At 38.6% G+C, this 144,179-nt stretch overlaps 5 protein-coding genes across 7 annotated transcripts; 1 reads left to right on the top strand and 4 right to left on the bottom strand.

Moving 5' to 3' along the window:
* Positions 1-8,339: 8,339 nt before the first annotated feature.
* DNLZ (DNL-type zinc finger) lies at positions 8,340-14,447 on the bottom strand. The gene is made up of 3 exons (XM_023494354.2): positions 13,661-14,447; positions 11,797-11,936; positions 8,340-9,084 (listed from the first exon to the last, which is right to left on the bottom strand). The coding sequence occupies exons 1-3, from the start codon at positions 13,910-13,912 to the stop codon at positions 8,916-8,918; spliced, it is 561 nt and encodes a 186-aa protein (XP_023350122.1). The 5' UTR covers positions 13,913-14,447; the 3' UTR covers positions 8,340-8,915.
* An 8,675-nt stretch (positions 14,448-23,122) lies between these two features.
* CARD9 (caspase recruitment domain family member 9) lies at positions 23,123-58,397 on the bottom strand. The gene is made up of 13 exons (XM_003757490.4): positions 58,256-58,397; positions 42,726-42,981; positions 42,288-42,425; positions 40,345-40,649; positions 39,427-39,606; positions 36,647-36,790; positions 35,919-36,044; positions 34,763-34,954; positions 29,621-29,662; positions 28,543-28,591; positions 25,128-25,201; positions 24,018-24,094; positions 23,123-23,478 (listed from the first exon to the last, which is right to left on the bottom strand). Exons 2-13 carry the CDS (start codon positions 42,907-42,909, stop codon positions 23,379-23,381), a joined length of 1,611 nt encoding a protein of 536 aa, XP_003757538.1. The 5' UTR covers positions 42,910-42,981; positions 58,256-58,397; the 3' UTR covers positions 23,123-23,378.
* Positions 58,398-63,953: 5,556 nt separating this feature from the next.
* On the bottom strand, positions 63,954-112,158 carry SNAPC4 (small nuclear RNA activating complex polypeptide 4). The gene is made up of 24 exons (XM_023494350.2): positions 111,279-112,158; positions 106,039-106,186; positions 102,494-102,534; positions 101,277-101,441; positions 99,872-99,997; positions 99,002-99,080; positions 97,828-97,909; positions 96,329-96,433; positions 96,162-96,234; positions 94,415-94,579; positions 90,932-91,079; positions 90,454-90,560; positions 89,827-89,921; positions 84,968-85,062; positions 84,137-84,216; positions 83,171-83,626; positions 82,688-82,780; positions 76,440-76,686; positions 74,954-75,024; positions 71,542-71,649; positions 70,976-71,003; positions 67,234-69,266; positions 64,695-64,819; positions 63,954-64,144 (listed from the first exon to the last, which is right to left on the bottom strand). The coding sequence occupies exons 2-23, from the start codon at positions 106,166-106,168 to the stop codon at positions 64,709-64,711; spliced, it is 4,638 nt and encodes a 1,545-aa protein (XP_023350118.1). The 5' UTR covers positions 106,169-106,186; positions 111,279-112,158; the 3' UTR covers positions 63,954-64,144; positions 64,695-64,708.
* Positions 112,159-112,708: 550 nt separating this feature from the next.
* Positions 112,709-125,617, bottom strand: ENTR1 (endosome associated trafficking regulator 1). 2 transcript variants are annotated; one of them, XR_002769093.2, is made up of 9 exons: positions 125,420-125,617; positions 123,190-123,305; positions 122,414-122,824; positions 121,931-122,004; positions 120,762-120,873; positions 118,374-118,436; positions 117,295-117,434; positions 116,305-116,592; positions 112,709-113,313 (listed from the first exon to the last, which is right to left on the bottom strand). XR_002769093.2 is itself a non-coding variant. In XM_012554025.3 (8 exons), the coding sequence occupies exons 1-8, from the start codon at positions 125,487-125,489 to the stop codon at positions 116,499-116,501; spliced, it is 1,080 nt and encodes a 359-aa protein (XP_012409479.1). In that variant the 5' UTR covers positions 125,490-125,617; the 3' UTR covers positions 115,576-116,498. The 2 variants fall into 2 exon arrangements, 1 of the variants encoding a protein (XP_012409479.1); XM_012554025.3 differs by lacking the exon at positions 112,709-113,313 and having other exon boundaries at positions 115,576-116,592.
* Positions 125,618-125,803: 186 nt separating this feature from the next.
* On the top strand, positions 125,804-142,219 carry PMPCA (peptidase, mitochondrial processing subunit alpha). 2 transcript variants are annotated; one of them, XM_003757480.4, is made up of 13 exons: positions 125,804-125,928; positions 130,562-130,764; positions 130,990-131,069; positions 132,067-132,149; positions 133,007-133,101; positions 134,018-134,118; positions 134,913-135,176; positions 135,950-136,042; positions 136,134-136,252; positions 136,419-136,509; positions 137,040-137,102; positions 140,853-140,997; positions 141,783-142,219. In XM_003757480.4, exons 1-13 carry the CDS (start codon positions 125,843-125,845, stop codon positions 141,950-141,952), a joined length of 1,593 nt encoding a protein of 530 aa, XP_003757528.1. In that variant the 5' UTR covers positions 125,804-125,842; the 3' UTR covers positions 141,953-142,219. The 2 variants fall into 2 exon arrangements, with proteins under 2 accessions (XP_003757528.1, XP_023350116.1); XM_023494348.2 differs by lacking the exons at positions 125,804-125,928; positions 130,562-130,764 and having other exon boundaries at positions 131,014-131,069; positions 132,067-132,153.
* The last annotated feature ends 1,960 nt before the right edge of the window (positions 142,220-144,179 follow it).

The raw sequence follows: 144,179 nt of genomic DNA, 5'->3' as shown, positions 1-144,179 counted from the left end.
AGTTCAGTCACTGGCTCACAATCTCCTTCTCCCCTAATCCTCATACTAGGTATTTAATATTCCTGCCTCATACTAGAGATTTAATATTTATGATGATATTTCCTCAAATACCCTAACTTTCTACTTCTTTCATGAACTTACCTCCCTACTTTTCCACTCTACCTTCACTGTATATACATACACAGGCATTACCTAATTCTTGCTATTACCCACAAATGCTCTACTTCTACATGCAATAACTCTGAAATTCTTTTTATCATTTTATCTTTGTTAAGCCTTATTACTCTTAAACCTTTCCTTCCTTCACACAATGATTTCCAATTCTTCCACACCTTAGTACTTTCTTAGGTCATCAATCCTTTGTAATTCCCTTGTATGTATTGCCTTCTCTCACTAAAAATGTAAGCTTTTTGAGAGCAGATACTTGCTTGCTTGTAGTTGTATCCCTCTTGCTGCTTAGCATAGTACCTGGAAAAATAATTGTACATATGCATTAATATTTATGCAGCACTTCAAGGTTTGTAAAATACTATACACACATATACACACACTTATATATGTTATCTTATTTGATCCTTATAACTAGCCAGTAAAATAGGGGATATTATTATCCCCATTTTACAGATGAGAAAAGTAAGGCTTAAATGTCACCCAGAATCATGCAGCTGTTGAGGTTCAGAAGAGACTCCAAAAGGTTGGAGGACTCAGACCAGTGTTGTGAGGTGTCTCAAAAGAATTTGCAGGCTTGAACCTATATCCAAATAAAGGGGTAAAGTTTATTGTAATTGTAATGCCTATTGAAGTGGGCTAAGTTCCAAAAGAATTTAGCAAGGAACCAAGAGAAAGAAAATAGACTTATAGGACAAAGTTAGACCAGAGCTTCATATTACTTATTTGTTATTTTTTGGCTTACAGGTAGGTTTGAAGGATGGTCTTTTTACTATTGTCTCAGGAACTTGGTTATCATTGACTAACAGATTATCTGACAGCCAGTAATGTTTGTAGGACTATTTTAAGGTCAGAAAACTTTAGAATCATTGACAGACAAATTGTTAGAACAATAGCTCTCTAAGGCAGAGGGCCTCAGGATCACTAATATATCTTCCCTAAAGTCTAAGGGAAGAAATAGGATTATATTCCTAGGCCAGAATACTTTTACAATCATTGACAGATAGATAGTTAGAACAATAGCACTCTAACATATGCGGAAGACTTTAGAATCATTGACAAGATTGTTAGAACAAAAGCACTCTGAGATCAGGGGACCTTCTCACTGCTATGTTTCCCCTAGAATCTGTATCCCCATCACAGATATTAAATATCTGGGAAAGGATTTAAACTTAGATTTTCTTGACACCAAGTACATACAATATTCTATCTACTGCACCACCTAGCTGCCTCCTTAATATATGTTGTATCTATCTTTAATTATTAAAATTCACATTTATATAACAATAATGAGATAAGTTTAAAAGCACTTTACATACATTATCCCATTTGATCCTCATATAGCCTTTCAAAGTAGGTAATGCAAGTATTTTTACCCCTACTTTTCTGATGATGAAATTAAGGCCTAGAAAAGTGATTTGCCAAAGATCTCGGCACTCTTAAGTGGCAGAGGACGAATGTCTGTCTCAATTCTGAAGCTCTTGTCGTTATGGCACATTGCCTTCTTGCTTTAAGGAGTAATTTAATTCAACAATGTTTATTAAGTGTCTATTAAATGAAATGGTCTGTGCTCAGAACTGAAGGTCAGAGAGGGCAGAAATACAAAACTCTAACCTCAGAGAGAGATCATCATCTAGACCAGAAATCACGTGCTTGTACACAAAAACATAGGACAAGGCAAAATTCAAGGTCAAAGTGAATGACAGGGATAGGAAAATCTTATAGAAGTTCAGGAGGGACTTCCACCTGTCAAAGTTCCAAGGGGAGAAGATCTAGAAAAGCTAACGGTACAATCTAACCTCAATCTAAAATCCCTCCTCCACTGAACTTTGCCTTCACTGCAAGACATAGCCAAGTCTTGAATTAAATTTAACATTTATTAAGTATCTACTATATAACAAGCCCTGCAGATTCAAAGGAAAGGATCAGAGTCCCTGACCTCAAGGAGCTCACATTCTTCTCAAGAAAGAGTCCATGTATACCAATGAGTCAATACAAAGTACCTCCAAGAGGGAAACACTAATTCCAAAGGTCAAAAAAGGCTTCTGTAGGTGGGCTGGATGAGCAGAGCCTTGAAGAAAGGATGCTAAAAAGAGGTAAGGGGGATAGCATTTGAAGAAGTTGAATTAGAGGGCATCTGGCCATGAGCTTTCCCCAATACATGCTCCATAAGCTCTCTGCCAGATAGGGCTGGGAGACAGCCTCTGTAAAGGCAGAAAGGTGGAAATTGGAGGTAATCAAGTCACTATGCATATATTTAGTACTTAACGAGAATCTGCTCTCAAAGCACTTGTAGTTCTTTTATACTCTGATATGGGGATGATATAAATAACGTCATAATTAGGAATTCCAGAACAAACCTCTCTCAAGTTTACTTCAGTCCCTCACAGGAGTATAAGTTCCTTGGATCTTCCCATCCCAATTTTCTTCATTTGAATAAAAAAAGCTTTTATTGAGTACTTAGTAGATACTAACCACATGGAAAAGAACTGTATATACAAATAGAAAAGTGAGATGGTACTTAATCTCAGGAAGCTCAAACCCCAAAGGAGGAGCATAAGGATAGAAAGTCCCAGAATTCCTAAGGGCATGATGATAGTCACTATAGGACATGGATTGTTGGGGCACATAAGTAGATCACAGGACAATATCTTGCTTCAGAATCAGGTAATAAAACCCAGACATTTTAGGATTTAATTTTTGGGCAAATGCTCTGTGATTTTTTTAAAGAAAAAAAAATTTAATCTTTATTTAATCCTGTTCACGAGGTATGATAAGGTGACAGTAATTCAATGTTTCCAAAGCAACACACCAGGAGTGCCAGAAGACTAGGGAGCACTGAATGAATATTGGAATGAGGTAACCAAGGATTGATCTTAGGGATCCTGCCCCTTGTTAACCCTAGATTTGTACCAGGAGTGCTGATTCTTGCCGCTGACTAAGCAGCACCAGGGATTTACTGGTATTTCTTAGTGAGGTCAAGCACTCAGGCTCTTGGGTCATCCTCCCCTGAAATCCTAGATCCCCCTCCAAAAAAAAGCTTTCCTAACTAATTGGCATCTGCTGGAGCTTTCCATGATCATTCAGGTTGGAAATCTCAGCTCTATGGGGCAACTCAATAAACACTGATGGGTGGATCATGACTAGACAATTAAAAACCACACAAAAGAGCAACTCAAACCTAAAATAAATGGGTTCCAGCTTAATATCACTTGAAGAAACAGAGATATCGGCTCCCATCTCATCCAAGTGGGTCTGGAAGCAAACAGAGTCAAGAGGGAGGTCATGTCCAGATTCCAGCTCCTAAAGTTCAGAATCAGGTTGTGAGGCAAAGTCAATAGGAAAGCTAGTTATTGCATCTAACTAGCTTCCTGCCACACACCGTTTTGCTCCAGTTTTACCTGGAGACACAGAGACCACACCCTGTAATTGATAGCTCAGAGATTAGAGAGCATCAATGAGACTGTTGTGGGAGAAATATCTCCTCTCTGAGTGGGTAACTGCTGCCAAAATATGTTTACCACAAAGCAGAAATTATAGAGATAAAAACCTAGGTTCTATTATTATACTCAAGCATAGGTTGAGGCCTCAAAGAAAACCTAAACAATCAACAGGATTCAGACAAGGTCTCTTTTAGGAAAAATCATGCCAGTTACAGAGAAATGATTTATTTACATATTACAGTCTTGTGCCTTCATTTTAGACCATAAAAATTAAGAGTCAAATTCACAATAGTATATTTCCTTCAGGGTCATAAAAATTGAATAACCAGTAAACAAAGTCATCATCTCATACATCCCCTAAAGGAAAAACTTTGTTTTATAAACTCTCTAGGTGAACTAAGTCAGGTTACAAATTAAATTACATTTGGAAGGACTGCAAACAGGCTGACTGTGAAGAAAGATTTACATGTTTCCAAGGAGTCAGAGATAGTTGAGGTTCTTCCTTTGGCTTTTTAATCTAAGGAATGTTGAAGGCTTTCAGTATATTTTCACATCCTATGGGACAAATTTTGGTCAACTCAACAACCTTTCAATTAGGAGAAATGGCCCTGACCTTCCCCTAACATAATTATTCTGTGAGTCAGATTTTGGTCAGACAGGGTTAATATTAACAGAAGACAGATTATTAGTTAAACAAAATTTGCAGGAGGAATGGTCCCAAGTTCCAAATAAGAACAGGAAATTTAAAATTCCCATAATAAGACACTTCCCCAGAATTAATAAATGAATTTGCTTTCTTCATTAGACAATAATGTTTCTTTTTCTTTCTTCTTTTTTTTTTTTAAATAGGGGATGTAATCATAAAAGCTCACCCTGAGGCCATGGTGTCTTGACTAAGGAGTTCTCATAAAGCCAACTCTATCTAGACAACCCAGACCATAAACTATATTTCAATCCAGCAACCTTCTGGCTAGGCTATTTACATATGCCCTCACCCCCTTTCCATCTCCTGCACTGAGAAGAGTAGCAAAATTAACCCTATCACTACTTCCACTCATCATCTCTGTAACTTCCTAGAACATAACACCCTTCCCTGGCCACCATTCATCCTCTATCTGTTGTTTCTCCTACCAGAATGTAAATTCCTTAAAAGTAAGGATTATTCATCTTTTTTATTTGTATTCCTAACATTTAATATGATACCTGACATATAGTAAATACTTAATAAATTTTTTTTCACTTATCATTCTTTCTCCTCATCCAGAGGAGTCTATTTCTGCACATAAAAACCTGGAAAAAGCAAGACCTTCTGAATAGTTAAAGAATGCTGAATTTTAAGTCATAAGTCTTGTGTTCAAATCATAACTCTACTACTTCCTATGTGACCTTGAGCAAACAATTTTACTTATCTGGGTCCCAATTTTTCATCTGTACAATTAATCTGTTGAACTAGATGATTTCTAACGTGCCCTTTCAGCTCTGAAGCCCATAAACATGGGTTTGGCAGTTGTTGACATAGGAATTGCTCAGTTTCAGGAATAAAAGAGTAAAGGACATGATAATAGTCTCCTTACCCCCACCACTCCAAACCTCCCATCTGGCTAAAGGTTACTGTGGAGGGGAATAATAGCTGGTTGTTCACCAGGGAAAGGACAGGGGGTAATAGATAGGGAGTACACCTCCCCCCAAACCCTATAGAGAACAATAGGAAATCGTTATTCTGCCTCCCACCCAAGGAACTGCATTTTCTAGCCACCCCCCATTTCTGGGCAAGAATAATTGTCTAGGCATTCTGGAACCATTGTGTTCATTTAAATTGCTAATTCTCTAGCTCAGTGACTTCAGCAGAATGAATATCCGTAGGAGAATGCCCTCAGTAATTAATGCTGAAGGGCACACGTCCCAGGGCACTTGTAGAAATAAGTACATTTTTGGCATCTTGTAAAGTCAGGGAAATGGATTCAAAATAATTTACATATAGTCTAGCAGAAAGAAAACTGGACTAGCCCTGGACTGGAAGTTAAGAGATCTGGATTTGAGCCCAGGATTTGCTATTTATGAGGTGACTCTGGGCAAGTCACTTTACTCTTGTAATTTTGTTTTCTCATCTATAAAAAAGAGAATGCCAATCATTACCCTGCTTACCTCTTAGGATTCTTATGAAGGTCAAATAAGACAAAAGTATCTAAAACACCTTTTGATTGTTAAGTATGACATCCACATGTAAATTCAAGTGGAATTTCCTAAAACAAGGCAGCCTGCATCTTGAGTGAGAAAATAGGGAGCCAGTCCTGTGTCATGTGGAAAGCATTGTCCTGGTGAAGAAGTATTAGCTTCTAGGGGAAACAGCAACAATTTTGAGGTCCCCTAACTTTAGAGGGCTTCTGCTTTAACAATGTCAGTAATTCTAAAGTTGTCTGGCTTTGGAATCTGTGATCCAGAGGTGTTCCCCCTCCCTCCCCCGCCAACCTTGGAGTACTATTGTTCTGGCAACCTGTCCGTCAATGATTGTAAAAGTCTTCTGGCCTAGGAATATAATATTTCTTCCCTTAGACTTTAGGGAAGATATATTAGTGATCCTGATGATGCTGTTCTAGTGGTAGAGAATTGATGTGAGAATCCCCCGGTCAGAGGCGCAGGTCCAACACGAAAAAATTTGGGGACTGAAATCTTAGTGGCAAAAAAAGGAAGTTTTATTTTTCACTAAGAAGTTCTGCAAAGAATGTGTTAACAGAAACCTATTTTATGAGCAAATCTTGGAGTCTGGGGGCAGTTTGAGCTGATTATCAGACCAAGATCTCCCAACTGAATGAAATCACTTTGAAGGCTTTTTCCCAGAATTTGGAATTTCCTGAATGGGGATCCAGCTACCTAAAAGATCAATGGGAGGGGATGATTTGCCCAAGATCTCCAATTGAATGAAGCCGCTTAGAAAAAGGCCTATCTGGAAAATATGCCCCCTCCCAAACTCTCTGGTCAGAGAGTTTCAGAGTGATTATTTTATAGATTAAAGGGGACACAATTTCAGAATTCACACTGCCTCCCCCCGACTGAGACTCTCTAACCTTAGAATACTATTGTTCTGCCGATCTTGCCTATCAATGATTCTAAAGCCTTCTAGTCTTAGGATAATTCTAGATTTGCTGATCAGTGATAACCAAATTCCTGAGACCACTACTCAGTTTTACCTCTAGGCCATAAAATTAGCATATTAATGACATGAAGAATTGGATAAATGTATCTTCTTGCTTCAGGTTCTTTGCTAAATTCTTTTGGACTTTAGCCCACTTTAACTACCATTACAATTATAATATATTTTGCCCCTTGACTTGGATATGGGTTCAAGCCTGCAAATTCTTTTGAGACACTAAATGACATCGGTCTGACTCCCAACCTCTTGGGATCCCTTCCCAACCTCAACACTGGGATACTCAGTCCCTCATCCCAGGAGCATAGCCAGTAAGTAGTTTTAGACTTGAGAGAGGAAAAGCCCCATCAAAATCCTATCTCTAAAGCTCACTAGAAGCATGACCATCAGAAGGACAACCTCCCCAAGTCTGCTTCTGAACTCCTGCTGATGTAACTTATTGCGATTATTATTATTAATATCATTATTATTCATTTGGTCAGATCACTTTCTTGTTCAGGCTCAATTTTCTTGTGGCTCACAATTATATGACACTTTAGGATTTGCAAAGCACTTCTAATTCAGTGTCCCAAAAGTCTCAGTTCATTTTCAAGCTTTAATATATGTAAAACCAGGGCAGCTAGGTAGTACAGTGGAAAGAGTACCAGGTTAGAATCAGGAAGATGTGAGTCCAAATTCAGTCACAGACATTTGCTAGTATGATTCTGGACAAGTCATTTAACTCTGCCTGTTTCCTCATCCATAAAATGAGTTAGAAAAGAAAATGGCAAACTACTCCAATTATCTTTGCCAAGAAAACTACAAAAAGGGTCATGGAAAGCCAGACATGACTGAAAAAGGATTAAATGAATGTAAAACTTCAGATTTAAGAGTATAAAACTTCAAATTTTACAAGATTTTTGGGACATCCCTGTATATGATCTCCTTTGACCCCCACAACCTTACTAACTAGTGATCAAGAGGCAAGTGCATCAAAATGCCCTCTTATTATGGTCATTCTGGTACTCTGAGCATCTTAGGATGGGGTACCTTTAGTAGATAGTATCTTTGAGTTGTGTGATTGGAAATACTCATTATCTGGTTGGTTGGCCATCCTTGTGACAAGAGCTTCATCACATTTGTCTGGGCCAGATCTTGGATGCCAATTTGCTCTTAGACTGTCTGTATCTGAAGCCCCTGGTTGAACAGGCCTTCTGGCAAGGCAGAACTCCTGGTCTTCTGGCATAGAACAAGTCATCTCCATGCCCAAAGAAATTCTGAACAAAAACTATATAGTGGATGACTACTACAAGGCACTTCAGGCCTTACCATCTGCCTCAGCCTTATGGTCCATAAATCTCCAGGACTTACAAGGTACTTTGACATGCCCACATAAGATAAAGATCTCTGGGCCTTGCCATCAGACCCAGCATGACTTCCTCAGGACTTCTGGCCTTTCTATCCCACTTTACTTGAGTTTTCTTTTACATATAGTCTCTCTAAATTAGAATGTCTAATGAGTTCTCTCTTTGAGAGTAAGAATGGGGTCAACTTTTTCTATTCATATCCCTAGCACTTAGCAGGGAAAGATACACAATAAGCATTTAATAAAGGCTTATTTATTCACTTCAATGATAACAATGAAAGAGGATGCTTGTTAACTCACACCAGTCCCTCAATTGGTAGAAACGGGTGATATTGCAAATAATAAAAGGGACTGAGAATTTTTAGATAAAATCACTCAGATTGAGATCTCAACTGCCTCTGGGATGTTTGACCACTAGATAGACTAACTTCCCAGTACCTAAAATACAGGGACCAGGTTGGTCCACCTCCATTCATATCCCACCGCTGGCAAGTTTCTATTTCCATAACTACACAAATGTACCCCCACATTATTCTGACTTGTGAAGACACGAGTCTGTGAAGCTTAAGTGCCCTTAGGTCCATACAGCTAGCGTACAGGGTTACCCAAGGCCTAAGGGCATTTTCATAATACTAATTTTTCTCAGTTATAAGAGTGAGTCTAAATAGACAAAATCTCAAAATGGACACTGTACGGTAGAATTTTGAAGATGATTCATTTTTGTTTATAAAAACAAAAGCAAAATCTCTTTTGTTTTTCAGCACAAAGATAAAATGGAAAAAGCAGGGGAAAAATCCACATTTCATCTGAATCAGGCTGGGTCCTTTTTTGTGGCATCTGTAGGATCAGAGTTGCTTTCCCCCTCTGAGGGAGAAGCAGATTGTGGTCCAGCTTCAGCCTCCGAAACAATTTCGAGAATCTCTTCCCCCGTCACTCGCCTCACCTTCTCTCCTCGCGCTGCCAGGATTTCTTCAATGTTTCTACAAGACAAAGTGTCCCAATGTGAGGCTATGATTGTTAGCTTTTCTTCATGCTCAATCAGAATTACACATGAAATCTGAACCTGAAGTCTGAGGTTCAAACCCTGGGGGTTTGAATCCCTTCCATCTTTGTTGACTCTCTAGAAGGTAGTAACAGCCTAGTCTATGTCTGCTTTGCTTCCTCTCTCTCAAAGAGTGTACAACCGACAGCAGGTGCTAAAAAATTGTTTGTTGAATGAACTCAAAAATCAAATCAACACCCTATATTCCTAGATCTGTAACTAGGGAACCATGGAGTATCAGAAGGAAGAGAAGATGGAAATATTTAATCACTCCTAAGTTCAGAGCTGGCCCTAAGCAAAATTTTCAAATAAATTTCCATTTTCTCCCCCTTTTCTTTCTGTTGACTTCTCTCCTTATCTAGGGGACTTTCTAACGAGATCCCTGGGTACATGAAGCCCTGAGCATCCAAGTTTACCAAACCAAAACAGACTGAGCAACTGCAAAGAGCTCCAAATTTCAAAATACTTTTCTAGGCAATGAGGTGGCAAGTGGATAGGGGGCCAACAGTCAGGAAGACCCAACTTTAATTCCAGTCTCAGACACTAACTTTGTGACCCTCTCAAGTCACTTAACTTCTATCTGCCTCAGTTTCCTCAATTGTAAAAGTGGAGATAATAACAGCACCTACCATCCAAAGGACTCATGTTCAAATGAGACATCTGTATACCCTTAGTACACTAAATAAATGTTTTGTTGTCACTCTCCCCACTTCCACTTCCCCTAATCAAAAATTGTCATTCCTAAATTGTAGCTATTGAAAATAGGGGCCTGCAAAGAACTAGAAAAATTATGAAATGTAAAATGGATAATTTTGATTACATTAAATTAAAAAGGTTTTATATAAAGAAACAAACAAACAAAAAACCCAATGCAGCCAAGATTAGAAGGGAAGCAGAAGGCTGGGAAACCAATTTTTTACAGATAGTATTTCTGATAAAGACCTCCTTTATAAAATGTAAAATACTGAATCAAATTTATAAGAATATAAGTCATTTCCCAACTGATAAATGATCAAAGCACAGGAACAGAAAATTTTCAGATGAAAAAATTAAAGCCATTTATAGTCATATTTTTAAAAATGCTCTAAATCACTATTGATTAGAGAAATTCAAATTAAGAAAACTCTTGAGGTACTGCTTCATACCTATCAGATTGGCTAAGATGACAGGAAAAGATCGTTTATATTTTGGTGGGGATGTGGGAAAACCGGAACACTGATGCATTGTTGCTGGGAGTTGTCAGGTGATAGTCATTTTGGAGAGCAATTTGAAGCTATATCCAAATTGTACAATACAGAACTACAGTGATCCAAGACAATTCCAATAGACTTGGAATGGAAAATGTCATCTCCAAATATAGAGAAAAGACTAAATGGAGACTAAATATGGATCAAAATATAGTATTTTCACCTTTTGGGTAAGGTTGTTTTTTCTTTCTTGTTTTTTTCCTTTTAGTCTGATTTTTCTTGCAAAACATGACAAATGTGGATTGTATATATATATAACCTACATCAGATTGCTTGTTATTTTGGAGAGAGGGAGCGAAACAAGGGGAAAAAAATTGGAACACAAAATCTTACAAAAATGAATGTTGAAAACTATCTTTGCATGTATTTGGAAAAATAAAGTACTACTGAGGAACAAAAAAAAAAAAAAAAAAAAAGAAAATAGATGCCTATAGAGAACTAAGTTGTCTGAACTAAATCTCATTAGAATATAACTTATGGACATCTCTTAACTCTCAAAAGGAAGGAAGGCCATTCATTTTTAAATACAATGCTTACTGAACCAAATTATCTGACCTTTGTTGCTATTCAAGAAAACTTTTTAAGTTCTGCTTTTTTACAATGGCATGGAGTCAATTCTCCCAGCACTGACAGCTTCCTGACCTATAAGAAATCTTCTGGATAGTTGGAAAGTTGGAAAGAAGGTTCTCTGGATGGCTAACCACATAAAACAATATATCTCTTTAAAAAAGAAAAACTTCAATTTTTAAATTTTTTCCAATTATGTATAAAAACAATTTTTACATTCTTTTAAAAAAATATTTGAGTTCCAAATTTTTCCTTCCTTCTCCCCACCCCACTCCGATTAAAAAGGCAAAAAATCTGAAATAGGAGTAACAAGTTATCTTAAAATTTCTTTCTTAACATTATTTTAACTAATTTCTGAATATTTCAAATGATATGGGTATGACTGTGGAGAAAACAAACAAAATTCACACTCCATTTGGAAAAGACAACATACTGGACTGGGTGTCGGGAGATCCAGGTTCCAGTCACAAATGCTGTTTACAAGCTGTCTAATTTGTGGCCAAGTCCTTCACTTTTCTAGTCAAGCCTTAGTTTTCTCATTTGCAAAATGGGAATAATACAGTGCAAACTGCCTACCTCTCATGATTATTGTGAAGAAAACACTTAGGAAGATCTTTAAAAGATAAAGAAATAACAGTTATTATTATTACTAAGTGCACCTGCATTTAACACAAATACTCACATCTTGGGAATATCAGAAGTCCAGATATTGGTGAATCATGCGTCCCAAGCTTCTTTTTGAAAAACTAAAAAACTTTTTTCTGGATTATAATTGGGATTGATTCCAGTACTTACAAAAGGGACTAAACTGATTTCCATGAAAACTGAGTACTCACTTCTTCCCTTCCAGGTCTGAGAACCAGCCCAGGTTGTCAGCAATGATATGGTGGTTCTGGCAGCTGGGACACCGTACGATCACCACACCTTTATGATAGGCAAGCTTGGAGATCTTTTTAGTTGACCTCGTCCAACAGACCTTAGAGAGAAAGCAGCACTGTCAACAGGTCACCATCACCACGCCCATCACGTTCCCACAACATTCTGCCCTTCAAACTGAGGGGTTTCAGCCCAATTACCCTCCATCTGGAGGACATATCTGCTAAGGGAGAAGGGACATGATGTAATCACTGGAAACAACACTGAACTTGATGTCAAGAGTCCTGATCTGCTGGGAAAATTCACTCAAACTGAGCCTCAGTCCCCTAACCTCTAAAATGGGCACACTATTTATACTACCTCCCTCAGCAGTTATGGTGATGAAAGTGCTATGTAAAATGTAAAGAATCCATAACTGTGAACTGTTTTATTATTTCTCCTTTGGCAGCCTCGGTGAGGGTTGAACACACACCTGTTTCCTCAGCTCTCCCCGTGCTTTAGGAGCAGTCTAAGGCCTGCTTACACTTACTCATATCCCTCCTGGCAGTGCTATCTCATCGCAGCCTTAGTCCTCCCCTCTGAAGTCCAAGGCAGGCAACGGCCTGTGCCTGCCCCTCCCCTGCCAGAGGCCGCCACTAGCAACGATAATACTTCGCATTTCTAGAGCCTTTAAAGTTTACAAAGACTTCGGCCCCAGCCCTCACCCAATAGCGGGTAGGTGGCAGGCGGGAAGTTTCCATTCCTCTGGCAGATAAACTGGAGATCGGAGGAAAGCAGCGCCTGGAAATCATCCGAGGCCCCCAGCCTCTCCAAGGCTGCTCCACGTCTGCAGCCCTAGCACCGCCCCCCTCCCACCCCCGCCCCCCTCTGCCTCCCGTTCTTCTCCTGCCGCCGCCGCCGCCGCTCACAGTGCCGGGCCAAGCGCGGCGCTCGGGCCTCCCTCCCATTCGCGCCTCAAGCCTGTCGGCTCTGAGCCGCATCTTCCCCTCTCCAAGCCAAGTCAGGCAGGCCTTTATGAAGGCCTGGCCCAAAGGTTTCCCCAATCTCTCGGGCCGCTTCTCGGCGTCCCCCAATCCCCCAGCCCTCCTCTCCAGCCACGGATCTGCCCCATCTCTGCAGGTCTCCCTCCCCCACTTGTAACCCCCAGATGGTGGTTCCTGAACCTCTCTGCCCCTGCTTTAGTTCAGAGAACTTTGATACCTCTAAAGCAATAAGAGGGCAATAAAAGTCCCGAGCTCCTAGCCCGAGGCAGGGGACGGTGCCGTGCGGCCAAGTCCTGCGTTCTGACCCAACCGCCAGGGTCCTAAGGGACCCTGGGCAAGTCACTTAGTCCCAGCTGCCTCCATTTCTCCGGCGGTAAGAGAGGGTATCTGCCTTCCGGGTTGTGGCGAGGAGGACGGAACCGTAAAGCGTTCGGCTCAGTGCGCATTAATGAATCGTTATTATGAAAAGAACCCTATCCCTGTATGTCATTCCACCGCCGGCCGGGCAAAGAGCCCCAGAGCCCGGGAGCGGAACTTCCGCTTCCGGAGCCACGGGGTGACCCTGGGCAAGTCATCGTCCCAGCCGCAGCCCAAGTGCGCCCTAGGGGGCGGGGCGCGGCGGTCCCAAGCCAGCCCTCTGGCAGGGGCGTCCGTCAAGTTCGCGCACGCGCGGCTTCCACTCGGAGGCCCACGCGGTTCGGACCCCCGCGGTCCCACGCGCCAGGCTCCACGTCCTCCCCACGCGCCAGGCTCCACGTCCTCCCCACGCGCCAGGCTCCACGTCCTCCCCCCGCCCCGTTCCGCAGCCTTCAGTCTCCGCCTGCACACGCCAGGCACCCACCTTGCAGGTGTAGACCAGCTGGTAGTGAGAGGCCTGAACTCGGCCCAGCTCAGCCGCAGAACCGGGGCCGGAACCTGGCCCCGAACTCAGGGGGCGCTGCCAGCACCGCAGGCCGCCCGCCGGACCGGACCACGGCCGCCTCTTCCCAAAACTGCCTCGGACGCATCCCTGAGGTGTACTTGGCCCAGAGCTCTTGCCCGAGGTGCGGACCAACCGCCCCAACCGCCAGCCCCACGTCGCAGCCCGCTGCATGCTTCCGCCCACTTCCGAATGGGCGGGCGAAGCCGCGCCGCCGCCATCTTGAAGTTGGGCAACGCCGTCCCCTATGGCAACAGCAGCCTAGCTCTTGATCTCCCGCCGCTCTGCCCCCTGCCGGCTGGAGCGGCTCCTTGCAGCGCGCTTCTGCGACTTGGGGAAGCGTTCCTGGTATTGAGAACTGGGAGCAGAAAGCGCCCCGCTTCCGTCTTCAGAACTCTAGGCATTGTGGTTTAAGGAGAATAATGATGCCTCAGTCAGTGGCCGGGGGAGAGCCACCAGGACGGAGAGGGCCTTTGAGTCCCTGTTAGAAGAGAACTGGTCAAAGGAACCGGAAATAAGCCAGAAAGACCCAACCCGGGGCTGTCTTGATGCGTTTAAGGGGAGGCCCAGAGGGCAGGCCTGGAACGCTGAGGAGAAGCTGCCTCTGAGCTCGCTGATACTTGCTAATACTTAGAGTTGTCCAAAAGTAGAATGGGTTCTTTCCCGAGGGCGAGGCCGTCAGAGGCGGTGACCACGTGTCCGCTACGTCATGGCGCCGGGTTTCGCATGGATTGGATCGCGTGGTTAATGAAATCGATCACAAACATTTCCTTTCAGACTTTGCAGTGTTGTGGCCAGACCGCAGACTCCGGAGCTAGAAAGAATCGGAAGAGGATAGATTTAGAGCTTGTAGGGGCCTCTCTTCGGCTGGGAGGGGGGAGGGGGTCACTTGGCCAAGGCCACACAGGTAAGAAGCTTCCGAAATGAGACTTTGAACTGACGTCCTCCAGCTCAGAGCCAGGGCACATTTCAATGTACGACGTCACCGTTCTGCGCCGCAGTTTCCACTAGAATGAGATTGCCCGAACTCTAGAGTCTGTCGTCACTCCAGCTTGCTTCCCGCAGCTCTCTGGTAAAGGGCGTTGGCGAGGCAGTTTGTGGCTGGGGAGATAAGACAGCAGAGAAGATCCGCTACTCCAAGTTCTGGGCTGGGATCACCGATATAGATCCCAGGGGGCCTCCCAGACCTGTCTCAGATGAAGAAATTGAAACTATTTCTAGTCATATGAAAAGATGCTCCAAGTCATTATTAATCAGAGAAATGCAAATTAAGACAACTCTAAGATACCACTATACACCTGTCAGATTGGCTAAGATGACAGGAAAAAATAATGATGAGTGTTGGAGGGGATGCGGGAAAACTGGGACATTGATGCATTGTTGGTGGAGTTGTGAACGAATCCCATTATCAACCAATTAGCAAGCATTTATTAAGCACCTTCTATGTGCAAATGTTTGGGGCAATTGCACCTACCCAAACTGACTGCTCAGGAGTCGCTCCAAATGATGTACAGAAAGAATTTATTAGAATCTGGAGAAGGGGAACGTCCTGGCCTGTGGGCCCAAAAGGACAGCAAAGATACCCTCAGGAGGAGAGTCATTCACTTGAAGATGCTTACAGCTTTTATACATTTCAGACAAAGGACCCCCCAAATCCCACCCTCTATAGGTTGTGATTGGTTACATAAACCTTTATCTCCCTATTTGGTCAGTGGAATGCAGTGGAAAAGGCAATATACAGCTTCGGCCACTTAATTCCTTCTTTGCACAATGGAATGCAGTCCAGGTCTCATCTAAAATCTCGGGACTGGGGCCTATAGGCCTGAGCTACTTTAGTGAACAGTCTCTGATCAATAGTGCTTAATCTGTAAGTTCTTCACCTTTCCACACACAAAGAAAGGCACGGAACTGGAGTCTAAGTTGTGGATGAGGATAAGACTGCTTGTTCAATGAGAGTACAGTGTGTCCAGTTCTTACCATACAGTAAGGATGGTGAGGGAAGCCAATACAAGGTTGTAGAGGACCTTGAAGACCAAATAGAAAAGTTTAGATTAATCCTGGAGGTAATAGGGAACTTTGTACTCTTCCTTAACTATTGGGGGGAAAAAACAACCCATTAGACATGAAGAAACTTAAGTCCCAAGGAGGGTGTCCTAATGAAGTAAGATGGGTCACAAGGAGTCACTTTTCTCCATGTAATGTAATGAGGTTCTGGGCTTAAGGAATGCTCCTTCAGACTGGCTTTTCACTTATTTCCAGTAAGCATTTATTAAGATCTTCTGGGAGCTGATTGAAAAGGAACATTAGAGTATAATCCATTAGGGCAGGGGTCCTGCCGGCCAGATGAGGCAGCTGAGGATGTTTATCCCCCTCACCCAGGGCTATGAATTTTCTTTATTTAAAGGCCCACAAAACAAAGATTTTTTTTTTTTTTACTATAGTCCAGCCCTCCAACCGTCTGATTGACAGTGAACTGGCCCCCTATTTAAAAAGTTTGAGGACCCCTGCATTAGAGTATAAACCTCTCACATTTCTTCACTTTTTTAAAATCTTTCAAAATAACCTTTTCCCAAAGGATTTGTGGTAAATTAATAAACAAAGTTGTTACCTGCTTTCTAGCTTCATCATTCCTCTAAAACTATCCTTTTCAGTTACTAATGATCTCAATTGCCATTTCTAAAGGTTTTTCTCAAGCCCCACCCACAGTTCTTGACTGCTCTGCAGCATTTGACACTGTTGACCACCTTCCCCTTCCTGCATTCTCTCTCTCTCTCTCTTTCTCTTTTTTTTTATAAAAGCTTTTTATTTTCAAAACATATGCACGGATAACTTGACAACATTGCATAACCTTGTGCTTCAGATTTTCTCCTCCTTCCCCCCATCCCCTCCCCCAGATGGCAAGCAATCCAATATATGTTATACATGTTAAAATATATGTTAAATCCAATATATATAAACATATTTAAACTATTCTCTTGCTGTACAAGAAAAATCAGATCAAAAAAAGAAAGTAAATGAGTAAGAAAACAAAATACTAGCAAATGACAAAAAGAGTGAGAATGTTATGTTGTGATCCACATTCAGTTCCCACAATCCTCTCTCTGGATGTAGATGGCTGTCTTCATCACAAGATTATTGGAATTGGCATCAATCATTTCATTGTTGGGAAGAGTCACAGTCATCAGAATTGATCATTGTATAATCTTGCTGTTGCAATGTACTCCTGCTTCTGTTTATTTCACTCAGCATCAGTTCATGTAAGTCTTTCCAAGCCTCTCTAAAATCCTCCTCCTGATCATTTCTTATACAACAATAATATTCCATAGCATTCATATACCATAATTTATTCAGCCATTCTCCAATTGATAGGCATCCACTCAGTTTCCAGTTCCTTGCCACTATGAAAAGGGCTGCCACAAACATTTTTGCACATGTCGGTCCCTTTCCTTTGAGATCTCTTTGGGATATAGGTCCAATAGAAACACTGCTGAGTCAAAGGGTATGCACAATTTGATAACTTTTTGAGCATAGTTCCAAATTACTCTCCAGGATGGCTGGATCCATTCACAATTCCACTAAACAATGTATTAGTGTCCCAGTTTTCCCACATCCCCTCCAACATTCCTCTTCGTCTTTTCTAGTCATCTTAGCCATAAAGCCACAGAGGTGTATTGTGGTATCTCACTTAATTTATTAATTTGCATTTCTCTCTAAATAGTGATTTAGAGCACCTTCTCATGATTAGAAATAGTTTTAATTTCTTTATCTGAAAATTGTGTTTATATCCTTTGACCATTTATCAGTTAGAGAATGGCTTGGATTCTTATAAATTTGAGTCAATTCTCTATATATTTTAGAAATGAGGCCTTTATCAAAACCCTTAAATGTAAAAATGATTTCCCAGTTTATTGCTTCCCTTCTGATCTTGTCAGCATTACTTTTGTTTGTACAACAACTTTTTAACTTAATATTATCAAAATTACCTATCTAGTGTTCAATTATGAGTTCCACTGCATTCTCTCTCACTTCTCCTACCTTTCCAACTACTCCTCAGTCTCCTTTGCTGGATCATCTTCTATAATATCTCACTCCTTAACTGAGTTTGTACTTCAAAGTTTTGTTCTGGGCTTTCTTCTTTCTCTATATTCTACCTCTTGATGATCTCATCAATTCTCACAAGTTTAATTACCATTTCTATGCAGAAGACTCCCTGGTGAGGGTCACACATAGTGGGAACCCTGGGTGAGGTATAAGAAACTCCAGCCCAGTAAGGAACCCTATTGAAATATCTGGTTTGGCTCTCCATCCTCCCAGTGGCTTTTTGGCCTTTCTGAGGAGTCAGGAGGTGTGACTGACCATCTGTGCTTATTTGAAGCAATTATACTGAAGTAGAAAACACCTATCCATAACAAGATTGGTGCACTCCAAGATTTCCATGAGTATATTAAGTGGAAAGCTGCCTTGATTAAATGGACTCCTGTTTGAACATCTTCCAGAGTCCCTTCTCATCGCTCCTCAACCGATATCAGGGCTCAGCCTGGTTCTGAAGGTTTCTGGTGAGTAGAATTAGATGTTCAGGGCTCAAGCTAATCCCAGATCCCCCTCTAACAGCTTCCAGGTCTGAATATACATCTCTAGTCTATCTCTTGAACTCTAGCCCTACATCAACTATTGGGCGTTTTGAACCAGATGCTGTGTTTTTCAAGTCTAACATGTTCAAAACATTATCTCTGCAAAAGCTCACCTCTTTTCTGAACTTTTTGTCAAAGCTATCACCATCTTTCCAGCTGTACAGGTTCACAAACTGGGAGTCATCCTTGACTTTGTTCCTCTCTCCTCTCCCCATCCAGTCACTTTCTATTCTCCCCGTACAGCTTTTGTTGCCCATGACACCTCTTCTCTCACACAGTCATGACTTTAGTTAAGTCTTCATCAGAAATTCTAGTTGCCTTCAAGGCTATTGTAGTTAGCCTCCTAATTGGTTTTCTTGTCTCTAGTTTTCCTTTTTAGTCTATCCTCCATACAGATCACAAGTGTGCCCAAGGAGATTCAGGGGTTCCCTAAAAACCAACTCCTATTTGGCACTTAAAGTCTTCACAACCGTATCTAACCTACTTTTCTAAGACTATTCTACATTATTTTTCTTTAATCAAATTTGTCTTCTCACATGAGGCACTCACTTTCTTGCTCTTGCAATGTTTCTCTTCCCTCCACCCCTTAATATCCCCCAATCTTTATATGGGCAGCTCCCCATCCTTGGAATGCACTTCCCTATTCACCACTTCAGAATTCCAAACTCTGCTCAAGTGTCAATCTTCCATCCCCCAAATGCTAGTATTTCCCTCCTCAAAAAATTTACTTGTATTTGTTTTATATACACTTATTTATGTATAGGCAGGGACTGATCCATTTCTATCTTTGTATCCCCAGAGCTTAATTGATTGATGACTAAAGGACAGACTTGAAAGATACTCATTTGTAAATGAAACAGTGCTGATTATAAAATTTCACAAACCTTTCTGTAGCTTAAGTAGGAAGAGCTTATCACTGGGGAATAGAGAAAAGAGCAAGATTTCAAGCAGGCACATTCATAAACAGATGCTCTGGGAATGCCCAATGGCATATATCCATACATTGACTTTTTTACTTTTAATCATTCTCTTCTCTATATATACTATTTTATTTAGTGATCTCATCAGCTCCCATGGATTCAATTAACATCTCTATGCTAAAGATGATCAGAACTACTTATCCAACCCTAATCTTTCTTCCCAAGGCCAGTCTCATGTTTCTAATTGCCTATTCATGGACTTCTAGCTAGGTGGTTCAGTGGATAGAGCATTGGGCCTGGAAAACCTGAGTTCAAAAGTGGTCTCACACACTCACTAGCTGTATGACTCTGGGCAAGACACTTAACCTCTGTTTGCCTTATTTACTGGGGGAGGAAATGATAAACCATTCTAGTATCTTTACCAGGAAAATTCCATGGACAGTACTGGCGTACTATAGTCCATGGAGTCACCAAGAGTTAGACATGATTGAATGACTAAACAACTGCAGTGTGGGATATCTCAAAATGGATTACCTGTAGATTCCAGGCCCAGCACTCTATCCATGCAGCCATGTGTCTGCCCGTCTTATTTATGCCCGTATACCTGTAACTGCCCAGTAAAATGTAAGCACTTTGAAAACGGGCATAATTTCCTTCCTGTCTTTATGTTCCTAATACAATTACTTGTATATCATAGACATTTAATAAGACTGTTAATGGAATTTTTATTAATACTATAATTATTTGTTCTGGACTTGCGATTTCATCATTTTAAGGAACTTGTGTGGAAACCACTATGTATGAGCCATAAAGATGATGTATCTTTAATATTCATAGAGAATGCTTAGAGTACTGAGAATGCCTTACCTTGACTACCTCATGGTCACAGCTAATATGTGTCAGAAGAAAAACTTGTACAAAGGTCTTCTTGCCTAAACAGGCCCTCCATTCCCTGAGCCCTGAGTTTTCCATCTTTTTTTTTGGTGTCATAGACCATAATGAAGCCTTTCTCAAAATGTCAGTCATTACAAAGGAAATTAATTATATTGAAATAATAGTTATCAAAAAAGATTTTAAGTTCATAGGTTCCAGGTTAAGAACTCTTTCCTTAAGCTATGGATTATTGATGATGGTGATTATTGTAATTATGATTATTACCTTAATAGCTTCTTCCTGTGCTCCTTTATGTGGGGGGGTGATCCTGGCTTACACCAGGAAATTGCAAGTTCTGGAAAGTCCTGCCACAGTGCAAAGGCTGCTTATATACAGGTTGGCCACCAGATGATGACATTTATGGTCATTGCACCTCATGAAACCATTTACCAAGGCATGGAGGGGCTGAGATCTAAGAGAGAGAATGTCTCCACACCACCTATCCTATCGTTCCTTTTCCCTTTATGTAGATTCATACTTCCATCACTTCTCAACTTTTCTGCTTCCAGTCTTTCTCCTCCTCCACAGAGCTGCCAATAATCCTCTCAAAGGATAAGTAGGACCACACCATTCCTCCAATTAAAAATCTTTAGTAGCTCCCTAGTGCTTCTAAGATAGAATACAGAATCCTCAATTTAGCACTGAAAGCCCTTCATACTCTGGCTCCTACCTATTGTTGCATAGTATACAGCATCACATTTCCTATTCCATCTTTGCTACAAGATAATCCTCATACCTGAAATAAACTCCCTTCTTGTTACTCTTCAGCTTTGGGATCTTAACTTCTTACTAATAATAGTGGTCATCTAGATGGTATTTTGGTTTGCAAAGTATTTTACTTTTGTCATTTGATCCTAGTAATTCTCTGAAGCAGATACTATTATCTCCATTTTACAGATGAAAAAACAGGAGGCTGAAAGCTTAAGTAACTTGCCTGCACAGTAACTTTTCAAGGTCAGCCTACATTCCACATCTCCAATTCTTAGTACTCTTTCTCCCTCATGAAATCTGTTGCTGATGTTCAGTCATTTCAGTTGAATCTCACTCTTTAGGATCCCATTTGGAGTTTTCTTAGCAAAAAAAATTGGCGTGATTTGCCATTTCCTCCTTCTCCAGCTCATTCAGATGAGGAAACTGTAGCAGATAGGGTTAAGTGACTTGTCTAGGGGCATACAGCTAGATCCTGAGGCCAAATATGAACTCAGGAAGATGGGTCTTCATGTCTCCAGGCCCAAAACTCTATCCATTTCACCATCTTGTATTATCTGTGTATACGTTGTATTTTCTCTACAGAACATAACACTTCTCAAAGGCAGAAATTGTGCTTGGAACAGAGCAAATGCTTAGTAAATGTTTGAATCAAATCAATGAAATAAATATTTTGAAGTATTCAAGCAGTTCTTTAAAAAAGAAATATCCCATAGGTACATAACAGTAAGATTTTTAAAGCATTTTCTTCCTAATTATTTCATAAAGTAGGTGGTACATATTATTATCATCCCTATTTTGTAGATGAGTAAAATGAGTTTCAGACAAATGGAAGAATTTTCTTGGGATTACTTCCCTAATTCCTAGTGCCTACTTCCCACCTCCAATCTCTTATATATCTCTTGTACAACTTGGTTTGCATCTTGTCTCTTCCATTTGACTATTGGCACTTTGAGGATTTTGTTTTGTTTTGTTTTTTTCTTTTTTTGTATCCCTATTAACACCATATCTAACACATAATAAGTATTTAATTGATGCTAATTGACTGACTGACTGATGTCACACAATTATTAAGACAACAAATTCAAACTCAGGCTTCCCTTGGCTTAAACTTTAGCAGACATTCTACTATAATATAGTCTCCAAATTTTAATTATTATTATAAGCAATTGATTTCCCATAATTCTTTAACCAGGTAAACAAAGAAATCAGTTGAGCAAATCTAGATCTTTATTGCAAATAGACCATTAAAGTTACAATAAATTCTCAATTATCTGGTCTGGGATTATTAAGAAAATTACTAATAACACTGTGGAAGATTGTTTGCAGTCCCCTTGTATTCTCCTAGGCCATATTCTCTCTCTCTCTTTTTTTTCCCCATAATTACAACTTTTTATTGACAGAACCCATGCCTGGGTAATTTTTTTACATTATTATCCCTTGCATTCACTTCTGTTCCGACTTTTCCCCTCCTTCTCTCCACTCCCTCCCCTAGATGGCAAGCAGTCCTATACATGTTAAATATGTCACAGTATATCCTAGATACAATATATGTGTGCAGAACCAAACAGTTCTCTTGTCTCATAGGAAGAATTGGATTCAGAAGGTAAAAATAACCCAGGAAGAAAAACAAAAATGCAAACAATTTACATTCATTTCCCAGTGTTCTTTCTTTGGGTGTAGCTGCTTCTGTCCATCATTGATCAATTGAAACTGAGTTATATCTTCTCTTTGTCAAAGAAATCCACTTCCATCAGAATACATCCTCATACAGTATCGTTGTTGACGTATATAATGATCTCCTGGTTCTGCTCATTTCACTTAGCATCAGTTCATGTAAGTCTCTCGAAGCCAGGCCATATTTTCTTACTATGCATTACTTTTCTAAAAATGTATTCTTTATTTTGACAAAGCAGACATCCCAACAAATTCACATGTTTATTAGTCCCAGACAAAAATGGCCTCAAAGTATACTGATAATACAGATCACTTCCCACTTTTTGGCAGTTTTCTGTTTGTAAATGATAGTTGTATTCCTCAACTTAAATAATTTGGTACCATGGATTTGACCTGAGACTTTTTTTTAACTGTTTAATGTTGTCTTCATTCACTTTGTTAGAGTAATTGTTCTTTGTCATCTTTATCCTGCACTGCTTATGTAAGTCTTGTGTTTCTCAAAATTCTTCATATTCGTCCTTCATTATGGCTACAAAATCATCTTAATACCAACCTAAGTCAATCTAAATTCAGAACAGAAAGTCTTGGGTTCAGCAGTTTGAAATACGCAACTTTCCTTCTGAATCCAAGCCACTCAAAGAGGATTTAGAGGCTTAGATGATGTTTCTGATCTTTTGCATCCCTGCTCCATTTTGTCCACGAGGGATAGGAGACTGACTTTGGGGGACGGCAGGGACTCTCAGAGAGGTTGGGTTCAGCAGTCATGTACAGTTAGGAGCCCTCCGTATCTGTGTTGTCGCTTCCTGTGGTATTTTCCCAGTCTACTTCTCCCTGTCGGGTGCTGTGCTGAACCTTTCTGTGGGCCCACTTCCTGTGAAAGTGAGAAATGGGTACAAGCGTGAGAACATCTCTATGATTCATTGAGAGTTTGAACCATAAATAAAAGACTGATGGTAACTCAACAGGGAACAGATTGTAAGGTAATTTATAACCCAACCCCCTCATTTTACAGATAGGGAAACTGAGACCTAGAGAAGCCACACAGGTGGGAACTTATTAGGAGCATTTATAATTTTTTTTTATTTAATAGCCTTTTATTTACAGGATATATACATGGGTAACTTTACAGCATTAACAATTGCCAAACCTCTTGTTCCAATTTTTCACCTCTTACCCCCCCACCCCCTCCCCTAGATGGCAGGATGACCAGTAGATGTTAAATATATTAAAATATAACTTAGATACACAATAAGTATACATGACCAAAACATTATTTTGCTGTACAAAAAGAATCAGACTCTGAATTATTGTACAATTAGCTTGTGAAGGAAATCAGAAATAGGAGCATTTATAATTAAAATGCATGGTATCTACCGAGCACCTTCCTTGCTTTGCACAGGTCACTCTTACCTACGATAGTTCTCAAAACTTTCTTTGATGCGGCGCCTTTCCTTCTCTTGTGGATCCCCATTGCTCAATCCACCTCCCTAGAAAGAGAAAAGAACATTGTGGAAGTAAGTACAAGTAAGGTGGGTCTGGACTAGAAAGCGGCACTATTTTAGCGGGTCTAGAACAAAGATTGTTTGGATTCCAGCTTTTTCTTTTTTTTCTTCCCCTCTTCTAATCCCCTTCCTGTGGTCAGTCTTATAATCTATTGTTCCAGCCATGAATCTTTTGTTCAGCCCAGATGAGTTGGTCAGAGAAAGAATTTTTAAGATTAAAACAAAAATAAGTATTTATTAGGCACCTACTATGTGCTAGATGTTATTAAACTCTTTACAAGCAGCATCTCCTTTGATCCTCATGACAACCCTGGAAGGTGGGTATTACTATTATTATTATTGTCCCCATTTTATAGATGAGGAAATAGGCTGATAGAGACTAAATGGTAGTCCCAGGGTCACACAGATAGTAAATGTGTAGGTAGTAAGCCTGGATTTGAATTTGGATCTTCCTGAATCTAGAGCTCTGTACACTTGCACCACTCTTAGCTATATAAAGTCAAAGGAAGCGAAGACTGTGTTATTATCCTAGCAATACTTAGGAAGCCCTCCCAGAGCCTGTGACCCTCTTCATTGGATCTTGTAATTAGAATGAAAGCGACCACCTGGTCAACCCCTCGGTGGCATGAGTGACTTGCCCAGGTTCAATCAGCCAGGAAGCGGTGGAGTTAGGATAAAAACCTGGGCCCTTTGATGTCCTACCCATGTCCATTAAGCTACATTAGGAAGCAGGAATGCCTTTCCAGAATCAATCACGAGGGCCTGCTCTAAAGGAGCTTACAGTCACAATCATAATCACACACACATACAAATGTGGACACAGGTCACAAGCACAGGCATAAATATTTCCCACAGGTTCATAAAGTCCCACACATGCACACAAAAGCACAGCCTCACGAGTATATCGGCATAGGTGCACACAATCACACATGTGAGCCAAGATCCACCCCAGGGGAAGCTTGCATCAAATACTACATTTTGTTTCAATCCATCCTGGGGACACTCAAGTTTCTCTTACATTTTGGGCCAGAAAAAGCTTCTCCTTCGTGGTGGCAAAGGGCTGTTCTAGGAGTCTCTCCTTAGCTGGATGATCTGAAATACACAATTGATCCCATACTCTCGTTAGTCCATGGAATAAGCCCACTAAACATCCCAGTCTCCTATCAGTAAGTCAGATATAAAGATATTAACAATAGCAAAATAGTGCTTTAAAAATGTTTCCCCTAGGGGATAAGTGTTAGCATTATTCTCATATTACAGATGAGGAAACTGAGGCTGAAAGAGGACAAGTGACTTAGTAACTACCTGAGGAAGGATTTGAACTCAAGTTTTCCTGACGCTTAGTCTAGCATTCTATCCACTATACTATATAGTTGCCTCTATTCCCCAAAGGAGTCAAAAACAGAGGGAAAAGATCCCTGTGGATATTTGTACTTTTATTTTACAATAGCAAAGAACTGGAATAAAGATGGGCAAACCATGGATAAACTCTCCTTTGTAGCTCCACCTCTTGGCTTCCCTGGTTTTCTCCAAGTCGCAGCTAAAATCCCATATTCTACAGAAAGCCTTTCTTAATTCTACTTAATGACAGTACCTTCTTTCTGTAGATTTATCTCCAGTTTACCCAGTTTGTGTCTTATTTGTACATAATAGTTTGCATGCACCTCCTTCATTAGACTTAAGTTCTTTGAGAGCAGGAACTGTCTTTTGCCTTTCTGGATATCCCCAGAGCTTAGCACAATGCTTGGTACATAGTAAATACTTAAGACGAATAGATTGACATGAATGGGGGAAAAAATGGTCACATCAATATAAATGAGAGCAGCATTGTTGTACTGTGAGTTGAAAAAAGTCGGAAAAGACCTGGTTTTCAGTCCAGCTTCTGACAAGCTTTGGGACCAAGGGCCCAGGTATGTGACCAAGTACCACAAAATGGAAAGCTGGGGGGAAAGGAAGAGCCCTCAAAAAGAGACCTTGGACCTTGAGATATAAGATTCCATGACAAGAGAAGAGTTAACCTGGTATCCAGCTACAGAATTCCTTATGGTAATTTCCCAAGTTAATTAATCATCATTGCTAACCTAGACTACTTCTACTTACTGAAGAAGTTCAAATACTTTCAGTATCTTCTAAATTTTGGTAGCTTGGGGAAAAGCACTCATTACCTCTATCTTAATTAAGTTTCTGTCCACAGGCATCTAACTCAAAAATAGAATTTACTATCTTCCTTCTTAAACATACTCCTGGCTCTAAATTTCCCCATTTCTATTGGAGATATTGTCATTCTGGATACTTAATTTCACAACTTGGAAATAATCCTCAACTTTGTACTTTCTTTTATTTCTCATACCCAACCAGTTGAATCCAATCAGGTCTTACTGATTTTTCCCTCTGTAATGTCCCTGGCACCCATCCCCTCCTTTCCACTCACATAGCCATCACTCTGTCCTTCAGGACCTCATCACCTTTCGCCCGAGCTACTGAAAAATTTTCCTTTCTTCCAGTTAGTCTTCTTTCTTTAAATATATTCCTTTTTCTGATCCATCTGTTACACAGCTGCCAAAATATTTTAAGTCTAAGCATTTCTACTTTTTGCCCAAAGAGCTTTAGTGGCTCAAGGGCAGAGTCTTCATCTTTTCCTTTACAGACCTTCACAATCTGGTTCCAGCTTGCCTGCCTTGACTTATTTCATCCTAATACCCAAAATACTTTCTCCATTTCAGCCAAACTGGAATCCTAACAATTTCCCCCTCTAAGAGTTCACACAAAATGGCTGCTGTCTTCCATGTCTAGAATGCACCAAGTACCTCATCTATGGTCCTAGAATACCAAGCTTCTGATGACCTGTATTAATGCTCTCTCCCTCCTCAGATGCTTTTATTTTTACTTACCTCTGTACAAGTTGTTTCTTCCCCATTCCTAGAGTGGAATATGTGTTCTCTGAGGGCAGGGACCATTTCATTTTTCATCTTGGTATCCTTAGTTCCTAACATAGTTCCTTGCATACAGTAGGCACTTATTGAATGCTTGTTGAATTGAAATTATAGTTTAACCCTCTTCAGACAGTTCTTTTTCTGATAACATTTTTCTCTTCTCCTTTAGTTTTTAGTAAAGATATTAAATAATTGTGTATTCATCAGAAGATGACATAATCTCTGCTCCTAAATATTAAAAGTGCAGAGCGATTAGGCTATCTCCTTGGCAACCAGGGGAAGTTACAACACGTTTGCTTTAAGCTGTTAGGAAAAATGATGTAACAACTAGAGCTGACCTAACGAAAGGGGTTTCTTCCTGTCCCTGGAGGTTTACAAGTAAAAGGCTGGATGATTACTCTCTGAGAAAGGGGCAGAAGTGGCCTGAATATCCAGAGCTATAGTCATGAGTTGGATTAGATGAGTCTCTTAAGGTCCCATCTCACTCTGAGATTCTGTGGTCCTTAGATCTCCTCATAATGTGCTTTCTTTCACCAGGAGATCACAGTTGGGAAGGAGTTGTGCATGCTGGAAGGACTGAGAAGGCAAGCCGCTTTCCCTGGACCCCGGCCCCTGGGGCTCACATCTGCAGCCTTCTCAAAGCCCTGTCAAACAAGAAACCACCCTGGGGTATTCCTCTGATTGTGCTGGTCAGTTCTGTGACTGCTTCCATCTTCCTCCCACCCTCCTGCTCTGACCAGAACTGTCCAGCTGTTGTGGGAAGGAGTAAAGCTAGGTTCCTGTCTGGTTCCCTCCCAGACACAGCTGAGTAAAGTTGATCAGCCAATTATTCTCCACATGAGCATTTCTCTTTTTGATCCCCTCACTCTCTGTGCGTGTGGAGGTGGGGAATGTGAATGGTTCCCCTTTTAAGTCCTCTCTCTTTAGAAATCACTAAGTCACGCATGGACAGATATGTGAAATGGAAGAAATTGGTTCACAGGCCTTTGTTACTTCTCACTACTACCCACGCCCAGTTGCTGTCAAGATGGAAAAAGTGTGTCAAAAAATCATACTAAAAGGAAAAGTGACTGATAGTCATGACTTAGCAACTTCTTCCTTGGGGGAATCAGTTGTATTTGAACTAGGCTTTTAACCGAAAGAAGTGACTCTAATGGTAGCATTTTAGGCATCAGTGACAGGCTGGTGGAGGGTTGAGAGGAAGGGATGGTTTAGGAAGAGTCCTCTCAGTTCATACCACATTACCAGGTTTACTTACACATAAGTCTAAGTCTGGCTCTCCCAGAGTCTCTCATATAGGATGACCACAGAAAGTGAAAGATCTTAAGCACAGATAAGTTAGTCATTAAGGAAAATGAGTTCCAGGGAGATTGTTACTTGCCCCCAAACAGACAGGTAGTAGCTATCAGAGTGAGGTTTAAACACAGGTCCTCTGACTATAGAGTTAGTGTGTTTTCCACTGAACATTGCCGGGGAGCTGAAGTGTAGAGATGGGCTCACTTTTGCCGGAAAGCTGTGCTGCATCCTCCAGGTCCCTGGGAAGAGTTAACTTTAAGAAAGAGACAAACAGCCTTGTTTAGATTTCAATACTGGTCCTCACCCACAACCTCAAATTGGATTGCAGTCATTTCTACCTTTCAGGCCTCCCACCAAATGTACTGATACATAAGACTCTTTCTGCTATCCCAAAATGTGATGTAACAAAACCCCAGGAATGTGAAAGAGGTGTGCTAAGAGGGAAGCAAGGGCCTACTGCCCCTTCACTTTTTTTTTTAATTCCATGTCCAATTGACCTTTATGGATGGTCTTAAACTCCCTTCCTCCTCCCCCACCTCCCCTCACCCTTGGCATTTAATGGACGGTCATGACAGGGAGTTTTTTTGTTTTGTTTTGTTTTGTTTTTTGTGCCTATGATCAAATCATAGATTCTCTGGGCTACAAATCCAACAGCTTGTTCCTTCTACATTTCTACCAGCCTGGCCCTCGCCTTCAAACTACTCACTGGCATAGTACTTTCTGCTTTAAAAAGTACTTTCTCACATGACCTTCCTCCATTCCCCCAACATCCCAGGAAGCAGAGAGTTCTGGGTTCTAATTCTGATTTTGATATTTATACTGGTTTCTTATAAAGACCCTTAAACCTTTGTTAAATTGAACTAAATTCCAAACTGGGTGATTAAAAAGATATTTCACCTCTAATCAATTTTCTCATTTGCAAAATGAGAATAATAATTATACTACCCATTTTACAGGTGAGGCTTTGTAAAATCTTAAAGTGTCATGGAAATGTATTGTTGCTTTTCTTTTGAGGAACAAGTTTCAAATTGGAGTGATTCAAGGTTTTACAGCTGTTAGGTGGCAGAGTTGGGACCAGAATTTTGGTGGTCTTTGCTTTTGATATGACTGCCAATAAATAGATAGACATTGGAAAATCCATTATTAAATCTCTTTAGAGCCTGATCCTAGCAATGAGGAAGGAGAATGGTGGCTCTCAATTAGCTGCTAATCTAAACAAAGCTGTGGGTCTGATGAGGAAGGAAAGGGTAATATAAAGAATTAAACTAAAGATGTCACTCACCTCCTGAGAATTCCTGGGCGAGCTGTCATCTAAGTCTGAACTCTGGGTCACAAGAAAAGAGAGAAAACTTGTTAGGCCTTTATCCTTCCTTAGTAGGTTAACCTGAGAACTAAGAACTTGGCTTTTAGAAAATATTTTGATAATTGTATTTCAATAGAATAGGCTTCTTAGGTAATCCTATGTATTTTATTTAACAATTTAAAAAGTTTTTCATTTAAAAATGTGTTGCCTTATCTCCCACAATTCATGGTCAAATACTGTCCACTCAATTTACCCCCACCCCCTCAACACACACACACACACACACACACACACACTCACACACTAATCCCTCCTCCTGCCCTTATTCATGACATGCTCCCTGATTTTTCTATCTACCTCGACAACATGTCTTGCCTCTCCTGTTGTATCTTCCCCTCTGTACCTATTTTGTACATATATCTGTATGTATTTTCTTCCTCATTAGCATGTAAGTTCCCTGAAGGTAAGGACTGTTTTTGCTTTTCTTATGTCCCCCAGAATTTAGGCTTGGCACATAATAAATGCTTCTTGGTTTACTGATTGCCTATAATTGCCACCATAGGACAAATTCAACCTCCTGATGCCAACCCAATCTCCCTCCTAGGATGCAAAAAACTTCTGGTGTAAAGAAGAGTAACCCTTCCTTGAACTTGAAGCCTCCCATCTTCTGTTATTCCTATCCTTTGAGGGAAGAGGAATGACTTTTTCCTCTCAATGGTGAACACTCTCACAGATGTCCTTCATATACTAGTGACTGGACTCATATGAATTATCAGCCAAACTCCATTCCAAAGTATCCAATACCCAACTCCTCATTCTCATCCCCCTCAACATTCCTACCTCAAAGTTTAACTTAATTCCACCCAGCCCTACCACTGTGTTCCCTGGAATGTCCCTTCCATAGGCAACAAATTTCCCTTAATCTTAAATCTCTTCCACTCTTTCCATCTAGCAGCTCTTACTGAAACCCAGTTTGCCCCTTATGACATAGCCTCTCTAGTTACTCTTTCCATTACTCTTTTTCCTCTGCTCACTGATCAAAGAAGGGGAAGTTGGAATACTCCTTGCTCCCCACTGTCACTTTCAAGTTCTCCCTCCTTCTCCATTCACTCAGTAATCTCTCCTCCTTTGAGATTCATGGTATTCATCCCTACCACTCAATCAAAATTTTGGTAGTTTATTACTATAGATTCCTCAATCTCCTTCCTTTTTCAGTGAGTTCAGTGCATGTATATGGTTTGCAACTTTTCTCTCCTTCCCAACTCTTGCCCTCATATTAGGAGACTTCAATATACATATTGATTCTCCATCAAATACTCTTAATTATTCATTTACTCAATCTATTCACTTCCCATGAGCTTCTCCTCTACCTCTCTCAGCCACAAACCAAGATGGTCATACCCGCAATGTTCAGGAATTGTGAAATCCTTTTATCTGCCCATAATTTATTGGCTTTTTAACCTCTTCCTCTCCCTTACACAGCCTTACTCTTCTTCCTCATTATAATCTCCATTCCCTTGACCTCTTCATTCTCTCCCATGCCATCTCCCCTCATTGACCATCCTCTTCTCCCTGTTTTGACATTCTGGTAAACCAATTCAATTCTACACTATCCTCTTTTGAATCCCTTGCCCCCTTTTCATATTGCCAATCATGTCCATAAAGGCCTCAGGTTTGGATCACACTCACCATTTGTCACTTTTATATCTAAAATGTAGGATTCACTATAAATTCTCTAACTATAATCCTATATTTTTCCCCCCTGCTCTTTGTAGTTAAATTCCTCAAAATGCCTACTTACAATAGATGCCTCCACTTTCTCTGCTCTCACTCTCCTCTTAATCTCTTACAATCTGGTTTCTGACATCATTCCACCCAAAGTTCTCTCCAAAATTACTAATGAAAAAAAAATTGTATCCTACTCCCCAGGATATTTCCTACTCAGATGACAATTGCCTTAAATTAAATTAAATTGCCTTAAAGCACATCTGACCTTGTCCTTTCATCTATTTAAAAAATCTATTTTAAAAACTTCCTATTGCCTCCAGGAAAAAATAAAAAGTTACTAATTATCTCTTAACTGCTTGGTCCTCCTCCTCCTTGACCCCTTTGCAGCCTTTGACATAGCTGACCACACTCCTCTCCTTGATATTCTTCCCTTTCCAGGATTTCAGCATACCACTCTATCCTGGTTCTCCTCCTAATTATCTGAACCACATCTTCTCTCTTTTTCTGGACTCCCATCTAGATCACACCCTCTAAATGTAGTTGCCTCTCAGGGGTTTATATTGGGCTTTTTTCTCTTTTTCCTCTATTCTACCTCACTTGGATTTCATCAGTTCTATGGATTTCATTACCGTTTCTATGCTGATGATTCTCACATCTATCTATCCTGCTACAAATTCTCAGCTAACCTCCAACATCTCTTACCTTTCAGACATCTCAAACTAGATGTCCAATTGACAGCTTAAACTCAACTTGTCCAAAATAGAATTCAATATCTTTCCGTGAAACCCACCCCTTTCCATCAGCCTAACTTCTCTTTTACTGTAGAAAACACCACCATCCAGTCTCTCAGGCTCTCAATCCAGGACACGATCCTGGATTCCTCACTATCCCTCATCTCCCATATCTAAGACCTTTGCAGTATCTCTTGTATGTGCTCCCATCTCTTCTCTGACATTGCCATAGTGTAGGCCCTCATCCCCTTTTACCTGGATGATCTGCCTGCCTCAAGTCTATTCCCACTCCAATTGTCCACCAGTGATCTTCCTAAATGAAGGGTCTGGGTGTCTGTCTGTCTCTCTCTCATTCTCATTCTCTCTGTCTCTGTCTCTGTCTCTCTCTCTCTCTCTCTCTCTCTCTCTCTCTCTCTCTCTCTCATACACACACACACACAATTCCTCCCCACCCCCAGCAATAAACCTCAGTGGTTCTCTGATGCTTCCAAAATCAAATATAAAATGCTCTGTTTGACATTCATGCTCTTCATAACCCAGTCCCTTCCTATTCCCCAGTCTTTGATTCAATGACACTGGCCTCCTGGATGTTCCAGGAACAAGACATTCCATCTTTCAACTCCAAGTATTTTCTCTGGCGACTCCCATGCCTGGAATTCTCATTCTCTCATTCTCTCTCATATTCTCTGTGTCTCTCTCTCTCTCTCTCTCTCTCTCTCTCTCTCTCTCTCTCTCTCTCTCTCTGTCTCTCTCTCTCTCTCTTCGGACTACTATCTCAACTAAAATTCTATCTTTTACAAGAACATAACTATAACCTCTCTTAATTCCAGTACCTTCCCTCTGTTAAATGTTTCCTATTTAACCTGTGTATAGTTTGAGATATATATATACATATATATAATTATATTTGTTTGCAAGCTGTTTCTCTCATTAGATTGTAAACTCCTCAAGGGCAGGGACTATCTTTTGCCATCTTTTGCACCCTCAGTGTTTAGCATAATGCCAGATTGATAGAATATCCCTTTCCCTCCTTTCTATTTACCAATTTCTAATTCTTTTGATCCTTTAAAGCTCCTGCTTAATTTAGCATTTAATTATACACTACTTCCTATTGTTGTTCCTATTTTGTTTACACTTTTACTGAGAGTCAGTTCTGTCTGAGGACCCTGTGCTAAGAACTGTTTCTCTTGTGGGTCCTCTAATCTTCCCTGCTCTACTATAAGCTTCTTCCTCTAGTTTCCCTTCTCACTCATCTCCCCTTCAATGACTAACACTAAATTGGACTCCTGAAAGGCCTAGCATGGTTGAGTGAATTATTCATTAAACTTTTGATAAAGTACTTATTATAGTACTTAAATTTTGATAAAGTACTTATTCCTCCAAGCTAGAGATATAAAGAAAGGCAAAAGAACAAAAAAAGTCCCTAGCTAATTGATTTTATATACTAATGAGAAAGAAACCTGTAAATAAGTAAGTTTGTATAAGAGAAAGATTAGAAAGATCTTAATATTAAAGGAGAAAGCACATATAGCTGGGGGGAAGATTGAAGAGAGGGAAGGGTCCTAAGGAAGCTAGAGACTTTGGTAACTGGGATGTTCCTCTTCTTCTAAGATAAATCAAGGGTGCATTTAAGCTTGAAATCATGAGAAAACATAAGGTCTTGGCCTATTTTACTGGGGCATTGTAAACTTTACACAAAATTGAGTCTCTAGAAAATAACAATATGCTTCAGGGAATCAGGTCATAGAAAACAGAAACCAAACCAAGGTTGGTCACAGAACAATGCTTCATATGATGATCTATGGTTTTAAGGTATATTATCAGTATGAATTCTCTCAATAAATGTCTTTGTTGAACTCTTAGCAACCCCGTCTCCTTCTCTTCAGCTACCATTAGCCCATTTGTGTTGTGCTGGTCAAGGATGTCGAGAGGTGAATAGGGAAAGTTTTCTAAGCAGAGGAGACAGCCATTGCAAAGGCAGGGAAGTATCAGAATGTCATGTGAGAGAAACAGCAAGGAGGCTGACATTCCTGTGGGTTTGTAGAGATTATGGAGTGGGGAATAAAGTATGAAAAGACTAGAAAGATAGGATGAGATCAGGTGATCAAGAGCCTTGAAATTCAAAGAGATGACTTTATATTTGACTCTGGAAGTAACAAGGTTCTGCTGGAGTTTATTGAGGTTTAGGAAGATTACTTTGGCAGCTATGTGGTGAATGAATTGAAGTGGGAAAATTGGAGGCAGAGAGCAAAATTAGAAGGTTAGGGTTAACAGACCAGTCGAGAGGTGATGAGGGCCTGAATTATCTTTGTGTTAAAAAGTCTTAAAATATCAACTGTAGAATGACCAACCTCCACTTTATAGATGGGGAAATTGAGGCCCTCAGAGAGGCACTGGTTTGCCAAGGTCATAGGTGAATTAGTAGCAGAGTCAGAATTAGAATCACATCCCTGACTTTCAAAGAAGTGCCCTCTGTCATGACTGATGATAAAAATGATGAACCACAGAGGTGAGAGAATCCTAGGGTTGAGAGTAATGAAGTAACTAAACCCACTCCCCAGTCCTTGGGAAAAACCATCACTACATCCACCAGGGCTAGAGGGAGGACAGTCTAAAAGGTTCTGGGAGCCCCAACTCTAACCCTTCCCCAGTAAAAACCTACCAGAATGGGTGTCTCTGACTGTAGCCGCTTTAGCTTGCTCTCCATAGACAGCACCTGCCCCTCTTTCTTAAACAGCTGTAACTGCAGCTCATCATACTTCTCACCCAGCTCCCGGATCTGCTTCCGGAGCTCGTCCTTCTCCTTCAGACTATTTGAATACTGCAGGTGGAATTCCTCCCTTGTCATGATGGCCTAGAGGGGAAAGGCAGCACAAACAGAAGCTAGGGTGCAACCCCTCCCGAAAAGATGATGCCAGAATATAGTCCCCCAGGGCAATCCCCCAGGAGGTATGGGGGCTGCCCAAATATACATGGAACTCTGGAGCCTGGGAAATACTGTGGGATGCAATCAGAGATCGGCAGCCTCCCCCTGGGACGGCATAAGACCCAAATTTTGTTCTTATTTCAGTTGTGTCTGCCTCTTTCTGATCCTATTCAGGATTTTCTTGGCAAAGACACTAGAGTGGTTCAACATTTCTTTTCCAACTTATTTTACAGATGAAGAAACTGAGGTAAACAGAGCTAAGTGACTTGCCCAGAGTCACATGGCTAGTAAGTGTCTGAGGCTGCATTTGAAGTGATGGAGATGCGTTTTCCTGACGTTCTATCCACTGCACTACCTAGCTGCCCTGTGGGCAAGGGTCCATGATATGGGAGGTAGTGCAGAGTCCAGGGTCCAGAGGCCAAGGGCTTCTAGCACTTGTAGCTATGTGACCCTGGGCATATGACAACCTCCCTTGTCCTCAATTTCTCCATATATAACATGAGGGAGTTAATTTAGATGTCCTCTTTCACACACTGGGGAAACCAGACCAAAAGGGGAAGTGGTTGTCCTTAGACTGCAAAGCCTAAGGGTTCCCTCTTTCACTACACAAGTCTCCCAGGGGTTGAAGGCCTCTGCATCTTGGGGAGGGGGAGGACCAGCCTGGCACTGCCTCCACTCTGCCTGGGAGAACCCCCCTACAATGCCAGAGAGGGGATGTTCTTGCAAAGGAGACCAGGAGCCTGACTTCTCACTCAGAAGTTTGCCTAACCTCTCCACCCCCCGGCATTTCTCTGAGGATATTGCCAGACTGGCAACACCAACTTCGTTTCTTTTGCCAGAATGTTCAGAGGATGGCTGCCGTGGGACAGGCCGGGGGCCTCCCCGCACCTACCTGGTCCCTTTCTATAGCTACTTCCTCCATCTGCTGCAGAATGGCTTCGATGCGCTCTTTGTACATTTTGGAATCCTTGCGCAGGGCCATGCCCTGCAGCTCAAACATCTCCTTCTCTTCTATACTCTGAGGAGAAAAGGGGCAGCAGGGGAGTCAGGGAGCTCCTGGCCAGACCCCCCTTTCTCTGGGCAAGCAAGGATCATCTTAAACCAAGCTGTTCCCTCCCCCTCCCCCCTGCTCCCACCCCAGCCACTCAGAAAGAAGCATCATTCCTAGAAGTAGCGTGACAGAGCAGATTAAGGAAGGGAAAACAGGAAGTAAAAGCAGGAAAAGCAGGGGATGGCTGGGAGCAGGGGGTGTAAACAAAACTGTTTTAAAGTGAGCTTGGCGGGTAAGAAGAGGACCTTTGAAGACAGTTGGAGGAGGCAGCCCACTGTCACCTACTTTTTGTTGATTTGAGGCATCCCAGGAAGGCCCTATACCCACAAGGATCTCCCCCCTAAGCTCTCCCAGTCCTGAAGCCCTTGAGGCCTAACCGAGAAGGGCCTATGTGGCAGGCACTCAGGGGGCACTGGGCCTGGCCAGAGAGCCGCCCTCTGAGAAGTCCAGGGTTGTGTCCAGAGTCACCCCAGCCGAGCTCTGGCCTGGCCAGGTCCAGGGTGGCCAAGCTATAGAGGTGACCCCGCTCTGAGGAGGAGGTGGCCTTCTCCAAGCCCTCACCAGCCCACCTTGTTCCTGAGTGCCTCGGCTTGCCGCAGCTCCTTTCGCAGGTGGAAAATGGTGTTTTCCTTTTCCTGGTGATCCCTCAGAGCCTGCCTCCAGTCTTCCTCCAGAATCTGGATATAAGCATTATTCTTGTCCCGCCTTCCTTCCTGGGGGCCAGCAGGGAGATACCACAGCTTAATAATCATAATTTGTATTTCAACAAACCTTTTGAAGTAAATAGCATAAATATAATGATCCCCATTTTATAGATGAGAAAACTGAGGCAGCGAGAAGGCCAATTGACTTGTTTGTGATCATAGAGAAAGTGGTCACTAGGTCATAAGAATCACAGATCTTCGATCTAGAGACAGAAGGGATGCTGGATCCCACCCCTTCATTTTGCAGAAAAGGAAGCTCTGGGGATCAAATACTTTTTCTAAGGTCACCCAGGTAGTAAGTGGCAGAGGCAGGAATTGAACCCAGATCTGGGACTCTCCCTACACTCTTGCTGCTCAATCCCTTGTACCCACCTATTCCAGCCCAGGAGATCCCACACTCCTGATTCTTGTTTTCTGAATCTTTCTGCCATTCCAGCAGGGCCTTGCTGCTTCCCTAAGAGGACAATGAGAAATGTGTCCTGGAAGGGCAGGAGCCCTGCCCCACGGGAGGAACCTGGAACAAGGCAAAGAGAGCGCCCAGCCCGGGAGCAACGTGGCCTGGGCGCCAGCAAGGCCCCTCATTCCCAACAGGTCACCCTTCATCGGACTCTCCCTTTGTGCCTCTAGAGCCAGAATGCTCTTTTCCCCCTTTGTAGCTTCCTAACATGTGGAGTCTTCTCCCATTCGGCTGAAAGCTCTTTGAAAGCTCTTTTAGTATCATCCCAACTAGGTGGTACAGCAGATGAGAGGGCTCGGCCTGGAGTGACCTTCCTAGGACTAAAGAGTGTGCTTGAAGCTGAGTTCAGATATGGACACCCAAAATCTCATGTATGGGAGCTAGACTGTATATGTTCATTTGTGTGTGTGTGTGTGTGTGTGTGTGTGTGTGTATACTAGTATATTCACATTATGTAGATATATATATTTTTTTCCTTTTCTAGCATTGACTTTTAATTACTAGTTATTAAGAATCAATTATACAATCTGTGCTTCCAAAAGGAAACAGAAAATTTCAAGAAAAGTGTTATTTAATTATCTTTCTGGGCAATTAAAAGTAATTTAAAAATTATTCTGTTTACAATCTCTACCCTAGTAATATCCAAATCAAATCACCCATGGCTAGCAATAACTTGGAGCACAGCAGGAAGTTGGATATTTGAATTTAGTTGAGTTCTAGTGTTCTCCAATTCTTACACATTCCTCATACCAAGTTATAAAGTTGGGGAACTGTTTTGGATTCTGATAGCAAATTACTGTGTATTGTGACTAAAGCTTAAGAATTCCTGTCTTTCAAGAAAAGATAATGATGACTGCTGAAGGGGGTGTGGGAAAACTGGGACACTAAGCATTATTGGTAGAATTGTAAAATGATTCAGCCATTCAGAGAACAATTTGGAACTATGCCCAGAGGACTACAAACCTATATAAAACCATTTGGTCAAGCAATGTCACTACTGGATTTGTATCCCAAAGAGAGGGGAAAGGACCCACATGTGCAAAAAACGTAATAACTCTTTTTGAAAAGAATTGGAAAATGAGTAGATGCTCATCAATTGGAAAATGGCTGAATAAGTTATGGTATATGAAAGTGATGGAATATTATTGTTCTATAAGAAATGATAAACAGGTTGATTTTAGAAAGTCTGGAAAGATTTACATGAACTGATACTGAGCAAAACAAACAGAAACAGGAAAACGTATACACAGCAGCCGCAAGATCAACTATGACAGACTTGGTTCTCAGTAATTCAGTGATTCAAGGCATTTCCAATAAACTTTGTATGGAAAACTCTATCCACACTCAGAGAGAGATTGAAGGTAAATCAATACATGCTATATTCATTTTTTCTTTCTTTTTCTTCTGTTTTTTTTTTTTTTTCCCTCATGATTTTTCACTTTTGTTCTGGTTTTTCTCTCCCAACATGATTCATAAGGAAATATGTAAAAAAAAAAAATGTCTATGTGTAACCAAAAAAAAAATTGTTTTTTGCGTAATTGGGAGAAATAAACTTTTTTAAAAAAAATTCCTGTCTTTGAGAGGCACATGTTAATTTTATGGACGTACCAAATATACTGCATATCTAAAACTTGATCTTTGAATGTATGTCCTTTGATTAACCCTTCCCATTCTGTCTGATGGTACCATGCAAAACAAATGACCCAGACCATGTCCAGAAAAATATATCTCAATCTATGGTGTAAATCTGTCACTTCTCTATCAGAACATGAGAGGCATATTTTCACCATGAGTCTTCTGGAATTAGGTTTAGAATATGTCTTTGTACAACAAAATTGTTTATCTTTGCAATATTGTTATTCTTATATAATTATAAATGGTTCCAATTCTGCTTACTTTACTTTGCATCAGTTCATACAAGTCTTTCCATGCTTTTCTGAAACTATCCCCTTCACCATTTCTTATAGTATAGTAGTATTCCATCATATTCATATATCAACTTGTCCAGTTAACCTTCATTTGATTGATTGGTACCCTCTTACTTTCCAATTATTTGTCATCATAAAAAGAGCTTTTATAAACATTTTGAACATAAACATTCCTTCCGCCTTGAAGATCGTTTCCCAGTCCCCAAGACATCCTCCCAATTCTTCTCAGAAGAACCCCTACGCAGCCAGATGGCTCCTACCCTCATGGAGCTCTCCAGTTCTTGGATCTTTGCTTGAAGAAGATCCTTCTCCTGCTGGATCTCCCACATGACCTCCTGACTTGGCCTCTGCTCCATGGCATGCCTGAGCTTCATTGTGTGTTTCCTCTCTACCTTGCAGTCATCCTCAGCCTTCATCAGGTTGTGCCTTAGTCGGTCTATCTGCAAGAGGATCATTTAATTTAACATGCATTGGTCATCCTGCCATCTAGGGAAGGGGGGTGGGGGGAAGGAGGGGAAAAATTGGAACAAAAGGTTTGGCAATTGTCAATGCTGTAAAATTACCCATGCATATAACTTGTAAATAAAAAGCTATTTAAAAAAAAAAAAAAAAAGAGGATCATTTACCCCTGTCAGTCTTCCCCTACTCTCCAGGACATTCCCATTCTTGCTGGTTTTGCCTTTGATCTCTGAGAGGTCAAAGGGCAAAAAACCCTTCACTCACCTTGCAAACGGTTTTATTTGTTCCCACCTTAGCTTTTACCCAAAAATAATTGTCATGGTGCTTTTTGGAAGACTGCTTGATGCCAGTATATGAATGGCACAGCTGGAATGAAAGTCACCCACTGGCTAGGGATCTACTCTACTTCAAGGTATCAGAGAGAGTCAAAACTCTGTTGTAGACCACCCTGACAATTAGGGGAAATGGGAGGTCAAGAAATAACATTAAACCACACATTAAATCAAGAAAAACTCAGTGACTGAGATATAGACACCAATAAATTAATCTAGATTCAGAAGCAGAGAAAAAGAGAAAAATCCAGACAGAGCCAGATCTAGAAATGGACCCCCAAACTGAGGGGCAGAAACACCCCCCCCCCAAGAGTTGGGCAAACAGAAGCAGAAGGACACAAAACTAGATCTGGGGAGACCTTGAGATGGGAGAGCCAGAAGACGCACCTCGAGCTGAAGGTCGCGGTTCCTCATGAGCGCCATGTTTTTTTCCTCACTCTGCCTGGCATAGAGCATGGCCAGGTCGTAGTTCTCATCCTTGCACCTCTTGAGCTCTCGGCTGAAGTTCTCACATTCATCCTTCATTTTCTGCACCCGCTCCTGGTGCTTGCGCAGCATGCTGTCCTTCACCCGTACTTCTTTGATGAAGTCATCCTTGGCACTCAGCATCATGTTCAGGTCCTGCACCTTCTTCTGCAGCTTCATGACTTCATTCATAAGCAGCTGGGTCAGGCCGGACTCCCCAGAGGCATCTGGTCAGTCACAGGGATTGTCAAGCACTCAGAGATGTCCCTCCTAGCCCGTGTCCATCTTCCCACTGCACTCCAGCCCTCCATTTTTCTGCCATGTGTACCCATTGTTCATTGTTATATGCAGTTATGTATTTTGAAGATAAAAAGCTATTTATTAAAAAAAAAAAAAGAAAGAAAGAAACAAGGGGCAGCTTGGTGGCACAGTGAACAGAGCACCAGCCCTGAAGTCAGGAGGAACTGGGTTCAAATCTGGTCTTAGACACTTAACACCTCCTGGCTGTGTGACCCTGGGGAAGTCACTTAACTCCAATTGCCTCAGCAAAAAAAATAAAGAAAAATAAAAAAGAAACAAAAAATTATATGTAGTGAATAACATTTCCTGCTTCAAAGAAAAGAAGGGCATAACAAACACCCTCCTCAGGAGGTCAAGTAGAAAGTTCAAAAATCAAGGCCATTTTGGCTCCATCTCCTCCTTCATGGAAAAATCACAAATACAACAGCTTCCAGATCCTCCTAGGAGATCCATCAGGAAGAAGTGGATCTCATGCAGATTGGTAACAAAATATTTTCAACAGCTATTCTGCCCATTTCAGAGATGGAAAAACCAAGGCCCTGTATGATCATCTTTTTGATTTGATTTAGCAAGTATATGTCATTAGCAATCTTCCAAGAGGCTCAGAATACTGAAAGTGCAGTATTAGTTTAGTATTAGTTTAATGATTAGAAGACCAGTGTCCAAATCTGAGGTCTGACAGTGATTAGCTATGTAAATATGGGCATCCCAACTTCTTTGAACTACAATTTCTTCATCTGTAAAATGAGGATATTATTATTTGGAGGTCTATCTACCTTACATTGTTGTAAGAAAAGTACTTTAACATAGCAAATATGGAAATATTTTTGTGTGACTTCATATGTATAATGGGTATCATATTGCTCAATGGGGAAAGAAGGGACTGAAGGGAAGAGGAGAATTTGAAATTAAAAAAATTTTAAATGATTTTTTTAAAAAGAAAGGTAATTTATAAATCTTAAAGAACTGTAGAAATAGGAGCTATTAATATTGACTATTAAAAAAATGACTCAAGATTCTTATGTGAGGTGCAATTCATCTTCCTAATGCCTCTCCGCAGAACAAGTATTTATACTTAAATACATTTTACAGATGAGAAACATCAAGCATTTATGGCACAAGTTTGCAAACCTGATCAACTTTCTAAAGGACTGCCAAAAAGGGCCCACTCTACCCAACCCCATCATGTAAATATCTTAAAGAATAATATCACTTTTTAGAATACTCTTTGGATTTTTCATGTCTTCAGACTCTTTAATTAGCATGCACAAATATCAAAATACAAATCATGTATTCTTGTGTAGAACTTTAACATATTAGAATATTTTTATCTCCATTGACTCATACGATGTTGACAATACTGCGAGGGGCAGGCCGGGATCGTAATCTCTGTTTAACAAAGTGGGAAATGGAATTCCTGAATGTTTAGATTATTTGTCCAAGCTCAAAGAAAGTCACCAACAGAGATGAGACTGAAACTCAAGACTTCTGACTAATCCTAAAACACCACTCTTTCTACCACTCTAAGGAAAGCCAGCTTCCCTTACTGTGTGAACCAGTCTTACCTATTATCATGGAGAAGACCCTGGTGGGCTCCTTCCCAGTGACCTTCTTATATAGCTGTGGGTAGTAAAGTTCTAGACTCTCCAGGAAGGCCACATACCCTTTGTGGCCAGTTCTTTGGAGGATGTCCAAAAGAACACCTAAAAACCAGAGACAATCAAAAGCAGAATAAGAGACAATTTTCCTAAAACACGTTCCCCTTGGACAGGACTGAGATATGTTCTGAGATGCTTGGTTTGGACTAGAAATTGTCCAAGCTTTGACATTTGAAATCCACAGCATATCAAAAAAAACTTCTCGGAATGCTTCATGACTACCCACTGACCAATGCGTATTAAATTTTCAGAGGAAGCTGCTGCTTGGTGCAGCTGATCTGTGTCAATAATCACAAGATGGAAGGGGGTGGGTAGGGACAATGAGAGAAGGAGGGAGATACTGACCGACTTTTCTTTTTCGAATGACCAGATTGGGATCATTGAGAACCTGCTCCTCATCATCGAGGTTAATGACCTTACATTGTCGAAGATAGGGTGTAATCCTAGAAGGGTCGATGATGGAGATAAGCTTCACCCGAAAGCTCTCAATCATATTCCAGCACTCCTCATCATTTTCATAGTCAGACATGGTGGGGAAGATGGTTTTCTAGGAAACACCCACTGCCACTGAAGAGAGCCAAACAGAAGTTGGACGAACCACCTGTGGACAGGTATAAAGAACTTCAAATCCTTTGCTGCTTTTATCAAATTGTCAATTCCTTGAAGTTCATAAAGGTGTAAGAACTTAGAATGATAAAGGACCATACAGAAAATCTCATTTTCTCCCATTTTGCATTCAAGGAAAACTGAGACAGATTCTCTAAAGATACTTCAAGGAGGCTGCTTATCAGTAGACCCGTAACTAAGAATTTTGGCTTCAGGGGCATATTCAGTTGAAGGAGTGGGGTCTAAGATGTAATGGTTCCTGTGTATGTCCCACATCTGTCTAAGACAGAGATCATGGGAAGTGAGGAGGTTGAAGTCACAGAAAACCAAGGGGGGGGGGGGGCAAAGGGAAGGATTCCCCTGAGCCAGCTACTAAACCTTACTGAGAGGAGCTGAGCATGTGGTCCCTACATGGCAGCAAAAGGATTTGGACAGGATATAGTGAACTTTAAAGAAAGAGAATAAAGGTAGGAAAGGTGATTGCTCCAGGACAATCGCAGAGGAAGAGATGGAAAATAAAGGTGGAGAGCAAAGCTGAGGGTATCTTTCCTTCTTGGTCTTTGGTTATCTGGGACAAGAAGGAAGGATGTATCTGGCCTTGAAAGCAGTACCAAGAGATGTGGTGTCTTTGGGTGAGAGTTACTCCTAGTAGTGAGTAGCAGAAGGAAGTGTGAGAGAAAGTGAATGGGAGATTATTTACAATAAAGGACTATTTGGAACTTTGCCCAAAGGACTATGTGCTTACCCTTTAACCCAGCAGTGCTATTACTGGTCTGTAAGCCAAGGAAATCTAAAAGAAGGGGAAAAGACCACATGTGCAGAAATGTTTGTAGCAGCCCTTTTTGTGGTAGCAAGGAATTGGAAAACGAGTAGATGCTCATCATTTGGGGAAGGGCTGAACAAGTTGTGTGTTATGAGTCAGAACTTGAAACAAGGTACTAAGTGGAATTGAGGAGACAATGGTTAAATCTAGTTTAGCATTGATTTAATCCTACAACAAATAATGGTTTCCTAGTGATATAATAATTGGTATATACTTAGTGTGGAACATACAAGCTAGGAACCTTAGCCAGGATTGACATTTGGAGAGAAGGCAAAGGACTGGCGGCAGGAGCTCAAACTCTCAGAATCAAGGAGAGAAACAGGCCTCTAAGAAAGCTAACCGGGCCCCAGGAAAGGAGACAATAAAGGATTTGGACTTTAACACCTGGCTGTATTTGTGGTGATTACTGAACTGAAACAAAGGCTGCCTCCAGAGACCCCAAGAAAATCTCAACAGCTGTGGTATATGAAGGTAATGGGATATTACTGTTCTATTAAAAATGATGAACAAGCTGATTTTAGAAAGGCCTGGAAAGATTTACACAAACTGACACTGAAGGAAACCTGCAGAACCAGGAATGCATTGTACACAATAACAGCAAGAATGTGTGATGATTAATTCTGAAAGACTTGGTTCTTCTCAGTGGTTCAGCAATCCAAAACAATCCCTACAGACTTGGACAAAAAATGCCATCGGCATCCAGAAAAAGAACTAAGGAGACTGAATGTAAATCAATACACGCTATATTCACTTCTTTTTTTTTCTTTTAATTTTTCCCATGGTGTTTCCCTTTTGCTCTGATTTCCCCTCCCCCACCCCAAACATTATACATAAAGCAATGTGTATTAAAAATAAATTTTAAATAAATAAAAAATCAAATTAGCAAAAAAAAAAAAAAAAAAAAAAAAAAAAACAAAACAAAACCCAATAAAGGACAATTCTAGGGGCACAATGAGAAGAGAGGGAAGAGAGTGGATAGGGACTGAGGGCTAGGGCTGACTGAATTTACCAAATAGGGGTGAATGGGCTTATCCTTCCCCCCCCCCCCCATTCTAGCATCTCTGTAATGCAGGCCATCTGTGTAAAGGTCAGGCCACAACATATGGAAAATCCATCCAGTTGGGAATGTGGGGATTTGATAATTCTGCAAACCTGAGAATGAAGGTATCTGCACAGAGGCTGTTCATAGGAACAAGTTAGCAACCTGGAGTTTCATCATTGGAAGGAAGCCATTACCTTGCATGTTAGTAAAGGTTTGATTATCCATACTATTTCCAGATCTGGGGATCAGATAACAGAAATGCAAGAAGGGATGCTAAAGAACTTCTGAGGGCCTGCATTAGAAAGGCTGTCTGTATTTAAAATGGAAAACTTGTCTATTAATAGTATATGATAGATAGATAGATAATCACAAAGTGATATGATGAATGTGTCAGTCAGTAAACATTGCCAGTCTCTTACAACATGTCAGGCACTGTGCAAAGCTCTCAAAATACAAAGAAAGACAAAAAACAATGCTTGCTCTCAAGGAGCTCTGAGAATAATGCAAGAGACACTAACTATGTACAAACAAGATACAGATAGGAAAAATTAGAGATAATCAACAGAGAGAAAGTGCAAGCATTAAAAAGGATCCTGAAGGATGGTGTCCTGAAGGATAATGTAAGAAGGTGATAAAGTTGTCAGCTATCAACTGAGATGAGGAAAGGTACAGAGGAAAACCGTTCAGATTTTCTTGGACCCAGAATGCAGCTGATACAGATATGACATTTTTGAAGTGCCCAATTTCAACAAGGAATATCAAAAGGAAGTTACTGCCCATTTGGGCAGATTACTTGGAGAAACATCAGCAATAGGGAAACTTGGGAGTTGATAGGCATTGACTTCTTGTCTCTGAAAGGGAATCAGAGTAAAAAGAACAATATCCTAATAATGATTGACAATTTGCCTGATAGACATGGACTTTCCCACCTCTATTGTAATGGGCTGAGGCTTGAGTTGATGCACTGAGGTCCCAAGCACGGGAGGCTAAATAGTAATTGGGCTATACTCTATTAATATACATGCTTGGATAAAGAATGGCCCCCGCCCACTCTCTGTGCAAGTCTTGATGTGTTGTATAGGAAATGACAATTTTGGTGGGTGGAGGCAGAGAGAGAGAGACAGGAAGAGAGGCTGGGAGAGATTGGCCTGGGTTCCATGCTCGTAGCTGCTGGTCGTGTGGCTGCTGGTCTAGCTAGCTTCTTGACTCAGCTGCACACATTGCTATTGCCCATTCTCTTCCACCTCCGATCTTTCTTCGCTGAGAATAAAGCCTGACGATTTTCCCCTAACCTGAATTCCTGACTCCGGCTGATTTTAAAATACACGGTCTTCACACTCTATGACCTTAAGCATGACACTCTCTGAGCCTGTTTCTTCATCAACAAAATGGAAGTAATGATTGGACTATCTACAAATGTACTTTGTAAACTTTAAAGTATTAAGTAAATGTGAGATATTATTACAACAATGCTACATAATGATGGCTGGGGCTGTTAACAAGACAGACCGAGGAAGACAAAGAGGAAGATGAGTCTATGGGAAAGGATTGTGGCAACTAGGTGAAAAGGAAGAGATTTATTGACTTTTTTGCCTTTAAATCTAAGGGCCATCTTTGCCCTTAAATATAATAGTGCAATAGCAATATGGAGATGGTTTTGAAAAACTGGCTGGGAGAAAAGTCCTTCAGCTATTAATATTATTTTACCTATAGATCCCAATTTGAGGAATATGTGCCCCAAAAAGTCAAAGGTAGAAACATCCTATATATTCACAGTAAAAAAATTTTTTTTGGTTAAAAAAAAAAAAACCCAGTATAAAATCGTATTTGTAACATAAAAAACAAGTAATGTGAGGAAATTCAGAGATGAGAAGATTCCATTTGAAGTGATACAGAATAAAGAAAACAATACCTACAATAAGGTAAACAGAAAGAACATTAAAACAAAGTTGAACACTTGTAATAACAAATACTTCTATACAGCCTGCTCTTGGCCCTATAGAAGAGATTAGGAAATAATTACCTCTACTTTTTTTTTTTTAAGATGTGGGAAGATATGGCACATAGGCTGGGAGATGTGGCCACTCCATTGACTAGTTTTGCTTAATTGTTTTTCTTTGCTACAATGAAATGTAGCAATGAAAATACTCAGCGAAATGGGGAGGGGTGGAGAAATGAAATGAGCTAGAAATGAGTGGTTTAAAAACTTTAAGTGTTAATAAAATTTACTTTACTTTTTTTTTTTTTTTTTTTTTTTTATTTAATAGCCTTTTATTTACAGGATATATACATGGGTAACTTTACAGCATTAACAATTGCCAAACCTCTTGTTCCAATTTTTCACCTCTTACCCCCCCCACCCCCTCCCCTAAATCAGGATGACCAGTAGATGTTAAATATATTAAAATATAACTTAGATACACAATAAGTATACATGACCAAAACATTATTTTGCTGTACAAAAAGAATCAGACTCTGAATTATTGTACAATTAGCTTGTGAAGGAAATCAAAGATGCAGGTGTGCATAAATATAGGGATTGGGAATTCAATGTAATGGTTTTTAGTCATCTCCCAGAGTTCTTTTTCTGGGTATAGCTAGTTCAGTTCATTACTGCTCCATTAGAAATGATTTGGTTGATCTCGTTGCTGAGGATGGCCTGATCCATCAGAACTGGTCATCATCTAGTATTGTTGTTGAAGTATATAATGATCTCCTGGTCCTGCTCATTTCACTTAGCATCAGTTCGTGTAAGTCTCTCCAGGCCTTTCTGAAATCATCCTGTTGGTCATTTCTTACAGAACAGTAATATTCCATAATTTTCATATACCACAATAATAAAATTTACTTTAGAAAAACAAGGTGTAATGTGCAAAAATGTTTGTGGCAGCCCTTTTCATAGTGGCCAGAAACTGGAAACTGAGTGGATGCTCATCGGTTGGAGAATGGCTGAATAAATTGTGGTATATGAATGTTATGGGATATTATTGTTCTGTAAGAAATGACCAGCAGGGTGATTCAGAGAGACCTGGAGAGACTTACACGAACTGATACTGAGTGAAGTGAGCAGAACCAGATCATTATACATGGCAACAAAAAGATTATGTGATGATAAACTGTGATGGGCATAGCTCTTTCCAACAATGAGATGATTCAGGCCAATGCCCCTTGTTCAGTGATGAAGAGATACATCTACACCTAGAGAGAGACTGTGGGGACTGAGTGTGGATCACAACATAGCATTTCCACTCTTTTTCATATTGTTTTTGCATTTTGTTTTCTTACTCATTTTCTTTCCCTTTTTATCTGATTTTCCTTGTGCAACAAGATAATTATATAAATATGTTTACTTTGTTATATAAATATTATATAAATAAGTTTAATTGGACAACATATATTTTAACATGTATGCCATATATTGGATTGCTTGCTATCTAGGAGAGGGGGTGGGAAGAAGGAAGGGAAAATCTGAAAGACAAGGCTATGCAAGGGTCAGTGTTGAAAAATTATTCATGCATATGTTTTGAAAATAAAAAGTTTTTTTTTAAAAAAAAAGAAAGAAAAAGAAAAACAAGGTGTAGTTCTGTTAGTTCAATTGTTTTCTTTCAGATTTGTTCATCTCTTATGTTCAGAATTTTTATTTTCATGTTTAGTTCATTTATTCCTCATTCATCATGTGCTTCTGATTCTCTGAACTGTACTTTCTCTAACATGCCATAGAAACTTCCTCACTCTGAAAGCTCACTTCCAGACTTCACACTTCATCCCATACCTTTTTTCCTCTGTTTGGCTGATTGCTCCTGGAACTTTCACTTTAAGGAGATCACCCAGGTTAACTATGTCTTCATTCAGTGAATTTCTTCGACAAAGAGAAGACCTAACTCAGTTCCAATTGATCAATGATGGACAGAAGCAGCTACACCGAAAGAAAGAACACTGGGAAATGAATGTAAACTGTTTGCATTTTTGTTTTTTCTTCCCAAGTTATTTTTACCTTCTGAATCCAATTCTCCCTGTGCAACAAGAGAACTGTTTGGTTCTGCACACATATATTGTATCTAAGATCTACTGTGACATGATTAACATGTATAGGACTGCTTGCCATCTGGGGGAGGAGGTGGAGGGAAGGAGGTGAAAAGTCGGAACAGAAGTGAGTGCAAGGGATAATGTTGTAAAAAAAATTACCCTGGCATGGGTTCTGTCAATAAAAAGTTATAACTAAAAAACAAAAACAAAAAAAAACCCTATGTCTTCATTCCTTTCTCGGCTGAATCTCCTAGACTTTCTCTAGCCTAGTACCTTCATCTCAGGGTAGAGATATCCTGATGCTTAGTAGAATATAAGATCCTTAAAGGCAGGGACTGTCTTTCTGCATTTATTTGTATTCTCAGTGTTTTGGACAGTGCCTGACACATAGTAGATAAGTGTTAATTAAATGCTTGTTGACTTGATTAGGTTTTTGTTGTTATGGATGCTCTAGTTCCTATGTGTGTGTGGAGAGGTTTAAGTATATATCCATTTTGCTTATTTCTTTTTTTCTCTCTTTTGTTGATGTTTAGTGACATCAAAAGATTCCTTTGGCCACATCCTCCAAATTTTGGTATACTGTACTGTGACAAAATTATTGTTACTTCTCTGATTTGTTCTTTGATCCCCATATTCAAGCTTAAGTTATTTAGACATAATTTTAGTTTGAATCCTTTCATGAAATTTTGTTTATTTGTTAATTATAATTTTGACTATGGTGTGGTCAAGTCAAGAATGTTCTTAATAATTTTTTCTGCAATTATAGGTTTTATGTCCTAGCTCAAGGACTATGATTGTAAAAGTGCCATGCACAGCAGAGAAATTTGTGAATTCCTTCCTATTGCTATTCACTAATAACTAAAGATTAATTATCATATGGTATCTAATTTTTCTAAAGTTCTTAACTTTTGTTTATCTTTTATTTTGTCAAATCTGTCTTTTAAAGGAATATGTTGAAGTTCCCAAAGTAACTTTTGCTGTCCACTCCTTCTTGTAATCCTATTAACCTTTGTTTTTAGATGCTATGACTGTTATGGCAGTTTCCTTTAATTGTTCTGCCTCAGTTTCCCTGAATTTTTCTACCTCAGTTTCTCTGAATTGTTCTGCCTCAGCCCCCCTGACTGCAACCCATCCCTCCCCCTAACCATTAGGACTGATATAATTTAGGGCTGACTACTCTAGGGTCATAAACTGTAAATGTTTAATTTCAAATATGGGAGAGATCTTCTATTTCAGACATCCGACTCCTGGTCTTCCCAACTAATCAGAATGTCCAGTGCTCTCTGCCTTCAGCCTGTGTTCTCTCTTATGACTAAAATCCTATTAAAAAAACTCTGGAATCTCACATTCTTTTTTTTTTTTATTATTATAGTAACTTTTTATTGACAGAATCCATGCCAGGGTAATTTTTTTACATTATCCCTTGCACTCACTTCTGTTCTGATTTTTCCCTCCCCCCCTCTTCCCCTCCCTTAGATGGCAAGCAGTCCTATATATGTTGAATATGTCCTAGTATATCCTAGATACAATGTATGTGTGCAGATCCAAACAGTTTTCTTGTTGCACAGGGAGAATTGGATTCAGAAGGAAGAAATAACCCGGGAAGAAAAACAAAAATGCAAACAGTTTACATTCATTTCCCAGTGTTTTTTTCTTTGGGTGTAGCTGCTTCTGTCCATCATTGATCAATTGAAACTGAATTAGGTCTCTTTGTCAAAGAAATCCACTTCCATCAGAGTACATCTTCATACAGTATCGTTGTTGACGTATATAATGATCTCTTGGTTCTGCTCATTTCACTTAGCATCAGTTCATGTAATTCTCTCCAAGCCTCTCTGTATTCATCCTGCTGGTCATTTCTTACAGAACAATAATATTCCATAACATTCATATACCACAATTTACCCAACCATTCTCCAATTGATGGGCATCCATTCATTTTCCAGTTTCTAGCCTCTACAAACAGGGCTGCCACAAACATTTTGGCACATACTGGTCCCTTTCCCCTCTTTACTATCTCCTCGGGGTATAAGCCCAGTAGAAACACTGCTGGATCAAAGGGTATACACAGCTTGACAACTTTTTGGGCATAATTCCAGATTGCTCTCCAGAATGGTTGGATTCGTTCACAACTCCACCAACCATGCATCAGTGTCCCAGTTTTCCCACATCCCCTCCAACAATCATCATTATCTTTTCCTGTCATCTTAGCCAATGTGACAGGTGTGCAGTGGTATCTCAGAGTTGTCTTAATTTGCATTTCTCTGATTAATAATGATTTGGAACACTCTTGGAATCTCACACTCCATACTGGATACTTTGAGACATGAGTCTGATCCAGTCAATTAATTAAGCTCTCCGATAAATAAAGTATTAAAAACTCTCTAATCTCTATCTTGCCTCAGTTTCTCCGGCATTACAGGACATTCAGTACACATTATATTAAATACTCATGTTTCATTATCTATAGTGATTCTTTGGGGCACCTAGAGCATCATATTGGCTAGTATTTACATCATACTTTATGCACACATCTGCATGCATGTGTTTCCAACATTCACTTGTCCAGTTCAGACAAAAGAGTTTTACATGAGCCCACTTACTTCCCTTGCCTTTTTTCTGTTTTTATACTCTTCTCAAAGCACTCCAATTCAAGGACATAAATAAGGAGATCATTAATGCTTCCCTTTGAATTGTTGGCTACTTTCTGAGATGGTGCCCTTTTTAGATCATTGTTGGGGTCTATGTGGGAGAGTTGGGCTCCTCTGTGTCCTACTGGGCTCTCCTACCTGTCTAAGCACTTCTTAGTCTCCTTAACTGTACCATTTATCTATGTCTTACCCCCTTGCAGCTGCTGAGATTTCCACCCCTTGTTCTTACTCCTAGTCAATCAGGCAGGACGATGCCAAAATCCCTATTTTTCGACTGCCTTGAATACTCTTGAATAGAGATCTTTTAAATGGCAAGATTTTTCTTCTCTAAACTAAATATCCTCAGCATTATTATATGCTGCAAATAGAATGAGGCACTACCAGCACCGACCACAATGCCTTGCATATATAGTAGGCCCTTATAAACATTTGGTAGGTTGAATTCAGCCAATTCTTTCATGATATGGTCATTCTCTAATCCTGCCCTGAATCCTCTCCAATTTGCCAGGGGTCTTCTTAAAATGTAGAATCTAGGAACTAAATGCAAAATCTCACTCAGCCTGAACAGGGCACAGGATAGTAGGGCCATTTTCTCTCATGCTATTGTTTCTCTTTGATTTTATTTAAAAAATATTTTTTTTTAATTTTCCAGAATACATGCAAAGATAGTTTTCAACATTCATCATTGCAAAACCTTGTGCTCCAGATTTTTTCTCCTTCCCTTCCCCCCACTCCCTCACCTAAATAGCAAGGAGTTCAATATATTTTAAACATGTACCATTCTTCTATACGTATTTCCACAATTATGCTGCACACACACACACACACACACAAATCAAATCAAAAAATAAGAAAACCAAAAAAGCAAGCAAACAACAAAAAAGTAAAACATTATGTTGTGATCCATGTTCAGTTCCTACAGTTCTCTCTCTGGATGCGAATGGCTCTTTCTATCACAACTAGCCTGAATCAGCCCATCACTGAAAAGAGCCACATTATGGTTTCTCTTGGAATGCTGAAGAGCTGATGAAAAATATGTTTTTAACGTAGGTACACTGGAAGAATCTGGATATTTCTGTGCTTTGCCAGCCCAAAGAAGCCATATAAGTGTGGCACTTGGGGCTTAGCCTTCCATAATGGACCCCCAGAAAAGCACTCCCAAGTTCAAGGAACTACATGGTTCCATATTTACTCACACTCATGGCTTAGGCGTCTCTAGCAGAGGACAAGTAGCCAAAAAGATGGCTAATGAAATAGAAGAAAAGAGGAAGAAGAGAAAGGAGGGGAAGAGGAGATCCCCCTCTGGAAATTTTGTGACTCAATCTCCTACACAAATACTATTAGTGGGAAAAGTGGAACACAAAAATGAGGGGACATAATTGTCTGGCCAGGACATCATATATTTGATTCTTCTCACTCGGCATTGTCATATATACCTTCCATTTTCTGTCTCTTGGTTTGCTAGTTCTTATTTATCTATTCTTATCCTTTACTCCTCATCCAGGTCTTTAGGGAAAGGAATTAGAGGAAGCCTAATCTAATTCTCTAACCCAGAGCTGGGGAAATGTGATTAGACTAACCAAAATGCAGGGATAGAGAGAAGAGCAGTTGGGGGAAAGTTTCCCCAGAGGGCAATGGAATATCCTGAGGACTTCAGAGACCATCTTGACCCCTTGACACTTTGGGAACAGCGTTGAGAAAAACAAAGGGAATTTTTTTTAAGGAACAGTGATAGTGAGTACAGAATTTGAAGTCAGAAGACAGGAAGGACAGGAAGAAGAATAATGGTCATGGAATTTCAATAGCAAAGATTGTGTGTGCATATGTGTATGTGAGAGACACACATGCAAGACTAAGTAGTCTAGGGTCTTCATGCCTTCCCAATGCTCCCCTAAGTTCTCTGGAACATATATTCTTCCTCTTCCCCTTTCCCCTATTCTGAGGTGGGTGTAAAAGGTTATAAGGCAGGAAGTGGTAAAGAATTCTAGAAGATAAAACAAAATGCTAAAATGCTTAAACTAGGGATAGCAGGATTCAGAGTAGATAGAAGGAAGAAAGAACTTGCTGGCAGTGTGAGGAGTTGGGAGACTCAAGGGGTCTCTTTCTTTAGAAAACTGTACAACTGCAGCACATTACTTCTAGAGGGCCTTGCCCCTTGTAGTCACAAGGAATCAAATCAGCCTTGGAATGGTAGAAGAGGGCAGCCCTTGGGGGTGAGGACCTTGGATGCTGAGTTTTGACAGGAAGGGAGGAGGCTGGTAGCCTGGCCCGTCTGGACTAGTTCTGCCTCTTGGGTTCCTTAGAACAAGAATTGGTTCAGCTCAGAAAGAACAAGCCTTGGTCCGGGTATTGGAATGGCACTGGCTCCATCCCTCCATAACCTGGCTCCAACCCCCCTTTCCAAGCTCACTATCCTTCTCTTCACACGGGCTTCGGCTTGGCTTATTTTTCACACCAGATGCTTCGTCCTTTTGCACTGGCTGTTTCCTAAGCAAGAATTCTCTCCTTCTTTATCTCTGCCCCTGGAAACCCTTGTTTCCTTTGAAGCCCAGCTCTATGCAGAGCCCTTTATGTCCTCCCGCCGGCAGAAGGGATTTCAACAAAATCACCTAGGATCTGTTTTGTGTAGACATGCATGTTGTCTCCTCCATAGACTGTCAACTCCAGGAAAAATTCCTAGCCTGCCACAGTGCTTGGCACGTAATTGTTTCAGCCGTGTTGGTCTCTTTGTGACCCCATTTGAGGGTTTTCTTGGTAGAGATAATGGGGGTGGTTTGCTGTTTCCTTTTCTGATTCATTTTACAAATGAGAAAACGGAGGTGAACAGAATTAAGTGACTTGCCTAGGATCAGCCAGCTAGTAAGGGTCAGAAGCCAGATTTAAAATCAATATACATTTAATACATGCTTAGGGACTGATGGAATAAGCCAAGCAACAGTCTTAATGCATTTTCATGAGATGAAATAAGAGGAGAGAGAGAACTTTAAATTGTGGCTCCATTATTTACTACCCCTGTAACCCTGTAAAATGAAGGGGCTCCATTAGATCAGGAATCACATGGGGTCCATAACACTCCCAAGTGAGACCAAAACAGATAAAAAGTAAACTGGGGGGCAGCTAGGCAGCACAGTGAATGTCCTGAAGCCCTGAAGTCAGGAGGACCAGAGTTCAAATCTGGCCTCAGACACTTAAACACTTCTATCTGAGAGACACTGGGCAAGTCACAACCCCAATTGCCTCAGCAAAATAAATAAATAAATAAATAAAAATTGGGAAATATTTAACAAAATAAACACAAATATCAATGTGTGGTTTTCTAAGTCAATTTTTGCCTTCAGAGATCCTTATGGTGGACTCAGTTTCTATTTGAATTTGACATTACTGGACCAAATGACTCTTTAAATTCTCTCTCAGCTCTTAATTTATCAGCCTGTAATTTGATGGGTATGTGGGTAATGTGTCTTTTACCCACATTTAGTTTTCATAACTGCGCCCTGCTACCCTCACACAGAAGGACACAAAGTTGTTTAACATGTTTATTGATGAATTGATTGCACAGCACAAGATTTTGTGGTATCAACATTGCTACTCATTCCCTCATTGATGCTGATCATTCCCTGTGACATGATCCCCATTCCAGGTGATTTGGGAGCTATTTGCTTCAGCTGGGTATAATTATATTTTTTTCAGGATACCAACATCTAATCAAGATGGGTTTCTTCTCTGCGATGCTCCTTAGAAAGCCAATGGCAATCCAGACCTCACTAACCAAGGGGAAGAAGTATGTGTCCTTGGATGTCAGCACCCCAAAGAGAGAAAATATCCTTTCCTATTCTAGTGACCATCAGTCCCACTTTGTCTGTATCTGGAGCACTTTGATAGGGGTTGGGGGTAAGGAGGAGATACAAATATTAACATGATCCCTGATCTCCTGGATCAGGATCCCCAGTCCAATGGGGATATCCCCAATTACATGATTAGAAAATGAAATCTTCCATAATTTAGTATTGAAGCAGCATTATGTGAGATCTAAGCAGAGGCCTTCTTCAGCCTCATTGGTCTGATTTCTCAATATTCCATATTAACTATACCACACAAACAGGTTTTACATTGTTCTGTTTACCTTAATTATCTCCCCAACAAGATTGCAAACAGTGGCTATGTGGTAGGTGCATTAATAGATACTTGCCAACTTAATTTCTCTCCTCCAAACCTGTTGTCCTATGGGTCCTGGGAGGCATTCCATATTTTGAAAGCAACCTTCTTACTATTTATAGCTGATAAGGAAATTAGCTGTACAAGGCAACTTCCTCATGAATGAGGCACTGACCTAGCTATCTCTGGTCTGATTTACAGCAAACTCATTTCCTCTAATTAGTTTCCATTGCATTTGTCCTTGCTTGTTGCCTGGCTATAGATGGATGAAATATTTCTTTTTATGGTCCCTGCCACCCAAGAAGTCAGGTCATTAAGCTTGGCCCCTCAGCAGAAAGGAACAGTGCTCAATTAATACTAAATATAAACGTCCAGATATTCATTTCCCTAGTCTCCTTTCTTATAAAGATAGCCTAATTTCTCTTAAAGAAAAAAAAAAAGACTTCAGAAGCACATAACATATCTACTCTGCTGGTTTCTTAAAGAGCACAGTATATTAGGAGAGAAGACCTGGGATCATGTCCTACTCTGTGATTTAAGAGCTATGGCCAAGTTATGTAACCTCACAGGGCCATCGTTTCCTCGTCTATAAAATATGGTGGTTGTTTGGATTAGATTATTTCTAAAATCCTAATTCCAGTTCTTAAGGGGTTCTGGAAGCTTTCCTGTTCTGAACTTTACTTTTCCGGAACTCAGTGAAAATATTAACTTAATCACTTATCCCACACTACCTGGAAACAGAGACTTAGAAAGACCTATAAGTAATAGATTTTGCTGTAGTTATGAGCAGTTTTGTGAATATTATTTTTTTGTTTTTATACCACTATTATTTTCCCTGAATCTGAACCTTCTCTCCTCTTGTTACTGAAAAACCTTACATTTCAGCAGATCCAACAAGCAAAGTGTCCCATCTGATGGCATCATCACACTCTTTAACCATGATCCCTCCTCACCCCTTTATTTTAGGGAAAAGGAGTGTGTTTTCTGAGTTTTCCAGGACTGAGATTATTTTCATAATTCACCATAGATTTTGAAATATTATTTTTGTTGCTATTGCAAGCTCTGTAAATTCTTTTCCACTAGCCAGAGAAACTAAGATCTTAATTAGCTGAGAGATAGGAACAGCTTTGTCAAGATTATTCTCCCCTTACACTGTATACAATAACAGCAATATTTTATAATGATCAGCTGCAAAAGACATAGCTACTATAATCAATATAATGATCTAAAAAAATGCCAAAGGACACATGATGAAAAATGTTATCTCCTATAGAGAAAGAACTGATAAATTCTGAATACAGATTGAAGTATACTTTTTTCACTTATTTTGTTTTTCTTGCTTTATTTTTCACTACATGGCTATTATAGAAATGTTTTGTATAACTTAAAATGTCTAACTGACATCATATTGCTTATCTCCTCAATGAATAGGGGAGGGTTGAAGAGAAATGAATTTTACAATATTAAACAAAGTATAATTATTAAAAAAAAAAAAAAAAAAAAAAAAAAAAGATGATCCTCCCCTTGACAGGCACAGAAAAGACTGGAATGATTGTTGAGAAGAGACAAGAGACTTTTACAAGATTATAAACTCCCACAGAGCAGAAACTATCTTTTGCCTCGTTGTGTCCCCAGGGCTTAGCACAGTGCCTGATATCAGTGACTTTACACTTAACCCACCTGAAACTTTGGCTTTTGTGTGGATCAATCTGCTGGTCTTGGTCAGAGCGGATTTTTAGCTGGGGTTTCTAGGCTATCCTCCCCAGGCAGCCTTGCAAATGACCTTTTATCTTACTTTTTCAATTTTAATCTGTATTTCCTTTTCATTCAGTCAAAAAAGAGCTGATTCTTTTTTCTTGGAGGTGGGGGAGGGGGTGGTGAGGTGGGGAAGCTGAGGCAATTGGGGTTAAGCGACTTGCCCAGGGTCACACAGCCAGGAAACTTTAAGTGTCTGAGGTAAGATTTGAACTCGGGTCCTCCTGACTTAAGGGCCACCTAGCTGCCCCCCAAATGAGTTGATTCTCACAATCAGTGAGAAACCAGCATTGAGAACACTCTCATTCTTTTTGTCAGAGGGACCACCTTCTTATTCTTGCTGGATCAAAACCCAAATGCATCATATTCAAATGTATATTTGATTCAATGTCACAAATAGATATGGAACATCTGAAATCCAGCATTCTAATCAAGAGTGAGAGGAAACAAAGGAAGAAGATTGTGGTCCTGCCTGGGAAGGATTGATTTGGCTGGTCACTGAGGACATGAGACCCCATCCTGGGATCCTGGAGGGAGGCTAGAGTGCTCTAGTTTAACCCCATATTACATGGGAGGAAACTGAAGAGCTAGAGGGCTAAGATCCCACACGCAAAGCTTCCCAAACAGAACCCGAGCTCCATTCCTCCAGAGACAGTCTCTCTCCACTGTGCCAAATTGCTCACCCCTAAGTGGCAGGGAGACTCTCAGTGAGCCATTAAAGCCTCTGTCTTGCTTTAATTCCTTCTGGTCCAGCACCCTTCTGCTTCCCTCATTGGGCACATCCCCACTCCCCCTTAGGATAACAAAGCTCTCCTACCTCTTAGCAGGTTCTTGGAGCTTCCAGCCTGGCTATTGTAACTCTGTCTCCCATGCAATGGAGCCAGCCCATTCCCTGGGTCCCCAAACTTTAGTAGGAAACCCTACTGGTAAAGCAGGAACTTGGGGGAGGGTGGGGCCAGCTGGGAAAACTATGCTATGAAGCACTTCCCGTTGGGCTACGGGCAAGACTTTTCTTGGTGGTTTCTCTTCTGATTTGTCCATCAGAGTTCTGGGAGGAAGGGAGATTGAGGGTGGAGTATGGGAAAGGAGAAGTAACTTCATCTGTGGAGAGCTTGGGGTACTTGGGCATCTCGACACCTTTTGGAGTCAGTTTTGCACAATCAGCACCTCTGGGCTCCTCGGGGGACTGAGACCCCCCGAGAAACACTGTCTCCCTGGCCTGGCATCATAAACCCCCCATAAAAGCAAGTGTCCTGATTTGTTGACAGAACAAATATTAATAAACAACCATCTGTGCTACTGTCTGGAGGATTTGGGCATCAGGATGTTTCTCTAGCATGAGGGACAGATGCCCCTGGTTCTCCTTCTGCTCCTTTTGCAAACAGTAACTGTAAGTGGGTAGGATAATCAGGGCACCAACATGTTGTGGCTAGGGAGGAGACCCTCCTCCTTCTCCCTCCTCCCTCCTTCAGAAGCCCCCTACCCAACCTCACACCTCAAGGTCTTGCTTCCTCACCAGGTTCTGGGGCCCATCTCAAAGGGGGCATAAGTAGGATTTCTTGGGGAAATGCTATTCCCCTTCCCCCAGTGTAACTGCTCTGATAGGCAAACTGGCCCGAGTTGTTACTGCCCCGATTCCCTTGTCAGACCATCCTTTCTACTGACACTAACTCAGCATTCCTCCCTCACTCGACACAACTTCCCGAAGTGCTTCTGCTCCAGGCAAAAGAATCTGTAGTTACCCCCTATCATCTCTGTGTACGTGTATCTATATGTAGCTTTCTACATGTGTATGTAAATGCCTATGCACACATATACATATATACATACACATAGCATTATCGATAAGCGTAAGCAATGGCAGGTCCACAGGATAACCACCTAAGGCTTACTTAGGTGCCAAAGACGGGCTGCTGTAGCTATGCCCTTACCACCCCCATTCTGCTATTTTAGAGAGCCATAAGTGGCAACAGGCCAACAGCTGGCATACATTCTTCCCCCAAATCTGTACTCTTCCCCAGAGCCACATCTAGAAACATTAATTGATGGGACAAACTCTGCTTAGAGCAAGCAGTATGGAATATGACTTAAAATCAACTTTAAAATGATGTAGAAATACCAGAAATAATGAACAGAATTTAGTTTTGTGGGAGGGTGACTTGTTTCAGTGGCTTAGAAGACAATTTCAAAGCTTGAGACACCAGAGGTCATTCCCAGCTTCTTAAACTATGAGATGAGGCCCTATATGGGATTTCGTGCTATCAGTAAATGTTTGATTTGTATGCCTATTTCATATACCCACATACCCAGGGTCAAAAGCTTCAGAAGCCCTGATCGACTTCAACCAGGTCTCAAGTCCCGAACTCTTTCTACTGCACCAACGCAGGCCATAGGGAAGGCTCCTTTCCACATAGCCTGAAGGAGAAAAGTACCATTTGGGCTCTTTACTCAACCTGGATTGAGAGTTGGAAACCTCTCAACAGTAGAACAGTCCCTATGGAAGAAAGTGACGTTCCAGAGAGTAGAGATGGGATGGAGGGAATTTTTTTAAGGGACAAAAGACAGAGAGAGAGCAGAGAAGCTTCAATCTTCTGTTCTGCCCTGCCAAACCCCACCTCTTCATCATTCTTTGGCTAGTTTTTGAGTTTCTCCTTAGGGGAAGTAAATTTTCTATCAATTTGTTAACTTTTTCACCCTCTGCATTCTGCTTTTAGCTTTATTCTTCCACTGTAACATGTAGCCTACCTTGGCAGACAACTTTTAAAGCATATGTGATCTCTACTCCTTTGTAAGTTAATGCCATTTACAACTCCAATTGTACTCTGAACCTTACACCAATTTGGAAACCTTTCCTGATGCTCTCCACTTCCTCCCTCTCAAACTATCTTGAATTTAACTACTTTGCATATGTCTGTATTTGTTACTTTACTTTGGGGAGAACCTATAATTTATGCTATATTGTTATTTTCTCCCCCATTTAAGGTCCTCGAGAATAGAAATTATTTTATTCTTGTATCCCTAGTACCTAGTAATATGTGGAACATAGCAGGAGTTTACTAAATATTTGATTTTCTAGGAATTCTGCAATAGAAAAGTACAGGGCAAGACAAATATACTGTTTCTTTATGTAGCAATGGTGGATGACAAAATTTGGGAGGGACAGGTATGCAGCAAGAATGTTTAACTATTGGGTGACTGTCAGACACTGCAGTATCTCAAACAAGCAAGGATGGGAACCAAAAATTCACTAATATTAATATCCATTAACTAGCTATTCATTTAGTTAATCCAGTTCAACTAAACTCCCCCCTCCTAGACATTTTCTTAGCTAATATGGACTATGGGCCAACATGAAAGAAAGCAGATTTGGTACTTGGGGAAGAAGTAGAAACTGCAGTCAAGATGTAAGTCTTTTTTTACCTGACCCCACCCTAAGACAATTTTTCCTCTTACCTAATTGCTGTTTCCTTGAGCTAGCTTCTTGGAGGAATTGCAATCCCTGGCCCTTATTACTTTTGCTTGAGGGCCTTCACTTTGTATTAATGAGATACATGAGAATGCCCTATATATCTCAACAGAGGAATTACCCTCAATTGCTTGTCTACAACCACCTAGGTTTCCTCACACCCCAGCTGCTGTAAATTTAAAGGACAGGCTTGGAGAATTGGAAAGGAATGGTTCAAAGTAGATCAAAAATGGGCAGGGATTCACAGAAATTCCCTAGGTAGGGAAAAGAGCAGGGAAGTGACAGTAGATGAAAAATTTTAAAAGTGATGATGAATATGGAAATGTTTACAAGAACTGTAACCTATATCAAACTGCTTGCTGTCTTGGAATGGAGAGGTGGGGAAGAGAGAGAAATTTGGAACACAAAGTTTTCTAAAGGTGAATGTTGAAACTATCTTTATACATATTTGGAGTAAAAAATTACAATAGAAACAAATAAAAATGAAAAATAAAACAAAATGCTAAAGTAAAAATACCAAATATTAAAATATACAAATTAAAAAAACAAAAACAAAAACAAAAACAAAATTGCTAGTAGTGAAGCAAGTGACCTCTACATTCATCCCCTCCACCCCACTCTGCCTCTATAGGCAATGGTATAAAACAAGGCTCTTTAGACAATAAAAACAAAATACCAGCCTAACTTACTTCACAGGAATGTGAATGAAACTTAACAAAAACTAGTTTATCAGAGCCAAGAGAATCAGGAAGATTGAAGTTCATTGTTGCCTCTGGCTGTATTAGCTATATAATCAAGGGTACATCTTAACTTCTCAGTTCCCTGTGAACTTTTTAAAAATTGGTCTGCATCATTGAAGAGAATTTCCCCATGGACTTTAAATCACAGGACTACATAAAACAAACAACAGGTATTATTTTTTTATCAAGGATCAGAAAAATAAGAGTTCTATTATCCTAATTTTGGTTAGATATCCAAACAAAAGAAACCCCACTAAGCAAAAGTGATTTACCAAAAGGGCATGAAAAAGTGAGGTAGCTTTGAAAATTATCAATCTTCTATGGAATGTGGGGTGTGATGAGTGGCTCAAATCATCCTGAATGGTGTCATTCTGTTGTGCAGCATCACAATGTACCAAAGCCCAGCTACCACCAAATTCTGAGAAAACCCGAATGGTGTCAGTCTGTATGGCCTGGAGGGGGAAAAGGAGACATTTTCCTCTCCGTCCTGTAGTGAACTGGACAGAATTTGGGCATCTTTCCTTCTTTTTTTTTTTCCTTGAGGCAACTGGGGGCAAGTGAGTCTTGCCCAGGGTCACACAACTACGGAAGTGTTAAGTATCTGAGACCCACTTTGAACTCAGGTTCTCCTGTCTTCAGGGCTGGTGCTCTATCCACTGCGCCACCTAGCTGCCCTGCATTTTTTCTTCTTTAAAGGATGCTTTGACTTCATGTCCTACTTAGTCTCATGCCTCGATTTCTATCCAGAGGTTACTGGCTACATTTTCAAAAATTTCTAGCCTATATAACACCCCAGTTTTTGACAATAGAAAAATCAACATGCTTCTCCTCTACAGAAACAAAAGAACTCAGAAGTCCAGACTAGTCATTTATGTATATGAAGACAAGGATCCAGCCCAAGAAATAGGTTATAAGATTAGAACTGAAAAGTACTTTAGAAATTGAATCTCATGTCAAACTAATCCATATATAAAGATCCCTTAACTTAGTAAATGTAATATTATCTTTGTTTTATTGGATTTTTACTTATTTTGCTAAATATTCCTAATCACATTTTAATATAGGTGGGGCTGTACTTGAAAGTGTTGTGGGCCACATATTTGACACCTCTGATTTGGTTTAACCCTCTTCTTTTCCAGATACTTTCCCCACAAAAAGTATTATTTTGCCCCATTCTTTAAAGATGAAAAAGTTGAGGCCCAGAGACATTAAGTGCCTTGTAGAGGATCAAAGCTACAAAGGTAACTGGAACTTTAGGACTAGGTCTGAAAAGGGATCAAGGGAAGGCATGAGCTGCCATATATTCTCTCCCCGGGTTCACTATTCCCACAAAATCCTTCTGACGACTGGTCTACCCTTCACGCATATGCCCCAGCATGTTTTCTCTGTACCACTGCCACTGTCCAACCTGCCAGACCAATATTTGGGGTACACCTCTCCTCCACCCTCTCAATCTCTCCCCACTCCTAAAAGGCTTGGCTTCAGATGAAAACATTTATGGTTACAGCTCTACCCAAGATTCTATAGCTAGGAAATGACAGCCAAGATTCATACCCATCTTCTAAGTCTAGATGACCCTTTCAGGCTCTTAGATTTAGCCATTTCATATGTATGTAACTGACTGAAACATATGACAGCCATTTAGCATCAGCTTGAGACCTTTATATATAACTGCATATTGACAAGAGTAGGCTGAACCTGAGAATATATGTATATAGTTATAGTATACTCCAGAGAAAATAAAACTAAGTTTTTTTTGCTTTTGTTTTTAATGAGAAAATAGATTATCTAGCATCTACATACATACATACATACACACACACACAAATATACATATATATATTTATATCTTTCCCTCCATTCAAACTTGTTATTTGCATAAAAAATAACCCCTCCAAGTAAAGAAGTATTATCACTTCAAAGCAGCTGAGGGACCATTCATTACCAACATCATAGAAGGTGGAAATGACTGAGAATCCCAGTCACCTCTTCTGATCCAAAATCAAGGGATCAAACAAAATAAATCTTTTGACAGCAAAAATAAATACCCTTCCATTTCTCTCTTCCTTCTTCTCCCTAGCCAGCAGTCCCCAGGTTCCCTCCTTCCCTCATGCTAGTGCAATAAAGCAGTGACATAAGCCTTGCAGAAGACTCCAATTTCCAGGGCTTACAGTACAAGTGATAATCCAGAGAGGTTAGTATGATAACTGGTCTTCAGTGAGGAGCTATGTGAGAAGTGTTAAGTCAATGCTGCCTGTACAGAGAAACCTTCATAAGAAAAAAGCTTTCCTATCCTTCATGGTTTCTTGGGTTTGGTTTTGTTTTTTCTAACTTTTGCAAGGTCTTTAAGCAAGTTTAAGACTTCCTTAGATCTGAAGGCAGTTTTCATGGCCAGGAATCCTGCAGTAGAAGAACATACAGGGGCTCCCAAGGATGACTAAAATGCTTCCATCCAGTTGCTCCCACACCTGTAGACAATGCCGTCAGCAAAAGCCAAGGCCTATAAATACAGAAAACAAGCAAGATTACAGAATGGATGATGCATTGTTAAGGACTGTGCTAGACAAGCAGCTCCAGACAAACTGGTTATCCAAAAAGGTTCCCCAAAACTTTTGTGTCTTAGACCTCCTCTCTGGCAATCAGGTGAAGCCAGAATGTTTTTATTAAATTTAAATAAAATATGTAGAATCACAAGGGAATTACATATTGAATACAATTGAAATGCATTAGTCAAAATGTTAAAAGCCAACTTCATAGACTCAAAGTTAAGTCCCTGCAACAGGAAACTTAAAAGTAAGTGTAAGAACAGAAAAAAAATTTCCGAAGGCATTGCATCGAGTGGGGCCTCAGATCTCCTCTCCCTCATTTTATGAAAGTATTAGTGGGATTTTTTTTAAGGGAAGAACTTATCTGCTCCCAAAAGCATAGTGGTGATGGCAAAAAGGGGGTTAAGGTGGGGGGAGGGAGAACAAGGATAATGGTACAACCCTTGAAAAGCTGTAAGACACCAGTGCACCATTATTTCTGTGTTCAGGACCTTTCAAACTTACCTCTAGGCCCCTTCTTACACCCTCCTCATTCGCTTTCTGGCATGCATGGCATTTCTAGTCTTCAGCACGTCACAATCTGCTGCATCCAGGTTACTGGATGTGGCTTCTGGGATAGGATGGGAGCCCTAAAGAGACACAGAACAGTGAGTGATCAGAGGTCCCAGAGTGACAAGGGGGACAATAGAAGGAAAGCGCAAGGCCACAAGAAAAACAAGATCTGGCCCAATGCCCTCCAAGTTCTCTGTCTCTCCTCTACAAATAGAATCTAGAGCTGTAGGTGCACCTCAGGTCTAGGTTTGGTGGTTGGGGGAAGCTAGTGAGGATAAACAGAAGACTGGAAGAGAAGAGAAAAACATCTTCCCTTCTCTCGTGCTCAGGGATATCCAAGTTTGCAAAGATCTGTATTGAAGCAATGCTGACCTGAAGAAGGTGATTTTCAAGGAGAAATACCACTCTCTTATTGGTGATTTAAAAAGAATTTTTAAAATTGATTTTTAGGGATCAGATTACTTATATTTCACAATTTATCCTAATCTTCTTTTCTACCCTGAGAGTTATTCCTTACAACAACAAATGAAGAGCAGATCAGTTTAGCAAAACTAACCAATCTATTGAAAAAAATACATGCAGCATTCTATACCAACAGTCCCTTACTTCTGCAAAAGAAGGTGAGGTGACTAGAGAAGTATTTCTAAGAGAGGTTTTTTCCTAACTGACTATTGCCTCCCTTACTAATATCTTAAAAAAAACCTTCAAAGACAGTGATGAGGCAAGTTTTTGATCCTGGCCTCCTCTTTCACAACAGTCCTGAGAGAGTATGAGGCCACTAAACTACAGCTTGTATGAATGACACAGGACAATGAGCTTCTTCTCCTCTGGCCACCTAGGAAAATGCTAAGGGAGGACATTTCTAGAATTTCATTTCCAAAACCAAATACCTCAGGGAAAAGTTACTCTGGAGATGGAACCAGGAAAATGTGCTTAATCTCAAGGGGAAAACTAGAATTACAAACACAGAATTCAAGCTAAATATCAGCAATAAACCAGGACTAGATATTGGAAAAACACAAATCACCTGAAGGTATTAGTGAATAAGTAAGACACTGCTTGAAGAGCAAGAATTACATTTAAAAAATTAACAAATTATAAGCGAAAGGAACCCAACTGATAATTTAGTCTAACCCCTTTATTTTCCAGTTAGAAAAGAAAGGAAAGACATGGTGTGCTCAAGATCACCAAGTGAGCTAATGATGGCTGGTTAGGTCTCTTCATTGTCAATCTAATACTCATTACACCATTAAATTGCCCCACTTTTCCCCTTTTTCCCTATCAAAACACAAATCATGCAATCTACACATATTCCTGAAGTTTAAGCATATTACCTCCTACTGACAGGGAGTAACCAAAGGAAAAAGGGAAACTTTAACTTGAACAAATCACTACAACTGTCAGTTGATAAAGATTCTAAGAGCTAGGAACATGGACAACTTTTTGCAAGCACCTGGCTGTACTGAGGAGATATACAGAAGAATCAAGATAAGAGATGTTTTTTGGGTTTTTATTAAAGATGGAAAACCTACACATTTTTATAGGTAGCAGCAGAGAAGAAATCAACAGACAGGGAAAGATTAAAGAATAGAGAGATAGAGAAGATTAATTCCAGGGGCAATCTGCTGAAGTTGACAGAAGGGATGGAATTACAAGTACAAGTAGAGGGATTGGCATTGGCAAAAGGGAGTCACCTTTTAATCAAAGAATGGAGTAAAGTAGAGGAGCTGAGAGTAACGAATCTAGGAGTTGGATACAGCTCTTCACTTCTAAATCCAGTTTCCTAAATAATTACTTAATAATAGAGAAATCAAAATAAACAATACATCTAAATCAAAGAAAGAAAAAAGGGGGGAAAAAATGCCCCTACTGTTGCCAGAGAAATAATTCAAAAGTTAAGAACAAAGGTTTATCTGTCAATAAAAAGTTATTTAAAAAAAAAAAAAAAGAACAAAGATTTATGAGGGAAAATCTTCAATTTATATACTGTGTTTCTAATTCAGATGGAAAAAAAGTCCTTTCCCTTAAAAGATTTTTTTAGTAGACCAAAGCTAGCATTGATTATCAAAGACCTTAATGAGGCTTTTTGTTCTGCACAGGTGGAGAACGCTCACTCATCTTTAAATCCTAGCTAAATTCTGGAGGCAATGCCTGTACAAATATAGGTGGGTTTGGAACAGGCTGCTGCTTCTTCAACAACCAAAAAAATGAATCACAGACACATGAAGACAGTATTCAAACAAGACTGTTTCCCATTCCCAGTCACTCCTTAATAGCTTTGGGTCATAGTTGAGATCTGGTCTGTATAGAAAGGAAACAAAACTGGACAAAAACATTGGGAAAATATTCCTGCCCTCCTTGATCTAACAGGATTATCAGGGTGGCAGATGGGAACCCACTATGGCTTAAAGAAGTAGAATTCCTCCTCTTCCTCTCTTCCCATGACATTACACTCCCTGAAGCATTTTTCCTGTTCAGTTACTGAGCTTACCTGGCTAGAGGACATGGCCTCTGGGGTGGACTGGGTATCTCTAAGCATGTTTACCAGCTGTTCATTTCCACCACAATCCCTGTCTTTGGGCCTGTTCTCTAACGGAGAGCACTCTTTCTCCTGCTCCTCCATTTCCTCCTCGCTTCCACTGTTTCTGTCCATGGTCCGTGACAGGGTGGTTGAGACCCTAGGTGGGGGAAAAGTGGCAAGAAAAGCTGGGACGGCGAAAGCTGCCAAAAATCTGGCTTTCAAGAGGAGGTATGCAGGGTTCTCCTTAAGTTGCTCTTGTACCATGTGCCGAACTGCCTGAACATCTTGTACAGACACATCAGTCTTGTCCTGGACTCTTCCCTGTGCCACTATGGTAGCTGCTCTCTGCTCCAGAGATTTCTTTTGAAGCAGAAGTCCTGACAGGGTCTTTAAATTGCACAAAAAGGGAGGCAGGTAGGGCAATGTGCTCTGAAGTGGGGGCAAGCAGACACCTTGCTTCCCTTTGAGCCACTCCCTTACAGAAGCTTCATTCTCCAATGAGAGGAGGCTCAGATCCAGAATGCTTTTCCCAGGCTCCAAGCTTTTGGGCTGATTGTCTTGGGCAGTCATCCCTTCTTGTTGCTGAGTAATGGGCTTAGATGTCCCTGTGGGTGTGGGAAATGATTTCCCAGAATTGCCATTCTCAGAATTATCTTTTGTCTCCAGTAAAAGGCCTTTCTGTAAAGGATCCTGGCCTTCTGTATTCACTGTAACTGGGCTCTTAGCTTCTGGGGTGGGGGCAGAGTAGCAGCCATTGGGCTCTACCCTTGGCTGACTTGTGGGGTTCTTGGTCTGGGACTGGGTCTCAGCTGGAGAGAAATCTGTCTTCCCTTCTTCAGAAGATGATTTATCTCCAGGAAGACTGCCTTTTTCTGAGTGATTTCCTGTATCTGATGAAACTGTGGTGGGAAGATGTGTTGGAAAGATTGGTTCAACTACCTCTGAAGCCAAATCTTCTTTAAGAGTTTTATTGGCAATAAGTGGAATTTTGGCTGAAGTGGGGCTTGGTTCAGGGGCCCTAGGGCTCTGCTTCACTATGGGTGAAGGCAAAAGCTTTAGGGTGGCTTGATTCCTGGCTATTCCCCCCAGGATGGGGAGAACAGGGGTTCCAACTGGTTTGCCTGGTCCAGGGAGGCCTACAAAGGTTGACATGGACATAGGGACAAGCCCTTGTGTAGTAACTACCCATGTGATAGGCAAAATGTTGCTGGAGACAACCTGTGTGCCACAGGTAGGAACTGAAAGGGTGGGCACCAGGCTGATGGGTTTGGACTGCTGCATAGAGACTTGAGCTGGAGCAAGAAAAGGAGGTACCTTAGGCAGTTCCTGCTTCCCTGAAGTGGTGGTGACCTGGGAAGACAAGAGGCCAGTTAGCCCTGTGCTGGTGGAAATCTGGCTTACTCCTCGGTCTAGTTTAGTTGCTGCGCTGGGGCCCAGACTCTCGCCCGATGCAGAGTGCCCTTCAGCCGTCATCAATGAGGAAGACTGGCCTAAGGTAAGGACCCCAACTTGGGGGGCAGAGGTTCCCTCTGTTCTATTTACTTTCTCTTCCACAGTTACTTCATTTCCCTGGGAGGCTCCAGAGTTATTTGTGATAGAATTTTTCTGAGGGGACTTGGTAGAAGTTATGATAGGGGAAGGTGTTTGGAATGTGGCTGCTGGGCTTGAAGTCACAGCAACTGGTTTCCCAGCTGACCCTGATCCCAGTGGCTGGGCCGTGGAAAGAGAGGAAGGGAGAAGTGGTTGCAGAGGCTGCTGAAGGATCACAGGTGGGGTGACCAGCACCTGAGGGGCAAGGATCACTGTGCTCTCCAAGGCCTTATTGGCTTGGGATTCCCTGAGTCGTTTCTCCCTCAAGAGTTCTGAGACAGTCTTGGGCTTTGGTCTGGGGCCTAAAGAAGCTGGTAACACCACTGGCCCTGGTTGGGCAGCCTCTGGTAAATCTTTCATCTTGGAGACATTAGATTTCCTTTGTGCTTCTTTGCCTTTCATCAAAAGGCTTCCTGAGAGAGAAAGAGCGAGAGAGAGAGAGAGAGAGAGAATGAATATACAGACCAAGGACAGACAGACCATAATCGAATCTCAGAAGCTTCTGCTTATTTAAAACTGAGAACCTCTAAAACCTTTATTCAACAAGTACCAATTATGTACATACTGTACGTTTAGGCCTAAACAGGTACTGTGGAAGAGAGAGAAGATAGACTAGAATCTTTACTCTTAAGGAGCTTAGAGTCTAGTTATGGGAGAAGGCAGCTTCTTCCCTGTACTGAGCTTGAGATCTGGGGTAGAATGGGGCAAATTTGAAAGGGACCAAATCTTTTTTTTTTTTTTTTTTAAATTTTTTATTTTAAAAATATATGCATTTTTTTCAACATTCACCATTACAAACCTTGTGTTTCAAATTTTTTCTCCTTTCCTTCCCCACACCCTCTCTTAGACAGTAAGCAGCACAATATGTTAAACAGATGCAATTCTTCTATATATATTTAAAAGGACAGTATCTTAACAAGTGTATGACCATGTCTGAGAAAATGTGGAGTAATTATCATTCAAGTCTTGAAAAGAATTTAATGGTAGGTACACATAGCAGATGCTTATTACCTATTATCTTTAGGGACTAGACACATTAAGAAACACAGCTGTCCCACAATCAGTTAAAATTTTTCTTTCTTTTCCTTTTTTTGGTTACAGGGAGAGGAAGGAAGGAAGATATCTAAGTCAAATAGGCCTATCTAGTTTTTAAAACTCCAAATATGTTAACCAATTCAAATGTTTATTCCTAAACTGACTTCCCTGCAAATTCAGCATGTTTCTTGGGCTTCATGTCTCCAATGGGGATTCAAAAAGGGGAATATCACTTTAATCTCAGTCTAAGCCAAGTGTGAGTCAAAAAAAAAAAAAAGTAATATAGCAGCCTCACCAAGCATTCCAAAGACCAATTATTTTGAGATTATGTAAAACACTATCATGGAAAAGTGAGCATCAAGTCATTCTCGCTCATGATGAACACAACTAATGCAGGAACTCAAACTCCATTATCATTTTGCTAAAGCAAGCAGTATCAGGATGATAAAGGACTTAAATCCCACACAACATAGCCATTTTCATTCTTTTTATTGTTATTTGCTTCGTTTTACTTTGCTTTTTTTTTTTCTTGTGCAACATGATAATTGTATAAATATGTATACATATATCAAATTTAACATATATTTCTACCATATTTAACATATATTGGAATACTTGCCATCTAGGTGAGGGCGTAGGTGAAGGGGGGGGGGGGGGAATTGGAACACAGAAAACTGCAAGGGCTAATGTTGAAGAATTGTCCACTGTTTTGAAGAATAAAAAGTTTTAATTAAAAAAAAAAAAAAAAAAAAAAAAAAAAAAGGATTTTAGTCCCAGATACAGTTTTCCTTCTCTGGGTCAAAAGAAGGAGCCCAGGAGGTAATGAATGACATACTGTGCAGAGGAGACCTTAGTAGATGTTGAATGGGTGGCTGCTATTTCCAACCCTTGTTGAAGTCTAGCACAACCCTACTAATGTGAGATAACATCACCAGGGGTTGGTTGCCCAGGGTGGAAAGAAGGTCAGGAAAGGGACCACATACTAGGAGTCATTAAACTATAGTGCTCAGTGACAAACCCAAACTCTATTTGTGGAAATTCCTTTGCAAGATGTGCATGACAGAATCAAGGAGAAATATAACTGTACCTGAAGATTTCTGTAAACTGGAGGATGCCTAGAAAAACAGGAGAGATGCAAACTAATTAAAAATGTTAACTGTCAAAGCATTTCTATGTTTGCAGCTTACAGAAAAATTCTTTCAAGTTATAGAATGAGAAGATAAGCATGATCATTTAGGAACTACTCAGATACAATCACATTCACTGGGATGATAGACAGGATAGCACAAAGGCACCAACTGCCAAATAGCCATCCTTAGACACTCCTCTCCTCTTTCTAAACAATATGAAATGGAATTTATAAATCTTAGAATTTAGATTGGGGAGAAAACCTAAGAGATGAACTGCTTGGATCACCCACTTGCAGGCAAGTAGGGGAGGTTCTCTATTTCACAAATGAGGCAGCTGATACCCAGAGGTATCACTGACGCATCTGAGAACCATTTTACGCCAGCCCACCTCCTGATTCATTCAGCTGGTTATAGCCATGCCCATTCTGAAGAGACAGTACAGGTAAGTAAGATGTGTAGTCAAGTTACTTAGCTTCAAGTTTTAAAAAGTAAAATTCAACTGTTCCACTCTCTGCCCCTTTACCTGCTGAGGTCGCTGTGGCTTTCCACTAATTGCCAAAAGCAGCTCTGACTGCTTGGTCTTCCTCTCTCCAATCACCTTAAGACAGCCATCAGTATCAATCTGAAACAACTAAAGGCAAATCACATTAGTCAGTTTTAAAAGAAGGCAAGAACTATTCTCCTAATGACCTATGGACCTGATAACTGAGGCCTGCCAAAACCTATCCTGCCAAGTGGTGAAAGATAATAATATACCTGCTAGGATTTATATAATACCCACAATGTTCAATATGGGCAAGACGTCAATGATTGGACATTTCAGTTTCAGATCTTCCTGAATTAAGGGATCAGGGATACAAAAGTAAGTTCAAGGGAGACAAAACAAGGTCCCTGAAAGTACTGCAAAAGTTGGGAGACTAACCAAGAGAATGAAATAGGAGAAAGCAGGGTAACTCAGCTCTTCCAACAAAGATCTGGAAATATCAGATTAAGTAGTGACAGGAAATCTATGGAGAAACTAGAGGATCATCTTTCTAGCATAACATCACTAATTTTACCTCAGGCAAGTGACCAGGGTGGACCACCATGGAAGAGGGGTAAAGCTGTGATCAGAGAGTCATATCCAGGGAGTAAAATAGGCCCTCAACCCTGTCTCTCTGATTCTAGAGAGGGGATGGAGATCTCAGTGTAATTCCTGGGTGCAGGGGCTGAGATGCTGCTTCTAGCCAGACTTTGGGTACAGAAGACGGTCAAGGCACTGTCTCTTGAACCCAAGAAAGAAGATCTTGAAGCCAAACCTTGGGAACAGAAGACAGCCACAATGCCATTGCTTTGATGCCAAAAGGACATCAGATAAGATGGGCCAAGGGAATAAAAGGCAACGCCATTCTCACCAGAAGTTGGAAGAGCCCAGCCTTAACACAAAATCCAAATCTGGGAAGAAAGGATGGAAGAATGAGTTAACACCAAAAAAGAAAAAAAAAAAAGTGATGCCAGGAAGGATGGCCAAGAAACAAACTCCAAAAATTAATTCCAAAACACCTAAAAGTAAAGACTCAAAGAAAAACACAAAATGAAGAATTAAAATCTATTATAAATAAAAAAGTCCTCTAGAGGAAAAACAATTAAAAAAACATAACTATGGAAGCAAAATTGGAAACAGAAGACTTTTGCAGTGCTGCAAAAGAACTACAAAACCTCACCTGAAAATTAAAATATACAAAAGAAAAGTTAGACTCTAGGAAGCAACAAGAAATATTAAAACAAAGTCAAAAGGCTGGAAAAAAAAAAAAAAACAAAACACCAGGTTATTTTATACAAAAAAATAAAGTGACCTAGAATTTAAAACCACTGAATTACCTAAAAGCCATGATTAAAGAGCCTAGACAGCATGTTTCAAGAAATCATGAAAGAAAACTACCCAGACATATTAGAACAAGCGAGTGAAGTGAAAGTTTCAAAAGGCAAAGGCCCAGGCCTACACCCAAGAACAACTTACCACTTCAAACTGAATCTAATACTATGGGGGGCAGGAAAGAACAGACTTTTAAAGAAACAGAACATGTGAACATCAATGATGAAAAGAGCAGAGTTGGTAGAAACTCCAAAATAGAAACATGAATCCAGAAAACCACAAACAGTGAGCTGTTGGATAAGACTATAAGGATGAAGTGTATGCATTCTAATGGGGGATGGAGTCATGCAAGCGTCTCTTGAGAAACTATAATGTCAATAGGGGTTAGAGAAGGAATAAAGGATATGGGAGTGGTTTTGATTTATCTTAATGATCTTAAAGCAAATAAAGAAAAAGAGGGGAAAAATATATTGGGGAAAGGGGGAAGAGAAAGCTAGGGAAACACCTCCCATTATCAGGGTGTACAAACAGAAGCTTATACAATAAAAAGAGATGAGGGCAGCAAATGACAACTGTATCTCCCTTCCATTTAAACTGGTCAAAGAGGATTAGAATATACACATACATAAATAATTTGATGTAAACATACAACAGGAGGGGGAACAGAGAGAAGGAAAGGGGAATAAGAGGGAAGTAGATTCAAAGAGAGGTTAGTCATAAGCAAAACAAATCTTAAGCTAGGGGCTGGGGGACAGAATGTTTTGTTTGACTATGCTTATATGTTGTAAAAGTCTTTTCTTCCAAGTTTTTTTCTTTTTGAAGGGGGAAGAGGGTTGGAATGTGAGGAGAAAAAAAATTGATTAAATGAAAAGTTAATAATTTTTTAAAAGAGTTTTGCAAAAAACAAACCTGTCTTGCATTTTGCCTACAAAAGTGACCTGATCAAATACCAAAAAAAAAAATTTAATGCCTATTTGTAAAACAAAATGCTAGCAAAAAAAAAAAAAAAAAAAAAAAAAAAAAAAAAAAAAAAAAAAAAAAAAAAAAGAAAGAAAAAGAAAACAGATTCTGCCTGAAGGAATTTATATTTGGGGTAGTGAGGAAGCATAAGAAATAAACATATCCAGAGGAGGAAACACGTGGTAATTTCAGTACGGAGAGAGCATCAATAGCCACAGGGAGCAAGGAAGGCTTCCCTGAGGTGGTACCTAGACTGAATCCAGGGGAAAATAAGTAGTCTCAGGAAGAGAAGCTAAGAGAGTGAACTCCATGCACCAAACATGACATGGGCAAACAGCAGCTGGAGATGGAATGTTCAGTTTGGGAAATAATTAGGAGTCTAAATGTTTAAAACATAAATATGTGAAGAAGAATAATGTAAAGTAAGAGACCAATGTAGATTAGAATCAAACTGTAGGATCTCAAAATCTAGACCAGGGAGACTGTATTTTAACCAGAAGTAACAGGGAACCACTCACCTTTGGAACAAGGGACTAACACTCAAAACTGCATTTCAATAAAATAATTTTGACAGCTGTATGTAGGATGAATCAGAGAAAAGAGACTAGATTCAAGGAGACCAATTAGGAAGCTATTAGAAGAGAACCTGCAGACACCAGAAGTCCTTGGGTGGAATGCACCTATATTTTACAAGACGCTCTACTGTATCCAATTTGGATTTAGATCCCTGACTTCTAAGGATGGGCTCAATTATTCAGCTTTGCTTTCAAGTTCATTTGCACTTTTATGACAAGACAGGAGTTCTAGGGACATGACTTCTGATGATTTTTGGCACTAGTATCTCCCTAGTACAAGATCCACAAACCTCTATCCCATCCCTTCCTCTTATTTTCCCCTTGTCTTTTTGAGGTTATGCCCTAGGCCTGTCTGCTTTAAATATTCTTTAACTTGATAGTGGATTGGGAAGTCCAGAAGTTGTTGACTCTGCACTGAGGCATTAAATAGCAAGATGAAACCTCTAATATTTTCAACTAGTATCAGATCACTTTTACAAGTGGCTTCTTTCGAGAACAGATGTAAACTTCAAAAGCTCATCAAAACAAAGCCAACTTGTGCTTACCTGAATAAACAATGTAAACACAGGTGTACTTGTCAGATGGATAGTCTGCAACTTTGTCATGATGGCTTCTGCTGTGGAAAGGAAAAAATCCAAGGTAAAAATTAACTGCAGACAAAAAAAATCTCTCTCTTTTAACAATCCTGAGGGGCTCCTTGGCTCATAAAAAAAGGCGGGAGGTTCAAGTGGGGTTTCAGCTTCAGGAGTAATTGGAAGTAATGCTAGAGCCCAGAAACTTTTTCTTTTCCCCTAATTTCATTTTTTTTTTAATTTAATAGCCTTTTATTTACAGGTTATATGCATGGGTAACTTTACAGCATTAACAATTGCCAAACCTCTTGTTCCAATTTTTCACCTCTTACCTCCCATCCCCTCCCACAAATGGCAGGATGACCAGTAGATGTTAAATATATTAAAATATAAATTAGATACACAATAAGTATACATGACCAAACCGTTATTTTGCTGTACAAAAACAATCAGACTCTGAAATATTGTACAATTAGCTTGTGAAGGAAATCAAAAATGCAGGTGGGCATAAATATAGGGATTGGGAGTTCAATGTAATAGTTTTTAGTCATCACCCAGAGTTCTTTCTCTGGGCGTAGCTGGTTCAGTTCATTACTGCTCCATTGGAAATGATTTGGTTGATCTCCTTGCTGAGGATGACCAGGTCCATCAGAACTGGTCATCATACAGTATTGTTGTTGAAGTATATAATGATCCCCTGGTTCTAGATCCCAGAAACTTTAAAGAGACCAAAAATTACCAAACTATGAACCTGTCCAAGTCGTTCACACCCCCTGCAGATTTCAACTTCAGCTCCTCACTGAACTGAAATCAGCAAGGGAAGCAGACTTAAGGAAAGGAAATACAGACCCCCCCCTAAATCTGACAAGATAAAACACTAAGATAAAACACTTTTAGGTCACAGACCCCCTTCACACTCTTAAAAATTATTGAGGCTCGTTCCCCCAAGTTATAATTTATGTGGGTCATGTCTATCAATATTTATTGTCTTAAAAATGAAAACATGTTAGTATTATTATGAAAATAGTTTTGGCCTTGTGGAACCTGAAAAGGTTCTCGTTTCAGACAGGTTTCAGAGAATGGCTGAACTAGATATCTATGGCCCCTTTCTTATTCCAAATCCTATAACCCTATAAACATTCTGTACACAATATAATTTCATGCATACTCATTACTTTGATCACCCAGGAATTTGATTTGTTATTTCTTCTTTCGTGTTTAGGGTTTCCCTCCAAAATTTCAATTTTCTTAAAACATTCTTGGAATCTTAGAAAGATGTGTATTCTCTTAAAAAGTTATCTCATCAAATCACCTATTCTTCTGATTTCTATAAGCAGCAATCCAAATGATATTTATCATTTAACTCCATCTTGCCCTGGAACATCCTCTTGCCCTGGAAAAGGCCTAAAGAAGAAAAAAACCCTTGACCACCCCCTGTTCCCTTACCCCTATGTGGTACCTCGAGTCTGCACTGTAGCAGTCTTCTTGGAACTCCAACAAGGGATGATGATATCACCCACCCAGGGAGTCACAGCCATCAAGAGCTTGCGATCCAACTTCTTCCTCTGTATGCCAAGCTTCTGTTGCCGCTGTCTATTCAGAAAAGTTTTGTGCCATACATGCACCACTTTTTCTATGGCCATTCCACTATCGATTTTGGATACCAGGGATGAGGTGAACAGATGGGTCTTCTTCAGCCTTTCTTTCTACAAAGCAGGAAGTGGGTGGAGAGGTTCTTAGGATTGTATTATAATACCACAGCACTCCTTGGAAAAACTGTTAGGACATATATAATAAGACAGTCTCTCCAAACCTCCAGTGTGATTCTTTTATCTGGGATAAGTTCCAAATATGGACTTGAGCCAAAGTCAGAAGAACAGAGTGGGAAATTGGTTCCTACTTTATCCTGACTACTACTAATTTGGTCAGCATACATATGCCCTATATAGCCAATTATTCCCAGATGCTAGAAACAGAGGCAAGGCCAGAACAAAGGGAGTATGGATAAGAAATGCTGGAGTTGTAGGAAAGGCCTGTGATATAGCTGACCCACAAATTGGAATTGCTCAGTTGGAAGACGATCCTTCCCTCCCTCTGCCCACAAAGGGTATCATACTCTTACCTACAGATGCTCTTAAAAGCATTTTTTCGCTCTTTTGTACTCTGAAACTTCTCAAGATATTTTGGGGTTTACTGTCTAGATTTTTTTCTTAAAGACCAGACTTTAAACCAAAACCAATCTGATTCCAATTGGCCACCAACAGGTTCTAGGCCAAGCCCCATTTGGTCACTGTTTGGACTCTGATTGACTTAGATTGAATATAAATAGCAGTCATTTCTGCTTTGGCCAGAAATCCTAAGGGTCTTCCCCTCCCAGATCCATTGACTTGTTTGTTTATTTATACTTTTTTTTGCACTAGGGTGAAAGAGGAGATTCTTTGTCTCAACTGCCACCTAGCCTTAATCACTAAATGGAAATGGCCTCAGTGTCAAACTAAGACCTGTTGAAAACTTGAGCTTAAAAAGGCCAGGTCTCCCACTGCATCCAGGGCCATTTCCAGTTATCCCGACCTATATCTGGCCACTGGACTCAGATACACATATCTTCCACCGACTAAAACCACTAGCAAGTCTACAACTAGGCCAACACATAGCTACCATACTCATTGATCTAGGATGACATGAAAAAACAGGGCCAAAAGGCCAAGCTAACTTACACAGTTCCGTATTTTCTGCCACTACTTCTACCCAAAAGGGACTTATTAAATCTTACTTTCTCTCCTTCATAATTTCCATAACATTAATTCTCCTAATCATATAATTAAAGACCTCAAATAACTTGCAAAACTACTAAGATAGTAATAAATAAAATCCAACCTAACAATACCATTGCCCAACCCCCACAACCATACAATAAAGATACCCCATTTCAATCCTGACCTACACAATAATCACCCAACGAATCAAACAACTCTACAGCTGTAATTACCTCAACCTCACCAGACACTATAAATCAAATTACTTCCATTAACAAAGTCAGCAACAACATACCAAAAGCCACCAAATTACCCACCCAGCTCTCAGGGTACTCCTCAGTAGCCATAGCGGCATTATAACCAAACACTACTAATATTTTCCCCAAGTAGATCAAAAACACAATTAACCCCAAAAATGTACTATTAAGCTCACAATAATAGCACAACCCAGACTCCCATGCCTGATGGAACTTTGGGTCTCTACTAGGAGTATGCCTAATCATCCAGATCCTTACAGGCCTGTTCCTAGCAACACACTACATTTCAGACACCCTTACTGCTTTCTCCTCTGTAGCCCACATCTGCCATGTTAATCACGGCTGACTTCTCCATAACCTTCACGCCAAAAGGGCTTCAATATTTTTCATATGCCTCTTTCTACATGTGGGCCAAGGAATCTACTACGGGTCCTACCTTTACAAAGAAACATGAAACATCAGCATAATCCTACTCCTCACTGTTGTAGCTACAGCATTTGTAGGGTACATACTTCCCTGAGGTCAAATATCATTCTGAGGTGCTACCGTAATTACCAACCTGCTTTCCGCTATCCCCTACATCGGCACCACTTTAGCAGAGTGAATCTGAGGTGGCTTCGCAGTAGACAAAGCAACCCTCACCCAATTCTTTGCCTTCCACTTCATCCTACCCTTCATCATCACAGCACTAGCCATCATTCACCTACTGTTCCTCCATGAAACAGGCTCTAACAACCCCTCAGGGGTCAACCCAGACTTGGACAAAATCGCCTTTCACCCTTATTACACCATCAAGGACGCCTTAGGCCTAATACTACTCCTCCTCATATTCCTCCTTCTAGCCTTATTCTTACCAGACTTACTGGGAGACCCAGATAACTTCTCACCAGCAAATCCACTAAACACACCCCCTCACATCAAACCAGAATGATACTACCTATTTGCATATGCAATCCTATACTCTATCCCCAATAAACTAGGTGGAGTCCTCGCTCTACTAGCATCCATCCTAATCCTCCTAATCATCCTCCTACTTCACACAGCCAACCGACAAAGCATGATATTCAGTCCAGTATCCCAAACCTTATTCTGAATCTGCTAATCTAATCACACTTACCTGAATCAGAGGCCAACCTGTAGAGCAACCATATATCATTATCGGCCAACTAGCCTCTATGCTTTACTTCCTACTAATCCTTGTCCTTATGCCTGTCCCAGGCCTATTTGAAAACTATATACTAAAACCTAAATGAAGAGTCCAAGTAATTTAATCAAAATACTGGCCTTGTAAGTCAGCTATGAAGGTAAAACCCCTTCCTAGGACCCATCAGGAAGAAGGCATTATGCCCCACCATCAACGCCCAAAGCCAATATTCTATTTAAACTACTTCCTGCGTCAAAAAATTATTTTTTTGTCGCAAAATTCAATTTATATACCATCTCAGTATTAAATTTTTTGCAAATTTTTTCCATTATAATTACATTTTTATATAAAATATTTATACTATGATTTAGATAGCTATATAAGTATGTACTAATACATTAATGTAATTATAAATATTTATGTATATAGAGCATACATTTACAGTCCACTATCATATAATAATATACATATTAAGTAAACAGTCCTAAATACATTAATATAAAACATTACTAAAAACCAACAAGTACATGCATATCTTTACCTAATATATCTCATAATAGTACATAATACATAATATGTATATATTACATAAGACATAATATGCTGGCGTACATAGACATTACATCCATGAATAAAGATCAACAAAGCTACTTCCTCTAGCAGACCACTACTTTTAGGAATACCTTTTTCCTCCACTCAACGAGAGATCAGCAACCCGCCATCTAAAGACACATAATCTTTCAGAGCAAGCCCATGATCTGTGGACGAACCTTATCTCCTCTGACTGGCTACTGGTTGCTACTTCAGGCCCATTCGTTCCTAATTCAGCTCAACCATGCTTTTCATAGAGGCATTTGTGATGGTAACAATGCTGTTTGGCCTCATATCACGGCATCTCCAATGATTGCTACGGCATTAAGTAGTTTTTAATTTGGGGGTGGTTTATCAGCAGAGCGGGAGCCTGGAGGACACCATTAAATGTTCGACCAAGGTTGTTATGTATTGTTATTATTTGCTTGGTGATGAGTCGGATAAGTCAGATTTGTAGAATTTGGATTCAATTAGGTAGCCCTTGGGTGTTATAAAAAACTAGACAAGGGAAAAGTATAATAATAGGTAAGGTAGAGATGCCTATAATAGTAGGGCAGATGAAAGGGGCAAATAGATTTTCGTTCATTTTTTCTCTCAAGGGAATGGAATTTCTGGGAGTTTGAGGATTTCTTCTGGAGGATAAATATAAATTATTTCAATACTGATGAATTGGAGTTGGAATAAGCAGAAAATGCTAATGATGGTTAGGCCGGCAACGTGAAATCAAGCTGATGTTTCTAATTGAGGCATGGCTTTGAGGAGATAATAAGCTCTGCTAATACTTAAGTATCATATTGGTTTCTCAAAGATGTTTGCATTATGTGCGACCAGTTTTCAAAATATTTTAGGGTCGACATTTCTAGTACAATGGGCATGAAGCTGTGGTTGGATCCACAAATCTCTGAACATTGACCAAAATAAACTCCAGGGCGAGTGGAAGTTAAAGTGGCTTGGTTCAATCATCCTGGAATAGCATCTGCTTTTAGCCCTAGAGAAGGTACTGCTCATGTGTAGAGTACATCCTCTGATGAGATTAACATTCAAATTGGAAGTTCTATAGGAAGAACTACTCGATTGTCTACCTCTAGAAGTCGCAACTGTCTGGGAATCAAGTCTTGGGTTGGTACTATGTATGAGTTAAATGACAAATCTTCGTAGTCAGTGTATTCGTAGCTTCAGTATCATTCTTGGCCTATGGCTTTAACTGTAAGGTATGGGTTGAAAATTTCATGTATTATATAAAGAATATGGAGGGAAGGGAGAGCGATTAGGACTAGAATAACTGCAGGTATAATTGTCCAAATAGTTTCAACTTCTTGGGCGTCTATAGTACTGGTGTGAGTTAGTTTTGTTGTGAGCATGAGAATTAACACAAAGTACTAGCGAGCTAATTAAGAAGACGATTATAAGTGTGTGGTTATGAAAATATATGAGTTCTTCTGTGATGGGAGAGGTAGCATCTTGAAAGCCCAGCTGTATAGGATATGGCATGATAAGATATACAGGGCTCAAACCTATAATTTAACTGTGGCAAAGTTATGTAATGGTTGTTACTAATATCTTTTGGAGAAAGTCATAATGGTTATGGGATTGACTTGAAATCAACTTTTTGAGGGTTCGATTTCTTCCTTTCTTGCTCGTTTTAAGCTTTAATGAAAACTGGTTGCTCAAATATATGGTATGGGGGAGGGCAACCATAGTCACTGGATATTAGTAGTAGTTAATTCTACGGAAGAAAGTTCTCGTTTTGATGCAAAAGCCTCTCAGATAATGAAGATTATTAAGATGACGGCTGTAAGAGAGATAAAGGAGCTGAATGAAGATAATACGTTTCATGCTGTGTAAGCATCTGGATAGTCTGAGTATCGTCGAGGTATGCCTGAAAGTCCTAGGAAATGCTGTGGGAAAAAGGTTATATTGACGCCTACAAACATTAATAGAGAAGTGGATTTTTGCCCATATGCCATTTAGTATGTAGCCTGTGAAGAGTGGGAATCAGTGGACGAAGCCTCCTATAATTGTGAAGATGGCACCCATAGATATCACGTAATGGAAGTGGGCTACTACATATATGTGTCGTGAAGAACAATGTCCAGGGATGAGTTGGTGAGAACGATTCCTGTTAAACCTCCGATTGTAAAAAGGAAAATGAAACCTAGGGCTCATAGTATAGCTGAGGATCATTTAATATTTCCTCCGTGTATTGTAGCCAGTCAGCTAAACACTTTAACACCTGTAGGGATTGCAATAATTATTGCAGCTGATGTGAAATGCTCGTGTATCAACATCTAGTCTGACAGTAAATATGTGGTACACTCATACAATGAAGCCTAGGAAACCAATGGACATCATTGTTCACACTATCCCCATGTAACTAAAAGGTTCTTTGATCTCTTTGGGATATAATCCCAGTAGAAACTCTGCTGGGTTAAAGGGTATGCACAGTTTGATAACTTTTTTAGCATAGTTCCAAATGAGGTGATCTTGTATAGCCCTCCCTCCCTTAAATACAACTCATTTGCACGACATGGTATCCCCTCCCTGATGCCAGGGTCTTCTTCAAGAACGAAAGACAAACAACCATCACAGCCTCCAGGCCCAGGTGATGGTGGTGGTGTTTGTTAAACAAAAAATACCTTCCACTCCCAATTCCTGCTGTCCTAATCTCTTTTCCTATTATATCACAAACCAATCTCGTGCCTACCATCCTTCTCATACAAATGGGATAATCGTTGGAAAAAATCTGTCCGAGCACAGAATAAATCCAAAATGGGAGAGTCTTTAAAGGACACTCAAATGTAGGTTAAGCAAAGAAGCTAACATAGGTTGCATATTCTTTGTTACAGTTATGACTAGAAAGAAGGTAAAGCTGGAAGAAATTGAACAATATGAAAACTAGACATCTTTAGTAAAAGCAAAAAAGGAAAAAAAAAAATCAAACACGCATAAGGGGCCTTACCAGTTTCTGGTATTCCAAACAAGTATTGATCCTTATCACCTTCTTCACATCATTCAGGGCAACTTTTAGGACACGTTTTCCAGTTCTGGAGGCCTAGTCCAAAAAAGCAAATGAACATGATGAGGAGGAAAAAAAAACAGTAGCTAGTTTTATTCACCAACTTGTACAAAAACCTTTCATTCACTATATTGCAATTAATACTTTTTATCTTTCTAGATAGGCAAGACTTTCCCACGCACTACTGTATTATGTATAAAAAATATGCATTACATTTCTGAAGTTTGTACTTTATACCTAGGGGAACAAAATGCCTGCATTCTCTCCAATCTACAAGAAAAAGATTTGATTCAGTAAATACTGAGTCTAAACTCAAGAATCAGTATCAAGAAATATGAAAAGCTCCTTCTCACTTTTATACATAATGAAATGTCTTGTTTGCTATAGTACACACTGCTACATCTGAAGGCTGGTCATATGGCTTACCTCTTCTAATTCTTCCTGCGACTTCTCTAGACCAACATCAGCTGGATTTGTATATTCAGTATTCACAGTGACAGTGCTGGGGTTCAAAGTGTCCTTGTCCCAGATGGAATCCCTTCTCATTGCCACTGCTATATTTGGAATTGTCTTACTACCTTCTTTGGCAGCTACTCTAGAGGACACAGATGCTTTGGAAAGCCAAGGAGAAATAGTGGAAGATCTGGAATAGTCCCCTCCTGGGTCTTTCCATAACTCAATGTGACTCTGTCCAGTGGGGACCCATGTATCTATGTTAGGCACTGTATATTGGCATGTCTCTAGTGCCCCTTCAGCATCTTTCTCCTTCTCTAGGTCTTTATGCCACTCCAGTTCAGCATCCTCACTGCTACTGCTGCTGCTGGAAGAGCTAGAGCTGTATTTCTTCCGGGACTTCTGCCGTTTTCGGGGCCTCTTCTTTTTCTGTGGGGAAAGAAAGGATTAGTGTTTACCTTTTTCCAGTCTATATTCCTACTTCATTTCCTAAAAAAACAACAGTAAAGCCCAATTTCACAAATGGTTCTGAACAAAAAGGAATTACAAGAGCAAAGGATTTCCTCAGAAGAGCCTCCATCAGGATTGTATCTGAATAGCCCCTCTTCTAAAGCAGCAATGTCAGTGCTAAGCTACTTGGTAGTTTGAGCAGAGGCATGACACAATATCCTAACTCAAAGTCAAGCTATAAAACTCCAAAGGGGTTTTGGCATAAGCAAAGACTCTTTTGCTTATGGATCAGCAGAATTAAAAAGCTTTGCCTCTGCTCCTTTGCTCCATCATTTTTCCAGAATGTTGCCTAAGTTCCCTTCCAGTTTTAAAGACCACAAATAGCTTTCCTTGTCAGATTATGTGCTCCTAGGTGTTGGCAAAGCAATATATTAAAAAAACAAACAAACAAAAAAAAAAAAACAAAATCACACAACTCCCACACCTTACCCTAATCAAGGCTTTCCATTTGCTCAGACATTGGGAGCCTGTCCGATGAGGCAATTCAGAGGCTATCTTTGCCCAGTGACCTAACAACATCAAAGAAAACATAGAAAATCTTTCTTGAGGAACTACAGCTTACAAACTAGAGCAAAAGAATCTATACTGGAAGTATTACTTTCCAGTGAGTGGCTTTATGCTTTCTGAAACATTAAAAAGTAGCTGTTAGAGTCTCATGTGGAACAGCTATGTTGTGCTCTATCAGCTCTAATCAATTTGATTGGAGAAACACAAGTGAATTAGGGCCCAGATTTAGTGGCCAACCTGCTAAGGGACAGCAAGGAAAATCTTCTCACTTAAGAATTTCACCCTTCACCCAAGTTCTGGCAATTACAGAATTAAGAAGAGAAAAAAACCTCCCTACATCATTAATTAATTTCATTTGTAAACTGGAAGTGAATTCTGTTCAGTATATCAGATCAAAAATTTCCCACCTCTTTCCCTGGACAGTCTTCCCAGTAGATGCCAAGGTGGGAGAGCAAGGACTGTGTCTGTTCATCTCTGTATTCCCTAGTGATTAAGACAAAGCTTGCAGAAAGCAAGATTTCCTGAATTTAATTGAGCTGATTTGAAATTATGTGCCTAACAGTTGAACCTCCATTCTCTACTCAGAAATGAGAACTGTAGCACACAAAATGGCAAACGGAACATGCTGTAAACTGTGATATATTTCTCAATTCAAAGTAGTGTTGCTGTTATAGCTTTTCCCAACTTTTTAATGCAAATGCAAATGAATTCAAACCTGCTAAATAGTAAAAGAGAGCACAAGCACTAACTTACCAGCACCATATTTTTCTATTAATTCAATTAACTTTTCTTCTTCCTTTGCATTCCACCTTCCTTTCTTTAAGCTGAAATGCAATCTTCTTAGGTACCTAAAAGTAAAAAATAGATAATGAATATTTTAGAAGCAAAGTTAGCTATTTATTCCTACTCCTTATTGTCTATAGACTTTCTATAGTTTTAAAGTCAAAGGAGTATATACAAATCCTATTTTCTTCCTTTATTCTCTCTTAGGATTATATTTTTCTTCAATGCATTATTCTTAGTTTTAATTTCTTCACTGAAAATCAAGACTCTAGGAAATAAGATCCACTTATTGTTATAAAATTTTTGACCCACTACTAGCAACCTTTTAAAAATATTGCCATAATCAACAGGACAATGGCTGAATAAATTATGGTATATGAATGTCATGGAATATTATTGTTCTATAAGAAATGATCAGCAGAATTATTTCAGAAAGGCCTGGAGAGAGCTACATGAACTAATGCTAAGTGAAATGTGCAGAATAAGAAAACATTGTACACAGCAACAAGAAGATAATGTGATGATCAATACTGTGGATTTTTCAACAGCAAGTTGATACAAGGCAATTCCAATACACACGTGATGGAGAGCCACCTGCATCCAGAAAAAGGACTGTAAGGACCATATGTGAATCACATTCACCATTTTTGTTGTTTGCTTATTTTTCTCTCTCATTTTTTTTTCCATTTTGATCTGATTTTTCTTGTGCAGCATGATAAATGTGGAAATATGTATAGAAAAATTGTACATGTTTAATATATATTGGATTATTCGTCTGGGGGAGAAGGTGGGAAAGGGAGGGAGAAAAATTTGCAACACAAGATTTTGTAAGAGTTTATGTTGAAAACTATCTTTACATATATTTTAAAAATAAAAAGGTATTATTAAAAAATTATTGCTATAGTAGAGGGAACAAATTTCAGTGATACATCTATATTCTTTCATCTTTCATGTGATTAGCAGCATATGGGAAAAAATTTGATAAGGTCAGGCATTCAACTCTGAGGCACATTTAAGGTTGCAACTTGGGGCTAGGGAGAAAAATTAACTAACATAAAATAAACCCATGTAACTAGAACCATGTATCAAGCAACTGTGAGAATCTAAAAAGAGATTCATGTATAAGAGCAAGACAAAAACTGCATTCTATTCTCTGAAACACATTTCTTTTTCAAAAATAGTAAAAGAGAGTAGTATTTGGAAGAGGGCTTAAAAAACTAGTTTGGACTCTATGAGGTATTCTGATTTCCTTTACTATTTATTTATTCCATAATCATTTAAGTCAGTCAATAAACATTAAATCCTACTATGTGACAATTATTGCGTTAAACAATGGGAAAAGAAAAGAAACAAAAGACAGTCCATGCCCTCAAGGAATTTGCATGCAATCGAATGGAAGAGACAACAAGCAAATAAATATATACAGAATATATAATTATGTAAAGAATAAATAGGAAATAATTACAAGAGAGAAAGTACTAAAATTAAGAAGGGTTGGGAAAGGCTTCCTGTAGAAGACAGAATTTTAATTGGTTCTAAAGGAAGCCTAGGAAGCCAAGAATGTATATGGCAGAGAAGACAGTCAAAGAATATACCTAGAGAGGAGTATCTTGTTCACAGAAAAACAAGGAGGTCAGTGTTACTACATGGAAGAATATGTGGAAAATTTAAAAAGATGGAAAGGCAGGAATTGGCTCTAGGTTAAGAAGGGCTATAAATGCCAAATGGGACATTTTATATTTGATCTTGGAAATGACATGAAGCCACTGGATTTCACAGAATTATGGGGAAGGGGAAAGAGAGGGAGTGTGGGACTGTGTATATGTGTGTCTCTGTGATATAAATAGACCCACACTTTAGCACTTTGATGGCTGAGTGGAAGATGAAGTGGACTGGGGAAAGACTTGAGGTAATCAGACTACTGCAATAGTGCAAGCATGAGGTCATAAGGGCCTGCATCAGAGTGGTGGCAATGTCAAGATAAGAGAAGGGAGCATAATGGAGAAATATTACAAAGGTGAAATCTACAGACCTTGATAATAGCTTAGATGGGGAAGTGATAATGTGAAATCTAAAATGATACCCAAGTTGTAAATCTAAGAGATTGGGAGAATGGTATTGCCCTCCACTGTAGTAGAGAAGACAAGGAAGGGTAAGATTTATGAGAAAAGATGATTGAGTCCTGTTTTAGACATGTTGAGTTTTACTGGATAGCTAGTCTGATTTGTCTGAAAAGAAGCTAAAGATGCAAAACTGGAATTTTGTACTATAAATGTTATGTGTAACATATGTAAGAGAACAGGAAGTACAGAGTTGAACTGGTTCACCAAAGGGTTAAGACAGAAAAAAGAGATGAGAGTAACTAGTGCTGAGCAGGTCTAGGAGAGAAACAAGTTGTCAGGGTGTAGTTGGTAAGGTAAGGCAATGGGAGAGAAGAAAAGCCAACAGATTACAGTAAAAGAGGGAAATTTTGGAATTCTTTAACATGGAAGTTTATGGGTGATAGCAAGATCACAGATAATCACCATCATCAATGTATGTGGCTAAAGTGAAGTGGAGAACATGGAAAATGAATAGGTTGAGGAACTGATTATTTGCTGAAATAATGATAAATAATAAAATAAATAATAAATATGCTGATGTACCAAAGTACAAAGACAAGAGTTGGAGAAGATAGAAAAATTGTGAGTCAGGTACCAAACTTATTGAGGAAGGAATAGAAATGACTTAGGGTCTGAAGACAGCTCCCAACACCTACTATGTGCCAAATATTGCATTTACAGTCAGAGATAATAAGATAAATATACATTAATAACTCTATCTTCAAGGAGCTTTACATTCACTTTATTGTGGGCTAGAGGGGGCAAGAAAAATAAACTTAGAAAATTAAATAAAACATGTACAAAATAATTACCAGGAAGTGGTTACCAACATCTAGGAGAGATCAAATTAGACTTCCTGGAAGAGGTAATATTTGAGCTGAGCACTGAAGGACTCTAGGGATTCTATATGAGGAAAGAGTATATTCCAGGCATGGTGGGGGCAGCCTGTGCAAAAACATAAAGATGAAAAATGCAGTGTTGTATGATGGAAGTAGCAAGCAGGCTAGTTTGGAACAAATTGTTATGATGAAGAGTAAAGCTAATGAGCCCAGAATGGATATATGTTATGCCAAATTTCTAAAGATCAAAGAAAGGGAAAGAAGACCAGAAACAACTTGAGTTTAAAAAGTATCTCAGTGGGGAATGGGATATTGGAAGGAGGGAAGGTGATATGAGAGAGGTTATACTGGGAGTGGGAATGGTTAGTAGCAAAAGATGGACAGGGTGAAGAAGAGAGAATAGAATAGAATAAATGAGGGGGGAATACAGTTAGCAATAATAATTGTAAAAAAAGAATTTTGAAGCAAGTTTCTCTGATAAGGCCTTATTTCTCAAACAGAAAGAGGGACTGAGTTAAATTTATAAAAAAAATAAGCCATGCCCCAATTGATAAATGATAAAAAAAAAAACCTGACCTATGCCCAATGAGCTATAAATTCATGCAGATTCTTTGACCTAATAATACCATTACTAGATATGAATACCAAAAGAGATTAAAAAAAAAAAAAAAGGAAAAGGATCTATATGCACAAAAATATTTGTAAGAGCTCTCTTCTCCAGGCAAATAATTAGAAAGTGAGGAGATGCCCATTGATTGAGGAACAGCTGAAAAAGTTTTGCTATGTGATTGTCATGGAATATTATTGTTCTATGAGAAATGATGAGCAGGATGGCCTCAGGAAGAAAAAAAGTCCTGGAAAGTCCTTCATGAACAAAGTGAAATGTACTGTATACAAAGTAATAGTAATGCTCTGGTTTGACCAGCTGTAAATGACTTTGCTATTCTCAGAAGTACAATGATTCACGACTACTCTGAAGGACTTATGATGAAAAATCCTATTTATACATAGAGAAGAAACTGATTGTAGCTGAACACAAATGGAAGCATATTCTCTCTTTTTTAAACTTTATTTTTCTTGAGAGTTTTTATTAGGGTGGGAGATCTATGTTTTCTTTCACAACATTTTATGAAAATGTTTTGTATATCTTCACATGTGGTTCCTTATTTGAACTGGAGATAAGGGAGAGAATCTGGAACTCAGAAGTTTTAAAAACAAGTGCAAAAAAAAAGTTTTAAATGTAATTGGGGAAAAATATTAAATACATTTAAAAATAAAAACAAAAAAGTTAAGTCCTTTGGAGAAACTTAAAGGAGTTTCAGATAAATCATCTTATTTGTTCTGACAAGGGAGAGAGCAAAGCATGATCAATTATCACATGGGAAAATACAGGAGAGATAGGTCAGTGTGTTCAATGCTGAGACTATACTGCTGAGTTAGTTTAAAATACTATTCTCAGTTGCAATAAGAACAGTGCACTTTGCCCAAAAACCATCCCATCAAGAAATAAATTCTAAAGGCACCTTCCAGTCTGTTTGTGATCTTAGCAAACAGTTAAATCAAGGATGCTGATTTTCTGAGGTAAGAAAGAAAGCTATTCCTTAGTTGGCGCTACATTTAGTTCCAAGAGGAAAAGTCAAATGAAAATAAACAGCAATGGCTGTCTTTAGAAATGCTCTGTGATCAACTTTTCATGTTTCAGTAGACAAAGGTTTACCCAAGGCTCCCGCTGAAGTCATCTTTCCTTAATACTACCAAGAAATCACTTCATTACAACAACCATAGGCCCTCCACTTCACATTGGATAACACTTCCTATTCTCTTGCAACAGTTTTAAATGAACCAACAACAGATAGATTTCATTTGCTAAAGGCTCAGTGCAACTCACCGATCTCGACACTGGGCATCACTCCTACCTGGCACCTCTTCCCGAATTTTAAACCAATCACGTTCTCCATATTTGGCAACAGCTTGGAGTAATTTCTGTGAACAGGAATAAACAAATAAAAAAAACCAAACTCACAATTTAGCTACATTCAGTTTTCAGATCAACAGAAAGTGATTTAGAGAAGGTCTCAGAATATAGAAAGAGATGCACAGACAAAATAAATTACTTAGACTAATGGTGTTAAACTCAAATAGAAACAGAGACCACTAAATCATACAACATCATCCCTGCACACATTGCCTTAGAAAATCAGATAACATTATTTGTACCTTATTGTGTTGCCATTTATTTCATTAAATGTGTTCCAATTTAATCTGTAATGCAGTGTTGTTATTGTGTTCTGAGCTACACATGGCCTGCAGGCCATGTTTTTCACGTCTCACACTTAGACAACACTCTAAGCATAACTTAAGGCAATCAAACTTTGCCACAAAAAGTCCCTTAGCATCATGGATGGAATCAGCATATTGGCCTAAATAATTTTTCTGGCATAAAAGACATATGTGTGTAGTTAAAACATGAGGTGATGGGTAGAGATAGTAGGAAATAGGGCACAGGCAAACTTACAGCATCTTCTTCTGGGGTCCAGAATCCTTTTTTCAAACTGGGATTTAGGCTCTTGGTCCAACGATAGATCAACTGCATTGAATCTCTACCCTCCATGTAGTAAACAACTAGGAAACAAGAATCTTTTAGAACAAAAATCTGAAAAGCATTATTTCTAGACTGATGGCTAAATTCAATTATCAAGACTTTTAAAATTATGTAACTTGTTCATGTACACATTTATTATTTATTCATTCACACAACAAATGTCTCAAATGTCTGTCATTTATATACTTCTTATGAGAATTCCATCAGTAAATGAACAACATTCACAAGGAACACTTTATGCCCCCCCCCCCCCCCAAAAAAAGGGAAGCATTTACACTGTCAGGATGCAACATTTAAGAATCTATTAATCCAGTGCCCTCAACTGTAGACATTCTATAGCAATACTACCTTGAGAAGTAGAATGAGAGGATATAAAAAGTAACAGACTTACTTTTCCGATAAGGGATGTGGCTTCCAACTCTCATTTCCTCAACTAGTTGTGTAAGCATATGGTCTTCTTCTTTTGTCCATTCCTTTCGCTTCAAGTCTTTATTATATTGTTGGTACATCTGTAAACACTGGAAGGCACTTCGGTTGGTCTTTTGAAGAACCCAAATAGAAAATGAAGAGGGAATTATTCCACTGAGTTTGAGAAAAAAGCAATTAGCATTACCTTCCCCAACTCCCCTATTTCCCTCAATATCTTGCACCAATTCTCAAAAGCCTTTGATACTAAGTTTGGTGTGATTGACAAGGTAGTTGTATGAAGAGGGAGAGCTAAGTGAAAGAACAATGATTAAATAGATATGGTTGATCAACTTCCTGAGAAGTCATATAGTGACTTCAATACATCAAATCATATTTTCTTAGTGACTGCCATTGTAAAACTAATGCTGTACTCCCAGGAAGAAGGGGAAGACTGCCATACTTAAGAAGTATAGGGGGAAGAGAAGGAAAAGACAACAAAAAATAGCACTTAAGATTGTAGCATATTTTAAAATTGCATTAGGATAAAGTTTTCTGATGCCTCTTAATAGTATGGAAGTGAAGCTCCTGAAGACTGACCAGCAGAGGGCACAAAGTCTGATGGCTTCTATCAAGTTTTGAGCATGGTCCTAGTAAGACTCAGAACTAGTATAAGTACAGAGCCGCATCACCAGGAAGGTGGTAACTACTTTGGTTGTGTTAACTTTGGAAATTCTGATTAAAATATTAATATGCAATAGGTCACATAAGACAAATATCATATCATTAATTAAAATAGCGAAAACCTTAACACTTTTAGGCTATAGAAGATGAGATACTGATGTTATATGACTTTTTAAAAACAATGTAAAACTTTATTTCCTTCCAAGGTAAATAATTTCAAATTTGTAGCCGATACCATGAACTCCTTAATAAGTATCTAATTTGTTCAACAACCCTAATGTCTGATATTTAGTAGTTGTAGGCATCTCTGAAGAGGGTTTACTTTGAAAACAAATTCTCTAAGCTCTTTGAATAACAGAAATCAACAACCCATTCATTTATACTGAGCTACTATTCTTCGGACTGCAAGCTTTTATTAATTCCTCCTACCTAAACAACACTTTGAACCTTGTACATATTCACATATTTAATACAAACTTCTCTGCTTACCAATTGTAGCTTTTTACAATCTGGCTCCAGCTGTCCAGGCCGATTATATAGTTTTATACCTCCCAAGTACTCTACACTTTCACCAAACTGGTTAATTGCTATTTCCTTTACATGAACACATTCCAGAAGCAGTGCCTCTGCACTTCATTTTCACCTCTTAAAAACCTCAATTCCAAGAGATCCTTAATGATTCTCATTATTTTCACCCTCCAACCCCCTGCAAAAATCAATATACATTTTTTTGCTATATTTTCATGTACTTGTATTTATATATGCGTTCATACCCTATGTTTATCTATTAACATGCTATATCCATTCAGTAGATTTTAAGCCTCTTGAGGGCAAGGACTGTATCCCCAGTACCTGGTTTAATAAATGCTTGCTGAATGACTGAAATATGGTAGGTGAAATGAATAAAATCTCTCCACCAATAACTTTCACTTTTAAGTATACACAAACTCTAGACTATTAGAGAAAAAGATTCCTCCAACTCACTAAGTTTAAATCTACCAGTTCATTATCAGCTGACTTTAACCCAAACTACATGTGTGGGCTGTCTTCTAGTGGTAAATATATGAACTGTTGGGTTTCTTCTGAGAAACATTTTTTGAATCTATCTTTTCTCATGAAAATAGGAATTTAAGGAACTGGGAAGGGGAAAGGGAAGGTTACAAAGGGAAAATGACACTTAGCAAAGTCTTTAAAAGATCAAGCAATATGGGCTATTTCAAGTTAGACACAAAAAATATTTTTCCCTACTGCTTCAATTTAAAGATTTATAAAACCAGGACTCATTTAATCTTGATTTTTAAAATAGTCTTCTCCAAGTAACAAATATTAAGCTTCATCTTGCCTAAGGGTTACAGCTATAATGACCAAATTGAAAACTTCTAGATAAGAAAATAACTTTCAAAATAACTTTTTTTCTTTGTGACTCTCTGAGTAGCACATGGCTCTAATCTTGTAATAAGTGATTCCCTGAGGACCAAAAAATTTTAGGTAAGGAAATTATTATAACCTTCCCTGATGTTGCACTAAATGTTCTGCATAGTTCTTAGCATGAATATCTTCCTAATGTTTAACCTACATCTTCCTGGTATAATTTTAGGCCATTGCTGATCTTCTGTCCTTGATGGATGAGTGTTCTTCTTTCCTGATAACAGAAGAATGAACTAAGGCAGGGTGGCTAGTTTCATTAACGTTATAGAAGTCAATCAAAGACAAAGAATTCTTTCCAGACAGATATGGCCCCGTGTTTGCACGGACAGCATCTAACACTGAAGACTAGGTAGCACACTAAAGACATTTCTCTCATTCAAAATACAATGCTGTCTTTAACAATTTGGAATTATGCCCAAGTGGTATATAAACTGTGAATACCTTTTCACCTTTGATATGACTACAAATCCCATAGAGTTCAGAGAAAGAAGAAAAGGGCCCAGATCTACAAAAATATTTATAAATTGCTCTTTTGTAGTAACAAAGAACTAGAAACTAAGATGGTGCCCATCAACTGCAAAACAGCTAAATAAATTATGGCATCCAAAAGAACATACAATGAGCATGATTCTAAAGAACTGATGATGACCTATACTATATACTTCTCAACAGAAAGGTGATGGATTTAGGATGAAGAATGAAACATATTTAAAAATTTTAATATATTTATATTGGATATACTTTTTGATTTTTTTTTTGGGGGGGGGGAGGGCTTTTCTTTGATATCAGCATCCCTAGCACTTAATATCTTTTGTGTCTAACCTCTGGTATCAGCACCCCCAGCACTTAATACAGTGCCAGGCACACAGTAGGTACTTAATAAATGCTTAATAAAAGTTCACTTACTAACTGGACATGGCAAATATGGTAATTTGTTTTGCATGACTTTGAATATTCTGTTATTAGGAAGAAGAAAAAATTATTTTTACTAATTGAAAAAAAATTTAATTAAAAAATAAACCCTCTGGCTTTAATAAAAAGCAATAATGAGAATAAATTTTCCATTATCTTGGAGCAGGAAAAGACTTATATAATTTTCCATAGTGAAAGGAACAGCAATGGTTTAAGGCCCCATATGCACTGCCTCTTATGGCCAGGCCAGCTTTGAGGAAATTTTCTCATTCTAATATATTATCCTTGTTCTAGCAACCTGGAAGACAGAGCCAAATCAGCAATATGGTTAAAAAAAAAAAAAAAAAAAAAAACTTCCTTCCCCCTAATAACCAGCCCTCTGAGTTCTCCAGAGAAATAACAAATGGCTGCCTGGTCTGCTAGGACCAGAATACAAGGCCCTCACCCCCAGCTCTGTCGCAATTTTCTGCCACTCCAAGTAATTATACTTTGCAGCAATCTCTTTCAGACGCTTGGTCTCTTCTTCAACCCATGCTTGTTTATTGATGCTTGGATGTTCACAGTTCTGCCAGAATTTCCTAATTTCATCAGCACTTCGGCTGCCTTCAAACTGCAATAAAACAAAAAGACTCTGTATAACCTGGTCAAATCAACCTTTTTGCCATTAGCACGTGTGTGCATGATACTTGGAATAATAAAAAGGAGGTTAATATAGGCATGGTTTTCATCTTTCAGAGGACTGCAATCCCAGTTTTCTGCCTGGTATTAATGAAGGTAGATCTCTGTTACAGAGTTAATCACTATGTGAAATGTTTATTTCAGCACAGAGAAAAATCCATGTTGCATTCCTACACAGACAGAAAATGTAGTTCTATATAGCTATTTAAAATATATATGTTGTGGGACAAGAAAGAGACTAAGCAAAAAGCAAGAGCTAAACAGAAAATGTGACCTTCAAACACAAGACTCAAGAATAGCATAAAAAGATAATTATGAAAGTAAATCATAATGTACTCAATAATAAAGTTAAAATGTATACCACTCTATATGGAAAGACAATACCTATATCTTTTAAGAACTTTATCATTATAGGGCAATTAGAATAATTCTATATAGAAGGAAGGCATGGAAGGTCAATCAGTTATGTTGGAATGTTAAAAAAAATTGTTAAGTGAGAAAAAGAGATGCCCTTAAGAAGGGGGAATATATATATATAATAATAATATATATATTATAATATAATATACATAAATATATATATATATATATATATATATATATATTTCTCCACCCATAATAAGGCTCATCTTCCTGAGTTCAAATTCTGTCTCAGACACTTACTAGCTGTGTGACCCTGGGCAAGTCATTTAATCCTGTGTGCCTCACTTCCTCATTTTACTCATTTTGAGTTCCACATTTTCTTTTTAAATTGTTATAATTTCTTTATAGTAATGAGGAAATAGTTAATGAAATGAAAATAATTTTTTTAAAAGGAGACTAAAAAGGGAAGGTCATCTCCATTATTAAAAACAAAATTTTAAAAGCTCATGTTCTAAAAGGAATTATAACGATAATGAGGAAACAAAACTATCACTCTGCAGATGATATGATGGTATATTTAGAGAATCAACTAAAAAACTACTACAAATAATTAACAATGTTAGCAAAGTTGCAGGATATAAAATAAACTCATAAACACATAAATCACTGGCATTTCTACAAGTTATAAACAAAGCCCAGCAGCAAGAGATAAAAAAGATAAAACCCATTTAAAATAACATTAGATAATATAAAATATTTAGGCGTCTATATGCCAAGATAAAGGCAGGAAGAACCACATGAACAAAATTACAAAACACTTTTCATCTTTTCATACAAATAGAATTAGATCTAAACAACTGGAAGAATATCATTATTGCTTGAGTTAATATAATAAAAATGATAATTCTACCTAAAATAATCTATTATTCAATACCTTAATAAACTGCCAAAAAAAGGTATTTTATAAAGCTAGGGGGAAAAAAAGCTCATGTTCTACTGATATCAGGTCAGGATCACAACATATGCAAATAAAAGCATACTTTTACAGTCTGAATCCCCCAACAGCAATACTGACAAATTTCCCTAGTTTACCATGACACAATCTTTTGATCCTAGGGTGGCTTAGAATAGATTATGTTATATTTACTCACATTAATATTAGAGATCTTCTCCCAATCTCGCTCATCCAGTCTATCCCCCAACAAAGACTCTTCTGGTAGCTGACTAGAGCAAAGGACAATGGCAACATTATTAATTCTGGCATATGTACTACTATTTAGGGGCAAAGAAATTAAGTCACAGTAAAAAATTATCTCACTTGATGTCCTCAATTTCTTTCTCAGTGTTCTTTATTTGCTTCTCCAAGATCTGCTTCTCCATTGAGTTACTGATTTTGTCAAGTTTTTGATTTAAGTATTCGAGCCTGTTGAAGAATGAACACAATATGATAAAATAGGTTTAAAATGAAAGAGTTGGCAAGTTATGTTGTAACCTGTAGCAGAGGTTACTTCCTCATGCTACCATATGGTGCTTTGTGGATTCATGTGATCTCCAAGCTGGAAAGGTTTTCACAGATCATCAAGTGTAGCAGTTCCCAAAAATGGTTTCCAAAGACATTTTCATGGCCTATGATGTAAAATACTAAAACATTATTTGCTGACTAAAAAACTCCTTTTTCTGATATATATCTTGCGAGGATGGATTTTCTTCATATATTTCAATCAAAACAATATATTGTAAGTGACCGAATGCAAAAGCAAATATGTTCAATCTGTCTTCTGTTGAGTCAGACATTAGAAAGGTTTGCAAAAATACAAACATAAAATAAAAAATACTATTCTTTTCATTAAATTTTTGAAAATAATTTTTATATAAAAAGTGTTATTCATGTTAACATATATTGTTATTTTTAGATGAATCAAATATTTTTAAAATTTATAAAGTTTTAACGTAAAATATGGTAGCTATGATAGATAAAACACATAAATAAAATATCTTTGGGGTCTTTAATATTTTTAAAAGGGTAATGGTAGTTCTAAACTAAAAAGTTTGAGAAACATCAATCTGGTCTCACACAATACCTGAAGCAGTAAAGATCTTCCCCTACATCAACTAGCCTCTATGTCCCAAGGTCACAGAGACCTTCCAGAGCAGAGTGGAGATTTTAAAAATCTTTAGCTGCTTGAAGTAAACTATAATTTGAAATTCAAAACAAATAAGAGATGGCAAAACTAAGTCTTCTCCATTGCCAACAAGCACTAACTAATAAGATATAAATTTGACATTAGGTTTATTCCTATTTGAAAGTAGGATGTCAGTCATCCAGTCTGTATTTCACCTTCCAAAATAGATTGAAGACACATTCATTTACCATTTAATTTTTTTGACCCTAACTTCAAACAAAGGGTTGCATGGAGTAAAAACCAATTCTTCTAACAATTCTTCAAATGTTATAGAACTTACAGTCTTTAAGAGCTGGCTAGCCTTGTGTGCAGAGGATCAAAGCAGCAATTTAGTTATCCTAGTTAGTTAAAAGATGGCTTTTATAGAGTTATGAATCTCTCTTATCCCAAGCACTACACTTATCTTACAACTTAACTAATATTTCATAGTTAGAAATGATCATAAGCATTTCCTCAAAAGATTAATTATATCAAGTCATTCAAAGCCACTGTGGGATAAGAAGCATGAATCAATATCCAAAAACAGATAAATTGCAAATTCCTTTGTGTTTTAACTTTAGAAATCATCAAAGGAAACACAGGAGGTAAATTTAGACTGGGTAACCCAAAACTGGCTGGAAGTTAAACACCTTACTTTAATAACTTGGGTTGAAGCAAACGTTGCAGATGGTCACTCATTACCGACTTCCTAAGCAAAGTCTTTTCCCAAGATTTCCCTGGGGAGAGAAAAAAAATAGCATTATGTGTTTGAGAATTGATCTTGAAAAAAGTGAGCTGATAAGGAATAGGTGAGGGGGTGCCAACTCCATCCTTTATCATTTACATCATTAGGCCAAAGGCTCAATAAAATCATGCTTTTTTGAAGCATGAATCTTTCCTCCCCAATGCAGAAAGAGACTAACTGAGAATAAAAAAGAAAGCAGGAATAATACTAGCACCACACTACTTTGTTTCTCCTAGATCCTGCCATAAATCCATTATCACAAGAACTCTGGTAATTATGAGAAAGACAATTTAGAGGCTAATAAAAAATGTGCCTGGGGTAGTTAGGTGGTATTGTAAATTAAGTGCTTGCACATGCATTTTTTATTTCCTTCACAAGCTAATTGTACAATAATTCAGAGTCTGATTCTTTTTGTACAGCAAAATAATGTTTTGGTCATGTATACTTATTGTGTATCTAAGTTATATTTTAATATATTTAACATCTACTGGTCATCCTGACATCTAGGGGAGGGGGGGGGAGGGGGAGGGTAAGAGGTGAAAAATTGGAACAAGAGGTTTGGCAATTGTTAATGGTGTAAAGTTACCCATGTATAAATCCTGTAAATAAAAGGCTATTAAATTTAAAAAAAAAAAAAAAAAAAAAAAAAGTAAATAAAGTGCTTGGACTGAAGTTGGAAGACTTGACTTCAAATTCAAATTTGACTGTCAAAGTTAGACACTCACTAGCTGTGTGACTCTGGGCAAGTCATTTAACCCTGTTTGCTTCAGTTTCCTCATCTATAAAATGAGCTGGAGAAGGAAATGGCAAATTACTCCAGTATTTTTGCCAAGAAAAGCCAAAATGGGGGTCCAAAGAGTTGGAAACTGAAGAGGAACAACAAAAATGTAACTGAAATGAGAGTACCTACATAGCTACAAATAAAACTATGCCTATAACTGCAGTGGTTTCCTGTGGTCATATCACCAATCAGCTTGAGTCAAAGCTCCAAAGGAAAACATTAAGGAAGAAAACTTTGCATTGTTCTACTGGAGAAAGAAAAGGTTCAGCCTAGTTCAGTCCCCAAGCGACCCCAAGCTCTTACATTTGGTCACAATAAGTTCTTCAAAAGACTTGATGCCCTGCGTTGCCTTTTCCCTTGTATCTTCATTGGCTGGAGGTCCCTGTTGGAAAAGGTAGTATAGATCAGGACTAACCTAAGGAGTCATCACAGGCATGTCTTAGGCTCCCAAGCTAGTAGTCAGTTCCCCTTCATTTGAGATGTCACGGGAGATAAGAGTAATTGCTTTTCTCAAAAGCAAATATTTATGTTTAACTTTCCTGACCCAGTAAGGGTGCCAACATTATTTAGCCTCACTGAAGTAATACAGAGCTTTTGGACTGGATTAGCTAAACCGGGGGTCCTTAAATGATGGCCTGCAGGCCAGATGCGGCAGCTGAGGATGTTTAACCCCCTCACCCAGAGCTATGAAGTTTATTTATTTAAACGTCCACAAAATAAAGCTTTTGTTTTTACTATAGTCCAGCCCCCAACAGTCTAAGGGACAGTGAATTGGCCCCCATTTAAAAAATTTGAGGACCCCTGAGCTAAACCATGCCCACATAACCCAATTAAGTTATGACTGTCTTTTAGGAAAATACTGCCTCCTTATTACCAATGGCTGACAATCAACTCACTACTTTGACTGGATTTTCTAGGTAAAACTCCAAGCAAGTCATTCATAAATAGAAGGTTCTACAATTGCATTCATACTAAGAAGATTCAAGGTGATTTTAAACACACATGTGTAACATTTTTAAGATGAAATTTTGAGATGAAGAATTACATTGAATTTCAACATGTTCATTAAGAGAAATGAATTAAAGGACATCCACAGGCAATAGTACTACTAAAAGAAATAATTTAGAAAAGCCACATTCTTTTCACAGTCACACAAAAGGCACAAGTACTCACAATTCCTGTGACTTTATCCTTGAAGTATGGTTTCATAAAATGACCTACAAATACATTTGAAGGGAGACTTTTTCCATCTTTGGTCTTCGGGGTTTTGGAACCAGCCAGATCCCACATGACTTCTTCCTGTGACATATAGATGGAAGTTGCTCAAAATTGTTAATATAGAATCATTAGAACTAAGCAAAATTGGTCTTGGGATTTGAAAAAAATTCAATTAATCAACAAGTATTCATTTAGTACATACTATATGCCAGATATTGAGGATACAAATACAATGAAACAATCTCTACTCTTAAGGAGCTTATATTCTAACATGGGAAATAACAATTATATAATTAAGTATATAGAAAATAAATATAAGGAGACATTACAAACAAATACAAAGTAGCTATCACTGCAAAGTGATTTGGAGGGAGGGCAACACAAGCAGTTGAGAACATCAAAAAAGTATTAGAACATGATGCTTGAACTAAGATTTGAAGAGAAAGAATTCAACATGATATTGGTAATGAGGGAGTCACATTCCAAGAAGGAAGACAGTTGATGGAACAGTGTGAAGGGCAGAGAGGAGGCCATTTTGGCTGGATTGTTGAATGGATATGATGATATAATGAATGTAGGGTCAAGTTGTGAAAGGCTTTAATTTTTAGGAGTTGATTTTATTTTTAATTTTAGAAGTTGATCTTAGAGGAAATAGAAAGACACTGGAGTTTATTGAGCAAGGGAATGATATGGTCAGAAAATCATTTTGACAAATGTGAGGAAGATGAACTGAAATGGGGAGAGACTTGAAGCAAGGTGATCAATTAGCAGGTAGTTAAAATAATCTGTGAAAGAAGAAATAAGAGTCTAAACTAAAGTGGTAAATGTATGGGTACAGAGAAAGGGTAAAAATTGAAACATGTCACGAAAACAGAAATAGCAAGAACTGACAGCTGACTGGATATGAGGAAGAGAAGTGAAGAATCAAAAAAAAAAAAAAAAAATGTTGATTATGAACTGGGGAAAAGGGAAGAACGGTAGTGCCTTGGAGAGAAAGAGAGGGGTATAAAAAAGCTGTAAGTTTGGGCAGAAAGCTAATTAAGTTCTTTTTTGGATGTGTGGCTTAAAAACCCAAAAAGCAACTAACTGAAACTAATGAAGCAGCCTAAAGCTTGGGGAACATATTGGGATTGGACAGTGTGGGGTATCACTGGCATACACAGAGATCTTTTTTAAGCCACATGACTGGTACCATGAAACACAATTGCACTGGTTAAGTATGGAAAAGGCTAGGGAAGGCTGCAATTGGCTTAAAACTTAAATTGGCAGCACAGTGATGAATATGGAAATGTGTTTAGAAAAATTACACATGTTTAACCTATTTTGCATTGCTTGCTGCTTTGGGGATCATCAGTCATACCTGTTGCTCTTTATTCTGAGCTAGCAGCAAGTCAATTTCTGCTATTTTCTCCTGAAGAACTTCTTGATATACCATGTTCAATTGTAAACAGGTCTCTGGATCTTTGGAAAGGACTTGGTCCTTCGAGTCATCATCTTCATCGCTTTCTCCCCAACTTCCTTCCTCCTAATTAAAAGCAGAAAATCATATGCAGAAAAATGAAAAACATTTTCCCCCCTGAACTCTCTAGTCCCAACTTCTCATAAGCTGCTCTTCCTAGATCAAATGAATATCCTACCTTTCCTCCTATGATTGTTTTCTATAACTGTTTTGTAGATCAGTACCTTTAAGACATGCCTAATACTGAATGTTTTCTGCTCACTCTTAAGGGAATCAGACTCTCAGAACCGGAAGGGATCGTAAGATATTATCTGATTTAATCCTTACCCAAAGCATGAATCCCTTCCACAATGAATCTTACAAGTGACTATCAAATTTCTATTTGAACATCTCTGAGAAGCTTCTTCCTAGTAGCTGTCACCACAAAACAGATTTTGCTACAGTTCTAGATCTTGTTCCTTCACTGAAAACCTTCTTCAATCAGGAGTCTGCAGCTAGTAGTAAAATTAGAAAGTAGATTTCAAAAAGAAATATGAATCCTAATAGATTTTTAAAAACTCTTATCACAGAAGGTCATATCCCCTAAATTTTAAATGGTTTAGAAGTTATAGACCTTAGTGCATCATTCTACCCACATAATAGTTACATTTTTTGGCTAAGTCATACATCGTACCATTTGTGCCACAGCTTGCCAAATACAAACTTGGAGTTAGTTCGCTTACTGCCCAAATCTTAAAATGCAACCTTACGAGTTGTACACATCTTTGTAAAATAACCCTGGCTTCACACTAAATTAAAAAGAGATAAAACATGGAAGCTCCAAAGTACTGCCTACTTCAGGCATGAATGGTTATTTATAGTGAGATATGGCGCATATGGTCATCCTAGGAAAATACTAAATATTTTAAAGATTCTGACTTACTAAAATCTGAAGATACTTTTTCCTATTACATCCTTCCCATGATCTCTGAAAAGCATTTACATCTGCATAAATTCTCCCTTCCTAAAGATTTCTAACAAATTTCTTGTCAAAAATCCAATCCTAGAACACTCTGGCTCTTTCCTCTCTAATGACACAAAGTCATTAACATTTGATGATGAGTAAGACAGCTGGTTACCACATGAATGTGTTCATCCCAGTTTTCATCTTCCAGGGAGTCTGTAAGAAAAGCAAATAAAGAGTTTAGATGAATGGATAATGAAAACATGACTTACTGCAAAATAATATGACCCTATTTGGATACTCATGAATTTTTTTTTTTTAAAATGTGTGAATTTTTGGACTATGAACATGACAGGCAGAGTCAATTCTTCAAGGCCAGGGATGTGTCTCATTTCTTCTATGAATTCCCAGTACCTATCAAATGTTTTATATAATAGGTATCTAATACAAGTTTGGGGGTAGTTAAGTAGCCCAGGCTGAGACTGGATTTTGAATTCAGGAAGATTCATCTTCCTGTCTCCAAAATCCAGCCTCCGCCACTTACTGTGTGATCCTAAGTAAAACACTTAACCTTGTCTGCCTCAGTTCCTCATCTGTAAAATGAGCTAGAAGGAAATGGCAAACCATTTTTAGTATCTTTGCTAAGGATATCCCAAAATGGGGTATTGGAAAATTGAACACAACTGAAATAACTGAGCAACAACAAAATACAAATTTGATCAATCAATTAATAAACAATTAGTAAAACAAGAACTTACAATGTTCCAGGAGCTGTGCAAAATGCTGAGAATACAAAGAATGTTAAACATCCCTGTCTTCAAGAAGCTTACATTTCTTTAGGGTAAACATACAAAATGAATAGAAAATAACTTGGGGAGTATATTAGTAGGTGATTGGACAGGGAAAAGAGAGGAGAAATCAGGAAAGGATTCATGAAGTGGGTGCCTGAGCTGAGTTTTGAAGGAAACCAACAATTTCAACAGGCAAAGATAAGGAGGAAATCATTTTAAGTATAGAGGAATATAAGTGGTAAAGACATGGAGACAGAAAGTGAAGCATCATGGGTACAGAGCAATTAGAAGGCCAATAATATCAGGATTACAGAGTACATATCAAGATGATGTGTGTGTCATCTGTCAGACTGACTAGAATGACAGGGAAAGATAATGCGGAATGCTGGAGGGAATGTGGAAAAAGAGGGACACTAATACATTGTTGGTGGACTTGTGAATACATCCAACCATTCTGGAGAGCAATTTGGAACTATGCTCAAAAAGTTATCAAACTGTGCATACTCTTTGATCCAACAGTGTTACTACTGGGATTATATCCCAAAGAGATCATAAAGAAGGGAAAGGAACCTGTATGTGCACAAATGTTTGTGGCAGCCCTCTTTGTAGTGGCCAGAAACTGGAAACTGAATAGATGCCCATCAATTGAAGAATGGCTAAATAAATTGTGGTATATGAATATTATGGAATATTACTGTTCGGTAAGAAATGACCAACAGGATGATTTCAGAAAGGCCTGGAGAGACTTACACGAACTGATGCTGAGTGAAACGAGCAGGACCAGGAGATCATTATATACTTCAACAACAATACTATATGATGATCAATCCTGATGGACCTGGCCATCTTCAGCAATGAGATGAACCAAATCAGTTCCAATGGAGCAGTAATGAACTAACCAGCTACGCCCAGCAAAAGAACTCTGGGAGATGACTTAAGAACCATTACATTGAATTCCCAATCCCTATGTTTTTGCCTGCCTGCATTTTGGATTTCCTTCACAGGCTAATTGTACACTATTTCAGAGTCTGATTCTTTTTGTACAGCAAAATAACTGTTTGGTCATGTATAATTATTGTGTATTAAATTTATATTCTAATATATTTAACATCTACTGGTCATCCTGCCATCTAGGGGAGGGGGTGGGGGAAGGAGGGGAAAAGTTGGAACAAAAGGTTTGGCAATTGTCAATGCTGTGAAATTACCCATAGATATAACTTGTAAATAAAAAGCTATGAAATAAAAAAATAAATAAATAAAATAAAAAGAGAATAAGACAGGAGAAAAAAAAAATGGGGTGTGTGTGTGTGTGTATGTGTGAAGATCAGAAAGGTAGGAATAAGCCAAGTTGTAAAGAGCTTTAAATACTGGGAATTTATAGTTGATCCTGGAGGTAAAAGGGAAACTCTGATTACATACCCATGCTTTATAAAATCTCTTGGAGATAAACTAGAGGGAAAACACACGAAGCAAGAAGACCAACCAGAAAACTAGTGAAAAAGTCCAGGCATGAGGTGATAAGGGTAGGAACTGAAGTGATAGCTTGGGAATAGGAAAAAAGGGAGGTATTCAAGAGATGCTGGGAAGAGAAATGACAAAGTTTAACAACTGACTTGATATGTCTGATAAATGAGAATAAGCTAGTTTATATTTGTATAATGCTTTAAGATTTACAAAGCATATTTGCACATGTTATTTTATTTGATCCTTACAATTATCATGTGAGGTAAGTGCTATTATTAGCCCAATTTTATGGAAAAGGAAACTAAGGCCAAGGAACATTAAGTGAACAAATCATCCAAGCATTTGAAGCAGAATTTGAACTCAAGCTCTCCTGACTTCCAAGTCCAAAAGTTTATTTCTTTTATCATCTAGGTTGCACAAATAGTGAATCAAATTACAAACTCCTGGGAGCAGCTCTTATGTTTTAATTTTTTAATGCTCGCTCTTGTGACCGGTAGTATGAGGGTTCACATACAGCAGCAACTCAATTACACAGAATACCTAATATGCAAAACCCAGATGATTTTCTATTATCCTTTAATGGTAAAAGGACCTGCTCAGTGAGGACAGTTTGGCATAGTACTACCTTATTAACCATGAACTTGAGTTCAAGCTCTAAAGTCTTTTGGATACAAACCCAATGATTAACAATCCTGCTCTAAGAAAAGAAGAGCACTTTCTCTTTCCTTTTTCCCCCATGGTTAAAGGATGTGGTAAATAGAAATTACTACTATCTTGAAACATGGTCTTGTTATCAAGGTTATCTTAGCTAAAGCATGTTTTTTAAGTAAAAAATAATTTAAGGTTCCACAATCATAGTTTAAAAGCAATCTGTAATCATAAAGACAGACATACTTAATAGTCCAAAGTAAATCCTCAATTTTGCACCTTGAAAAAGAATATCTTAGTGAGATAATATATAAAGCCTTAGAATCAGAAGACCTGGAGGCTCAAATCATAGATTTTCCTCATCCTACCTATATAACCGCAGGCAAGTTAGTTACTTAACTTCTTGGCCTTAGCTTCCTCAACTGTAAAATAAAAGGGCTGCTATAATTTTTTAGGTTCTTTAAAATTCTAAATCTATAAGCCCATAATCTATGACAGGAAACTAGGTGGCAAAGTGGATAGAGTGCTGGGCCTAGAATCAGGAAGACTCCTCTTCCTGAGTTCAAATCTGGCCTCAGACACTACGAGCTGGGTGATCCTGGAAAAGCCACTTAACCCTGTTTGCCTCAGTTTCCTCTTTGGTAAAATGAAGAAGGAAATGATGAACCGTTCCACTACCTTTGCCAAAAACAAAATAAAATAAAAAACCACCACTACCAACAAAACCCAAATGGGGGTCCAGAGAGTTAGACACGACTGAAACCACTAAACAACAATAAATGATCTATGACAAGAAGAATGTGAGATATAAACTCACCTGCTTCTGAATTCGAATCAAGATTTGAATCAGAAACGACGACTTCAATTGTTGCAATGTCAGGATCCAAAATCCTTTCTAGATTCTTGATTTGTTTTGTGATCTTCTCTCTTTCTGCATCTAAATCCATATCTAATATAATTTTGGCCTGCTCCCAAAATAGAAAAAATTATTATTAATATTAATTTAATATTAATTTTAATTAATCTTAACATAAGGTCCAATTAATTTCTTAATGACATGAATGTGACTAAAGTACATTTTAGATGAAGCAATGTTACTTCAACAATGACTCTCCAACACCTTTCGTAAAAAAAATAAAAATAAATCAATTTAATACCATTACCAATAAATTGTTAAATTGTGGTCCCTGACTACCTCACACTTAACTCAATATTTCAAGAATTGACTGATTTCATCATATGCTTATTGATTCTCTCTAGTCACACAGATCTTAATTTCTCTGTGACAGTAAATATTCTTTGAAAATTGAGCCTATTAATGCACCACTGAATTTTGAATTGGTCCAACCATTCCTGAAAGGAATTCGGAACTATATGCCCAATGTATATAGAAACATTTTACCCAGTGATAACACCACTAGACCTGTGCCCCAAAGAAATCAAAGGAAGAAAAATATTCATGGCTATAAAAATTTTTTTATAGTAGTTCATTCTGTAAAAGTAAAAAATGAAAACTAAGAGAGGTCTCACCAGCTGGAGAAGGACTAAACAAATGAATGTAATAGAATATTATTGTGCCATGAGGATGAAATGCATAGTTTCTAAGACAAGTCAAAAGTCCTATGTGAACCAATTCAAAATGAAATGAGTAGAATGAGAACAATTTATGCAACTATTTTATAAAGAAAAACAACTTGGGAAAGACTTGAGAACACCGATCAAATACCATGATTCTAAAGAAATGAAGATGAAGCTTGCTCTCCACATGCTGCCAAAGAGCTGATGGTCTTCAGGTACAGAATGAGACATACATTTTTGGGTATGACCAAAGTAGAAATTGGCTTTGCTTGAGTATGATTATCTATTAGGAGGATTTTTTTTCTTGCTCTAAAAAAAAAGTTTGTTTAAAAAGCAGGAGAAGAATCAGAAGAAAAAAAACAAATACTTGTGAAATCAAGAAAATGATAATAAATTTAATTTTTACAATCATTAATGAACCACTGTGTGGCCAGTCCAAGGATGAGGCATTCCAAACTTAACAAGGTCACTCCTTGGAAAATAGATATAGTCCTTTTTGCCAGGCTTATACTCAGATTTTGGAGGTTTTCCCAAATGCCACACATACTGTTAAGTTCAAAATATGTATTTTTAAAATGAACTTTTTAATTTTCTTTTTCAGATTCAGACCATAACATTTTCTGTATGGGAAGCTCCCAGTATGGAAATTTCCCCCACTGAAAGAAATATGTAATTTTTTAAAAGTTAAAAAAAAATGTTTTTTATTATAGCTTTTTATTTACAAGATATATGCATAGGTAATTTTTCAGCACTGACAATTGCCAAACCTTTTGTTCCAACTTTTCCCCTCCTTCCCCCTACTCCCTCCCCCAGATGGCAGGTTGACTAATACATGTTAAATATGTTAAAGTATAAATTAAATACAATATATATATATATACACATGTCCAAACAGTTGTTTTGCTGTACAAAAAGAATCGAACTTTGAAATAGTGTACAATTAGCCTGTGAAGGACATAAAAAATGCAGGCAGACAAAAATAAAGGGATTGGGAATTCTATGTAGTGTTTCATAGTCATCTCCCAGAGTTCTTTCGCTGGGTGTAGCTGGTTCAATTCATTACTGCTCTATTGAAACTGATTTGTTCATCTCATTGCTGAAGATGGCCACGTCCATCAGAATAGATCATCATATAGTATTGTTGTTGAAGTACATAATGATCTCTTGGTCCTGCTCATTTCACTCAGCATCAGTTCATGTAAGTCTCTCCAGGCCTTTCTGAAATCCTCCTGCTGGTCATTTCTTACAGAATAATAATATTCCATAATATTCATATACCACAATTTATTCAGCCATTCTCCAACTGATGGGCATCCACTCAGTTTCCATTTTCTGGCCACTACAAAGAGGGCTGCCACAAACATAGAAATATGTAATTAATAAAATCACAGAGGTGCCTGAAGAACTGAGCAAATACATATGTATGAGAGGTGAGACCAAGTCATCCTGACTCAAAACTAGCCTTCCATTCCCTTACTGTGCCACATGGCTTCTGTGAATGTAGGTAAAAGCAAACTATGTACAATTTATTTTAGGCAAGTAAAGAAGAATGTTTAATTTTGAAGCATATATATTTAATATGTAATCCAGAAGACCAAGTATCAAAATATCTGCTGTTTCATCTTCATTTTTCACTGCTCCCTTCCCACTAATTCAGAGAAGTTATTTAGAACAGTACTCAATTGCTGGTTCAAGTTTTGTCCTTACAACTAGCCTTAATTTACAGACTAAGGCCTTAAATCTAGCCACAAACTGGCTTACCTAAGTCAAGTGATAGAATGTGCCCAAAATAAACTATCCTACAAAAGGAAAATCAAGGGAACTGGTTTAGGCTTCAGTGCAGTTTATCTTTACCCAAAAGTTAGAATTCGAAATTATGTCTTAAAAGATAGACTAATAATATCTTTCCAATCTTCACTCTGCAACTGCTACCTTGCCTAGTTTAACACCACAAAATATGTTGCTTCTCAGATTAAACTTTCACTTCTAATCTCATCACTCTGCTGCCCAATCTAGACTAATATCACCAACTAATACCACCACTCTCTCAGTGTCCTCTCCTCTCAGCCAGGAGGGTAGTTTCAAATTCTTAACAAGCCTTCTTTTAGAGATGGCAGAAATTAAACTTTTAGGCTCACTCCACTTTGCATTTACCGCTTTGCCTGGATTCAACTTGAAGTGAGGATTTGAGGCCTTGAAGATGTCCCTCTCTCCCCCTTTTCCAGTCTCCTTTTGTGTGTAGTTTCCCCCCATTATATAGTATGCCTCTTGAGGGCAGAGATTGCCTTTCTTTTTACTATATCCCCAACATTTAGCAGTGTTAGCCATATCATAGTAGAAGCTTGATAAATGTTTATTGAGTTGGATTAGAAAAAAAGATGATTAACAGAATCCAATCCACTTTAGTATTATCACAAAAAATAGCTTCTCTTAATGACATATTTCATTTGTCTCTCTCCAAGTTCTTCCAAAATTAACAGGATGAATATACAGACTTTAAGCTTCTATAAGGTTAAGGATATAATCCTTACTTCATCTTTATAGCTTCCAATGTTACACAGATAGAAAGAATTTAATAAACTTCCATTGAAAAGAAACATTCTTGGTTTTCCCAAGGAACAGAAAAATATCGTCAAACATCAGTGCTATTGGGATCCCAGCATCCTGCAATGCCTCATAACAGGGGTTTGGATAGCTGTTATTATTCCCAGATTTAACACAGTACTTTTTGGTAACTTTCCTAAGGACTGTTTTTTGGCTTAAACTTGCAATTTCTCTGAAATAGGAAACGCCACATGAAAAACTCACTTTTGGCAGCTGGGCAGCTGGTCTACAATTTATATTCTTAAAAATATTCCCTGAACATAAAGAATTAAGTGATTTGTCCGGCTAGTACATATCAGAGGTGGGACCTGAATCCTGGTGTTCCTTACTCCAGCTCTCTACCTCAAAGGCCATACTTCCTTCCAAGGACTTTTCTTATTTTGTCCACTTTTATATTGTGTAAATTTGTGAGTCTAACCTATTCTAGACTATAAGTTCCTTGAGCAAAGGACGTCAGGGGGGGAAAAGAAAGTTTTGTCACTGTCTAAATTAAGCTAACAACGCAATAGAGAACACCAACAAATGACTTAACTGTAGTAGAGTGAAAGGAGGATAGGACTTGGAAATCAGATGTGTATTCCAGTGCCAATTCTAACTATTACAAGTTGTATGACTTTGGACAAATTGTCTTCCTGCTCTAAACTTATTTCACTGTCTCCCCAAAAAGAAGGTAATATTTATACTCCTAGACCTCCCCCCAGACAGTAAAGAGATGTTAGCATGCTTTGTAGCTGTAAGGTACTTCATAAATGAGCTATGAGGTTTTTTTTTCCCCCCTGAGGCAGTTGGGGTTAAGTAACTTGCCCAGCACACAGCCAGGAAGTATAAAGTGTCTGAGGCCAAATTTGAACTCGGGTCCTCCTGACTTCAGGGCTGGTGCTGCTATGAGCTTTTAAATACATTAATAAAAATTTTTTAAAATTTATGCTAAAAATATTTCTGTGTAAAAAATATTATAGAATTAAAATATTTCCATGTTCATTAAATAAATAGGTTTCATTTTTTTAGTTAAAAGATTTCATTTAGTGAAAAGTTCGTCCACTTCATATGTTATTTAAGCTAACAGAATGTAAGTTACTTAATATTTTTGTATTTATAATCTCAATACCAACCACAGGGCCTGGTACATAGTAGGTGCTCAAAAGTGCCTCTTGACTGAATTGAGGGACGACAACAAAGTGGTCCAACTCCTTCAAGCTAAACATTGTGGTGAGCTACTTTTGAAAAGGGAATAAGTACTATTGCAAGAACAAGTATAATTGCAGGAGTCAGGAGTCCTAGACACTAGGTCTGATTTATCTGGCTTCAGACAACTCAATACTCCAATATGGGTCTGAGTTAACCCATGAAAAACAAATAATCCTGGGCTCTCTTCTCTCTACTTTTATATATTTTTCCTTTGGTGAACTCATTAGCTCCCATAGATGCAATGATCAATTCTATCCAAATCAAATCTATTTATGCTGCCCTAGTCTCTCTCCTAAGAGATTCTTGCATCTTCAACTGCTTAATGGACATCTCAAAATAGATGTCCTATAAGCAGGTTCTCAATGGGCCCCAAACTGAACTCATTCCCTCACCCCACCAAAAGAACTCCCTGTTCCTAACTTAACTGTGGAGGGCTTCATTATCTTACTAATAATCAAAGCTCACAAACTAGGCGTCATCACTCCTGTTTCTTACTTCCCATAGAAAATCTATTGCTCCTCTCTACATTATACCATCTCTCCTTTGCCCGAGGCTACCCTCCTGTTACATCCCCCTTAGCTCATGCCTGGAACTACAACAGTCTTCTGGGTGATCTGCCTGCCAAAGGGCTCTCAATCGCTCCCCTCCTCCACTCCTGCCACCAGCTGTCAGCGCGATCTTCCTTACCTGCAGGTCTAACTCGCTTCTCCTCTCCTGCCCATTCAGTAAACAGCAGGGGCTTCCAATTGGAGGATGTGATATGAAATCCTATTCCGCTTTTGAGCCCTCGTAACCTGCTCCTTCAGACCTTTCTCTTCTACTTACTTTTTGACACTGGCCTTACTACCTCTCGAAATGACTCCCCGTGGCGGAAAGCCCCTCCTTCTTCCATTCAGCCTCCTGGTTTCCTTCAAGCGTCAGCCCACCCCACCTTCTGAAAAAGCCCTCGCTGATTTCCGTGAACGCTACGACTGATTATCTTCGCGCTATCCTGCCCCCTATGTACCTGGGGCTGCTTTCTCCCCGTGGCGCCGAGAGCTGAGGGCAAGCCAGAGAAAAGGCAGTTTTTGCGCTTCTTTGTATCCTTAAGCGCTTGCACCCAGTCGGCCTTTATAAATGCCGTTGGTCTTACTTGACTCGTTGTTGAACAAGAGCAGGGAGGTCGAGCCATACTCGTGTTTCTAGCACGTGGAAATGAAAACCTGACTCACAGCTGTCCAGCGCTTTAAGGTTTCTATTATTCCTCTCAACCCTGCGAGAAGGTTAATACAAATACTTCCACTCTACAGATGAGCCGACTGAGGCTCGGAGCCAAGTGGCTAGCTCACGATCACATTAGAAAAGAGCGCTGAACCGTAAGGAATCCTGCGTTCGAGTTCTGGTTATGCTACTTGCAAAGCCCTGGTGACCTAAAGTAGCTCTCTGCCCTCGAAGCGTTTTATTTTGCTGCAACTTGCCCCCAATCTCTACTTCAGGCCTCCTCCCTCCTCCCCACCTGAGCCTCCCCCTTCTATTAATCTCGCAATTTACCCGCCCCATTTTAGTTGTCTTCCCAGGCCCCCCAGACCCCCCTTTTCCTTTCCTGTCTCACTCTCATCCAGTCCGACCACGTTGGGGCGTTTGTGGTTGCTCACCTTCCAGCGCCTGGAGAGCCTGAGGAATCCAGGTTAACGGTCTTCCGGCTTTAAGCGGAAGTCGCTCCACGCCCCCTCTCGCGTACCGGAAGAACCGCCTCCGGGGCGGGCCTGACGTCGCGCGGCGCGGAGACGCTAGGGAGGAGAAGTAGGAGGCGGCGCCGCCGGCGGCAACCCTGACGTCTAGAGCGGGTAGGGGACCTGCGGCGCCCTTCCCGCCACCGGAGCCTCTTCCTCTCCTTTCTTTTCTGTTCTCCGAGGGAGGCCCTGCTGCCAGCCGTGGCCACGCACATCCCATCGCTACGGGGCGTGCGCCTAGCGAGTCGCCAGTGCCCCTGCGACTGCCCCGCTGGCCACTGGAAGAGGCCGCGCAGGGCGGACTGCAGAGAGCTGGCCAGGAGCCCCTGAGAGTTTTCAGTTGGTGGCTGTCTGTGACATCCCTTGGATGTGTGGCCCTGCACACGGCTCCTTTTCTTTCCCTCCTTAGGGCGGGCTCCAAGTGCTGGAGCAGATACCGACTTAATTCGGTGGAGGGCGTTTCCTCCTCCGGTAGCTCTCCCCGAACCCAAGAAATCATCCCTGTGAGGGAGGGGAGCCTTCTTCACAAATGCGTGAGATCCTTTATTACTGATGAAGCTCTTAGTCCCGCAGCCAGTGGCGCTCTCGGAAACCAAGGTCTCCCACAACACCCTTCCGGTTAATGTCAGGCTGGCTTCCAAATTCGGTGGGATTGAAAGTGGGGGTGGCAGGGAACGGAAAAGGAGAAGTTTAGCGACACTTGATTACTTTAAGGAGAATAGTTTGTAGTTTGGTTTTTACTATTCCTTTAGCAACCAAGAATGTAATCATTATATAATTTGGTGGTCTTGGGGAGCTGTTCGTCCTTTGTGGCAGAATTATTCGTCCTTTGACTATTCTGTCGATGAGTCTCTCCAAACAGAAGTGGATTGGTGCTGGAACAGGAGACCTGTAGTCAGTCATTGGGCTCAGATCCATCCCAGCTTGATAAAATCGCTGTCATCGATGTCACTGCCTTCAAGAATTCAGAATCACCTCCATGCCATCCATGATGAATCATTAGAGAAGGACTTTAGTGGAGAGAAAGGAAAATGTGGAAAGGTTAACAATAAAATGTAGGTAGGCTTGGAGTGTTGAAGAAAAATTATTAATACTAATCTGAGATTTAAGCTTAAGTCTTCTAGAAACAATTTAATTTAACATTAATCTATATCTGAGCCATTTTTAGTTTGGAGAGACGTCCAATCTGACATAGTCCCCCACATCCTCTTAACATAACCGATCCAAGATTTCAAACATAAGAATCCTGTACTAGGAAAATATCTTAAAATAGAGGATAACATTCCAGAATTGGGTCAACAAGTTTACTATCCCATTTCTCCTGGACCACGGCCCTTTTTGTTCAGTCATCTTCAAGTCTTTATGACTCTATTTGGGTTTTCTTGGCAGACACTGGTGTGATTTGCCATTTCCTTCTCTAACTCAGATGAGCTACAGATTACAGATGAGGAAACTGTGGCAAACAGGGTTAAATGTTTAGACACTTAAGGTGTATTTGAACTCAGATTTTTCTAATTCCAGGCCATTCTAATCCACTTATCTGCCCTTACTCCTGGAATTACACTAAATGTAATTCTTCCTTTCCATAAACATTGAAATCCTTTCCAAATAAAAGATGAGTACTAACCAGCATATCACACAGGTAAAGGGGAGACTGCCCATAGATGAATCAGTAACCAAAATACTTATGGGACAGGGAAGACAATGATCATAAAACTTGAGTTTTTCTTTATTTAAAAGATTTTATGACCTTTAATCCATTTTCCAAAGAAAAAGTTCATCCTGACTTATTACCCACTTTTCCAAGAGGCTGGAGAGGGATATAGTACTTTTTGACATTTTCAGTTTTACTATGGGGTTAAATTCTATTGAGATTGTAATGATTTTCCTGAGAGAGGAGGGAAATCTATCAGAAGCACAGAATGACCCTAAGGAGGCCCCCAAGCATAGTATCCATAGTGGATATACTTGGGAGCCAGAAAGAATTGGTTTCAGATCCCAACTCTTGACATTTTTATAACAGTATTTATTACTTAACTAAAATAACAGGGTTAAGTTGAAATTTCGTATTTCCTTCGATGGTCTTCCTAGGAGTTTCCTAAAGGTCATTTCCTAAAGGTTCTTCCCAAGGGATGTAGCCAGAATCAATTTCAACAACTTTCAAGTGGTGCTTAATAAATACTTGCTGATTTACTAACATAGATGGTAGTTTGTCTCTGAAATGAGCTAACCTGGCAAATTTAAGCTAACTGCAGGGGATGGGGGAGGGAATTAGTTTGGGGCCCTGTTAGAAAACAATTCTTCATTTATCTGAACTACTCAGTGAAAGTATGTTGAGCCTGAAGGTATGTCTCTGATGTACCTTAAGCGAAGAGACATCCCATTAACAATATAATGCAGGACATTCTTAGAAAAAACACCAAATTAGATATCTGATGATAAGCATTTTATGGCAACCATATAATACTGGCATTTTAGCTCTTTCACACTGTCTCATTCTGTCAGTAAGAAGATAGTGTATAAATAGCACAGGAACATCTCCTTTTATAAATGGGGAAAAGTCCAAGAATTAAAGCATAGCATCTAAAACTGCACTGCTTAGAACTCATCTAGACTCTCTGGTTTAAATCTTTTCCCATTAAAACACACTATCAAAGACAGAAATCCAATTTGATAAAAGAATCAGTAGGTTATATTTTAACAGTTGTGTCATTCATATTAGGTGGCTATATTCTGTTTCAGCAGTGTAGTTTGACTAGCATTTCTGCAAGCCAAAATTATAATGCTTAGCAGTAGTGTGTATAGATGTTGAGCATTTTACACTTTTTTTTGTTTGTTTCTTTGAAACCCAATCTCTTTACCTCAGTAAAGATCTACTTAGATCTGCAGGAACCAAAGTGCAAAAAATTGGATACAACAGGGTACTTACAAAGCTGCTATCATGAGTTAGATATTCCCTAAGTGGGCCAATTAAGCTTCACTATTTGATAACCACAGACTACCTGTAGTCCCAGTAAGCTGTCTTACAGATTCACCTGGCTGGCCCCACGCATCAGGCAAACTCAGAATTAGTAAAACACTCAATCAATTTGCAAATCAAGTGAAATGGAATGCCCTACAGGTGATGAAGTAGTATTATATAATGTTTGAACATGAAGGGCAGCTAGTTTTGTAAGAAATGAAGTTGCAAACACATCCTAATTTAGTAAATAGCAAAGCTATCACATTATACAGGTGAAAAAAAAACTACAATTTATTTTTTCAAAAAACCATTTACATCAAACAGCAAAAGACCTATAGAATTCTAGTGTTTTTATCCACATCATAGAAAAATTCTGGAAAGGCAAAGGAAAGAATGTTCCCATGCCAACCTGGAAATGTCTCAAAACTGTTGCATCCTAAATTTTGCTGTAAAAATGTTATTTGAAAAACTTAGCCATACACTGCAGCAGATGAGTTGGTATTTAAATATTAAGAAACCTGATAAAAAAAAAATGGTACACTTAATGAGTTTAACATTATGAAATATTTACTGAACAATTCCTGTAGCAAAACTTAGAAAAGCAGCACGTTGGTACTATTAGCCTGCATATCTGTATATATCTATGTTTTAAAACTATATTTCTTGAAGGCACAAGTGTGAACCTTCAAGTCTTTAGGAACATGAGGAAATACTTGAGGCACAGATTCCCTAGGCAAAAGTCAATAGTCTCTACTATGTACATTTTGTGTTATAATTTTTATTCTTTTTTTTTCTTTCTTTAAAGGGAGTGTTAACAAAAGACACTCAAGTTAGGCTCATTTTGTAACTAACATCCAGGAAATACTATAACAGACAATAGAAACCAATACTTATTCCAGAACTCATTTTCATGTTTAGAAAATTCCCTAAAAACAGATTATTTTTTCCCCCCTTTTCAACTGTTGGTAAGTCTTTGTTTATTAGAATTTGTGAAATATGACAGTTCACCTAAAAGAGTTAATATAAACTGCAGACCCACCTCAAGTCCAACAGTTGCCACCCAACTGAGTTTTAAGGCTAATAACTGTTTTAGGTTATGAAATTTGTATTTCGTGATGAGTACTGAGGAAGATGACTGCATATTTAAAGACACAATTGTATTCCCCAAGTAAAGCAAGAAGTGATTACAGCATTTCAGCAGAGCTTTAAGCTAGAAGACATTTCAGCAGTTTGTCAAGGCTCTTCTTCTTTAATTTCAGAAATTCTGTCTATGGATTTAAGGATTTCAGCAACAAGATTCAATGTTTCAGCTCCAGAAAGCAACTGCCTAGAATGAAAACAAACAGATATAAAATGTACAGTTTTTCTCTCCTTATTTAATTGTAAGCTCCGTGGGGGCAGATCTCAATCTTTACCTCTACCCTGACAAAGCCTTGTACACAGTAGGCATGCAATAAATATTTGCAAAATTAATCAGTGTGTGTCATTTATGGTGCCCAATTGTAACAAGAAACACATTAAAAGGTAAGAAATTCTAGAATCAAAAAAAAAAAAAAAAAAAAAAAAAAAAGCCAAGTAGAAAAAAGCAGATTAGCTCCTATGTTTTAAACAAAACTGACAAGATGGATTAATGAGTTCACTCAAAAGATGATAATTATTATACTATTCATCTTCCTAGGATTAAAAAAAAACTGGGGGGCAGCTAGATGGCAAAGTGGATAGAGCTGAAGTCAGGAGTCTGACTTTTAAACTCAGGAGGACCTGCATTCAAATTTGGCTTTAGACACTTAACATTTCCTAGCTATGTGACCCTGGGCAAGTCATTTAGCCCCAATTGCCTCAGCAATAAAATAAAAAAATCACCAATTCCATGCCATCTATCTTCTGATACATCAGAAGTGACATAGAAAGAACAATATCTTTCTTATTCCCATTAAGCTTACTCATATCAGCTGTACTAGGAAGATTTTTTAAAAAATTGGACATACCCACCATGCAACAATGTCCCAAAATCATACAGAAAACTTACTTTATTGAACTATGTGCATTGTTCATGACAACTCGGAGATTTTGCAAAGCAACATCTGTGTTTTGTTTAACTACTGTCAAATTGGCACATTGACCAGATCGAAGGGCTTCATTGTCTCTCTTATAATTAGTAAGCTGAGCCTTTAGAAGAAAGATAATACAGTTTAATTAAGATAAGTTAGGAGTATTAAGACATATAAAGTAAAACACTGGGCATAACAGCATGTTTGTGGTAGCTTTCTCATTAGAGTAGTTAGGAAGTTTTGCTAGCTGATAATCTATAAACTTGGTTACCTCATTGCTGCCTTGGCACAACTAGCTTTGCTTCTGTGAAATCTAGGAATAGCTTATGTTTTTTTCTTGACAAAAAAACTATACATTAAAAATATTTTCCACATACATATAGTTAATATCTGAAGCAAAAATTATGTCCTCAGTTCTTGCATTCTCCTTTTGAGTGGTATTTTCCCTCTCTGAACCCAGGCACCTCTACATTCTACTTATGTACACATTTTATTATCTCTAATAATTTGTAAATTTTTTGAGGGCAGGGATTGCTTTAAGTCATTTTGAAAGCAGTACGGTATAATGACAAGAGCACTAAACTTAGGTTCAAAAGACATAAGTCAATCTCAGTCCTACCACTTATTGCCTATATGACCTGTTAGCAAGTTAGTTATATAGAACTGAGATCTTATAAAAATATCCATTGACTTGAACCTCTCCAATGTGTTTCCTCCTCTACAAAATGGAAATGATTTTATCTACTCTTATCAACCTCATAGGGCTGACAAAAGAACCAAATGAGAATATATGTAAAAAATTGCAAACTGCTGTACAAATATGAGAGAATATTAGTGTTGTTATGTAAGTGTTGGTAGAACTAAATTTAAGTAAAATAATGAATCATTCAGTTATGGAATCATAAATTCTAGGATTATCCCAATTCCTTTGAATTTAGCCCCACTGAAGGGAGGAAAATATTAAAGATTCACTTCCATGTTTCCTTTTTTGCACTAATTTGCAGTGAAACAGTGACATATGATATGCTTCCAGGAAGAAACTAAAAATGTATTTTACCTGAAGCATATTTATTTCCTGCTTCAGTTTTGTAACTTGATTTTCTGCCTTCACAGCCCGCTTCTGTTACAAGAAAACCACTGACATTATAACAGTAAATTCTGAAAGCCATTTAAAACATATTGTTATTCATTTATTCAACAAACATTTATTAAGTGCCTACTACACTGCTAAATTCTGGGGATACAAATATAAAAATAACCAGCACCTCACAGTCAAGAAACTTTCATTCTACTGAGGGAAGTAAACTTTATATTAAAAATAAATACAAAAAATATACAAAGCAATTTCCGGGGGGAGTCATTAGCAACTAGGGAGGGGAAGGTTAAGCTTCCAGGGATGGCATTTGAATGAGCTTTGAATGAAGTCAGGGATTTCTAGAGGCACAGATAGGGGAAGGAAACCCAGGTACAAAAGACAAAAGAACACAGAGCATGAGGAAACACACAAAGAGGGGATATAGAATATCACATATGAGGAATAACAAGCAAGCTAATTTGGCTAGAATGATGAAAATGTGAAGAATAGTATTATGCGATAAGTCTAAAAATATATAGGCTGAGCCAGAGTGTAAAGAGGTTTAAAAGTCAAATGGAAGAGTTTATATATTACCACAGAGGGAAGAGTGGGGTTCTGAGCTTCTTGAGCATGAAAAGCATTATATCAGACTTGTACTTTAGGAATACCACCTTGGCACCTGTGTAAAGGACAGACTGAAAAAGGGAGAGGATGGAAGCAGGTAGACCCATTAGACTATTGTAATAGTTAAAGCAAAAAGTAATGAGGGCCTGAACTAGAGTGGCAACTGTAGGTCTAGAGAAGAGGTGGATAGAAAACACACTATGGAGATAGAATCAAAAAGAATTGACCAATGACTGGATGTGAGGAGTGAGAGAGAAGGAAGATTAGATAGTAATATAAAAAAAGATTGATAATGCTAGTCATATACAAATTTGGTAAAGTTTCCTGATAATTTAACCTGGTTTCTCCTTAAATACCCATACAGGAAATGGAGACCTGCTATTTTATTACTAGATACCTGTAAAGGGCTAAAACTCGAGTTGATGCACTGAGGTAGGACAACCTAGCACTTAAGGCTAACTACCGATTGGACAATATTAGCATATGCTTGGAAAATGGCCCTTTCCACTATTCTGTGTTGGTTCAAACTTTTGGTCTATACAGAGAATTGTGGGAAGGATTAGGGGGTGGAGTAAGACAAGTCAGAGTCACTTGGGCAGTAGAGGTGGAAAAGAAAGGTTGTAGAGATCCTGTGTCCATTCCCTTCATTTCTACCCTAAAGACCAAGAATAAAGACCAAGGACTTTTGCTTATCCTGACTCCGGCTGATTCTAAGGTATCCAGGGTGCTAACTAGGTCTTCACAGATACCAGAGTACCTAAATGAATATTCTTAACCAAATTTTGGAAGAGGTTAAATTTGAAAGCTTTTTATGTGGGAAATAAAGTGCCTGAGATAATTTCAACTCTCAAAGAAAATTATCCAGTACCTAGATACTTTAAAAATGCTTGTTGAATTGAATCACATTCCACTGTCATTAGTATCTACCACAACAGAAGTACTTAAGCATTAAAATAATGTTTGTTGCAGGTAAATACCAACTGCAAGTTTACCATTTTCAAACTAAAATAGTTAAATAAAATTGATATTTTACCCAAGAAACTCACCAAAAGATGTTTATGCACTTAAAATCTGGTCAATTCATACAATTTCTAATCAGTAATTTAAAAAGGATCTTAGAACTCCTTTCTAAACTGTCTGCCCACAATAAGAATACTTTTTACAATATTCCAAATAGGCATTTATCACTATTAGAAAACTTCCCAATGACAGGATATTAATTTCCTTGCCATTCCATTCTAGCTCAGAATAAATCAACTATTTTGTATTCCATAGCCATTTTGAATGGTCAAAAACAGTTCTCCAATCTCTTTGGAGATTGATTTACAAGATCCTATTTGTAACCCTATTTTACATAAGGATATTGTGAGTCAAGCGAACACATAGAACTATGTAAAATCCAGAAGTACCTGGCACTTTTTGCTGTGACTAAACCTGTAATTTTGTGGGTATAGCAAACTTCCAATAAGGAATTACCAACAACTACGTCAGATAAGGCATCTACTCAGCAATTTAACCACCTTAAAGGCCTATGGAGGAGTAAGATGCAAAGTGATTTTACCTAGAGATACTTGTAACACTAGCTATGTTACAGCTCAACAAAATGCACAAAATAGTAAAATAACGCTAAATTGATCTTCTAGCTGATTGATAATAATTAATTCCTCCAAAGAAATTTTCTTGACACCTTATGCTCTCCCAGAAAACAAATTTTAAAGAAACAATTTTCAAAAAAAATTTTTTTACAGTCATCAATTCAAGATTCTGTTCCACTTGTTGTACCACCGATTCAAGATCATGATAGTCGCTTTCCTCTTTCATCATTTTTGCTTCCAATTTTCGCTCAAGTGTTCTTACCCTTATTAGGACAAGGAAAAAGATAGGTTATTTTAAAGACTATAATTTCTTCACAGAAGGCTTTGGTTAAGTCACAAATAACTTATTAGCATCTCTCAATTAATTAAATAAATAGCTGATTAAATGTCCAAATCTCTTTACTTACATTGTCTTATAGCTTCTCATACAAACTTTGTGACCCCCTCCCCTTTTTTTTTGCTGAGGCAATCAGGGTTAAGTGATTTGCCCAAGGTCATACAGCCAGGAAGAATTAAGTGCCTAAGGCCAAATTTGAACTCAGGTCCTTCTGACTTCAGGGGTGATAATTCTATCCACTACATCAACTAGCTGTCCCAGTAATCCCCATTTTACAGATGAAAAAACTGAGGCTCAGTGAGCTTAATTAACTTGTTCAGAATTACAATTGTGCCTGAGACAAGATTTGAAAAAAAGATAAAGGGCTGAGTTCAAATCCTGGCTCTGCCACTTACTTTCTATATAATCTTAAGCAAGATATGTAATTTCTTGGGGCCTCAGTTTCCTCATTTGTAAAAAGAGGATCTTAAGATTATATGCCTTCCAAAGTAGCTTCAGGCTCTAACTTGATGAACCCAGGTTGATCACTGAGTCCAAATCCAATATCTCTCTCATTTCAAATTAACAGCTGACATCTATATACAATTTTAAAGTCTGCAACATACTTTTGTATACACTCTCATTTGGGCAAGATAGACATCACAGGTATATTGTAACATCCTTTTTACAGAAGAAAAAACTGAGGCTCTGCAGTCACCCATGTGGTATGGAGAGGTGGGACTAGAACTCCTGTGTTCTTAACTGCAAGGCTAACTAACACTTTAACCTCTCTGCAATACTGTATCCCATACAGCAACTCTATTATATAACAACAAAAAATTGAATGAAAAATTCATCAGGAAACCTTTAAACAAGAAAAAACTTTATCATAGGTCATCCCTTAAAATATAGATTGTAATAGTTAAGCTGTTACCCTCCACTGACATAAATTAATCCTTTGAAAAATAAATCAAATTCATATTACTGCATATAAATGTACATACATTTCTGTCTGAGATTCAGAAAAGTTCTGAATCTCATTAATTTTTCTTCTTAGTTTAGTGTTTTCTTCTTTAAGCTGCAGAAAAAGAAAATTAAAATTAGAAATTAGAGCCTGTATACAATTAGTCATAAAATTTCTTATTTGTAAAAGTAGAGAAATTTAAGACAATAGATAAAAATGTTTAGGTTTCCAAGATGTCTTATCCAACTATGACACAAGCATTCTATTGTATTCACATCTCCTGTACTTGCATTCATTACACAGTACTGTTTAAAACAGCTGCATTCATATCTGTGAGCAAGGCCAAAATAACTAACCATAGTAATCATCAACAAACTGTAGCAGCACATTAGGGCTGATTGTTCTTTGCTCCAAAGGCATAAAGGTCATTAGGAAAGCAAGATCACTAGTTTTTCTCCATGAAAAACTTCCCAAGATATCTGAGGTTTATCAGATAGGTGAAGAGCATTCCATCCACACTTACTGCTTCATAGCTTATTTGCAGCGATCGAAAATGCCTATCTCCCAAGTATTCTCCACGAACAGAAAATTCTTTGTTTGTGTTGTTCACTTGAGATGTAGGAGAAACACATGAGTCACTATCATTTAAAGTCCATGGAGCAAGAGACTCAATGCCTGACAGTTCAGGTGGGTTGGAAAAAAAGGAAATATATGTACTACGTGGTGATGGGCTAGTAGTAACTCTGGAAGCATGAGTTTGTTCCATGGCAGAGGGCCGATAAGTCCCACTCCAATCATCATCTTCATCTTCATCCAACAAATCTCCAGCACCAGTTGGATCTTGGAAAAAAGGTTCCTCATATTCTAAACCATATCCTACAGTTTTAGAAGTTGGGGAATTATTTTCAAGTCCTAATGTATGTCTTGTGGATTCCTAAAGAAAATCAAAAATTACATTGAAAAGTTTATTAGTCTAATGTCTTTTGATATAATACTAATTTAATAATTTTTTACAGTCTTATGGTTCAATATATTTTTGATTTCAGAATTATAACAAAATACCTCATTTTGTTTAAAAGAGATAAGCTGAGAAGACAGATGGAACACTAAAAATCATCAGATGTGGCATTACTTTAAAACTTAATTATGTAAAATGAGTTATATGATTTTACTTTATAACAACAGTGATGTCAAACTCTTTCATGATTAACAATATCCTAAAGCTAAATGTAAATCAGTAGCAAAAATTCATTGAGATTCTCCCCCTTATTGAATTTACTGAAAATTTCTTTAAGTTACCTTAGTGTAAATTCTAGTATTGGTTGTCTCTTCTTTGGACAGGCCAAGGTTCTTGGTTTTTAGAAATTCTTTAAAAGAAAATGGATTTGCCTCATCTAGATCTTCAAGATTATCATCTAAAATAAGAAAATCATATTTCATAGGAGCATAAAAATGACCCAGGTTTATTAAAAGGGAACATTCTTTTTAGTTTTTCTTATAAACAATTATCATCTAATCCAGATTTAAGACTACTAAACCCCATACTGGCTCAGGATAACTGATGTTAATTAACAAGGTAAAAGTGCTGAACTGAAGTGAACTGAGGTGCCATTAAGACACAAGAAACTTAACACTTACTAGGAACAAGACACCTCTATAAGTAATTCCATTCTAAATTCTTTCATTCTTTTTCCTTTACCTCAGAGAACCTGGAAACTGTCTCAAGTTTTTATATTTACTCTTGACTTGCTTTAGTTTTCTACTTACTGACTTTTTTCAATCTCCCATACTTATAATTAACTGCAGAATCTCCAAAGACACAATGCCTTTTCACACCTTCTAAGAATTTTTGTCAACTTCCATAGATCTCCAATCTTATTGCTTTGCTCATGCCTCAACTCCTTCCTCCCCCCAAGCCAAGATCTAATCTTCAACTCTTTTATTGTTAAGAATCCAGCTTCATTTCACTCCAACCTGGGATATTTTTTCTACTGTTGAAGACTCATTTGTTCACCATGTTACACTCATTTATTCAGCATTCCCATCTGTTTTGTGGTTTCCCATTTCCACATTTCCCCATACCTTTTTTCTCCTCCTTATCAAGGTTTATCCAAATCTTACCCATATTTCAAGGCCCAAACGTCCCTTCCCAAACCTCACCACCTAACAGCAATCTCTCCCTGACATGAATTCCATTCACATATATATATTTTTTGTCTTGAATTTCAGATACTTTCTGAAGCTCGTTAATTTTTCTTCTTAGCTTTTTACCGAGTATCTACTATGTATATAGCACAGTACTAGGTGCTAACTATAAAAAAGGAAAAGACACAATCTAAAGGGTGTAGTTTAAGAATAAGAGATGTAAAAAAGTAAAGAATGTAACATGTCATACAAAGTGCTTTAAAGTAAATAGTATAGGCAACAAATGCTTTTAGATTTTAAGTTCCTTGAGAGCAGAGATAGCCTCTTTCCCAGAGTAGCTTCTGCTAAGGTAAATATCTGAGTGACAAGTCCTGGCTGCCGTCCAGGAAATACTTATAATCTATGCAACCACATGGCATACAAAAAAGAATAAATAACACAAAAGGTGTCATATAGCAACACTTGATAAGCCAAACGGACGGTTTAAGTGAGTGAAATGCTATGTGGCAGAGGGCACCTTCAAAATGACTACAACATAAGTCACAATTCAATTTGAACATTTCCGTATTCTCATTCGGAAGAACCCCAATGCACAAATGTGATGGCGATAAAAAGTAACAGTGCTGGACTTCGAAGCTGAGTTTAAATCATAGCTCTTTCATCAACTATTTATGTGCCCCTGTCTTTTCCCGTCCTATCTATTGAGAGATTACAACTGGGTTTTTAAAATTCTCTTCTTCAATAGGCGACTTCATGGCCCAGCATGGACAATCAGAGAAGACACTGGACTGGTTACACTCAACTGCAAGACCCGTGGCGCTAGAACGGTGCAAGGGGCTCCCTGGAGAAGGTGATGCGTCCAACTACCAACAATTTGGGCAAAACCTTTGCCTCTTCCGGACCTCGTTTACCCATCTGTACAAGGGGAGGGACTTTCCGGAACGGAGGAGACTCATGCAAAATTAAAGGGCAAAGGGAAATCAGATAGTTAGACGTTCAGAGAAATGCCTTGGGCTGCGACGCCCGCCAGTTGTTTTCTCTTCCATAAAACGGGCAGTTGCGAGCACTGCGTCTTTAAAGCAATTTGCAATCTCAGTGACTCCTGCCCCGGTTCCCCCTACCCCTGGAGGAACTTCTCATAGACATAACCAGAGAGCAGAGTTAGATCGGGGCCGGTGTTCCCTGGAGGCTGCAGGAATCTAACTGAGGCAGCACCTCGGGAGAAGGAGCGCCGCCCGCCGGGGGCAACCTACGAACTCGGTTTCCATCCCTGTACTCGGAGATTGTCTACAAGATCTCCAGATAACGCGCTCTCAGCTCCAGCGCCTTAGGGAAAGCAGCTAGGTCAGGAGGGAGGGAGGGAGGCTCGGTCGCTAGGTCTCACCGTCCTGGATGACGAGGCTCCGGGCTCGGGACAGCGGGGTGAGCCCCGTGCGCCGGCTGTAGCCGGACATCCCCGCACGGCCTCGATTCTGCCCGCGGACGGAGCCAAACCTCCACTACCTGGGCTCCATGGTCTCGGGTCAGCTCGTCCTGCCTCAGCTGCGCTCCGCCAGGCTTCGCCCGACTCAGCCTTGTCTCGACTTTTGCCCAGGCCTGGGCCCTCCTCGGGTTCTTCCGATCTCCTCCCCCTCCGCGGTTCCTCGCGAGGCCGCTTCCGCTCCGCCCACCGGGCGCCGGAAGCGCAATCTCTAGCCCCGCGTGCCGGCCGCGCCGGCGGCGGCGGCCGCTGCCAGACCGCGGGGGCGTGGCCGGGAGGGGGCGGGGAGGCGGAAGTGACCGCAGAAGCGCTGGGCGGAGGCACAAGATGGCAGCAGCGATGGTGGCTGTAACGGGAGCAGCTGGAGCTGCTGTGCTCTGTGGACGGGGCGTTTGGGGCCGCTCTCGCTTGAGGTGAGAGGGGTGAGGCTGGAAGACTGACTGACGGGCAGAGAGATGGAGGGACAAGGGCCAAGTACGGGGAAAGGCCAGGACTGCCCGGCCCTGACTCGGGCCCCTCGGGCGTGACTCCGGCGGAGGCTCCGAGGGGCCCAGTCCGTGACTGTAGCCTCGCTCCCCGCTCTCGAGGCGCCGCTCTCTAAAATCTTCGCCCTTCGGAGCTGCTGGGGGGTCATTTTATCTATTCCCCTGCTCCAGGCTAGCCATCGGACCAATCAAAAGTTGTTTCCGCCTGGAAGTGAGCGCATGGCAGAACAGGACCGTACTGCGCGACCATGTGTGAGCCACTTAGATTCAGGAGTGGGAGAATTGTAGAGACAGGGAGTCTAAAGTCTCATTTAACAGAGGAGAAAAGCGAGGCACGCGTTCCCAAAAGCACTAGCCCAAAATCGCTACAGGATAAAATAGCGCCTCTACTTAGTCGTCCTTAAGATTGAGCTTCCCCGAAAACGTGCAGTTCTTTTCCCATTAAACACTTCCCGTGAGTGCAGAAGGGTCCTGGCCCAGTTCATATGCAAAGATAAGACAGTTATCTTCAAGTACTCTCTACCTACTAGAAAGTATCCTCGGCTCGCTAGGTGGCGCAGTGGAGAGAGCACCGGTCCTGGAGTCAGGAAAACTTGAGTTCAAATGCTGCCTCCGTCTCACTTAATACTGTGACTCCGGGCAAGTCACTTAGTCCCAATGGCCCTACCTTCCCCCGACTATGCCCTGTGCTTGTCATAGGTTCCTTCAGCCTAGACTGCCTTTCCTACAATCCATATCCCTTTCAGAAGGAAGGGTAATACTGTTTTGTATGCAATCCCCTATAAACGACTCATGCGCCCCTACTGTTATGGATTAAAATGCTTTAAATTTGAATATCCTTCCCCCTTCCTTCTTAGACATATGTCTTATCTTTCTAAAGTTCAACTCAAAGTCTCCTTCATGAAGTCTTCTTTCATTACCAGATGGTAATAATTAAGTCCACTTGGGACGTCATTTAGTGATTTTTCCAGATTTTGTGCATAATTGTTATTGATGTGATTTATTTCCATATTACATTGTAAACCATATGTGTTAAAGATCATGTGATGTTTAAATTTGTATCTCTCAAAACCTGGTTTAATACCACACACACAGATGATTAATAAATGCTTGTTGAATTAAATTGGACTTAGAAGAACTGAACTAGAGAGTTTTTCAGGGTTTCTTTTGGCTATAAAAGGCTATGATTTTTTCTGTCACTTTGAGATTTGACAGAGCTAGGCCTAACAATTCATGATTATAAGAATGCAGAATACTTTCTCTATACTACTTACTCTAAAAGAGATAGGGTAAATGTATTCCCCCTCTTACATATAAGGAAAACTGAGAGCAATTGTCATAGTAACACATCTTGTAAATAGTAAATATCACAGCTAGAATTAAAACCTAGATCTTCTGACTTTCTGGCTGCTCCTTATTTTCTGCTGCTAGTTATGGAATTTAAGCTGAGTACTAATATTCTTGTCATAAAAGTCTTCCTAGTTTTTCTTTGTCAAATCCATCAGTGTTATTGTGTCCTGCCTTAGTAATGTTCACAGTTGGTATGCGTGCTATTTTTGATTAGGATAGTCTCCTCATGACTGGAAAGCCAATCAATTGATTTAATTTTTTCTTCCCCTTGTACATGTACATGCTGTGTAGTCTTTCTAAATGAGTCATTGTTCATTGCTATACTTTATGAGTTGGATCAAGAACTATATTCCCTGGTCCAGTCCTGTAAGGTTTCTCTGCTACCTGAATGCCAGAAATTCTCAGATGCAATCTGTAGACTGCTGGTGACAAAGGGAAGCCAGATGATTGCTCTCCATCAGGTTAAGCAACTTCTTTGGCTGGCAGGTTGTATTGCACTCTCCCCCTTCAGAAAAGGGTGAAAGTCACATACCTCTATGCAACCCCATAAAAACATTGGAACTAGAAACAGCCTTAAAGAGCTCCTTGCCCATTGCCCTCACTTCCAGAAAAAGAACCTGAGGTGGTGTTAGGTAAAATGATGACAATGTCACTCAGCAAATTAATAGTAAAGTTGTGACTTGAATTCTGATATCTAAACTATTGTTCATTTCACTATGCTACTTTCCCCCCTTTTCCTCAGGAATGCCAGGTAACTTGAACTTAATCATAGGGATTAGTGACTTAAATATTGGGGTAGAATTTTCACCTATTACATGTGCTGAAGAGGAATACAGCATAATTCAATTTGAGGATGACTTTGAGTTTTCATTGTATGACTTTACAGGACATGATCAGAATGTTGTTGTTTGAAATGATAGCTTTAGAACTGGAAATGACTTAAGAGACAATCTAGTCCCAACTTCTTTATTTTACAAATGAAGAAAACTAAGATATGGGGAAGTTACTGTGACCCACAATTACAGTTTGTAAATGCCAAATGTGGTATCTGAATCTACTTCCTCTAGCTCCTCAGCCAATTCCTTTTCTAACGTTCAGCCACTTTCCATAAGAAATCCTTCCATGATTTAAAGAAGCCACTGGAACCAAAGTGTTCCTAGCCTAATGACTTTTAAGCAAGTACATTTGATTAGTTTTTGTGGTAGTTAACATTGTATAAAAAGCTTTGTCTTATTTCATCACAAATTTTTCTTTCACAATATCTCACTGAAACCCTGTACAAATATAACTAGAATAATATTTTTTAAACATACTTAATTTTTAAAAGGATCTTTAGTTTTGTCAATTTGGGAACTTTCCACTGATCTGCTCAATTCCTCACAATTCTGGTATTTAGTAGATTCTGTTCTTTTGCAGTTATGGCCAGATAAAGATCACATTACAGTCACTGTAGTGATAAGCTTTTCCAAATTTAGGTAAGCACACTTTCCCTCTCCCTCCCACCCTCCCCCAGGCCCAGACTCAAAGATTTTTCATCTTGGGAGAAATTGAGACAAATTAAATGAATTCGTTTATGACACATGGTTAGTCATTAAAGAAGCAAGAACTAGAATTCGGATTTCTTAAATCCCAATCTGATATTTTTTTCATAGGATTCGGACTTGGAGATTTTCAAAGTCATCTAGTTCAACCTCCTTATTTTACAGATAGGGAAAAATAAGTCCAGAAAGGTTCCGTTCAAGGGCACACAGGTAGTATGTGTCTGGGCAAGGAATCTAGAACTGAAAACAATATCTAAAATTATCTAGGCAGTCTTTTCCTAAATAAGAGTACTCTCTACAAGATATTAGTCAGTCTAGCACAATTAAGTACTTAATCTCTGCAGTCTCTATACTATACACTGTGGATACAAAGACACAAAAAAAAAAAAAAAAAAAAAAACAATTCCTGCCCTCCTGGACCTTAAATTCTACATAAAACAATTTGTACACATAAGTAGATGCAAAAATAAACAAAATAGATACAGTGTAAATTTAGGGAGGTAGGAGTGTGTCAGGATGGTATTAGCAGAGCTTTAAAGCAAGAGGGTAAGATGAGGAAGATCAGGAAAGGAGCAGATCCACTTTCATGTGGGAGGTGCACTTGAGCCGAACTTTGAAAGATGTTAAAGATTATAAGCAGTGAAGAGGGGTACATTGCTGGCATGGGACAACCTATGCAAAGGATTTAAAAGCCAAACTGAGCAAAAATCCACTTATTCAAGGGAGTGATGTTGTCACAGGATAGAGTGCTGGGCCTAGAGTCTAGAAGATTCATTTTACTGAATTCAGATTTGGCCTCTGACACTAGCTTATCTGACCCCTGGGCAAATCTCTTTATCCCAATTGCCTCAGTACCTACCAGTTCTTTATATCTCTTGCTTGACCAAGTGGCTATCCAGCTTTTGTTTGAAGACTTGCCATGAAGTAGAACCTACTACTTATCCCTGCAGCCCAATTCAGTTTTGGAGAGCTCTGTTGTTTTTCTTTAACTCAAGTCTAAATGTGTTCTGCAACTTGGCCAGTTGCTCCTACTTCTGTCTTATGGGACCAAGTAGAACAAATCAAAAGGATTCTTTTTCTTGTCCTAACTCTTAAGATACTTGATGGAAACTATCTCTTCCTTAAATATCCATTTCTCTGTATTAAATGTCTTCAGTTTTTTCAATTGGAACTTCATACATAATAAACCCAAGACCCATCTGTGTTTTGGTTTGCCCTCCTCTGTAATGTTCTCCTGCTTATCAAGTGCTGTTCCTAAAATAGATGGCTCCAAAGACCCAATATTCTAGATGCATTTCTTTTCACTCCAAATTCAGAGTTTATTAATACACTGCCTCCAAAACTCATTAATTTTATTTATATTATGCTTTATGGTTTACAAAGCACTATGGTAATTAATACAAGTACTATCTTTTATTGCGGTGAGGAAACTCAAGTTTACAGAAGTAGACTGACTTGCTTATGATCATATTCTTAAGTGCCAGGGCAGGAATTTAGAATCAGATTTTCTAATTCCTGGTCTAATGCTCATTCCCTTAGGGTACAGGAATGTGTGTAATGTCCTTTGCAAAGGAGGATCTTAGTTATGCATATGTCATCTATGTGAAGGTGGTTATTTGTAATAATCATGAGTAACTACTATTTTAATTGAAGATGCATCTCTGCTTTAGGTTTGGACTGACTGCATACAGACGGTTTAGTAGTGGCAGTGCATACCCCAACATTCCTCTCTCTTCTCCCTTACCTGGAGTGCCAAAACCTGTTTTTGCAACAGTTGATGGACAGGAAAAATTTGAAACCAAAGTCACAACACTAGAGAATGGACTTCGGGTGGCATCCCAAAATAAATTTGGACAGTTTTGTACAGTAGGAAGTAAGTATGTTTGTTGGTCAGTGGCCAGTTATTTGTCTCATTTTAGTATATAAGTATCTTATAGCAAACTAGAGTATTTACATTTTTATTGGACATAGTAAAAATGGAAAAAGTTGTTTGATATTTAGTCTTAGTCATTGATTATTATAGGAAATTTGGGTTTAAATGATAGCATTCTCTATAAATTCTAGTTTAACATGTTAATTTTTTTTTCTTTTTTGTCAGTTCTAATTAATTCAGGATCAAGACATGAAGCAAAATATGTTGGTGGAATTGCTCATTTTTTGGAAAAACTGGCATTTTCGGTTAGTATCTGACTTGTAATTTTGGAGATTGTGCTTGTAGATGGTTACTGAGTAAATAGTCTGATTATTCAGACCTTCTCATCTCTTCTTGATTATAGCAATAGCCTCCTAAGTGTTCTTCCTGCTTTAAGTCTCTTCTTTCTCCAGTCCTCCTATAAACACAGCTACCAAAGTGATTTTCCTAAAGTGTAAGTGTGATTATATCATTTTCCTACTCAATAAATTCTATTGACCCTTGTTACCTCCGATATTAGTTCATTTCTTTAGCTTTTGAAACTCTAAAAAACATGAGCCCTGACTTACTTTTCTTACCTTAATATACATTATATGATGTACTGTCTCCTCTGCTATACCTCTGCACTATCTCCTGTGCTTAGAATCTGCTTCCTCTTTATGATGACCTCTTAGAATTCCTGGTTTCATTCAAGTACTACATTCTATGTGAAGTTTTTCTTAATTCCTCCCAGCTACTAGTTCTGTCCCCAGTCCATCCTCTTCCTTCCAAAATGATCTAGTATTCATTTTGTATGTTGTTTGGATATACTTAAGTATATTCTTATTGTTTTCCTTAATAGAATTTAAGGGGAACCCTTTGAAGGCAGAGACTTTCATTTTTATCTTTGTATCCCCAAGGTCTGGAACAAAGTGTACCATATGGTAGGCACTTAATAAATGCTTGCTGTTTGGTTGATTATCAAGCCAAACTGCATGGTCACTGTAATAACTGTAAAGAAGCAAATGTTGATGACTAAAAACAATTTTGGTGAAGTAGAAAGGATATATTTGGACATAGTTTTCATATCCGCAAAGAAAGCCAAAAGGAAATCAGTAAAGAAACCAAATTAAACCACTAAATTATTACAAAAAAGACCTTTGAAGCAGTTTAGCTGGAGAAACTTATTTTTGTTCCTGAAGGTGTCATTATTTTTATGTGCTTTGAAATTAAAAGTAGATTGTTTTTAAACATTTGAACTCACAAGGAATGTTTTTTCTCTAGTCTACTGCCAGATTTGGCAGCAAAGATGAAATTCTTCTTACCTTGGAAAAGCATGGGGGCATTTGTGACTGCCAGACATCAAGGTATGTCAGCTATTGCCTAAAATAATTTTTTAAAAAGAATTTCTTTTTAACACAGCTTATTTTTAAACAATTTCCAACAATTGTTTGCAACAATTCCCCAGTACCTTCAAAGCACTTTTCCTGAAAAGTATTAAGCAAAATTGCCTAATAACAGGTCATAAGTTGGTTTTTTTTTTTTTTTAACTTTTGTGGCTTACTAATTATTAATAGGTCAGTTACTTTAAATAATGCATAGTTACATCTTACTGATCACAGGATCATAGATTTGAGCTAGTTGGGACTGCAAGAAGTGATGACTATAATCCTTATTCAAAAATCACATATAAATAAAGTGCTGCTTTTTATAGTACTCTTGAAGATGTCACAAAGTTTTTAAAATAACATCAGGTGGACCCTGCCTAAGTTAAAAGTTAGGAAAGATAAAAATATAAATCTTATATGGAAAAAATAGATCTATAGAATGCTATACACTTGGGAGCAGAAACATGTATTACAAGAAAGTTATAAAGTAGTAATCAGTGTATCAAAATCAGTTTTTCTTGACTCATATCTTCAGTGATTCCCTTTTGTCTATGTGATAAAGTATATACTCATATTAAGCATTCATGTTTAAGGCCTTTCAAAATTTGGTTTCTTCCATTCTAGCCTCACTTATTTTTGCTCTGTAATAAGAACTTTATCCTCAGCCAGATGTGTCTGTATATGGTTTCCTCAACCACTCCAGGTTCCTTCAGGGAAAATATTTCAGGATGTTTCATCTTAAATGACAAAATTTTAAAAATTAAACATAACTACCAAGATCCAAGTCATTTTATTTATCATAAATAACATGACAAAAATAATTTGTGGTTTTTCAGGGACACTACCATGTATGCTGTATCTGCTGATACAAAAGGACTGGATACTGTGGTTGGCTTATTAGCTGATGTAGTGCTACAGCCAAGGTTGTCAGGTATGATTTTCTGGTATTCCCTGAGGAGACAAAACCATGTCAATTTGTTTCTGGTATCTGCCATATAATATATCATAATATGAAAAAAGCCATTATTCTTTAGGGAAGGGAGCCATATTATGGGCAGTGCCTTTACACAAATATTGCAGGCCACTAGATGAAAAAAATTCATTTGTAATGTGATAATGATTAATAATATGATAGTCCCTTAGGTTTTATAAATTAATAAATTTGTTTATTTGTTGGTTTTAGTGAATTCTAGTCTTTTTATTAAAAAAGTTGTTAAAGCTGTTTTTACACACACTGTGACTGAGATGTGATCACAAGATTCATTTTGATCTTGACTTTAAAATCTTTCTTAGATTTCTTTTCCTAGTTATAAGTAGATCCTGATCTTTTTTTTTTTTTTTTTTTTTTTTTTTTTTTGGTGGAACAGGTTTTCATAAATACTGAAATCATATATCCTTGATAAGTTGACAAGATTGATCCTACTGCTACTGTAATTATTTAATTATGCAAAATATTTTAAGAATTTTCCCATTCATCAATTTACTTAAGCCTTTAATAATCCCAGGAGGTAGGCTATCTAGATAATATCCTGACATTACAAATGAGGAAAGTGAGGCAGAAAGAAGCTGACTTGTTCATGGCCATATAGATAGTAGCGACAAAACTAGAAGTAGAATCTGACCCAGTTTACTGCTTTTCCCAATACTATGTGAAGTACTTTCTGCTGGTCTTTGGAGCACATAGGAATATAGCTGGAGAACACAGAAATTAAATAATGTATCTTATTATTCTTAATACTATGTTTCTTTATACATTGGGACTAAATGAGTCAGCTTCTTACTCTTGTGCCTTTTCTTGGCTTTATGATAGTGGCTTTTATGTTTTGGATTTTTTTGTGTTTTTGTAGATGAAGAAATTGATATGACTCGAATGGCTGTTCAGTTTGAATTAGAGGACCTAAATATGAGGCCTGATCCGGAGCCACTTCTCACAGAGATGATTCATGAAGTAAGATAAGCTACAGTTGGGTTAGACCTGTGATCCAAAAAGCCTATATTCTTTCTGTTGTTAGTTCCAAAGGACTGTTTGATAGTTTATTTCATCCATACAAGTTAACCCATTGCAGATCTATTATCTACGTAAGAAATCAAAACTTTTTTGTATAAGTTATAGAGCTTCTTGTATAAAAAAGTTAAATATTTACTTTTATTTGTCCTTAAAATTACTTCCTTCAGAAATGTTTAGTTTTAACATTTTCATCTGGAGAGGTAGATTTAGTCATTATATTGATAACATGCTTCTACACAAAGATCTGTTCAGATACCTCAGCATGGTATGAAATCTGAGTTCTCAGAAATTACTGCAATTGAGTACAGACTTTGACAGATTCTGACAAGCTAAAAAGGTTTCAAAATCAGGCCTTCTGGTGGAATGTGTATGTGTGTCTGTCAAATAAGGAACAGCCTGCCTAAGCTCAGAAAGCCATCACCTTTGATCACTTTGGCCACAAAACCTCACGAAAACTGTCTCCTCTCTCAACATAGAAGGGTTATAAGTTACATAGGTGAAAGAAGTTTTATGCCATCATGGATTTGAAATTTTAACTGTATATAAGTAGGTGATGTTTGTTAGATAGAACTAAGAAACATTTCTAAATATAGCTGATACTGGAAATAGCTAGAGAATGCTAAATATGTAATGTTTTCTCAAATGCATTGTAATGATAAAAGTTATAGTAACGTTTATTTTGACATTTGGGTAAACACAAAGCTCATTTCCTCTTGCCTCCCTTCTCTTATCAGGCTGCATACAGGGAAAATACAGTAGGCCTTCACCGTTTCTGTCCAGCAGAAAATATTCCCAAAATTGATCAAAAAGTACTCCATTCATATCTAAGAAACTATTACACTCCTGACCGGATGGTACTGGCTGGTGTAGGAATAGAACATGAGCAATTAGTGGAGTGTGCCAGAAAATATCTTCTTGGAATAGAGCCAGTTTGGAGTAGTGGGCAGAACAAAGATGTGGACAAATCCATTGCACAGTATACTGGAGGGATTATCAAGGTAAGATCAAAGAGTGGCAGCATAAAATCTTTAAATTGCATTCTGATTTAGATTACTTTTTAATGTTTATAAAAGGTGGTGAACTACAAGGATAGGCTGTTGTATGCATTCTTAGACTTAGTAACTGCTGAATATTATAACTATTATTTTGCTAAAATGTTTTTCTTGATTATAAAGAATGGTTTAATTCAGGAGAATGAGATGGAGGAAGGAAATACAGAAATAGCTATAATATGAAAACAAAAGGCTTCAATAAAATTTAGAAAATTTTGTCAAAGGAATTAAAAATTAGATGCCACCTTTGGAAAGGAATTTTACTCAGTATTGAAATTTGTTACTAATACTTGAAAGAGAGTTTCCGTGCACTACCAGTAGCTAAACTACTGTAGCTACTTACATGTATATAGCATCTTATAAAGAACTTTCACATTTGTCATAAATCTGGAAAGTAGACAGGGTTTTGCAGATGAAGAAACTGAGGTTAGCTAGTCAATGAACAGGTGACCTTAGAGTCTAGGTCTTTTGACCTCTAATCCAGGACTTTTTCTTTTCATATGTTATTTTGCTGTTAAGTCTTCAGTAAAAGCTTTAAAAGTATTAAAGTTTAATTTGGGTGTTATTTACTGAAGTTTACTTGTGACAATTAAAAAAACCATTTCAATTTAAGTCTTTTTAAACTGACTCAGATGACAGGTGTTATATTTACCATCTATTGTTTGTAAGATCTAGTTGTTAAAGCGTACTTCACTCATTTATACTTGTGTTCCTCACAGATAGAAAGAGACATGTCAGATGTGAGTCTAGGACCCACGCCAATCCCTGAACTCACACATATCATGATAGGACTTGAGAGCTGTTCTTTTTTGGTAAGTGTTAAGAAGGACTATGTCTAAATTTATGTTGCTGAATGTTTAATCCTGTCATTGATTAAATTCTTTTTTCTCCAATCTCCTGCAGGAGGAAGATTTCATCCCCTTTGCAGTGTTAAACATGATGATGGGAGGAGGAGGTTCTTTTTCAGCTGGTGGACCAGGAAAGGGAATGTTTACCAGGCTCTATCTCAATGTGCTAAACAGGTCGGTGGGAATTTTAGAAAAGTTTTTTCTCAGGATTATCAAGCCAAAGTGAATGATAGCATTTTAGGACTGATTTTACCTTAGAAGTTTTGTTTTCTTCATATGCACATTTTGCATTGGACTGGAAAAGCATCACTCATATTAAAATTTGGGTTCTTATTTATAGGCACCATTGGATGTATAATGCAACCTCTTATCACCACAGTTATGAAGATACAGGTCTCTTGTGTATTCATGCTAGTGCTGATCCTAGACAGGTAAATATGGTGGTTCATTTTTCATTTCTAAAGCTTTGAGGTTCAATATCTTAATAATTTTTATTAATTTAATTTAGTCAAATTCCTTGCAGTATTAAAGTTAAGTATTTATATGACTCATCTGCAGCTTTCTTAAAGAGTCCCTTAGAATTTGGCAAAGCAGCTGTGTTGTAAGGGAAAGAACAATGGACTTGGAAATTAAAAGAATTGATCCTTAGCTCTATGACCTTGGACAAATTACTTAACTTCATTATATTTTCATATCTTCATATGTAAGGTGAAATTGGTAATATGTGGAGAGAGCTTATGTGTGTTGTTACATGCACATATCTTATAAGGTAATTTGATTATCATATGAAATGATGTATTTTGGCAAAGTGCTTTGTAAATTGTGAGGTTCTGTATAAATAATAGTCAAAGAATGAAAAGCTACACTTTTAGATTGCACTTAAGGATGTTATTAAAACTACTTAATTACTTAAAGAATAACCATTGCTTTTTAATACCTCCAACATCACATTCCTTTATAGGTTCGAGAAATGGTAGAAATCATTACAAGGGAATTTATATTAATGGGTGGAGCTGTGGGTGAGGTAAGTTATGCTTTTCTCTTTAAACTGTTATTGAAGGAGTCAGCTGCAACATTTTGGCTGTCAGAATAACACTGAAAGCAAAGAAATTATTCTCACTACCCCAAATACATATTACTCAGTTTGAATACTAAATGTAAATAAGAGGCAGATAGCAAAGAGGATGGAGTACAGTTAAAATAGGAGATTCATGGTTACACATAATTTGGGGATCAAAAGTAAAATTCACCTTAAAAGTATATATTTTTCCTCAGTTTATTTGCTTAAAACTGAAAAATAGAATATCTCTTTGTACATAATCTCACTGAAACATAAGTTGGAAAACATGACTTTATTTGGAAAAATTCATAAGATAGTGTGTGAAGAAAATTAATAGGAGAAGTAGTTTGGACTTAGATGCTATAAACAATGAAGTAATATCAATATTTAAACATAAATGCACCAAATAACTTAGTTTGCATAATTTTAAAAATGAGTTATAAGAGAGAATATTTTATTATGATATATAATATAAATATAAAATAATTTACTATAATAATGGAGATCCTCAATTTTTCCCTGTCAAAACTAGATAAATCCACCATAAAATTTTAAAAATTGAGGAAATGAATAGAATTTTTAAAATGTTAGTATGATAGACTTCTGGAGATAACTGAATTAGAAAAAAATAGCAATGTTCATTTAGTAGAGCAAAAGTTAAAGAATTTTTTAAAAACTATGGAAAAAAGAAGTAAAGGAAGAAAATTTAGCAGTAACAGACTTTATAAGGTAAAAACATTGTTGAAGTGGAAAATGGATAATTTTGATTATTTTAAATTAAAAGTTTCTTATATAAATAAAACCAGTGTAGCCCAAAATAGAAGGAATGCAAAAAATTGAGGGAAAAAAAACCCTTCATAGATAATCTCTCGGATAGGATGTGATTATTTGGGAATTGTGCTAGGGTATAAGAAATGATGAACTGGTTAATTTAGAAAAAACAAAAAGACTTGGACTTATGAAGGAAGATCCTATCCTCCAGAGAAAAAGATGACAAATGGAAATACACATAATATGCTCTTACATGTATGTGTATGACTGTTTATGTGTTTATAGGTGTGTTTGTGTGTATGTGTGTTCATGTTTAGTTGTAGCCTTCTTTAGAGCAGTGAGAAAAAAAATTAAAGGTACAACAGAGAAAAGAAAAACAAAGTGCATAGAAAACAAAAGAAAAAGGAAGTGGAAAAAAAGCTGGATAACTGAAAACAATGTATAGTATTTATTAAATAGATTTTCTTATAATGGAAACTTACTGTTTTATATTGAATCCTCTTGTGGTCTGTTGTATACATGGAAACATTTTGTTTTGTTTTTTCTTTCTTAGTTTCATATTTAAGTTTAAAAAAGAAAAAGAAAAAAAATTTCCCATGTAATTGAGAAAACAAATTAAAATTTTTAAAAAAGTAAAAGTCCAAGATGATAAGATCATAGCTAAGGGACCCTGTGTGAGTTGAGAGAAGATAGATGAGAAGCTATTATTCAGGTAGAATTGACCAGATTTGGCAATTAATTGGATATATAGCAAATGAAAGGGGGTGGGGGGGAGAGAGAGTTGAATCAAATGACTTTTGAGGTTGTAAATTTGGGTAACTGGGAGAATAGTGGTATTCTCAACTCATGATCAAGTTTGGAAGAGGATAATAAGTTTGAAGGGAAGCTAATTTACTTATGTTTTAGATCAGAGGTCCTCAAACTTTTTAAATAGGGGGCCAGTTCACTGTCCCCGAAACTATTGGAGGGCTGGACTATAGTAAAAACAAAAACTTTGTTTTGTGGGCCTTTAAATAACGAAACTTCATAGCCCTGGGTGAGGGGGATAAACATCCTCAGCTGCCACATCTGGGCTGCAGCCATAGTTTAAGGACCCCTGTTTTAGATATATTGTATAATTAAAGCTTTGGGAACTGGGATATAGCCTAAGAGATATTCACATTTCGTAGGTAGAACACAAATAATGATCTAGCCGAGAAGCCATGCAGGAGTAGTTTTAAACAGATAAGAGGAAACAATGATATGTAAGTTATGGGAAAAGAAAGTGTCTAAGAGCTGAGAATGATCAACAGCAGCAATACCACACAGGGTATCAAGAAAAGAACTATGAAAATCCATCAGACTTAGCAGTTGAGAGCATTCATAATCTTGAAGATAGAAGTTTCAGTACAAGGGGTACACAAGGGATCAAGAAATGAGCAGATGGGGCAGCGAGATAATGCGATGAATAGAGCACCAGCTCTGGAGTCAGGAGAACCTGAGTTCAAATCTGGCCTCAGACACTTAACACTTCCTAGCTGTGTGACCCTGGGCAAGTCACTTAACCCCAATTGCCTCAACAACAATTAAAAATGAGTAGGAGATAAAGGAATCAAGACAAGATGAGTTTAAACTACTTTTTAATAGGAGTTTGATGTGAAAAGAAGTAATATAAGATAATGTCTTTAGGCGATGACAAGCATCAATTGAAAATTTTTTAAAGGCTGGGGTAGATTTGAATGAATAGATTTATCTTGTAGCTGGGAAGGAGCCAGTTAGAGAAGGAGTGGCTCAAGATGAAAAGGACTCTTTTAAATGGAAAGGAAATAAGGGGGAGGAGAACTAGATTTAGCATTATACATTTAGACCTAGAAAGGACAACACTGTGGCTATGTAGTCCTATTCTTTCATCTTATAGATGAGGAAATGGGAACCTAGATAGGTTAAGGAACTTGCCCAATTTGACATAGGAAAGAAATATCAGAAATGGGATTTTATCCTAAGTCCTAGAACAAGTACTTTTTCCACCATCCCTCATTTGCACAAGTGGTTGAATTGATAGGTAGCTTTAGCACAGAAAAGGGACTTTGTCAGTAACTGGGGCAAAGTAAAAGAGAAGATGAGGATTTTGAAGAGTAAAGTAGAAAAGAGGGGAATCGTACTCATTTTTCTTTTCAAAGTAGAAAATAAGGTTTTCTCTCAGGTTAGAGGAGAAAAAAAATGAAACTGTCACCATCGTTGCTTAGACAGTGATGGAAGAATAAAAGGAAGAGATCTTGACGCACTAAGGATCTAATTAAAGTTAGATAACAAATTTTACTTTCTGTAGTTTTTTATTAGGACATGAATACTACTAGATCTAAGGTTTAGAGATAGTATTATGGTTGAACTGGTCAACTGTAAGGTCACAATTATGAAGGGAACAAAATAAAGGCAGAGCAAACATTTTAGACTGGAAAAGTAGGGGAAAAAGGGGGAGGGAGGGTAAAAGAATTAAAAGTCAAGGTGAAAGAACAAATTTGGGGAGGAATTAAGCACAGAGAACAAGAAGTCATAATCCGAAGAAAGAAATTTCAGGATTATTACCGAGTAATTTTGCTGTGGTGATAATGAGAATTAAGGTATGGCAGTCCTTGATGTGGAATAAAGTCAAAAGTCATGGTAATTAAGAACAGGATATTTGAAGACATATCAGTGTCATAGTTCAAATGGACAAATATGACCAGAATTTTTTTGAGGGGATGGAATCCTGTCATGATTTTGTAAAGACGGGCATTGACGAAATCAAATGCAGGTTTTTCCTGGATTCAGGAAAACATTCCCATTTTCTGAGGACTTTGCCATCCTTTATATTTTCTCAACTTCAGACATAAATGGATAAAGTTGATTGCATTAATTATTGTTGGTAAACTTTCACATGGCTAATAATCATAACATCTTGTAAAATATTACTTAAACATCTAGGTGGAACTTGAGAGAGCCAAGACACAACTTATGTCCATGCTCATGATGAACCTAGAATCCAGACCTGTAATTTTTGAAGATGTAGGGAGGCAGGTGCTGGCAACAAATTCCAGAAAACTACCTCATGAATTGTGTGCTCTCATTCGTGAGTATTACATCTACATGCATGTTATAGTTATGCTAATCTAAAGAATTATAACAGCCATTTTTCTCACACTAATTATCTTTTATTTGACCTTCAAAAAAGGAATATAGATGATTTTTCATCCTCATCTTCCAACAGAAAACATTAGTGGAGTACCTACTATGTGTAGCACTCATTGCCAGAGATCTTTGTATCTTTTAAGTACTTTATTAAGGCACATCAACCCATATGTCACTGAAGGGATCTGTCATTGAAAGGATTGAAGGTTGTTGCTTTAAGATGACAAAAATCCTAATGTACATTTTATCTTGATTATTAGGGATGAGGTAGAGATTTTTTTTTTTTCAGTCATTTCAGGGCAACCAGAGTTAAGTGATTTATTTGTTTGTGGTCAAACAACTAGTAAGAGTCTGAGGCCAGATTTGAAATCAGGAAGTTGAGTCTGTCTTCTTGACTTCAGGCCTGGCATAATATATCTACTTTACCACTTAGCTGCTATGGGATAGAGGTAGGGTATTTTCATTAGAGCAGATAACAAAGGCACCAAGAAAGAACCCAGGCTGTTCCAACTGGCCTAACCCTTCCTCAAGCAATTCATTGTAGCACAAACAACTTTTAACTGCCTCTTAACCCATGGGAATTCTCTTCTCTCTTAGGTCTTTATAAATTCCTAATTTGTTTATTGTCCTCCAAATGAATTGAATCTTAAAAATAGCAATTCTTCTTTAAGCAAAAGTACATTCAGAGCAATAGCTTTCAAAATTTTTTGTTTTCCTCTGTTCTAGGTAATGTGAAATCAGATGATATCAAGAGGGTAGCAACTAAAATGCTTCGGGGTAAACCTGCAGTAGCTGCCCTAGGAGACTTGACAGACCTGCCAACTTATGAGCACATTCAAGCAGCTCTTGCTAGTAAAGATGGACGACTGCCAAGAATGTATAGGCTTTTCCGATAAGGAACTGATAAAGCCAAAACCACTGAAAATCCAGGGGAGCATGTTTTTTATGTATTGTTCTTGGGATTGTTGTAATTTAGTAAAAATATATATATATACACACACACACACATATATATATTTAATTATTCTGAATAAAACAAATGGGACTGTTCTCCAGATATAAATGAGCTCCTAACTTAAACCTTTCTAGACCACATAACTCAATTTTAACTCTCTCGAGATTAAGTTTGATGGCTACTCAAATAAATGTTTAACAACCTAAGTGTATAATGCTTTCTTTCTTTAAGCCAAAGAAGATATTGCTAACAGCTAAAAATAATCTCAAATGTTAGAGATGATTGATACTTAGCATGAATCTTGTTCTTTTAAATGATATACAGGATTCATTTTAGGACTCATGTCCTAAATTGGGTAAGAAGAATTAGGTTTTAGCCAGTCTAATGGATCTGTGTGATGATAATATGAGGTACAGTTCTTCCTTTCACCTTAACAGAGATCACATAGCATACAAACAAATTCTGCTTACCTGCTTATTTCCCAAAGATGATACTAAAAAGTGTACTCAGGTCTAATTTTGAATTGGAAAACAAATTCAGAATTACATGGGAAACATTAACTTATTCCTTCAAAACTGTCATGTTCTAAGCAAAGTAAGTATGTTTACTTTTTCCTTACATCCTTGCACATTCATCAATTTTGCCCTTAATTAGGGAACTCAGCCTTCCTTGGAGGTAAATACCCAAAAGTGTATATGGCTTTCCTGGGACTTTATAAGTAGTGAAAAAGTAAAGATTCTCCTTCAAGTTTCCTTGAAACTGCCCTGCTTGGCCCAAATATTAATAATTGTGTTCTGAATAATTTAAGCATGGATAGAATAGCAGTATCAAAATTTGTTTAAAAAAAAAAAGGGGGGGTGGGTGGGGGAGGGCAGACCCAAGATGGTGGAGAGTAGACAGAACATTACTTTAGCTCTTTCTGGTTTCCCTTGGAATTAACACTAGATCAAGCCTCTGAATGGATTTAGGAGTGACAGAACCCACAAATATTCAGAGTGTAATAAATTTCCAGGTTAAGCTATCTTGGAAGGACTTCAGAAAAGGTCTGTCTCAATTGGGTAGGGGGAATCATGTCCTGGTACAGGTGCTGCACAGGGAGGTCCAGCGTGGGGAAGTCCAGCTCATGGAATCTATAGCAGGAGGCTCTTAGCCAAAATACAGCAGTTGGTTACTCTGTATTGGTTCAGACCAGTTGTGAGAGTTTCAGCACAACCACAGAAGGTAAATTGTGAGCCTCTGAATCCTAACATAATAGGTGGGACTTGGGCCAGGCTACTCAGTGCAGTTGGGAAACCTCCAGTAACAGCACAGCCAGTTTCCCTATCTCCCTGCTGAGGAAGCTCAGGAGAATCTCCCCTGTGCCCTAAGAGCAAGTTCAACCTTTAAAAATAAGCAAAAAACCAAAAAGATCTCTGACCATACAGAGCTACTATGGGAACAGGGAAGACCAAAACACAAAATCCGAAAGAGTTTACAGAACAGCAAATACAAAATACTTGTGGATGAGGCTTCAAAGGGGAATATGGATTGGTCTCCAGTTCAGAAATCTCTCTTGGAAGAGTTCAGACAGTCTAAAAAGAGAGAAGACAACTTTTGGGGGAAAGCCAACACTTCGGAAAAGGAAACACAAATTGGAAGAAAAATATTTTGATTAAATGGAAAAATATATACTGAAGAAAATCCACTTAACTCCTTTAGAAGTACAATTGGTGATAGATGGTCAAAGGATATGAACAATTTTTAGATGAAATTAAAGCCATTTCTAATCATGTGAAAAGATTCTCTAAATCACTATTGATCAGAGAAATGCAAATTAAGAATTCTGAGGTACCATGTAATACCTCTGAGATTGGCTAAGGTAACAGGAAAAGATAATGATGAATGTTGGAAGGGATGTGGGGAAAGTGAGACACTTAATACATTGTTGGTGGAATTAATACATCCAGCCATTATGGAGAGTAGTTTGGAACTATGCTCAAAAAGTTATCAAACTGCATACCCTTTTTTGACCCAGCAGTGTTACTACTGGGCTTATATTCCAAAGAGAACTTAAAGAAGGCAAAAGGACCCACATGTGCAAAAATGTTTGTGGCGGCTTTTTTTGTAGTGGCTAGAAACTTAGTAGAAGCCCATCAGCTGGAGAATGGCTGAATAACTTGTGGTATATG

The sequence above is a fragment of the Sarcophilus harrisii genome, chromosome 2 (genome assembly GCF_902635505.1).
Source record: "Sarcophilus harrisii chromosome 2, mSarHar1.11, whole genome shotgun sequence".
Lineage (NCBI taxonomy): Eukaryota > Metazoa > Chordata > Mammalia > Dasyuromorphia > Dasyuridae > Sarcophilus > Sarcophilus harrisii.
This window is presented reverse-complemented; position numbering and strand designations above follow the sequence as displayed.

Coding starts and splice junctions, on each gene's coding strand:
- DNLZ (XM_023494354.2), bottom strand. CDS start 13,912: ATGCAGCGGGCTGCGACGTGGGGCTGGCGGTTGGGGCGGTTGGTCCGC. Junction 11,937..13,660: donor AGCTGGTCTACACCTGCAAG/GTGGGTGCCTGG, acceptor TTTCTCTCTAAG/GTCTGTTGGACGAGGTCAAC. Junction 9,085..11,796: donor TCAGACCTGGAAGGGAAGAA/GTGAGTACTCAG, acceptor TTTGTCTTGTAG/AAACATTGAAGAAATCCTGG.
- CARD9 (XM_003757490.4), bottom strand. CDS start 42,909: ATGTCTGACTATGAAAATGATGAGGAGTGCTGGAATATGATTGAGAGC. Junction 36,045..36,646: donor CCGAGGCACTCAGGAACAAG/GTGGGCTGGTGA, acceptor TTTTCTCCTCAG/AGTATAGAAGAGAAGGAGAT. Junction 24,095..25,127: donor AGCTTTTTCTGGCCCAAAAT/GTAAGAGAAACT, acceptor TTCTCTTTCTAG/GGAGGTGGATTGAGCAATGG.
- SNAPC4 (XM_023494350.2), bottom strand. CDS start 106,168: ATGGATTTAGATGCAGAAAGAGAGAAGATCACAAAACAAATCAAGAAT. Junction 82,781..83,170: donor CGCAGGAAGAATTAGAAGAG/GTAAGCCATATG, acceptor TTTTTGGACTAG/GCCTCCAGAACTGGAAAACG. Junction 71,004..71,541: donor AGCCACAGCGACCTCAGCAG/GTAAAGGGGCAG, acceptor CTGTTTTTCTAG/GCATCCTCCAGTTTACAGAA.
- ENTR1 (XM_012554025.3), bottom strand. CDS start 125,489: ATGTCCGGCTACAGCCGGCGCACGGGGCTCACCCCGCTGTCCCGAGCC. Junction 123,306..125,419: donor GAGCCTCGTCATCCAGGACG/GTGAGACCTAGC, acceptor TTCTTATTTTAG/ATGATAATCTTGAAGATCTA. Junction 117,435..118,373: donor AGGAAATAAATATGCTTCAG/GTAAAATACATT, acceptor TTTCTTCTAAAG/GCTCAGCTTACTAATTATAA.
- PMPCA (XM_003757480.4), top strand. CDS start 125,843: ATGGCAGCAGCGATGGTGGCTGTAACGGGAGCAGCTGGAGCTGCTGTG. Junction 136,253..136,418: donor TATCTCAATGTGCTAAACAG/GTCGGTGGGAAT, acceptor TCTTATTTATAG/GCACCATTGGATGTATAATG. Junction 137,103..140,852: donor TGGGTGGAGCTGTGGGTGAG/GTAAGTTATGCT, acceptor TTAAACATCTAG/GTGGAACTTGAGAGAGCCAA.